Raw genomic sequence first — 117,946 nt, forward strand, 5'->3', positions numbered from 1 at the left:
CTATCTTTCCACCAACCTTTCGAATTTCAAAATTCAAAATTTAAAAAGAAGCGGGAAAATACCCCCTTACCTTGGCGAACAAGTAACCATAAGACGGATGCGGGTACAGTGTTAAGGCAAAACCCTTCACATACCTAACACCCGCAGGGAATTGAAGCCAAGAAAACCTTGGCGAACAAGTAACCATAAGACGGATGCGGGTACAGTGTAAAGGCAAAACCCTTCACATACCTAGCACCCGCAGGGAATTGAAGCCAAGAAAACCTTGGCGAACAAGTAACCATAAGACGGATGCGGGTACAGTGTTAAGGCAAAACCCTTCACATACCTAGCACCCGCAGGGAATTGAAGCCAAGTACCTCGGCAACCAAGTAACTATAAGACAGGTGCGGGTACAGTGTAAAGGCAAAACCCTTCACATACCTAGCACCCGCAGGGAATTGACGCCAGGAATACCTTGGAAGTAAAGTAACCGTAAGACGAGCGCAGGTACAGTGTTAAGGCAAAACCCTTCACATACCTAGCGCTCCGCTGGGAATTGAAACCAAGAAGGATCTTCTGGGCAATGCTTGCGGAAAAGGAAATAACATCCCCGCATAGCGGGAACGTCGAGAACTACGTTGTTTGAAGCTCCAGGATGGAATTGGTGGTTTTAACATAATTGATCACTATGTTCAAAACTACCAAAACCTCATGGAGAATCCACACAACTGGGACTCAATGCTCCTGACTTGCGAGGAGGTTACAGACCTACCCGCATCATACCCAAAGACCAAGCAGGAAACTCGGGCATTTCTGCAAGTGACAAGGACTTCCCATGGAAAACCTTACAAAACCCTTTTCAAAACCCTTTTAAGTCCAAAAGTTCACCTCACTTTATTAAACACGCATGAGAAGAACATTGGACTGGGGGGACTTGAAGAGGTAGGTCCCAGCAGAGCCCAGTTGGACCCGCAAGACTCACCTTAAACAGGGACGTCTGCGCAGAGACCAACTGGATCCGCAGGACCAACCATGCTCAGAGAAGTGACGTCCTTACGCGCAGTATGCAAGCTGGTCCCGCAGGAAATGCCTCCCATGGTGAAGGACTCCGCCTGTTCCCGCAGCCTCGGATACAAGCCATGAGGGAAGGCCACCCGCGCAGCATGGCTACACGCACTAGGCACTTAACTCTCCCCAGTGTCACCTGAAGGAATGAGCAAAGGCGGGAGGGGGAAAACTCCCGCCTAAATGAGCCAGTCCGTATGATGGAGGATCTTTTGTGTGATACCTGACGAGGTACAGACAAAAGATCTGACCAAGAATGCGACAGCTCACTGACAGCAGCATGGCAGACAGCACGCCACAGCACTGTGACCAATAGCCGCCGCCTACCCACCAACTCCTGCCATACCACGTGCCTAGCCTGTAGTTGGCAGAAGAGGAAGAGTGCACGACACGCCTGCTCTGTGTCAGCCGCTACCTATCCACCACTCACAGGCAGGGCACGTGCATAGGTTACAGTTGGTAGCGTGTTGGGCCGGCTAAACCCCTTGGAAACCCACCTTCGGCTATAAATACCCCAATGGTATGATCATCTTATCTTATCATATATACCTGATATCTGCTCTAGCAATCTCTTAATATACTTTTATATTTAAAGAGCAATCTAGTCTGATTCTCACGCCGGAGGGTGGTCACAAGGAGGAACCCCCCCCCTTCTCAGTGACGAGCTCACGGTGTCTGTTTTGCAGGTTATCAGAAGAACCATCTTCCAAGGGTTTAACCCCTCGTGGGAAATAGCTCTCCAACCCCCAGGTTACCAGTAATCTGCCCGGGGTCCGGTTAGTGTTTCTTCAGAATCATATTCATATAAGCATGTAGAGACATCATAGGGGTGGTGTTTGTATATAACATCTTTTCATATATTAGAAAAAAAACTTGTTTTGCTTTAATTAATTTTGTTATATATACACACGCATGTACATAGTTTATGAAATGTGTCACATTTAAAGCAGCGGCTACTATTGTCATAATTCTCGGGTTAAAATTAGTCATGCATTAATTGTCCTTTTAATAATAAATTAATGTATATAAACTGAGATCACAAAATTAAACTTAATACTCAACATGAACTTCATGCCCTTACCACAATACTTGCACTATTTAATAACATGCTACACTGGAACTAAAAGCAGAAATAATTTAAACCAAACATCATGTAATATTAATTACAACTTGATACTAACATGTTACACATACAAAAGAGTTGTCCTGGAAACACTAAAATAAGCAAGAAATTGAAGATTCTGAAACTAATTGCTCTTCTTGCTACTGAAACCGTAACCGACGCTTACTCAAGGTTTCTTTTATATTCGAATGACCGAAGCAGAAGACGAATCAGGGCTGCCATGGAAATTAAGTTCTACAAAATGACCACCTCCTTCACCTTTAGCTAATCTTCCTGGGTTCACGCATATGCATTTCACTTCACTCGTTCCCTCAAGGCTCAAAACCTATACAATCACCGACCATAAATAAACAAATCACAAGAAACTTTAAAAACTAAATGGATTTTCAGATTGTGATTATGATTTGGTGAAATACCTTCACAAACTGTGTCAAATCTGAAGGGACGATGAGGATATCTGGAATAACCGACATTTGAAAAGCTTCTGGTGCTAGTGATAAATCCACAGGAGTGTCTTCTGCGGGTGGATATAGCGGGTAGAAACTGTTTGTCACAAGTACAAAAGTAAGATATTATGAGAAAAATATATCTTAATTGTCGAAATGGCAGCCTCCAGTAAAGATATTATGAGAAAAAGATATATTGGTTGTCGTAACAAGAAACATGCCTGCGTTGGCTCAGAAGGTGGTTTGTTAGCGTATTCATGCGATTCTTGATCCCTCGTGACACCAAATCCGTACTAAGGTGTTTAAGTACATCCACGCTGCAGCAGCCTACTTTCACCTTTTATATTAAGAAAAGTTAAATACTTTAATAAAAACCTTGAGATCACTTGCATTATATTAAGGTTTTTTTAGTTTGCAATTTCTGTGAGATTTTGATCTTTAATTCAGTTAATAGGTTAATGCATCTAGACAAGAAGTTGGGTTGAGATAAAAAAAAAAAAGTCGATGTTGACCGTGATGAGTGTATAATTTACCATAAACATGAAGGGAGTTACCTTATTTGCTGAAATGATTCCTGGATTTGTAATGCAAGTAATCTGAATGAAGAATAACGAACATGAAATTCAGCAACGTGGTATAAGCACCCAAATGGGCAGAATTGGAAGGAAGAAATATATACCTGATTATGTATATCAGCTAGATTGATATTAAAGGCAGGCTGCAGAACCAGAACCGAAAACAATACCATAAAAATAATATTAGTGACAAATTTTCAAGTGATAAAAATACTGTATATATTTCATTAGCTATAGAATATAAATCACCTGGGGAAAAACATGGTCATGATGTGCATCACGTACAGATGGCACAAGAATCACACGTGCAGCGGTACCCATATATTCCACGTAATCTTGAAGCTACAGATATATTTTTAATTTAGTATCATATAAATCCAAAGGAAAACGAGCAACAAAAATTCTCAATTGGAAAGCAGATAAGCACTTAAGACAATTTTACCCATTTAAGAACTTCAAGACGGAATAAATCATCATAGGTCTTGTTTAAAGTTCCTTTCTTGATCTCAGGGTGTTCAGAATCTATAAACGGCCCTAGCTGTTAAAGAATTAAATAACAAGTCAATCTCTCGAAAACAATTTTGAAAAAATTACAGGATTAAAAAGTTGCTGATTCTCACCAGTACAAGCAACTGAGGCTGCTTTCTTTGTGCATATGCCAGAAGATAAGATAGAGGCTCAAAGAATAAATTATCAGTCGTGGTAAAAGGGCCCGAAGCAATAATCTGGTCAAAGCAATAATGGGTCAAAATAGTCAAACGAGTCAAAATTGCATTTAGTCTCCCGAATTGCAAGCTTACTCACCAATGATAGATCTGTCGATATTTCATCAGATGGATCAGCAGGCTTATTATCCTGATCAACAGCCAGTCTCTTTGTTAAACGGTTATTATCATCATCAGGAACTGAAAATGGTACATAATCAACAATTTTTGTTGCAATCAGACAATGTCCACTGGGATTATGACCTTCAACACCCACCACCTGTCAAATGTAACCATTTAAATTTATTTTAACTGTATGTTTCAGTTTAAGGTTATTTTCGCTTATCAAATGCCATATAATACCTGGCCTGGAAAAATAGAAAGCTGCTCCAATTTTTGCAATTCAAGACGCACACGCTGTCCTCCAGAATGCTCAACGCTGTTTTAATAGTTAAAACCGAATTAGATGTCATGTGAGAACTTAAAGTGCACCGCAATGATGTAGTCCAAAGGGTCAAAATTTACCTGCTTTGAAGCATGATTGGTTTTTCCTTTAAATGGCCTTCTTCTTCACAGCAAATCATGCCAACAGAGAATATAGCTTTCTGGAAAGATTATAACAAATACAAGAAATGCTTTATAGCTGAAGTAAAGACTAATGAATTGAAGAAAAAAATATATATATATGAGAAAAAGAAAGGAGGGAAAAAAATTACTTGTGAAGCAACAGAAGGATCCACTAGTTCATCAAAAAGCTGGGATGCAACTAGTGCTTCTGAATATTTCATGATTCTATCTTCAAGATAATTAAACTAATCACCAAACAAACATAATTAGCCCTCAAAATTCATGATCATGTGACCAAAAACAATATAACAAATTAAATTTTACAACTTTACCTTGTCTTCTATCCTGTCATGCATGTACCTACATCCTGATTCAGGTTTGGAACCAAGAACTTCAAGTGAACACTTTTTGATTGGCTGTACCCTTTTGATGACATCATCATCAGAATTCTCTTCATTGTGTTCCTTTTTAACTTCATGAACTGTGGGTAGGTTATTCAGTGTGGAGTGTACCACAAATTTGTCCTTCCGTTGCCCAAATGGTGTCACGAGTTCTAAAGGTTTCCCCAAAGAATGCATTTTCCCATTTGTGACAGGTGTTATATCAAATGACTCCAAACTAACAGCTTTTTGAACAATTGGAGAAGTAGGGACCACCTCTTTACCATCTTCATGCTCATCACTAATAACCCTGTGGTAAAACTCTGAGGTTGTTGATACTGATTATGGAAAGTAAGCAACAATAATATATGGCAAACCACAAGAAAAAGGCTAAATGTAAAAAGAAACACAAGATTCAGGCTGTATAAAAAGCTCACATGGTGACATCTGTGTATGAATGTAGCCCTTGCTCTTTATCAATAATAGCCTGTTTTTGTTCACTTTCTAGTTGCTGTCTGAATGCATCCATATGAGCATCGGATACTATTAGTTCTAGCTGTCTGTCAAAAAACATACATACACAACCTCAATCTCTTTAACCGAGTGGAATACCATCAAGTCTTTAATAAACACATATAACAAGAAAAATAAAAACCACTGCAATATTAATTTCATTGTGCTTTTTTTTACTTTAACAATCAACTCCCTGTGATTTAAGGGTTATCACAATACACCTTCAGTTTCAGTTAACAAATTGCCATAATTGCTTACAAAAATATACACAACAGTACAAGTATACACTTATTGATGACGTGACAATGATGTTACACATGTTTTTTCAACAATTTGTTGATTATATATGATTATTTAAACAAGACACAGGGTAAGCGCCTTGCTGCCATCCAGGCGATTCAACGACCTTCGAGCGAGATTCCAGCCATATTTTGGTCTGATTCCAGTGAGATTCCGGCCAACCGCAGATAATTCTACAAATTTCAGGCAAACTGGTCTAAAACATCCACAAAATGGCATGGAACCATCCTAATCGATCCTTAGACAAGCCTAAAGCATGAAAACTGCCTTGCTTATCTCGAGCCCTTGCTTATCAAGCACCTTGTGCCTAGGCCCAGTGCTCACCTTTTGAAACCTTGAGTGCGCTGTGCGCCTTTGACAATGACAATTATAGTCAACTGTCTTGATAGTACAAGGTCAAGCTGTAGATAGCATATTGCTTGTGCAATACACTTTTGTAATATTAAGTTAGTGCTATTCACTCATTCCTCAAACCATGGTTGCAAAAGTCGCTAGGCGGACCCTATGCGGTCGATTGGGGAGTTGGGTGTACTTGAAGTACTTGGGGAGTACTCGGAATTGAAGGCGGCATCGGGCAAGGTTGCTAAACACGAGAAAGCTTGCTTGGAGAATCCAAACGTGTTTATCCCCTTTGCCTTTGACACATTTGGTTTCTTAGCTCCGGATGCCGTGGACCTTCTGAACAGAGTTCAAAAAGTTGAGCGTAGTAATTTATTGGCCCATAAGAGCCAAAACTTTGTTTTTAGTAGAATTGGATTAGCTTCCCAAAAGGGGGTTGCGGCGCAGCTTGTTGCCCGCTTACCTGCCACTTCATTGTAAATCGTTTGGTTGTTTTTTAAAATAAAGTTAAAATATTTTCTTCTAATATACATCTATGGTAGATACAAAAATACAAGTTTTGGGTTTTTTAAAATATTATATAAATGTCAAATATCATAAGTATACTGATATTTATAATAAAATAAGTGAATATCAATATAAATAAGAGAAATACATTTTTAAATACTAAATTATTCTAAAATTTGCTAATAATTAAGTAAAAAAAAAGTGATATGGTTTTTTTAATATTATAGAAATATGAATTATATTTTATTCTTAAAGTCAAAATCGGCCCAAATTGACAGATTAGAAGTGATTTTGGCTGAGTTTGACCAAACTTAATCAATTCTTAGAACTAGGCAGAGTTGGAGAAACTCTCCTCAGTGCCATACCAGCGAGTACTCAGCCTTGGATACCTACTTATACAACATTGCCTCAAACAATCAAATAAGCTCAAATCACTGTATACGGCACCTAGGTTAAAATGCATCTAATTGCAGTTATACCACCAGAATAAGTGAAATTTTTAATTAATAAATAACAGTTAAGTGGCAAAATAAATAAATAAATAAAATAATTAGGCGACTACTAATAATTACCTGTTGATAGAGTAGAGATCCCAGCTCGATACAAGGTCCGACGGACTCAGATCGTAATTTATACAAAACGTAACACCTGGATTAAAACCAATCAATTGCACGGAGCAAATTAATTTAAATATAAATATTATGCTTACATTTCTGAATGATTGCTTCTTCTTCGACTAGAACGAAGTTGCTCTTTCTGAATTCGGCTTTAATTTCGTCTTCCATGTCGATCTAGGGTTCGTGCTGTCGACTGTAATGTAATTGGAGGGAAAATGAAGATTAAAGATGGCGCCAAAATCTGTATGTCTGTTTAATAGGTGTGGGTTTTGGGCTTTTCGGATTTGGGCCTGGGATCATCTTAAGACTCTCGTTGTATTAGCGAAAGAGAAGGCTTCAAAAATAATGTTAAAATTGATATCGACACGCGTTATACATCGATCAAAAAGTGTAGAAATGAATAGTATGGGTTCAGATAATGCTGTATGGATACGATGTTCGTTTCTTCACAGTACGGTAGTGACAAATATTTGATTTTGGATACCTTAAAAAGAATTTTACCAGAATGTCGATATTTAAATATATAGTTGCCATTTTTTTAAGTTAAAGTGGGGAAATATCATAGAATAACAACCAAGATTCAAAAGTGTTTCAATTAGATAACTCATGTAAAATTTTCTCAAATCGAGTCACTAAATTTTCAAATCAAGTCTTGGCAAATTCTTTGTGCGTCAAGAAACCAGTTGAGGAGAAGATGTGGGGGTCGAGATGTGCAATATGTGTAGCCATATTAAAAAAAGCGGTTATTGTATTAAAATTTAAAAATAAAAAATAAAATTCGCGTTAACATAAAAAAAAAGACAAAAAGATTTCCTATGTGAAACAAAAAGAAAATTGTTAAAAAAAACATGTTAAAACCTATAATTTAAATAACATATGAAGTTAAGTGGCTTAATTAAAACGCTTTTTAAACTTGAGTGGACTAATTTGAACATTTTTAAACTTGATTAATGTTCCATAAAATTGTTCATTTTAAAGTTTATCAAAGCAAGTTATTATTTAAGGATTTTTATATATATCCCTTTGACAATCTAATTGTTATCATAGGGGATGTTTGGTATTCCTTATTTAGGATTACTTATTTTGGAATCCTTATGACTTTTTAACCTTTTTAAAAGTTAAATGACGTTCAAAAGTCCTTATGATATGGGTGAAAAAGTTAGATGACTTACAGTTTTGTAACTTATGACTTTTCCATATCATAAGGAGGCCTAAATAAGGAATCTCAAACACCCCCATATTTTCTAATGGGCGTCGACACGAACAATCAATTTTTAAATTGCCATATCTAGCATGTTTAACAAAAAGTTGGTGGTTTGTTGATATATTTACCCGTTTAATTACATAACTTTATCACGCTTAAAAACAAATAAAAAGCAAAAAATATATGTAAATGATAAGGTCAGCTTGTCTTCCCATTTAACCCAATTACTACAGCTTGAGTACAACACATTTGCATCATGCCATCTTATTTACATCCCGCCAATTCGTTTAAAACCCATTAACTCATTTGACTCATTTAGATAAATGATTAAACGGATCATGTTTAAGTTACACGATTTTAAGGAGAACTAAAAACCGAAATAGATAATCAAAGATGCCTCTAATAATTTATTCATATATACAAGGATTGCAAATTAGAAAATAAACAACACCTACATCACACCCAACAAATGTACCTATTGATGTATTAACTAACAATTACATCCATCTTAATCTCTAACTTTCATGAGTAAAATTGATAGCTCCCAGCTGTCTTAATGATTGTCCTTAGCCCACCAATGGGGGCCAGAATCATCAATGTAACACCAATTACTATGCAAAACTGTAACATCACTAACATCAATCAGTCAACTCATAAAAAAGATTTTAAAAAGTTACATGAAAGATGCAAAAAAGACCGAGTTTTTAACTTACCCAATTTATGCACCAACTTAAGCTCCCTCTTTTAGGCTTCTTGACTACCAGCCAAATTATGCAAGGAAGCTACAAGCAATGCCAAAGACTATCATTATATCCAAGAGATTTGCAAAATGAAATGATTTAGGTATATTAGGTTTTATTAATCCAAACTATTGCCTTTTGGTTACTGCCAGTCCAAGTAATGAATTGGCTACTGACGGTCCCAACTTTTAACACATTTGTTAACAGACTCCAAACGACGTTAGTTTCAGGTCGTCGGATAAACGTTTTTGGCCGGAAAAGTCAAATTTGTTGCCGGAAACACCACCTGAACACCGCAACTACCACCAATTGACTCACTGCCAACCAACTACCACCAATTGAGCACCATCAACCGATTCCGACGATGGTTCTAGGGTTTCCGGCAAACCTCAATAACTGGGGCTTTTACTAGAAAAAGTTTCCTAAAGGTCCGATACAAAGTTACCAAGATGTTTGGGACGAAAATGTTGAGTTTTTGGGAAAAATTAGAGTTTTCCAGCCAAAAACTTTTTTCCGGCAACCTGAAACTAACGACGTTAGGATTATGTTAGTCGCGGACCGTTAGGAACAGATACATTAAAAGTTGGGACCGTCAGCAACCAATTCGTTAGTTGGGACCGATAGTGACCAAAAGACGATAGTTGGAATTAATAAAAACCAATATACCATGATTTTAAAATACTTACATAAAATGTTGTTGGTGCAAATGCAAAGCCACCAAAGAATCCAAGAAGACCACCAAAGAAAGGAAATGTGATTGCAATAAAAGTGGTGGCAGCTGCAAATACCAAAACAAATGAATAAAAAGGAATACAAAACAAATGAATAAAAAATCTCATCAAAGTCTTACCGACAAATGATGTACGAACAATGAACCGAAGGCTAGAACTCGGCTTGAATTTCACTGACTTCACCAAGTACGTTTCGATCATATCATACACCGGCAATGAATAAATCTAAAAAAAACACCAAGAAAGGCAAAGCATGTTGGATATAAGGGGGGGAAAAGACACCAATGGCGGCCCAACTAATTTGGCGGCCTAAAGCAAATTAACATTTTGAGGCCCTTACCAAAAGTTAAAGAAACTAAATTATAGAATTTATAATTTTTGCTTTTAAAATTTACCAAGGGGTTATCGTGTGTCATATATGAAACTATAATACTTTGGATTTTCAATTAGAAAATACCGTGATGTCGTTATGTATATAATACACATTCAAGGTAGATAGCTAGGGAAAAATGAAAACAAAATAAATAAGAAATGATATGAAAAATCAACAAAAATAAAAAAAATACAACTTTTGTGAGCAGGTGTCGAACTTGGGTGGGAGTTGGAATAACTTTAATTATAGAAGTTAAAAATCATGTAGGTAACCACTAGGCCAGCATGTAATAATGTGTCATTTATCAATTACGCATTATTAGTAGATGATTCTTTATATATAAAAATAGTTAATTTTAAATGGGGGCCTTATTTTCTCAGGGACCTCAAGCCGTAGCTTGGGCCAACATTACTGTTGGGCCGGCCCTGAAAGACGCTAGCCGCATAATCTGCATAATCTTTAACCGTACCTGATATCCACCAATGACATGAATGATTACAAACATGTTAGCACTAGCAATAAGCCATCTTGGGTGATCAAGAGTGATGAGGATGTTGTCATCAACACAGTTGCCAAAAATATAGTATCCGATGATGGCAACCGGGAAGTAACAAATGGCAACAACAATATATGCAACAACACAGCCTAACCACATTGGGCCCTTTGATGGCTTATCAGGAGTTGAAGGGATGGTGGCTTGGATTTCTAGGACCACATTGTGACCCGCATATGCGAAAGCTACGTCTCCCAAGGCAGTAAACATGCCAAACATTTGTGCAGAAGGGGTTTTTGACCTTAAGCTATAGTCAACATCCTCCTGATACCCTCTATGCAAAGCAGCTGTCCAAGCAATTAGTGAATAACTGCAAATGCATCATGAACTGTTAGCTAGTGATATGCGGTTTAGAGCGCAAGGTTCATGACACTCTTTAATTAGGGACCCTAGAGGTGGTAGAATGGTCAGTTTGGGTGGCTTGGACAAATGGGGTGGTTGCCGAGATCGAACCAGAAACTGAATTCGTTTTTTTTTTCTTTGAAAACCATTCGGTTTTGGTTCATTTGGTTTTTGGTTTACACAATGGGCTTTCACATGGGTTGGTTTGGGTCAGTTTAAGGCTCAAGCCGAAGTGAAAAACTATAATTCAGTTTTTGGGTTTTTGAAAACCGTTCGGTTTAGTTTTCAAAAAGGGTGCTCACATGGGTCGGTTTTGGGCTCATAAGAGACAAAAAACCGTTTATTTAATTTTGGGTTTTTGAAAACCGTTCAGTTTCGGTTTATGCATGGGGGTTTTTTAAGTCTGTTTCCGACGCAAACCACACCAAAAACCAATAATTCAGTTTTTGGGTTTTTTTAAAAACTTTTCGTTTCATTTTTTTGGTATTCACAAAAGGTTCTGTTCGGTTTCAGTTTTTTCAGTTTGTCATTGAGGCTAAAACTTTTTGAGCGAAAAAGGCCCAAAGTAATGAATTTAGGCATTTAAGTATGTGCCTTGATCTTTTGTTAATTAAGAATTAATTTATTATTACACAAAAGGGCCTAAATACTTTGGGCTACAACATTCATTAGTTTTTTACAAATAACTTAATATTCAATATAAAATTTATAACCCATTAATTAAATAAGAAAAGTCAGTTTTTTTCCAGTTTTTATGGGTCCGGTTAGATTATAAAAGCCGGTTTGTTTTTCGATTTTCAGTTTATAGCTTTATGCAAACCGAAACAAACCAGAAATTCGATTTTTAGAGACATAAAATCTAACTGTCGGTTTTGGGTTGGGTTCCGTTAATTCGGTTTTTTCAGTTACAGATTGGTTATTTCAGTTTTATGCAAGCATCCAAAACAAATAGGTAGCCTATCAAATATGACTACAAAAATTATAACAAATTCAATATATATCTAACTTTGTGCGAAATGGTTTCAATGTTTATGCATCACTAATATACTTTGGGTTATGTTGTGTTTCCATTCGCAGCCTATCCCCCATCCCCGTCTCTATAATTAAACTAAAAAATCACAATTTACCTCAAGGACATGACAGCAGCAGCAAAAGAGACACATGAGATGGAATTAAAATTTGGTAGGTGCGCGAGCACAAAGTGAACAGATGAGAAAATCAAGATGAAGTAAGTCGTCTTCAGAGGTTTACAGTCGGGACAGACGGATTGCTGGAACTTCTGCAAAGATTTACCTCCAGTAACCATGTAGACGATACATGTACCGACTTCCACTATTAGCTGCTGAGGCACAACTATAAAAAGCCCAAGCTTTTCACCAAAAGCATGTTGACCGAGCTCGTGGTACCGGTCAAACCTCTTGCCAGGAACCATTTCATGCAACTGCACCATTTGCCACAATGTGTACAGTGTGATCGCCCAAGACATGATCAGGACCATGATGCCAAAGCCCCTGCATCATATCACATGGCATAAAAGCCTTGCATGAATAAAAACACGAGTTGAAACTACGATAATCTGTCCAAAGTCCTCGCGTCATATTTGTTGGAAAATTAGGAATACCAACAATATTAAATCACACGTAGGGTTGTCAACAAACTGAATGCCCGGCAAACTGTTCGATAGGAAGTTCGTTTATGTTTGTTTGTTTAATAAATGAACGAACGTGAACAATGAATTTCAATTGATTAACTAAATGAACAAACACAAACAGGGGCCATGTTCGTTCAATTGTGTCTATGACCGTTCAATAATGTGTTCATTTACGTTCGTTTACGCCCATTTATGTTCGTTAATGTTTATTTGTTTATGCTTGTTCATTAAATGCTTTTAAAATTTTTAATCTCTCTTATCTTATCATATAGATTTAAGCAAAATTATTAACTATAAAACAACAATATATATGAGTATTATGTAATTAATTTATATGTAAAGTTAAAATATGAATATGAATGTTACTAAAAAAACAACACAAACTTGGTAGCCTGGTCGAATCGTTGGCACGCTATTCTCGGTTAGCCAAATAAATACATAAACATTGTTTGCTGCGTTTACGTTCGTGAACTGTTCACAAACAAGTTCATTTCCTTAATGAAATCATAGCTATTAAAAGCCCTCGCTTCTTGCGCCTAGGCCCATTTTTCGGACGGGGCTCAAAAATGTGCTTTTAGCTCCTAGGTCGGCGCATTGGCATTGTCTAGGACAGAAACATGAGAAGATAAAAACCGAGCAAAAGAAACATAGGGAGTGCTACTGAAACTTAGTTCTAGGAGAGGTCAAAGGGATTACATTGAACATTTTGCTATTCATGTTTTGGAATTACATATGATTCTTGACTGATATTAAATGTTATATAATAACTTTTGTTTATTTTATTTGAAGAATAGTATTATTTTTCATATACATAATCTATTTTTTATTTTTATTATTTAAGTGTGTTTCTTTCTTAGGCCCTCGCTTTTTTTTCCGCTTAGGCCCCAGGCGAGGCCTATGCGCCTTGAGTGCGTCTAGTGCATTTGATAACTATGAATGAAATAACACGAAAATTTGTTCAGTGTTCATGACTGTGACCATTCATGAACAAGGCCGTGTTCCGTATAAACAAACACGACCCAAGAACACAAAATAACTATATATACCATCCAAGTTGTGACATGGCGTAAGGAAGACTGAGGACACCAGCACCAACCATAGCAGTAACATTATGAAACGCTGAGTACCACCATTTAGCGTTTCTTGATGAGGTGACTGGAAGCCATTCATCAATGGCTTTTTGCTCAGCAGTTCTTGCATCAACACCAGTGGCGGCAGCAGCAGGCTGGTCCATTGAATGATGTGCAAAGAATGAAGCAAGGTCAGGTGTATATATATAGAAAAGACAGGCCCATGATTCCGGTTGTTTGGTTTAGTATCAACCAAGGGTTTTTACTTTTTAGAGAGAAAGAAAGGTTCAAGATTCACAAGCAATTTCCGGAATGTTTGTTTGATACTATGAGAGTATCTATTTTTGGTAATCAAGTGAGTAGAGTAGCTAACTTCTGGGAAGTTAGTTAGGTAGTTAGTTGAACACTTACAAAAACATACCTTTTAGTTTTGGTATTTACAATTAAGCCTCTTGATGTTTCTAGCATGTTATTTATTTTCGGTTTTTGTGACCCGCTGCAAAGTCTTATCTAACGTGTTGATACCACCATAAAAGGTCCTAGACTTAATTACATTCTTATTAATGGTATTTGGCCGAAAATACATGATTGGGTCAAGATTCCTAGACGAGCTAATTTCGAGTCAGTGGAAGAGATTATCGCCTACCCAAGTAAGAATATTATTTGTAAAGAAGTGTGTCATGCGGTTCAATCTATAATGATGGTGGCGTGTTGGATGATATGGTTGGCTAGGAATGGTGTTATTTTTAATAACGCTCCTTTAGTGATGACAAAATTAGTGAATGGCATTAAGTCAGCCTCCTTATGGGTGAAACAAAGAAGTAAAAGAAAGTGTCTCGATTGGGAAAATTGGAGCAGGTTTAATTTTGTTAATTTTCCGATATAAGCGATTGTATGTTTTGTTGATGTTATTTATTTTCCTTTATATTGTTTGGACCGCTTGCCACTTGTAAGTGGTTTCTCTTTACGTTTTAATAATATTGGCCTTTCAAAAAAAATGTGACATTCGTAATATGTCTCTTATTGTAATCAATAGATCAAATGACAACCTCTGAAATCCCGGAAACTTGCACATGTCTGGTTGTAGGTCCCCGTAAATCATCTCAATCTCCTACCTTTATTTTAAAAAATGGACAACGACTACTTCCTCCTGGGCTTGATCCTTAATCGAAAGCGATCTTCTTTTGCTTTTAGCCTTTCTTTCATAAGGCAAAGGCATCGACTCGTATCATAGCTCTTTCCGCCCGTTACCTCTCTGTGGGCTATGATAAACACCGAAATAAATTACTACAGAAAAATACCCTACGAGATAGACTTCTTCCATGTATAGTATCTACGACCTCCTCTTGTTTTTGCTTTGCCCCCTCTTTCCGAGAACCTCTCGCGCATCAAGGTTAGAGTGGAGGTGCAACAATAGTAGAAGCTGGAGATGCAACAATAACTTCAGCCTGATCCATAGTTGTATTCATTAGTCATTAGTAACCTCTCTTATTATACATATATGCATATATAATTGAAAAGGCTGATCTGTTACTATATGGATACGATTTGTATAATTATAAAAATGTACTATCTATAATTATGATAATGATTTCTTAGCATTTTCTTGTATCAAAAGATTTTTTATTGCGAACACATCTCATATATACAAGGTATCTTACAATATTAATAAAAGAAAATGTTGAAACTTAGGTGTCAAGCTTACATTTCTTTTAATTTCTAATCTTTCATCTCATTCATTCTAGCTATACATGGGTCAAAATCACATTGTCAAGTGGGTTATAACATAGTGTGGATTTTATAACATAGTGTCATTTTCATACCTGAAGTTTGACCAACTACGCAACGTAAGCACATTTTTTAAATTTCTTGCAAATCCACACCTACGTTTCCAAAACCCTGCTATTTTAGTAATTTTCGTTAGCCCGTTTGTTTTTTCTTTAAGTCTACATTAAATTAATTAATAAGTATTTGAGAATCACAATTGAAATAACGGACCTTATTTATTTATATCGTTTGATAAATCCTGTGTAATACACGGGCTCAAAAGCTAGTAATTAATAGACACAAATATTAAGTAGCAAACTAGCAATTAGAAGCATGTAAAACTGGAAAATTGTTTCCAAGAGTTCTTTGATTGTTATGAATTTGCAGCATCATTTAGGACAACTGTTATTTTTGTTGAATTGTTATAAAAATTCAAGTTAACAGGATGAGCAATTAAAGATGAGATTTTTCTTTAATCTTTGTTAATATTGTTGTTGATCCTCAAATACTGATTTGAATAACTTTTTCCTCTAGCCTTTTAATTTTAAAATTTTCATGGCACAAAGCTTTAAAAGAATTTGCTGCATCTTTCATGGCAACTGTTACTTTTCTTGAATCATTCATTCATTATCACAGAGAGCACATTATACAAGCAAAATCATCCACTAACGTTAAAAACATCATATATACAACAAAGTCTCAAAGAAGCCTTTTTTACCGCATTTTTAACATCTTAGCTAATGCCACGATAAATAACACCAGGGCAAAGCTCATCCATAACATCAACGTTTTGGTAGCCATTGTACTCTCTCAAGCAAATCCAGCCTCTGCGAGACAAAAAGTCACGAAAATCATCTTCTGTGTAAAAGATCTTGTCTTCAGTATGAACCGGCACGTGATCCGGCTCATCAAACAAGCACACTTTGATCATTAGCCCTGAAAGTTTAATGTTATATAATATTTTGCCTAAAATATTATATTAAGCAAAGCAGCTCAAAGAGGCTCGTAACTGATTGTACCTTCATCAACATGAAGAGTGTAGTTTCCGAGAGGCATATCCCTATCAATCGTCCTCACAATATTATCAACATCTTCCAACCAAAAGCTTCTGTTAGTCCTCAACCTGAAAGCCGATTTGATGGTTTCCTTTATAGCATCAGGTGAACCAGCAATACCGATTCTTCGTGTGTAATCTCCCAACTTAACCGAAATAACCCTACCACCGTAACTGTTATTCTGAACACCTGCATATATATATATATATATATAACATGCTTGTCTTTCACAAAGAGCAAAATGGGAATGAGAAAGTTACAAACTTTGGCGTAACAAGACTAACCATTTGCAGGTGTTTCCCTCCAATTCCAAGGAGAAGCACCACTTGCCGCCATGGTATCGGTGGCAGTGATGGCCAGAGGATGTCCCTCTTGATCCAACCCTCTTTCTAGATTAAGCGCACCTCTAGCATCACCTGTGGCATACTTTTATTAGTAACTAACTAGTGTGTAAAATACGATCACAAAAACTATATTACTTTAACAATAATATAATTTTATGAAAAAGATTATTTAAGAAGTTTTACCTTCAACTGGTCCAAATGCAATGCCGGTGTCCTCTACACCTGCACAAAAGCAAAAGGGTGAACAAATTTAGCCAGCATCATAAAAGCTAAATATATCATGACTCAAGGCAACCACACCACAAAATAGATAAAATCTAATTTTTCATGCCACGTAGACAAGGGGGGCTTTTTCCAACTTTTATGCGTAGTGGTCGAAATGATTATATATTATTTAAAATAATTAAACAAAAAAAGGAAGAGCTATGATTGATTGGGTGACCAACCCCAAATGCCGTCATGGAAACAACGTGCAGAGACAAAAAAAAATAGTGAAAGCACCCCTCCGTAGCGGCGTGGGGACGTTTTGGTGCTTTTTGGGTGTTGGGACAGCCCCATTACGAATGCCCTAACAACATTGATGCCACTAACCGTTAAGGCTAAACCAAAGTTTCAAACTGTTAAAAACATAAAAATAGATTACAGAAATAGCAATATTTGACCCAATCAGAAAAGGTGATATATAAGATGGAAATTGTAACTACATGATTATCCACCAATTTAATATAAGGCGAGGAAATATTGCACCGTTATCACTCTTGAACTTCTTAGTAAAATCAATACAAGAATTCAAGAGACACCTTGGTAGAAACCAACCCCATAAGTGTATGCATAGTAAATGAATAAATATAGTCCGTGTCACCCTTCATGTCAATTAACAGTTGGAGTTTGCTCTCCAAATCCGCTGCCATCTTAATGTGACAAATGATGTATTTTGCTTCCCTATTGAAGTAAACGACCGTCGAATCACATGCTGGAGTGGCAAATAATGAGACGGCGGTGATGGCAGATGGCATTCTTGATTGAGAGAATAGAGAAATTTCGATAATCCAACAAAGAAATTTGAGTTGAGTAGAGACAGCAACTTGAGTGATAAAACATGACAATTTGAGTGAGATAGCAGCAATTGCCCTCTCACTCAAATTCTTGCTCTCTCTCTCTCACTCTCACCCAAATTTCTCTGTTTTATTACTCAAATCGACACGTTCTCTCGCTCAGCAATACAATCTGTCATCACCGACATCTCCTCAGTTGCCACTTGCGTGCGATTGTCTAGCTGCGTACCTCAAGAGGAAGGCAACATAAATCATCCACCACAAACATAACAACAGATCCGAAGAGTAAACTCTAGCTACTAACTAACATGAAGAACACTAATTAGTATAGTCATCACACACACCTAACTAGAGGTATGTTTACCGACAACGCACATAAAAGAACAAGCATACCGCATCCGTAACAAAGGTTGCATTTTATCAATACAAGGCACACGTATGACGTATCTCCACAATTGCACAAAACCATCCAATTCCAAATCCTACAAAGTGTTAACATTAACATTTATGCATACACAAAGCCTAACCCTAAACTCCTAAAGGCTAAGGCAAGTTTCGAAACCGATAAAACATAAAAACCGATAATAAAAATTGCAACTTTATAACTTAATAACCAGCATTAACAAAAATACCTTTATCGGAAAAGTGCATAAAAGAATCCACCTTAGAGTTGCTCTTATTCCTATCCCTAATAACCTCTTCCACCTCTTTATAAAACTGCATCTTATTATTATTATTATTATTATTCGTATTACCCGAAAACCCGTTCCCATTACTCTCCTTCACCTTCTTAAACTCCTTGAGCAGATTCCTCCACTTGTCCGTACACATAGTGGGCGATCGATCAAACCCTTTTTCCCTCATCTTCAACGAAATCCGTTCCCACAAGTGCTTGTTCGACTTCGAGGTGTTGAACAGTGAGTCGATCTCGTGGCGGAGGAGAATCAGGGTCCGGGTTTCTTCCTTGACCCAGGTCTCGGCCCGTTTTTTGACCGGAGCTGAGGTGGAGGATTTGTGGGTGGTGGTGGTGTTTTCTTCGCTGCTGGTGGTGGTGGTGTCGGTGACGACGAGCTGGGAGTCCATCATCATGGGTGGTGGTGGGTGTTGAGGGTAGAAATTGATGGGTTGTTGGTGGTGGTGTTGGGGTTTTGCAGGTGAAAACATTTGGGAATTGGGAGTGGTGGTTAGTGAGAGGGGTGTGATTAATAGGGATTTGGGTGTCATGGAAAAATAATAATAATAATAATAATAGTAATAATAATGATATATATAGCCTTACCTTTTTTTACGTGGATTCGGTAGGTATTTGTTAGTTTTGTAACATGAAAGTGTGTGTTAAAATGTAAATACACGGAATAGGGGAAAATCCTCAAAATTGCTATCATTAAGATGAGATTCCAAATTTATCTCCTCAAATTCAAGTTTCTAGTTTTCTTCCATAGTTATCTTGTCGTTGACGACATGTTAGGGAATACCGACGACGTGTTACTAAACGAACCGGAGAACGACACGTGGCCGGGATCTGGCCGGAATAGGTCGTCGACGATGTGTTATCGAGGCCATTTCATCGCAGACGATTTGTTATACATGTTCTTGTTCACGACGTCAACGCCGGGCTGCCATACCTGATACTCGTGTTCACATCGCAGGCGACGGCTTACCGGATCTCATGGCCGGCGACTTGTTGACAAAACATAGGATTGAATATGCATTTCTGGTGCTAACGTAGGGTTGAAGATGCATTTCTGGTGCTAACACAGGGTTGAAGATGCGTTTCCGACGCTAACGTAGGGGCGATGATACGTTACGTTTTAAACCTAAAATGTCGTTTTCTATCATGGGCCTCGATAACACATCGTCGACGACCCATTCCGGCCAGATTCCAGCCACGTGTCGTTCTCTGGTTCATTTAGTAACACGTCGTCGACGACAAGATAACTATGGGACAAAACTGGAAACTTGAATTTGGAGGGACAAATTTGGAATCTCATTTTAAAGATGGGTCATTTTAGGGATTTTCTCATAGTATTATCATAGACACTTGATTGGTTTATGATAAAGGTAAACATATCGGTCGGTAAAACTTGAGTCATGTGGTTGTGAGGCGATGTGAATTCAGTCGGTATTAAGGTATGGTACTGAACTAAACTAAGGGGGTGTTTGGGATTTCTTATTTTATCTCCTTATAACTTTTCATTAAGTTAATAAGTTATAAAAGTGTAACTTATGGAACTTTTCATCTCAGAATATAAGCAGTCTCAAACACCTTATTACTTTTTAAAAAGTTAGTAGGTTATAAGTTGATGAAAATAAGCAATCCCAAACACCCCCTAAAAGTAAATTTGTTAACGCTCTAATACAACAGATTAGCATGTTTAAAGGAAACACGTGTGTTTCTGGGGCTAACTAACGCGAATTTGTTTGGTATTAGATTGTTGCACCAAAAGTAAACCAAAAAATAAATTCGTCACGTCCAAAAAATACAACAAATTAATAAATTAAAACAAAAACAAAACTCGAGTGTTGCAATGGCAAACCGACACGAATTCGGATTGTATCGACGGTGTTGGTAATAAATAATAGACATAAATCAATAAGCCCCAAAAACGTAACATAATTTAAAACAAGAAACAACGTTGACGTGGCATAACCACGTTCCAACGCGTTGGAATCGATTCAATCGGTACCAACAGTATCATCACAAAATCGACATTAATTAGTAGGTCCACAAAAAGTTAACATCAAAAGTTAAATTAAAACCGAAAAAGGGAAAACAATAATTATGTGACACGTGTCACATGAACTAATAAGAGGTTAGAGACATCAAACGATCAGTTTTAATCGATATATAGAATTTTATTGTATGTTATACTATGAAATCTAATCTTTCACTAATTTGATTGGGGTTAGTTTTCCGTATAATTTGGTGAGGGAACTTCAACCGAGTTTTTTTTTTTTTTTTAATATATACACATAATCATATGCTTATGAGTGATTATACTTATCTAGCTTATAATTTTATAAAGAAAATTACATGTATGAAAGCATAATAAACTTAAACTTTAAGTCTAGAATAACTATAGTTCAAGATATCATAAAGAAATCTCGTTAAACGATTTTGCATATACTTAACAAAACATGATTGTTCCCATCAGGCAACAACGGTTCTGCTAGACCCAGTTAAACATGCATATTATTAGAAAGTTTGACAATTGTTGTTAAAAACGTAACCTTCTTACTTAGCATGTGGATGATATAATTAGAAAGTTTGACAATTGTTGTTAAAACGTAACCTTCTTACTTAGTATGTGGATGACACGTGGTCTCTATGTGACGAATGATATATCTACCATTTTTACTTTTCATTTGGTTAGCGTTACATCGTCTCTATGATAAAACCCTAGAAATTCTCTTACGTTTTAAGGATTGCATCATCAAAGCTTAATTGTTATTAAGATGATAATACTTAGAAGAACATGTTCCCATATGTTTTTAGTTACAAATCTTGATTTCAACATGCATTACTAGAATCCATTATATTCACCACAAAGTAACATCACCCCAAAAGACACAAGTTTCAGCACAACCCTTTCAGACAGTTTCCAACCTAACTGGATCTACAACCACCAATGGTCGACTTTGACTACAACTAGTCAACTAACCCCATCAACTCCACCTGTACAACTGTCCTAACAAGTGCCAACCAGTACCACCTGCACAAATATGACAATATTCCCACAAACATGACATCTTAACCATTAAACAAGAAAACATTAGGTTTTAGGTTTATAACATACATGACATAATATAAAAACACAAGACCATGAAGAATCCGAAATTAGACACCATAGCACAATAAACCACATATGCCACAGCCAACAAATCAAACTCACAAACAAGCATAAAATCAAACAACCCACCAATACCCTTAAAAGTTAAAACATAAATTGTGAAATCTTTGTCACCCCCCCCCCCCCACACCTCTTTCCAGGTTGGAGTCGTACTCGACAGCGGGTCAACAAAAAGTCAAAAGTCAACCCCATCTTGTTGCTTACCTCAATATCCAAGCTACATCAACGCCAACAGACTCATTCGACAGTCACCCTTTCGTTTATCTATTTCATCCCTTCACAACTTGTCACGATTTTTTCATAACGTAACTTCATAAACCGCCTAGCCATGAAGACACGCGGTCCCACCTGGTACATCAACCTCCATGGGTTGTGCCGCCAAGCAACTTGGTAACTCATTCATACAAACCGAGCAAAGATACTCCAAAGAAAACGTCTCCTCATATTCACTGTTGTGTACACACCGACCACACTGAGCACACCTTAGTATGCAAATTATGCAAGCCCTGCATACATCAGCAGACTTGTCTTTAACTTGACAGCTGTCAGCAGAACAGTCGTATACAAGCCTCACATTCTCGCATCTTGGGCATATTTCAACATCTATGTCACGGTTGTCATCTGATGATAAATATAAGTTTCCCCGATGATAATAATGTGGACTGTAACTGCTCAGGCGTGTGTTATCATCACTGCCCAATAAAAACTTCAACTCTTTGAAGTGATCATTTGTCATACCATAGAAACCACCGGTCCTTATTTGTTTGATACACGAAGCACCTTCATTTGACTTGAAAGCCTTTAAATTATTCAAGATACCTTCAATACTGAGTCGAGTGCATCCAGGAACCGACAACTGCAAGAAAACCAATGCATGGTATTGCATCAAATATAGTAAAACTATAAAGTTACTAAAACAATTGAAACACTGCTCACTGCTCACCTTGGTTAACTTTGGATTGGTTTCCAATACGCGCCTCAGACCATCATCAGTGATCCTTGGGCATTTTACAAGCGTCAAAGACGAAAGATAGCCTTCAGCGCGGTTAGTTAGTTGCACAAGAACATCATCCGTAATCCTTTCATTCAATGGTTGATCAATGTAAATATCCCTCCACAATAATGGATCGTATGAACCATAGAACACAAAGATTTACAAACACGCTCCACTGACAGAAGATCTTTCGTCCCTAAATAACCGAGAGCAAAAACAAAAGCCTGATGCGGATCACCTCCATCCGCATTACAAGATTGTCGAAAATCATCTTCAAGATCCTCACTTTCTATAAAATCACCACCTATATCATCAGGTGCCTCATTGCTCGGAAACGACTGAAACCTCATAGCTCGGTTCCATATCATATTGAGACCCGCAAACAACTCATATTCCTCATTCGCATACGCACCATAATCCACTTCCAAATCCTCAAGCCATCCGGTGATGGCAGTAAAAGTGGTGTTAATATCAATATCCATCCCAAACGGATCCGATGGCAATAAGTCAAATAATATCCACCGGCACCGGATCTGGTGGGCCACCCCTATCGACATTCTCTCTCCCATAACCAAAACCATCATAAATCTCTCCATTATTACGCCCATTCACAATCCGCAACGGGGAAACCATATTATCTTCGGACGTATGAGCAGGAAAAATCAGACGCTGAGAATAATTCAACGCCATTTATTTCTATACGCACCTAACCGAAATAAATGTATTCCCAAAAACACAAACCCAAAAATCTTTTCCAACGAAACCTTAGATTCGGACAACAAACGAACGAACCACCAAATCGAGACACGGGTAAGGAAAATTTGTGATCTTTTTGCAAGTTTTTTTTTTCTTTCTTTGGCGATAACCTAAACCTAACAAATTAGGGCAAACCCCGGACACGAAAACCCTCAATTTTAGGGGCAGACTAAAACAATGCACCGAAAAAATTCAACCCTAGATTCGGGCAAACGACGAATCACCAAATCGAGACACGGGTTATGAAAATTTGTGATCTTTTTTCAAATTTTTAATTTTTTTTCTTTTGATGATAATCTAAACCTAAACAAAATTAGGGCAATACTCAAAAAACAATAAAACCCTCAATTTTTGGGGCAAACTAAAACAACGCACCGAAAATTTCACAGGGAATCAATAAATCAAACGAATAAACAGATGTACAGGTAAAGAATCAATGAATACCAATACCAATAATAATAATAATAATAATAAGCCCTAGGGTTCAAAATTAACACCCAATTAATACCCAAATCCAATAAAACAGATGCAATAGAATCGATTCGAATCACAAAACCTGGGATTCAATCCCCTCAGAACGAACAATCAATCAAACAACCCCAAATCGCAGAATCCGATTGAACGAACGAACAATCGATGAATCAAGCAGATACCCAGATGAGAGAACGATGATAATAATCGAATGGAATCGAATGAATGTGTGGATTGTGTTTATGAGAGATGGAGTGTTAGAGAGAGAAAGACAAGGGTTATTATTATGTGTATGTTATATCTCTAGAGAGAGAAGGAAGAAAGAAAGAGTGTTTGGGGTTATAATAGAAGATGGGTGACTGACACGTGTCTGGAGGGTATGATTTTACTGCTGGTGATTTGGGATAGCCCAGGTTTTTGGACTATTTGTAGGGGGTTTTACCGGTTGCCGGTCAAGTCAAATTACTTGTTCTTTGAGTCGATACACTGGAATATATTATTATTAATATTATTATTGTTTGAATACTTGCTTCGTGACCAAGAAATTTTGTAGACAATAAAAGTATACGTATAATGTTTGTTTTGTGTGTTACTAATTTTGTAAATAATTCTAAATGATATTATTTCCTTTTTAAGATTTATTAGAAAAATGTATATTTTTAAGTTTTTGATTACGTTTGATTTTGTACTCAGTTAATCAATCTTTTGAATTTTTAAGTGAATTCACTAAGCTCTCAATCTTTTGAATTTTTTGTTAAACAGTTGTTGTTGTATGACAAGCAGCGTTGGTTCGCATATTGGTCGTGGAACCATGAGCATGTAAATCAATGAGTTTGAAGCCTGAAGTTGCTGGATTGTTTATTTGGCGTGTGGTTGTCTGTAAGTGAAGGTTTCGTGAAACTCGATAAGATGATTATGACAAAAAGGAGTGACCGTTTGTTGTATTAAGAGCATGTAGATACGCAACAAGATGATATTTATAGTGCAAAGGAAGGAACAGGTGGAAAGTCTTTCTACGGATTGGTGACTTATCTTTTATTGATAAAGATTTTTTCACATTTAATATAACGATCTCCTTTTATAACTGTTTCAGTTTTAGAGAGATTTGGTAAAGATCTTCAAAAATGCAACTCACAGTAGATTTCATGTGTCTCAATAAGAAAAATCGTATACAGAAGTATGTGTGAATATATTCCTACCTATTAGGGTTTCTAAACAAAAAATAACAATATTTTTTGTATGAAAAATGTTCCAACTTTAGAATCCGCTTTAGGACGGATATAAAGTCGTTGGATCGTTTATTTGGCGTGTGGTTGTCTGTAATTAAAGGCGTAAAACTCAATAAGATGATTATGACAAAAAGGAGTGATCGTTTATTGTACTAAAAGCATGCAAATACACAACAAGATGATATTTATAGTGCAAAGGAAGGAGTAGGTAGAAGCTCTTTCTGACGGATTTGTGACTTTAAATTTTTTTTCCACATTTAATATAACAGTCTTCTTTTGTAACTGTTTTAGTTTTAAAGAGATTTGATAAAGATCTTCAAAAATGCAACCCACCGTAGGTTTTCATACGTCTCAATAAAAAAATTCATATACAAAACTATGTGTGAATACATTCCAGCCTATTAGAATTTCTAAACAAAAATAACAATATTTTTTGTATGAAAAATGTTCTAAGTTTAGAACCCGTTTTAGGACAAATAAAAGATTGTGTTTGTCTTGAATCTAGATATGGTTCTATATTTTTAATTCCATTATACAATATATTAAGAAGCACCATCCAGTGGTATGCTTGTCGAGTTGTCGTTGCTTGTACATAAGGAAATCGGAAATCCCACAATGTGGTTTTCTATGCATATGATATTGTTTAATCTCTTTTTGTTTCGTCATGTTCATGCCTTAGTTTTTTCTTGTAATGGGTTTACTAATTAGTGGTAGCCAAAGCTTTCAACGGTGATATCAGTATGCAATCAGTTCATAATTTTCGGGTTTAACTAATATAAGATGACGTGATAATTACGTTTTAATCTTATGTTTATCGATAATTACAAAATATTATGAGCGTTTAAAAGATAACTCATTATGTAATTGTTGTAGTATGAAGTAGTTTTATTGTGAAAGATCATATACAAAACTAGAAGGAAAAAAAAGACGGAGAAACAAAAGTAGAAGTAAGGAAAACACAAAAGGAATGAATTAAGTGGTACGTTGAAAAACATAACATATAGTAGGAGGTTAAGATTCTTGTTTTATATTGTTTCTCTTAGAGCATATTTTAGCATTTACTGCATGTTTCTCAATATACAAGAGTCAAAAAAGTGAGATTTATTATTTAGTAACTAACTGAATTTTGTTTGAAAGCTTTGCTAAACTATTGTGTGCATTTTTTTCACTCTATTATTGTTTTGGTTTTCTTGTATACAATTAATGAAGAGGAGATTTCATGTGTAATGTGAACATTGATCTCCTAAGCAAGTAAAAGAAGTTCACAATTAACGTCACCGATCCAGTTACACTTTATGAGCTGTAGTCCTGTTTGTTTTGATTTATAAGACTGTCAATCAAAATGAAGTGGAACGAAAATCAACACAGACCGTAAATAAAATACTTATGTTATTCTTGAAAAAACTATATTTTGAATTGTAGCATAAATAAATATGTGTGTTTTAGTATGAAACGTAGTAAAATTTTTTGGGATGTTAAAAATGTGTGGAGTCTAGAACTAGAAGGTTTCACTCATGATCAAATGCTACATTAACTTTGTAGCAAGATTTGAAATATATTTATACAAAGAATTGAAGATTTGAGAATAAATGTATTTTAAGCACTTTCCTAGTACGAATACAGTGAGTTTAACACCGTCCTCATAAATCATGAAAGCCTCAAGATATATTATGCTTAGATTAATATGATTAGATTGACTTATAAGCTTTGGTATTTGATACACGTTAACCAGTTTTGAATCTTGTTACTCAAATGAATAATTTAGCGTGAGTGATTGTTATAGCTTCTTATTTGATCAATCAAATTAAAATCTTTTAAAAAGGTAAACTATTGATACCATCATAAAAAACTTTATATTCTGATTTACCAAGTTATAAGATATTTTTGACTTCAAAGCAATTTAAACGTATAACCCTTACAATTATTTTAATTATTTACATATTTCTAAGATGAGTAAGAATAGTTGTAAATTACTAAATTTACCTGAAGTATTATATATGTTTAATTTAATACAATTACGTAAGATTAAAGCTTAAGGGGGAAAATGAATACGGTGCTGTTAGCCGTCTAAGCTTAGACGCAAAACCAATCAAAACTACGTCGTTTTGACTATATTTAAGGAAAATCAATGCTATTCTCATTATTTCCTATTTCTATTCCACTAATTTTACACTTGTTTGTTCACCTATTATCCTGTCCGATGTTTCTCCATATTGGCTATGAAGAAATTCTAAACAGAGCTCACATAATTCTTCATACATCTCAAATTAATCAAATAAAGAAGCTTTAATTCTGCACTTTTTGTTCATCATTTACCAGGTTTGATTTAGAAAACTAATTGAAAATTAAAATCTGAACACAGGATATAATTCTGAAAAGAAATTTTATGAACCAAAAGTTTAGCATTCAAGATAATTTTTTTTTCAACTGGTGGCTATCAAAAGTGTAAACATGTTATTTCATTAAAGTTGAAATAAAAACTATTAATTGATTTTCTCATAGATCTCCGAAGGCATTAACAATCATAATAGCAATTTTAAAGATTGATTTCATTCATTTTGTTTGTGGTGTTCTTCACATGGAACCGGAGATAGCTGGAAGCAAGAAAATTGATGAACATGGAGTACAAAATTATTGAAGAGAAATCAGGGAATAAGAAAATCAAATCAAATATTAGTCTTTTAATCAAAACGACGAAGTTTTGATTGGTTTTGCGTCTAAGCTTAGACAGCTAACAGCACCGTATTCACTTTCCCCAATTAGTAATTAGGAAATCATATTCTCATAGAATGTTCCTTTCCTCTGGTTGGTTGACCTTTTAAAAGTCAATTTCTTATTAAAGTATCAATCAACAAAATAACATGACTAGTAAGTGGAAATCTTTTGAATATTCTTATTTCGTTAGTACTTTATAAATGTATGTCTTTTTATCTTCCATTACGCATCTAGGTCTCAAATGATCATAATAGAATACCTACACAAAACACAAACTCCTAGTTCTTTATACAAGCATGTTTGATTTGTTTGATATGAAACTTCATATATGATATACATGTAATTTGATGTTTACAAATATTGTTTTTGTTCAATTGCCATTTTGAAAAGTACTTTACCCATTTTTTTCACACCTATTTGATATGTCATGAATAGTTCAAAATCTCAGGTTAATCAAAGTAGATTAAACTTCATCAAAACTCATATGAAGATTTCTTTAAGAGTTCAGTACTTTTACCCACGTGATCAATGAGCGAATGCAATTTCCTACCCCTACATAGAAATAACCGAGACATGCGATCTTACTCATTGACACTTTACTCTCATACTTAATTCATTTAAAGAAATCAGTACTGATTTCACATCGGATGGTTACAGGATGAATTCTCTTCCTGTAATGAAGCTAATGGTGGTTATTTCGTAAGTTTAGGTATTAGTAATTGCAAACATTCCCATTAGATGGCGACTGTGACATTCGTCAATTTCGGGGTCTTGTTTGTATTCGTTTTTGTATTTGTTTATTATGTAAACCGACCCGATTTGTAAACCGAAGCTTATGTTATAATCAAAATGATAGATTTATGTTACAATATTGTTTCACACTTTTTGGGTCTTGAAATCATCCTATTTTTATTTTTCTTTTTATTTATTTATTTATTTATTTGTTGTTTTGTGTTTTTGTCTTGATTCATTTTGCATGAAAACTCTTGTGTCTCACACCCATATTTGACCACCAACATTACCCTATATATACACCACATTTCCTCTTCATTTTCCCTTGCTACAACTCAAAAAAAAAAAAAAAACTCTCTCAAACATCAAATATTCAAGGTTATCTTCTTAAGTGTTCTTGAAGGTTTTTAGTCTTTCATCTTAATTAGTTTATGTAGCCTTATTAATACTTGTTTATGGTTGTGCAACATATATATAATATACACCCCTTGTTTACCTTTGGTAGTTACTTCTCCGATTCCGGTCGGTGAGGTTTCGGACCTCATAAGGCAAGGCTTCATGGAGGACTTTGTGTCCTTGATATATATACATCTATATAACTTGTTCATACATATTAATCTTGCTTATTTTAGTTTGTTGGTCATGTTTACAAGTTCCATGGTTATGGGTTTTTAAGAGTCTATGCTCCGGTTTAACCGTAAATAACTCTAAACCGTAAACCGAACTTTGTTACTAGTTTTGTTAAATAATTGTTTAAACATACTTATTGTTAGATCTAGGTTTCTAAAATCACTTTTACAAATTCTATGGTTATGGGTTTGTAGAATCTTACCTCGATCTTAACCCGAAACACGATCCGAACCGAAAACCGAACTTTTGTTTAAAGACTTTATTGTTAACTTTTGGTATTTTTTATTTGTACATTATTATACAAGTTCTTTAGTGTTTGGACATGTGGAAACCATCTATAAACTTGTTGTGAGATGGAAACCGAACCAAACCGATTCTTACTCGCTTAAGACACACAAATGTGTTTTTTTAGCCATCAAGACTTGTATATTTCTTTAAAAATAGTTACAAATTGATTTTTAAATATTTTCTTAAGTACTTGGAAATGTTGGATCCAACTTGATCTCATAACAAAGTTTGGACCGACAAAACCGAACACTCGCTTAACGTGCGTTGTTTGTTCTAAAACAATGGAACTACATACTTGGTTAAGTCTTATTAAATTTTATTAAGGTATCTCATAACATTCAATATTTTGGAAAGTTGACTTTGGGTTTGACCAATTATCAAGACCCGAACCGACAACCCGAACACTCGATAAAAAAAACCCGTTTTAGTATCTTTATTCCAAAGGGATTTGCATTCTTGTATTTTATTCACCTTATTACTTAACATAGGTTGAGTAAATATTAAAGTTAGATACTTTAACCCGGTTTCGAGCAAACTTACATTTTTAAAGGGTTATTATTATAAATTCTTAAATAGTTATATTTTAAAACCTTGAACTTTAATTATTTACATTTCTCAACATTTATTTTGTTTAAAGACCTTTAAGACAACCTTTCTAAATTCAAGACTTCTTTTCTTTCTAGGCATTGTGCGTTAAACTCGTCGTTCCGACAAATCTCCAAATTATCATCTTTCAAGTTTACTACTTGAAGGTGAGTACTTCATACCCCATTTTCCATCTTTTATTTTGGGGGTGACATTTCATACTTATTCAACAAAATGCTTTATATTTGAATCTTAAACCACAAATGTAGTTGTATACTTTACCTAAATAATTGCTCGATTTGGTGTTCTATGCTTATATGCCTATGTGTTTATCACTTTTGGTTAGTGGAACTATAAAATCCTAGACTATTTGGCATCCCCTTATAGCAATGTGTCGTTAACGTAATGCAATTAACGATAACTATAATATCTTAGACTATTTGGCATCCCCTTATAGCTAGGTGTCGCTAATGTGTTTAGCGATATCTATTTATCCAAATTACCACTTTTATTTATCGTTTCGTATGCAAGTTTTGTGGCTATCTTTATTATATATTAATATGATTAAACTTATGAATTGCTCACCAACCTTTGTGTTGACAAACTTTATTTTATGAAATGTTGCAGGTTTGCATCTTGGTTGATTTATGATTGTGAAGAAAACGATATCAAAGACCTTAGGATATTAGTAAAAATGAACAATATCAAATTTGCCATATTTTGTGATATCTTGTTTATGGTTATTTTATGAATAATTGTTATGTGACATTTTCGATGTTGTGAAATGAAATGAGTTTATTAAATACTGTCACTTTAATTGTGTCATGTGCTTATGGACAATCGTTACACCTCGGCATGTTCCGCCGCCTTTGGTCGAGGTGTGATAGATTGGTATCAGAGCCCTGACAATAGGATAGGTGGTTAGACGTAACGACCTAGTATTGTTATGCTTAGGGTCCTATACGTGTGCTCATACGTGTTTACTCTATTTTGATTGTTCATATCGCATATTATTTATAAACTTGTTTAAAATTCACCAATATCCCAAATGTTCACATACATACACTTTCATAGTATTTCCAAGGTATCCTTACCTTAAAACGCAAAAAGTAGATATTCATTGTGTTTTATGGATTACAAGATTAACTTGGATCCCGTTGTTTATAATCCCTTAAAGGTTGCATTTGTATCGGGTTCGTAGCCCTCATAGGAAGCGAGACATTATAAAACGACCATTTGACAAAAAGATTCCAAGAATCGAATGTGATTTACTTACCTGGAATGGTGGGATTATAGTGCTAATTTTCTAGGCCACAAACCGTGTTATACATGTCAATACCTTAAGTAGTCGAATGCGAGCGTTCCGATCGCCATCCTAATTTTTCGATGTCAAAACAATAGAACTACGGTGATTCGTGGACTATTGCTTTGACATAACGTTGTATCCCAATTTATGGTGTTATTATCGTTATTTGAGTCGAAAATATGAAAAAGTTGCAGTGATTCGTGCACATGTTTAGACTCCAACGTTGTGTTTTATAATTTTTTTTTTGAGTTGGAATATCAAATCATGGTGGTTCATGTACGATTTTCCGACTCTATAAACCTCAAAATCTCAAAATTTTAAGCTTTAACCCCTCAAAATCTCAAAATCATTTTTACGATTGTTTCCGGTTTGTTGTTTATATACAAAGATTTAAATTTTATCTAACACTAACATCTACTCCTCACTAACTCTAGGATTCACAATCAAAAAGAAAATATAACTTCACCTTATTATTATATATACACTCTCATATCTATTTCTTTTTACCTAAAACTTATTCTATTTCTTTATAATCTTTTAGCATGCATCCACTACGACCGCGCAAGAACAACAACCGACGTATGGCTACTTTTATCGTAAAGCAAATGGCCGTCGTGATTCCCGAACTTGTAACTCAAATCCAAGCTACCCAACCTCCTCCACCCGTTGTTGCACCCGTTGAACCCAAACCCGTATCCTACCCATATAAGCAATTTGCTAGTGCCAACCCAACCGAATTCTGGGGTACGAACTGTGCGACTACCTTGTTACAATGGTTCGAGTCTATGGAGAATATGTTTAGATATAGCGAGTGCCCCGAAGCGAAAAAGACAAATTTCGCTTCAAGCATGTTTAGAAAAACCGCTCTAACATGGTGGGGTAGTGTCATGCATCTCCAAGGGTCGGAACCGGCTATGGCTCTTCTATGGTCCGACCTCAAGGCACTCATGATGAAGAAGTTTTGTCTCCAAGGGTCGGAAACGGCTGTGACATTTTCGATGTTTAGATATAGCGAGTGCCCCGAAGCGAAAAAGACATATTTCGCTTCAAGCATGTTTAGAAAAACCGCTCTAACATGGTGGGGTAGTGTCATGCATCTCCAAGGGTCGGAAACGGCTATGGCTCTTCCATGGTCCGACCTCAAGGCACTCATGATGAAGAAGTTTTGTCTCCAAGGGTCGGAAACGGCTGTGACATTTTCGATGTTGTGAAATGAAATGAGTTTATTAAATACTGTCACTTTAATTAGTGTCATGTGCTTATGGACAATCGTTACACCTCGGCATGTTCCGCCGCCTTTGGTAGGGGTGTGACAGCAACTTTGTGAAAAGGATTTTGGATATTGTATAAATTAAATTTCTTCACTATTCCACTAAAAAGACAAGCCTTTTTTTCTATATATTATTTATATGGTCTGGTAAAGATAATATATGTTCTAATACTATTACATTAAAAAGCTAACGCTCTTATATGGCACAATCTATTTAAAAGACACATTACAATAGTTCGAAGAAAAAAAAGACACGTTACAAAGTTTTGTCTTATATGGTATGGATTCCAATCGATCAAGTTTTAATTAATTTCAATTCATTAACGTGTTTGGTTCATTGGGAGATATAAATGCGATATAGTGGGATCATGAAGTCTTGGATACTTTAATTCGCTAAAGATATTTCTTTTAACAGTCAAATAATATAGAGGCGACTACAACAATCTTATGTTGTCTCGCTTATTTGTTGATATTTCAAGATATGCGAAGAAAGTGAATGCAGTAATAATTTGTATTTGGGTAACATGTGTTTGGTCGGCGAGTTGTATTAGCACTTCATATATCCTTTGAGGCTTGTTATCTCATATCAATACATCCTCTCAGGCTCGTGCCTCATTCATATTAGTACTTGTATCTTTTTGAGGTTCGTAACCTCACATTAGTACTTTGTATATCCATTGAGGCTCGTAACCTCGTAGGCTCGTATTATAGTTCTTATACCTTCTAAGGTGGTGTTTGTTTTTCCTCAAAAGCTCTTCCAGACCACTTCTGTCTGCGCCGCGCAGACCAAGCGCAGACGTTGTGGTCTGCAGTGTGTTTGTTTTTCCGAAGACATTTCATTAAAAAACCTCTGCCCGTCCTCTTCTCCCAGAAGTGTTGTTCATGCTACTTCTAACCTCTTCTCAACTTTTATTTCCCTTAGCTCTCTCAAACCTAAAACCTATACATCTTCTTCTTCAACCCTCAAATCCCGTCAGCCCCTTCCCACCTTTGATTCAGCCGCCACCACCTTGCTCCACCTTGCCGCCGCTCCTCCGCCACCTTCCTCCTGCACTTCCATCCATCCACCGCTGCTACGCCCTGTCTACACAACCCCGCCTCCCACGCTGTTCCTTGCCTCATATTATTCGGCGGCGCCACTGCCTCATATTATTTGGCGGCGACACTGCTGTTGGCGGTGGACCTTCGTCTCCGGTCCCTGGAATCCGTAACCATCCATCCATCCTTCATTGATTGATTGTTTACTTGAGTTTGTATAATTGTCCCCAAATTGATTGATTAGGTTAAATGTTTCAATTTTAGGGTTAGATGGTGTCACAAACTCTGTTCATGTGTGTGATGTTCTCACCAGAAAATGGACCACAAATTTGTTTATATATTTGGTTTTTTTAAGCATTTTTAGTAGGTTTGATTTGTTTATGTTTAGGTTTTGTTGTTGATTAATATTAATTTAGGTTTTGGTTGTTGATTAATGTCAATTGTGGTTTTATTTGATTTGTTAAGAATTTTAATAGGTTTGATTACCATTAGTTTGTTTGGTTCGGTTTGTTTATGAATTATTTGTTTATATCATTCAGAAATAATTTTTAACAGTCTGCAGACGTTAAAAAACAAACAGTCTTTTTCTTGCATGTTGCAGAGGTTTGGTCCACCTCTTCTGCCACAGATCCCTGCAGATGTGGTTCGCAGACTGCAGACATTTTACCACTTAAAAAACAAACACCACCTAAGGCTCGTAACCTCATATCAAATATTATAAATCCTTAGTTTAATACCTTCTAAGGCAGCAATTAAGCGACCAGTCCTACCATCATAATGTTTTAATCAAATTCAGTTTAATACCATATATCACTTTCTAAAGTACAAGTCAAGTTTAGCAACTCACTTTTCATTCATAAGTGACTCGCTAATCTTTTTAATGTTTAAGGGTTTGTTTGATGGTCTCTTAATGATTCAATTAGGAGACTATTATTAAATTGGTCAGAGGTAGTGTGTGTTTGTTTACTTAAAAAAACACGTGTTAATAGTTCATAGAGCTAGCATATGATTGCCAAACAACACTCTTCTTTATATTTTATTTGAATATTTTCTTTGAGTGATTGTAAGCGAAAAGGAAAAAAATGAACAATAAAAATAAATGAATAAGATAATAAAGAAAAGGCAAATTGGATTTAACAATCTCATAATTCTGCACCTGACCGATAATAATCCCACCTCAAAAAATAGCTGTCACCGGTTTTACCATTCACAAATGTTTTTATTGGACATCCGTTAAAAAAAACTTAATTCCGTTAAGTTTTTTCCAAATTTCAAGCTGAAGTTCTAGTGTTTTTTATCGGAATGAGGATACGAGTCGATTAATCGAAAATGGTGCTTCAAACGGCTTGTTTTTTTTTTAATTTTTTTTATTAATTGTAAGTAAAAACACCCGAATTAAAGCACCGTTTCATCATTTAGAGCATCGTTTCAAAATACGTTTTACATCAATCAACTCGTAAACTCGTATCCTAACTATGATAAAAAAACTCTAAAACATCATCTTGAAATTTGGAAACCAATTAATGTGAAATATCGGACGGGTGATAACTATTTACTAAAATGTTGAGCCCATTACCCACTAATTAGACCTAATGAGCTCGAACAGGCCCACCCACCGAACAAAACTAAAGCTCTAACCTGCGCCGCACCACAGCACACCACACCACACCACACCACAGTAGTCGTTCGTTCTTCACTTTTCACGGCGAGTCTTAGCCATCGAGGTGGTAAGTTTCTTATTCGTTAACTCACTCACTAACTATGTGTTACGTTACTTCAAATCATACACACACGGCTGTTGCTTTACTCACTGTCAATCTGTGATGAAGACTTTGTTACATACTTTCTGTGTTTAATTTGATTATCTCATCTCTTAGCTGTTAACACTTGATTTGTCTTTAACAAAACCCTAAATTTCGTTTAATTTTTCCGTTGCACACCAGGTGTTTGTAGAAATGCCACATGGTCTACATTAGAAAACTTCAAAGATGGTTTACATGATATTTCAATTTTGATATGTATTTATTGATTAAATTTAGTAATTCACATAACTGAATGGATGATCTGGTTAATTAGTCATTTCTATGTAGTCGATACCGCAGATATATCGTTTTCGGTCCCTTGGTAACATATCGGTCTGAATATCAGTACAGATAATATCATTGATTTTGACTGATATTGGACCAATATCACTGTTTTAAGTCTTAATTATCAAATTTTAGTATTCAACGTTAGTGTTTTAAGTCCTCATCAGTTCCTAGTTGCTACGATTGTTCGTGTTTTGCAAGTTGCATAAGGTTAATTTGTTAATGGTAGAAGAGTATACTGAATTATTAGTGTTAAATTGCTATATATATGAGTTTTACATGATATTAAAATTACCGATATCTTAATTGACCGATATCCAATATTTTTCCACATTAACTGATTAGAGTCATTTACACGCTTTGACTTTTGAGGTCAAAGTCAAATTAAATTCTTTTCAGGTTCCAAAATTATATGAATTATCTTAAACATCAAGTATCAAAAGTGTTACTAACTTACTATATATATATTGTTACTTACGAGTTGAATATACTTTCTGTAATCATGTAATGTTTCTTGAACAACTAAAGTAATCATGTTGATTTTGATGTTAAATTTGACCTGTTTGACTTTTTGTGCAGGGGTTTGACCATTAACCAATTCAAACTTATTCAAATTGTTTCAAAGAACATCTTTGGACATCATGAATACTACTACTGTCGGAGCGCATCTAGAAACTTCTAAGTATGCCATTAGCCCCTATTGTCAGAAGCCTAATACTTCTGTTTCTGCAAGAGCATGCAAGTTTTATTGCTTTTCTAATAGGCACACACCATTATCACTCAATTCAAGGAAACTTGAGGCCAAAAACTGTTCGAAAAACAGAATTGTATGTTTGGCTAGTAGCAACCATGGGGAAGGTCTTACGTATAAAGAGGCCGGTGTTGACATAGATGCTGGCTCTGAGCTTGTTAGAAGAATTGCAAAAATGGCACCCGGGATTGGAGGGTTCGGTGGACTATTTCCTCTCGGTATGGCTCACTAATTATCAAAAATTTTACTTTTTCTGTGAACTCTTTTCTTTATTTTTATAAAGTTTTGGCCTTTATATTTGACATGGTAATCTGTATTCACTAGATCACATTTTAATTTTTTATAGTATAACTAATATTTTTGTCCACGTGGTGTGGTTAAAGTTACAAAATTTATTAAGAAAACTGGTCACCGTGGTATACAAACCTTTAATGACTTTATCCCTCTTAAAAATGACCAAATTACCCTCGTTTCTTCAACCTATGAATTTCCTCTTCTTCAAACTTAAATTCATGAATTTGGAAGGAACTTCTTAGACTGATGAGGATGAGAGTATTTTGGTCATGTTATATAGAGTTTTGAATACCATAGTGAATGAATTATAGGGAATGTGCTTGTAATCACAGCATACCATAGGGACCAAAAATGCAACTTTTGTACGACTCTGAGTAACAGTTTTCATCTTTGTGAGCAGGTGATTCATATCTTGTAGCTGGTACAGATGGTGTAGGAACCAAACTGAAGCTGGCATTCGAGACTGGGATCCATGATACTATTGGTATTGATCTGGTATGATAGAATTTACATCTATTATAATTTTATATATATATATGCACGTACCATTTTCGTAATAAAGATCATATTTAGGTTGCAATGAGTGTGAATGACATTATCACTTCTGGAGCAAAACCTTTATTCTTTCTTGATTACTATGCTACAAGCCACCTTGATGTTGATCTTGCTGAAAAGGTAGTTATGGTTAAAAACTAATAATTGTGGTTTTAACACAAATTATTCAACTCAATTCTTCCTTTTGTTTTCAGGTTATAAAAGGAATAGTTGATGGCTGCCAACAATCTGATTGTGCTCTTCTTGGAGGAGAGGTAATATTATACTATCTTCCTAATGATTAATACTCTTTATTTTAGATGTAACAAAACGGGTCAAAAAGGGTATTTTTTTGTAAATTATGTTTTTCTTGTTTTCAGACAGCAGAGATGCCAGATTTTTATGCAAATGGTGAATATGATCTTAGTGGTTTTGCGGTCGGAATTGTGAAAAAAGAATCAGTTATAAATGGGAAAAACATTTCGGTTGGAGATGTTATTATTGGCCTGCCGTCCAGTGGAGGTCACTCAAACGGTTTCTCTCTTGTTAGAAGGTTAACCGCTCGTTTAACTAGTTTAATCTCCTTTATATGAATACTAATTTATGTTAGACTAAATGTTGTTTATAGGGTTTTAGCTAAAAGTGGACTTTCATTGAAGGACAAACTCCCCGGTGAATCAGTTACACTAGGTGAAGCTTTAATGGCGCCGACTGTAATTTATGTTAAACAGGTTATTATCGTGTTTGTGCTATCTTGTTTTTTTAATATTTATTTATTTATTTTTTCTCAATTTTCAATCGTGTTAATTTAGGTGCTCGATATTATCAGCAAAGGAGGCATTAAGGGAATCGCCCACATAACGGGTGGTGGTTTTACAGATAATATCCCTCGTGTTTTCCCTCAAGGACTCGGGGCACGCATTTATAACAACTCGTGGCCCGTTCCTCCTGTTTTCAAGTGGATCCAAAAGGTGCAGTTGAAATGACCTGGAACTCCTAACATGCTTTGTTTTTTTTTAAATTAACTTTTTCGTTGGTGGTTTTTTTTCCAGGCTGGAAATATTGAAGATGGTGAAATGAAGCGTACGTTTAATATGGGAATCGGGATGGTTTTGGTTGCTAGCAAAGAGGCGGCCGAAAGGATACTTAGTGAAGGCGAGATAGCATACCGTATTGGTGAAGTCATAAGTGGTGATGGTGTAAGCTACCAATAATAGCCTCATTTGAGGAGGTACGAGGTTTAGTCACAAAAAATTGTGTTGTTTGTTGGGCATCCTACACAGTAAATGTTTTGTTGGAGAATTTTGTCACTTCCAGAGTTTTACTTCGAGTGTATTTTAGCTGTGTTTAATACCAAATCTTAAACTAATGTAATTGAGTCGAGGCAAGTCGAGCTCAACTCTTTAACTTACTCGAACTCGAGCTCGGCTCATTTTGAGCTTTATTTTCTAAAGCTCTAGCTTGGCTCGTTAGTAATTCAAGATCAAGTTTTGCTTGTCTATACATCAGTAATTGTTTTTATATTTATTTTAGGTATGTTTTTTTATATATACTATAATATATTTAACTAGCTTTAGAACCTGTGTGATTTTATTAAAAAATTGAGATTTGTTAACAAGTGTTTTTTTTCTTCCCTGCAAGATTATAATCCAAAAACAAGATGTTGTGGGTGTCAAAAACAATTGTTTATTCAGCCACGTAAAGAAACCTTTTATTGCATAATTTATCTTTTGCCCATGTGTCTTGTAAGTTATAACTAACTAGAGTAATAGACACGAATGTAGCTAGATACTTGAAGTATTGAAACAATTAAATTTATTGAATAAAAGAAACGGTTACATGATTTAAACATAAATTCATTGCATACAAAAGCAATATATATATATATATATATATATATATATATATATATATTTATTTATTTATTTTGATAAAATATTTAAAAATATGCATGTGTGTTATATAGTGAGAGAGGGATGATTCAATTCCAAGCATGTATGAAAAAGTCAAAGAAGAAAGCAAAATAAGGTTTCTAAGTTGGAAACTGAAATTAAAGATAACAAGGCAGAATGGATTATAAGATAGATAACAAGCAGGATTACATGAGACATTAGAGATATCAGATACAAGATTCAGAAGTTGAAGATCCGGTATGCAGTATTGCATTTATGATTTTCATTAGCGGTAAATACGTTTTTGTTCATTTTTCATAAAAGAAACTAGTAAATTGTAAATATTTAGTGTGTTTGTTAAGATTACAAAAATAATATTATCACAACATATATTGCTCTTTTTAGAGAAAACAGTAAGTTGAAAGCAGACAGATGCAAATGACCAAATGCTATAATAAAAATATTAATGAATCAATAAATAGTGTATTTATAGGTAAATACATGTATGCAAGAGTGAATAAAATGGTCTCTATTGGTTCTTAAATATTTAGTGGTTCTTATTTGAACCCACCTTTGTATATATATAGGATAGAGTTTAAAAACTACTAAATATTTAGGGATCATTTTATTTTCTAGTAAATATATAATAAAATTTTGATGGTTGTACATATATTTATATACATTGATGAATACACACACTATAATTCTAATGATACAATACATACATAGTGTATTCACCAATGTATACATATATTCAATGAGTAAATGTTTCTGGTGGGCGGGCTTTTATAAATCGGCCGCGCGCAAGGCTAGGGCTCGTGTTTTATCATCTCGTCTTGCATCTATGTAGAAACTACTTCAAAAGTATAAGTTTGCTTATAAAAAATATGGGCATAGTAACTATAAAAAATATGGGCTTTTATACAAATGTTTTTACCAGACTAATGAGACAAAACCATTTCATTTAAAATAAACTAAGCGAAAGTTGTAAACTCGTTTAAATAGATTTACATCTCATGTGATGGGCCTGAGAAGAACTTCTAGATGCATGACATTTATTAGTTTGAATTCACCATAGAAGACAATATCCAGTTATTTTGAATGCCTTTATGCTTTGATTATTAGAAGTCAAACACATCATGCCCATCTCATAGCTGTGGTGTTAGGGGGTGCTGAGTTTAATAAGGTTTGGGACCAATTAGTGAGTTTATTATTAATAACTATGGGGGTACATGCTATGCTTCGCCATAGAGTCGTGGGCCAGTCATTACTGCTAATTATTTAAAATTATTTGATTGATACATATAACTTTTTTGTAACACGGTTGCTTTATAGTAGCATGATCCTTTAACTCGCATTATCATTATAATATATTTATTAAAAAAATCAATTTTTTTTTATTTTTTTATCTCTTTTTTAAATAGTATAGTACCCATGGTTAATGGACTTAAAACATATATGCATAACCAATTTTTGTCCCCAAAAATTGTGTCATAAAATTGGAGATATGATGAAATCTTCAAATTGACATGTCCCAAATTCAAGGGAATATAAGCATAGACTATTAACACGGCTGCAACGAGGCAATAACAATGCAACCGGTAATTAACAATGAATTGAACATATCTGTTTCAAGAAAAAGAAGTCAAGTAAGATCATCTTCCTCCATCTCTTTAGCCTTCAGCATTTCCTTAACTCTCAACAAAAGGGTTGTCTTTTGTGCATCCTGTCACCAAATATCACACGCCCTCTTAGACGTCAAAGTCAAAGTCAAAGTCAAAAAATTTAATCGGTGGAAGTTGATAACTTACCAGCTTAGTTATGCTATCGAATTCCTTAATTGCATCCGTATACTTCTCAACATCTTCCTCATCAACTGAAGCAGCCAAATCCTGTCACACAAGAATCGAGTCAAACGAGTTCTGACCAAAACAGATTCGAACTGAAACGAGTCGTTTAAAAAAAACATACCTTCAGCAATCTGTATTCACGTGATCCTGAAAAAGTTGGATCCATATCCTGTAAAAACGTACGCATATTCAGAATAATATGCCCCCTAACTCCATATATAATAAAACTAACATCTATTAACGAACCTCATATTTTTCCAACGCGTTTGTGATCGCAACAACGTCACCCTTACAGAGTTGGCAAATACCAGCATTGAGTAGATGCCCTCTAACTCCATATTTAAGCAGATTATTATTAAGTGCATGTCTTGCTATATCTTCATAAATCTCAATTGCTTTCGGATACCTATCACATATTTTGCATATTATAAAAGCGCATTTGAGTATGCATGCAGAAGACGGTTGAATCCACTTACTGTTCCAGTTCAGCAGCATATTGTGCAATTTTGAGCCTGCATTGATTTGCATGACTGTTGACTTCTTCTCCTTGATAAAGGTCTGCTGCTTTGTCGAAATAAACCATAGCTTTCTCCAGGTTTTGTTCCTGTTCATATAACTCGGCTATTTCCTGCATGATAATCATACCAATTTGTCAAGATTCAATTTTTATAGTCGTAACTAATCTCGCAGTCCAAGCAAGAGTTTCAGAATTGTACCTTGCAGTACCTTGCTGACATTTGGAGCCGCCCAATTTCCATAAATAAATCTAATGATTGCTCGAGGCGAGATATGCATTCTGCCAATTAGAACAAACAGTGTGAAGATAAACAACCTTAAAACGAATGGTGAGTGGCAGTGCAAACGAACCTAGGCGTTCATGAGCTAATCGAAATCGGGTCGCTAAAAGCTCTAATCAACCCGAGCTTAAACAAGCTCGAACCATAAAATAAGCTTGTTTAGTAAATGAGCGTAAACGAGCCCAAGCCCAAGCTTTACTTATCAAGCTCATGCCGGCTCACGAGCCTAAACGAGCCTATAATTTATATAATCTTTATTTAATTATATATATATTTTTATTATAAGTTTTATAATGTTAAAAGTTATTATAAAAACTAAGTAAATAATATAAATGATGTTATATCCAAAAACTACAATTAAAATTTAAATAAAGAAAACTAAAAATTCATATAAATTAATTAATAAATAACAAACAAGCCGAGCTCGAGCTTTAGAAATAGAGCTCGAAGCGAGTCGAGCTTGAGCTCGAGCTCTCGTAAGTTAAACGAGCTGAATTCGGGGAAAAGACGGATACCTGACGAGTTCGTTTTCTTATAGCAATGACCTGCATCAGCATAAGCATTTGCAGCTTCATGTTTGCTATCTAACTGCAAAAAAAACACAATCAATAAAATAAATAAATACAGCACTTTAACAAACAAATTATCGAATCGTCAATCACTTGCCTTTACAAAACACTCGGCCAATTTGACATATACCGCCCCCGCTTGATCCCCTACAAAAATGCATCAAATTAAGTATCCTAAATTCCTAATGCATGATAATGAAAGCCCGAATCGTTAAACTTACAAGACTTTCCGAGTTTATAAAAATTAGCAGCCTTTTCGTATAAATCGGCTGCATCTTCATGTTTGGAACCGAAGAAAGACCAGCCTTTAAGCTTTTTATCACCCTGTTTTTCGAATTCTTCGCCTTTCGCAATTTGATCAGACATTATTATCTTTACAATCTAAATTAATGTACACCCATGAATGGAAAACAGATAATATTACAGAATCAATGGACAATAAAACCCTCAAATTTTGGCAAACAAAAACAATGCACCGAAAATTTACGCCGGGATTAATCGAAAATTCGAAAGCAATGAAGAGATGTACTGGCAAAGAATCAATGAATGGATAATAATAATAATAATAATAATGTTGAAAACTAAGACCTAAATGGACCTAATAAAACAAATATAAGAGAATGAATGAATCAAGAATTGGAAGAATACGGGTTAATTTAATATATTAAGATCAGAAAAACTGGATTTTCAGACCGTTAGTGGTTGGTATAGCTTTACCGCCATATTTTTAGAACAATTTGTGGCGATAGGGGTATTCGTCTCAACTGAATTAACCAATCGGTGTTTGATTAATCATTCGGTTAGTTTTCTGTTTATAATCAAAATTAAATTTTGGCTAAAATTTTTTATTTAATGAAATGGATGCATGAATGCGTGAAAGTAATGTATAAATATATGAAATGAAGATATAAATACATGAAATTACGGTATAAATACATTAAATGGTGGTATAAAACGTGAAATATATGAAATTGAGGTATAGAAGCTAGAGATATATGAAAATACGAATGGTTTGGTTGATTTGGTTAGCTGAGGGTGAAAAGATAGACGATAACCTCTTTTTGGTTAACTTGGTATATTTTGGTTTGATTTTGTCGGTTTTCGGTTCAATTCAGTTAATGATCTGATTTTTGTCGCCCGTATGTGGCAGTTTCACTGGTGACTGAAATCACTCGTTCTTTTCATAAATCTTAACATTATCATATTCGGTTAGACTATTTAATATTACGTTGTTAATACAAAATTATTAAAGAAAATTTTCTTTAAATTATTGTCACAAATAATAATATGGGTCGGACATATTTCAACTTGTCAACCCGTAACCCGTTAACCCATCAACTTGCCAACACGACATAATTGACCTCCCTAGGTGCTGAGTTGAATGATGCCTGGTTTATTAATCAGCTAGCTTTTAGCCCGCGTGTTACGCGGGTTTATTCAGACCTTTTTTTATTTTATTGTGAATATGTATTTGACCAATTTGCTACCATCAGTACCAAATCAGTACGAAGTTTCCAAATCAGTACAAAGTTTTGAGTTTTTGATATCGAACCGAACAATTCGCAACCGGTATCCCAAGTTTGGTTATTTCACCCTCATAAAAAAATATTTAAGTATAAATAAAACTATAACCCACTATAATCTCTCTCTCTCTCTCTCTCTCTCTCTCTTTATTCAAACTCATTGTAAATATGTGTGTGGATTAAGTCCTCTATTTGTCCAAGTTTCCATTTTTACATTCACAAGCCAGACAAGGTTTTTTCCTCAAAATTTATGCGACTACATTATTGGTTTTGTCAATTACTTTTCTTAGTTCTTCTGGTGTCTCATAAATGATGCAGAGTGATGCAAGTCAAAACCATTATCATCCTTTTTAACTGCAAGTTACCAATGTTTTTACAATGTCATTTTCTGGTAAAGTGAAAGAAAAGCGCATAAGCCGGTTCAAATTAAGTACCCAATAATCGAATGACAGAAAGCTGTTTTGCTATATATCATCCATGTTGATTCAGGACCTGAACTTGAAAAATAATAAGTTTCTTTGCAGTAACTCAACATTGGTGGATAATGTCATTCATCTGTGCAACCAATAAGTAACTGTGTTAGTGCGGTCATGTATATGTATAAAGTAACATGTGCTCGCCCTTTGAATCGGGCCTTTAGTCTTTTGATTAGAGTAGGGGTCGCGAGAGAGCAGAGCGTACCGACCTGCCATAGTCGCGAGTCTGTTTATAGTCGTGACTATTGTCATAGTCAACAAGATTGAAACTTCCAGGAAAAAACTTCGAATTGGGAGGGCGATCCTCCCGGTGAACTGACCGTACCCCAAACCGACACAGGTGAACAAGTAGAATATACTAGGGCGCTTGAGAGAACCATGTCGAAGGAACTCGGCAAAATGACCCCGTAACTTCGGGAGAAGGGAGAGCAAGCATATTATTTAGAATAAAGAAAGTGTATAAAGGATACCTCCTTATAAGAATAAGAGCTTGAAGAGCCGGTATCTACAAACCTTAGTCGTTGCTCTCTTATGTCATATTGATACAAATAGAACATATAAGATTGAATTGGAGAAACTGATCAGCCCGAACATGATCGGGCCAGATTAGCCGACCCGAAACATGAAATCTAGATCGGTCCATGCGGCTCCATTGAAAGCAACAGCAAATTGAGCAAGGGGTGCATCATCATTCCTCATATGATAATTATTTCACACTTTCGGTAACATAATAACAAATTCTCAGAAAAACAAAAGCTTTGTTAATACACACCTCAGAGCCAGTGAATATTGCAGCAGTAAACAGATCTGAGCATCTATGCAAATCAAAACAACTATTAATAACACACTAATTCAAATCAGCAAAACATTGAATTGAAGAGATCCGTAAACATCAATTACCTTCATATTGATCCTTAAACAACACCTTCCAAACTTAATTACAACTACACACATCAATAATTAATCAAACCATGTTATTTTTCATCATTAAGTTAAATATGTGTAGTTATAAACAAAGTTCAACTTAACTTAATAGTTTATATAAAAGAAATGCAATATATAATATTTACAATGATACAACTAAAAAAACCTACCTCTCGTAATCAAGGAGTGTAACAGCTTCATATCTACCATTGAAGAGGTATGTACCCGCCTCAACACCGAGCGAGACGGGTCAACCCACAAGATATAGACAAGAGGCTTGAAATCAAGATATTATGAAGGCACAAAGCCAAAACCTACGCGCGTACTTGGCCGCGTCCGCCTCGGCCGCCTGTAGCTTCTCCCGCGCAGCCTATAGCTCATGCCCGCGCTTCACAAAGGCAGCGTTGGCACTTGCTCGGTTTTCGCTGAGCTCTGCTTGGAGTCTCTCAGCTCTCTCTCGAGCATCAGAAAGATTCCAAGCAGATACTTTAGCCTCTTGCTTGGCTTCCGCAAGAGCATCACGTACCTTTACGTAATCATAGCGAAGCTCTTGGGAGGCAGCAAAGAAAGCCGACCCAGCGAAAAGATGGTCATTGAGCAAATCCACGCGGGCGCGCTCCTCCTGAAACCTCCTTTCAGCTGGAGGCACGGAGTGAGCCCAGAAGTCTTCACACACCCCCATGGATTGAAATGAGCTATCCTCAGTAATATTCCATCTCGGGCGGTAAATGTGATCGGCTTTCTGCAAACACAAAGTAATGATCTAAGTCATCAAAACACTAATATGGAAGTCCGCGCAGCGGAGCAAAACGAACTTATACCTGCGGGGAGCAAGCAGAAAAGTCAGCGCTAGCCCCACGAGAAGACTGCGCCGCGAAATCTCGTGGCGCTGCAGGGCTGGCGCGGCCGCCGTCGGAGCCTTCAAGTTGAACATCCTCATCTGCCTCTGAAACAGGCCTTTTCTCCTGCGACCTGGAAGAACCAAAACCAGTCTCGCGAGGAGGGCTGCGCGCAGGAGGAGGTGAGGGAGGTCTCGACGCCGCCAGTTCGGCGCGTAAAACGGCCTCCTGCTCTTTAGTAATCCCGATGAGGGGAGATTCAGCGCTTTCAGGAGCAGGAGCAGAACCAACGGCGCTGGCACCGGCGCCAGCAGTGCCGCCAGCAGCTTGTGCGCCAGCTATGACTCCTATAAAAAATCAACAAAGAGAAATGGTTCATGACTTGATCTAAAAAGAGAAAAGTCAGAAAATAAAAGTGCAATACATAACTTGGCGCACCGCCGTTCGCGAGTTAAACATCGCCATGAAGTCCATTCTTCCCCTTTTTGGGGGTAAAACAGGGGACTTCGAAGCCAAAAACTCAATGGTAAGTTTAAACTCAATTAGCTAAATAATTAAATCTGGACCTCCAAATATAAAAAAAACACTACGTAGATCAGTTGACTAAAAAAAAGTCAAACTGCCCCATTCAAAACATATGACCATTACCCCGGACTTCCGAACAAAAAAATTCAAATGAGTTAAACTTTCTAATTTACCCCTGGACATCTAAATAAGGAAAAAATAAGTGTTTGTAAAATATGAGCCTAAAAAAGATAGGCTTCAAAAAATTAAGCTACTTGCCCCGAGATTTTCCATTGCAAGAATATGGATATAAAAAATTAACAAATATAGTAGTTGATGATAACCTGCTGAGAAGATTTGAGATTTATTATTACTTTCCAAGCCTTTAACAATAACATAAGACATCAACCATTGATAACAAATAAAGTAAGATGTAAACAGATATGCATATTTATGATTTTGGAAAGCATGTTATAAATACATGAAAGAAATATCAAAATATAGTTGATATGAGAAAATGGTTCAGACAACGATCTGCATTATTTTAATACATTCAAATTAGCCAAATCAGCAAACAAAAAAAATAAGCTAATTGGCTAAAAATCAATAAGCTACATGATACACAAAAGGGTCATTAACCTTTATGTGACAATCCTCGATTTCGGGTTAAATTGTATTTATTTTGTATTTGTTTTTATGTTGTAAACCGACCCGATTTATATCCCGAACATTTCAAATATATAAAATATTGGATTTTATGTTACTAAAACATTCCCGCTTGTCTAATTTGAAAAACCCCTATTACGGATTCGAAAACGGACTTAAAACGCTCAAGATACATAAAAAACGAACTTCCGGACGCGAACCGACGTGCTGACCAGCAGTAGATCAGCAGCAGACCAGCAGCCTATTTTTTTATTTTTTTGTTGTTTTGTGACTTGTCTTGACCCCTCTTGCATGCAAACCTTGATATCACACCCCATGCTTGACCCTTTCAACCCACTCTATATATACACCCCTATCCCCTTCATTAATCTTTGCTCATTCATCTCTTTCTCTTCCAATTCTCAAGCATTCAAAGGTGTTCTTCATATTTTTTTTGGCAGTTTAACTTTCCAAAGTCAAACTGACCATAGTCTTACATTATAATCAACTTGTTAACACTTATTTATACTTGAAGATTGTTATACAACATATATATATAATAGCACCCTTTGTCCTTCGATGGGCATTTCTCCGGTCTCGTCGGTTAAGTGTCCGGCCCATAAGACAAAGCTACATGGAGGACTCGTAGTAGTCCTTGATTATATATATTTTCCGCATCTAACTATAAAACTAGTTATACTTGTTTAACTTCTGCTCATCTTAGTTTTATTTTACATTTTGAGTTCCATGGTTATGGGTTTGTAGAGACTAGCCTCGGTTATTCCGTAAATAGCTCCAAACCGGAAGCCGAACTCTTGTTTACTAGTTTGTTTAAATAGTTGTATAAACATGTTTTATGTAAGATTTGAGTTTCTAAAATCATTTTAATTAGTTCCATGGTTATGGGTTTGTAGAATCTAACCTCGGTCTTATCCCGAAACAAGATCCGAACCGAAAACCGAACTTTCGTTTAAAGACTTTGTTGTTGACTTTTTGTATGTAAAACTTTGGTATTATTATTTATAAATTATTTTACAAGTTCTATGATGTTTGGACATGTGGTAACCATTCTTGGCCTTATTCCAAGATAAAAAAAAAAACCGAACCAAACCGAACTAAACCAAGTTTACTCGTTTAAGACACACAAGTGTGTCTTTAACCATTAAAGCTCATATATTTCTTTAAAAATACTTTATAAACTGATTTTAATTATTTTCACAAAGTACTCGGAATGTTGAATCCAACTTGATCTTATAACAAAGTTTGGACCGACTAAACCGAACACTCGATTAACGGACGTTGTTAGTTCTAAAACAATAGAACTACATACTTGGTTAAGTCTCTTTAAGATTTATTGAGTTATCTCATACATTTATTATTTTGGGAAAGTTGACTTTGGGTTTGGTCAAGTCACCAAGACCCGAGCCGACCACTCGAACACTCGTTAAAACCCGTTTTAGTATCCATATTATAAAGGGACTTGTTTTCTTGCATTTTTATCCACCTTATTACTTAACATAGGTTGAGAAAAATTAAGGGCTAGATACTTTTACCCGGTTTCGAGCAAACTTACATTTTTAAAGGACTATTATTATAATTTCTTAAATATTTACATTTTAAACCTTAAACTTTAAATTGTTTATATTTCTTATCATTTATTTTCATTTAAAGACTTCCAAGACAACTTTTCTAATACAAGACTTCTTCTCCTTTAGGCTTCGTTCGTTAAACTCATCATTCCGGTTAATCTCCAAATCATCAAATCTTTCAAGTTTATTTCTTGAATGTGAGTACTTTCATCCCCCGTTTTCACTCTTTTATATTTTGGGGGTGACATTGCAAACTTATTCAAATCCAAATGATTTATACTTGAGTCTTAAACCACAAACTTTATTGTATACTTCACTTAAATAAATGCTCGATTTGGTGATTATATGCTTATATGTTTAAGTGCTAATGTGTTTACCGCTTTTGGATGGTTGATTCATAAATCCGAGTATATCTGGCATCCCCTTATAGAAAGGTGTCGTTAATGTATTCTTATTAACGATTTCATACAAAATCCTAGTATATTTGGCATCCCCTTATAGAAAGGTGTCGTTAATGTATTCTTATTAACGATTTCATTTATCTAAATTGTTGCTATTATATATTGTTTTGTATACAAGTTGTGGAATTTCATATTATATATCTATTGTTCAAAAACTATGAAATTGCTCACCAACCTTTGTGTTGACAAAATCTATTTATGCAATGTTACAGGTTTGACTTTAGGTTGACTCGAAGACTTGAAGAAAAAAAAACCTTATCGAGACTATTAGGATATTAGCAAAACGAACAATATATTATTTACTATGATTTGAATTTGGTTATTGTATGAACAAGTTATGTGACTCTTTGTGTTTTTATGAATTTAAATGAGTTGATTAAATATTGTCACTTAATAGTGTCGTGTGCGATGAACAATCGGTTGCGCCCCGACGTTTCCGTCATGGTCGGGGTGTGACACTTTAACCTTTGCAAGCCATATATTTTTCATCCTCTTCAAAGAAGCTACTTAGACCAACGCGTTCAATAGGGAAGCTCTCTTAAGACCCCCTTCATCTTCTCTTGAAACTGAAACTTAATTTTATAGACAAAATAGCATCATTTCATCAGGAACAAAAAAAAAGCATACAAACTCGGAGGAAGACATCAAGCATGGTCTGATGAAGTTAGTGTCAGAAAGAACAATGAGCATGAAAGTAAATTACCTGAATGGACATACTAATGGAGGCTTTTCGAGAGCCCATGAGAAGCTTTCTTTCAAGTTCGATTACTCCATATGGATGAATGTCACTCGAAAAGAAAAATAAAAAACAAACAATTAAAAACTGAGTGAAAGTGTCATATTTTTAGACTTCATGTCTCATGGAAAACAAACCATGTAATCACTAATCATAAAATCTCAATAAACGATAATAATAACAAAAAACAAAAGCCTTACCAGTTTCATAATCGCCGAAAATAAAAATTTTAAAGCACGGACAATCAATCGTTTGCTGATTCGAAACGCCTGAAGGCTGAAACAACCAAAAAAATTCAATCATTCTAGCAAGCATTATAAACTGAATCGAGGTAGAAGATAACAAAGAATTCAATCATTCTAGCAAGCGTTATAAAAAAAAATTGAAAATAAAAAACGCCTGAAGATAACAAAGAATCATTAAAAATTCAATCATTCTAGCAGGCATTATAAAAAAATTGCAAAATAAACAAAGAATCAAGGTAGAAGAATCATTAAAAAACATTGGTTGTTTGAATATTTGACAATGAAATGAAATAACTTATAAATCAAATGCATCTAGAAGAATCAAGCTTCAACATACTATATAAACTGAAAAATGTAACCTTAATTCCATGTTATTAATATTGAGAGTGGCGGATACCTAGATGTTCACCAATTCAAATTTGAGATCAAAATCTGGTGTACCTACACAAATGCCATGTCTTCATCTATTGCTTTAATCAACTCCCACCCAAAATTATAAACAACAGTTAAAAGTAACCTAAATCTTTCATAAAAACAATTTAGTGTGCATTGCCCGTTAAAAACAGGATCTAACTACCTTTAACCCATTTGACCCATTTTCATTTTAAGTTTTGCTTATTCAAGATAAAATGTAAAACACAAGCCAAATCGACTCATTCATAGGTAAAAGGTTAAAGTTGTCACCTTTTGAACATACTTTAAGTTGTTCGGTGCGCTTAGTTCATAACTGGTATGCATATCATCTAATGTGGTTAAACGAATTATCTTTGAGCCATTGTTTGGTGTGATTTCAACCATAGAGGGAGCCTAAAGTATCGAATCCAACAAAAATAAATAATTACATCATATAAATTAAATGTTGAAGTGGATAAAATAAACAATCAAATCGTATATCATTATTTGTTAATCAAATCATACAGCCAAAACCACGGCCCTCCATAAACACAACCAATAATCAAAGTACCAAAACACATAGCAAGAGAATGAAATTGGTACTCTACACCATCCACTTGAACCAAAATAATCGTCACAATTTACAAATAATATGTTGAATCAGACGACATACCAGTAAAGAACTCGCCGGAGGCAAGGTTCGTTTTCATGACAAATTGTGAATCACCGGCGGAGAGTGGAAGACCATCTAAAATCACCGATTAGGTTTCTTGAAACATAGCAAGAGAATGAAATTGGTACTCTCTAATATTACTCTTAAATTAAACTTCTTTTTCTTTTTACAATTTTTACAACAACGTGATTTAAACCCTCACATATTGCAAAAACAAAACCTTGTCTAAAACACTTTTTCTTCCCCCCACTAACCATGTCAACTTACATACCCTCTAAATGCCTATTAGAGGAATTGGAGGGGACCTTTAACAACTACCTAACTTTATTTTAGTTACATATTAATATGACAACTTAACATTGTTTCTAATATGAACTATTTTAGTTTCTTCAAGTGTTTTTGGATTCACTTGAAACAAATGAAAAATATGAATAAACATTGTAACAAACTAAAAGGTGTGAATTGCATGCTTATTCAAGACAATTTGATTTTCCATACTAATAAAAACATGGGGTCCAAGTGGGTAGCGATCTACGGAGTGTCGGAGCCTAAGGGGATAAGTGAAAAACTGATTTCGGTAGTTGAAAGCCTTTGGAACTTGCTCTGGATCTGCCGACTTGGTTGAAACATCATTATGAAGGAAATGGTCCATTAGCATATAAGCTAAGCGATTAATAATGACAAAGCAATCAACTATCGGTACTAAGTCAGTCACAACTCACATTCTCACAAACATGAACAATAATCAAGTGTTTATAGAAGGATGCCATCAACACCAACTAATTGTTGATGGAAGAAAATCATTAACACTAAGTTAACTAACTTACTGTTGATAGTAGTGATTATCAAATTAACTACAGACCGTTTTAATCTAAAGTGTTTACCCCATCTACACACAATATCCACAACACTAAGGCCTTGCGTAGCGGGCACTATACTCACTCAAAAAGTCCTCACAGCGCCCAGGCACACCGCCCCCGGGGCGCATAGCGGGCACTACAAAGCGCCTCCCCGTTATTCATCCAAGCAATCAGTTTTTTTTTTCACAAACTCAACCAATTAAATCTTTTATTTTTATTTAGAAAAGAAAAAAAGGAAAGATAAACAACATTAATTGGGTAACGATCGAAGGGTTTTATCCACTACACCCTTTCATTATAAAAAAACCCTATAACAACGTGACACCTCATAACACAAAACCTCTCATAAAACCTCTATCTAGTATATATGTTATAACAAAGTGAGTGAATGAGCATAAAATATATATTTCTAGCAAAGTGCATGCTACATGGACACGTGCAAATCTGGTCATCTACTTCAACTTCCTGAATGCTTACACATAATCCTTTTAGGTGGTGTTTGTTTTTGTTTAAAACATCTGTAGGAGGCTTATGTCTGCGGACGTGTAGACATAAGCTTCTGAAGACTGTTTGTTTTTTTTTTAAATAAGATCTGCAAACTGCTTTTATGGTCTTAAAAAATAAGCTATTGTTTAACTTCTTCATACATCTTCACACTTCTTAACATCCTACTAACACCCAATGTCCAACACCACCACCACCCATCATACGCCGCCGCCACCACCCACCACCACCGTCCACCACCACCACCACCGTCCATCACCGCCACCACCCACTGTCCACTACCACCACCCACCACCACCACCCACCCGTCGGCAACAACCACCACCCACCCACCACCACCACCTACCCTCCGCCACCAACACCATCCACCACCCACCACCACCGTCCATCACCACCACCACCCGTCGGCCACAACCATCGCCCACTACCACCACCCACCGTCCGCCACCACCACCCACCTACCATCCGCCACCATCACCACCACCACCCACCATCCGCCACCACCACCTACCATCTGTCACCAACACCGTCCACCACCATCACCGTCCATCACCACCACCACCCACCGTCCACCGCCCATCACCAACTATTTTACTAGTCTACAGACGCTAAATAATTTCTATCTACTGTGATATGTATGATAGGCAACTAATTTTCAGCTTATACAGACGATACCCGGTTTATAAAACAAACAGTATTATATTTTCATATTGCAGACCTTCAGACCATATCTTCAGTTACAGACATGAAATCAGATAAAATCAAATTGCTTACGGTTTTTGTTTTTAAAAACAAACAACACCTTTATGGTAAACTGAGTCCTATATTCAAATCCTTTTAATTCCTAACTACTTCTGCCAACCATGAATATTAAATAGTTGAATATATCATCTCATCTACAAAACCCACCGCTTAAACTCATCTCCAAATCACAGAAAACAAAAATGGAACTCACTTTCTTACAACCCCTAAAAACCCAACCTTTATGGCTCAATATTCTTATCACATTAGGCTCCATATCTTTCTTCAAGCTTTCACTCTCAATCCTCACATGGGTATATGCTAATTTCATTAGACCACCAAAGAACATCTAGAAATACGGATCATGGGCTCTTGTCACCGGTTCAACCGATGGAATCGGTAAAGCTTTCGCCTTTGAATTAGCCAAGAAAGGTCTTAACTTAATCCTGGTGGGCCGAAACCCGAATAAGCTCGAAGAGGTTTCGTCTGATATTCGATCGAAATACCCGAAAACCGAGATCAAGAATATTGTTTTTGATCTTGCTGGTGATTTGTCTGAGGGTGTTGGCAAGATTACTGAAGCAATTGAGGGGTTGGATGTTGGGGTTTTGATTAATAATGCTGGGATTTCGTACCCGTATGCCCGGTTTTTCCATGAAGTGGATGATGAGTTGTTGAGTAATTTGATTAAGGTTAATGTTGAAGGGACTACTAGAGTGACACAAGCTGTGTTGCGTGGGATGTTGAAGAGGAAAAAAGGTGCAATTGTCAATATTGGGTCTGGTGCTGCTATTGTTATCCCTTCTGATCCTTTGTATGCGGTTTATGCTGCGACAAAAGCGTAAGTTTTTAATCAAATTCGGTTTTTATAGGCAGATTTGATTAGCTTGAATGAGTTTGACATGAACCCGACACGTTAAATGGGTCGTGTTGGCTGGTTGGCACTTGGCAGGTCCAACCCAGACCCAAATTCATGTAAGACACGTGAACAAACACTGACACTTATATTCACGGGTTGACCCGAAAGTTTTTCCTAGATTTATTGTTCATATATTAGTACTTTAAATTTTACATTTTTACAATAGCTTGGGTTGACCTGAACCCGACCCCGCTTAACGGGTTCGCAACCAGAAACTGAACTTAACCTGAAAATCGTGTCAGACACGTGAAAGCAAACACAACACGTTTATTCACGGTTGACCCGAAAATTTTTCTAGATTTACTGTTTTCACATATTGGTACACTTTAAATTTACATTTTCACAGCAACTTGAGTTGACCTGAGCCCGACCCGCTTAACTAAACAGGTTCACGAGTTTAACCTGAAACTGACCCGAACACGTTTATACCAAACCCAAACCCGCGAATTTTCTTTCCTGTTAGATTTGTGTCGTGTTAGAAATTAATTGATACAAGTTATGTAATGTTTTGATTTGTTTATTTAGGTATATCGATCAATTCTCGAGGTGTTTGTATGTTGAATACAAGAACAGTGGGATTGATGTACAATGCCAGGTAATTATGTTATGTCTAGGGCGTGTATGTGTTCGATTTTGACTCAAAAGAACCAAAAACTGAACATTTGGTTCATTTTAGTTTTGAGTAACACTATTTCCTGATTTTTGTAAATTTCTTAAAATTCAAAATTAATATAAAAATCCATAAATTTGGTTCATTTTAGTTTTAATTACATGCAAAACCAAACCGAAAGTTTGGTTTTCACAAAAACATTAAATCAGCTGTTGGTTTTCTTGTTGAGTTCGGTTTTTTGGGTATCATTCACACCTGATATATCCATCGAACATATAGATATAGGCATTTCGGTATATGTTTCTGATTTTAGTTATGAAAAATGGTGGCAGGTTCCGTTATATGTAGCAACAAAAATGGCGTCCATCAAGAGATCATCTTTCTTTGTACCATCAGCAACTGGGTACGCGAAAGCAGGGCTACGGTGGTTGGGTCATAAGCCTCGCTGCACACCATACTGGCCACTCTCTATTATCTGGGGTCTGCTGTATTCGCTGCCCGAGTTTGCGGTGGATACATGGCACCTAGGCTTCTGCCTCAAGATTAGAAAAAGGGGGCAGCTTAAAGATTCAAGGAAAAAAGATACGTAGATGTTTGATTTATGTTTAATAATTATGATGAATTTGTTTTAAGGTTTATATGTTGTATTTTTAACCAATGGATGTATGTGAACTGTTATCCTGATTGCTCAGGGATTACAATGAGAATCGGTTTAAGCAACAAATTGATTGCTAATTGTGAAATTGTTGCTTAATTCAAGTCGAAACCGAAATTTGGACCGTGACACATGATCACGAGCAATATATTTTCGAGTTGAAATTGATCGTTGAATGAGCTTGACTACTAGAAGCTTGCTCTGATTCCACTTGACTACTAGAAGCTTGCTCTGATTCCATTTGTTAGGATTGGTGATCAGTCAAATCAATTTTAGTTATTACGCATACGAACTAAATTGATTAGGATATAGCTATTTCATCATCGACACATCGTGGTCTAAACTCTGAACAATAAATGAAGAAAAGCTCATTTATCGAATTCCTTAAGGACTCGAACGCCAAAAGTTCACACTAGAAAAGCTCACTTACCGAATTCCTTAAGGACTCGAACGCCAAAAGTTCACACAAAAAAGCACATTTACTGAGTTCCCTAATGACTTGAACTGCGAAAGTTCACACGAAAAACTCGTCCTAACTTAACCATGAGCTTGTAAAGATGGTTTATTTACTTTTGGTCATCATTATCTTGTTACTAACAAATATACCACACATTAAAAATAATGTTTTGCAAGTTGAAAATGTAGTAACAAGATGCCAAACAATCCATACTGAAGCCAAATCATCATCATCATCATCATCATCATCATCATCATCATCGTACTCAGTATATCCCACCAATAGCAAAGCTATGGTAGGGTCTGAGGAGGGTAAGATGTAGACAGCCTTACCTCTACCCTATAAGGATAGAGAGGCTTCTTTCGGTGAGACCCCCGGCTCGATAGTAGTTTTTCATCAAGCGTGAAAAGCAAGGCTTGATGAGGACCCCCATACTGAAGCCAAATGAGGACAATAAATAAAAAAGATTAATACATTACATGAAAAGCAATTACAAGCCTTGTTTATGATTTATATAATTAACAACACTAATTAATTTCTCATTTTGTTGATCTGGTTAAGAGCAGGCTGCAAAATATTATAAAGCACCCAAAGAATTGCAGGTGCAATAACAATCAACAGAAGCTGCCCTCTGTTGTCATTAGCAGCCGCCGCCTCAGCCACGGCTGCAAATTCGCTAGCCGCGGCATCAGGCGCATTAAAAAGCCCGGATGACGCGGCTAGCCCGCCGCCAATGCCGAGCCCAACAATCACCCCTTTGGTCCTCATCTTGTTGATCTGGTTAACAGCGGGTTGAAAAATGTTGTACAGCACCCATGCAATGGCGGGAACCAGTGGGAGTAAAAGCGCGATCCCACGGTTGTCTCCTTCGGCGATTTCGGCTAGTTGTTGAGCTGCGAAAGCCGGGTCGCATGATGACAAGGTTGAAAAAATTGATCCCGCGATTGCGGTGGTGGTGAGGGATTTGGGGAGGGTTTGCATGGGGAGGAGTGGGAGGTTGGGTTTGTTAAGGAGTGGTTTTGAGGGTTTGTTGGTGGCCATGCATTTGGTGTTGAGCATGGCCATGGTGGTGGATAGTGTGGCTGCCATTGGTGGTTGTGGTGGTGGTGGTTGATGATTCTAAGCTTGTGATGACAGTAGTGGTTAGATGTGTGAAGTTGAGAATATGAATATAACATGTTTGAGATTGTGGTCTTATCCTTTGAAAGATTTTGGGATGATATGAGCCTCTTGTTTGAGTGCTTGCCCCACTTTTCTTATCACTAGCATTTGCATGGTTTTCTTTTCTTTTTTTTTCTTTTTATAAATTGATATTCTAGAAAGTTGTTTATTTTAAATAGTTGAGATGCTACATTTGCCAAGTTGGCATTTACATTCAAAATTTGTGTCATATATATGTCTCAATCTTAAGTTTTTATAGACATTTTTGTCATTGATTTGAGGTGAATTTGATTCACATTCAAAGCTTATACATTTGCTGATTAGGAAGAAGTAGCGTAAAGGTAAAACACATGTTTGAGGACTTGTGCGTTGTGTTAGGACCGTAATTGTATCTATAATTCAGATAAACCACATGTATAGATCACCTATGAAGTTTGTTATAAAAGTAAGTTAAAAAAATATGTAGTTTAAATAGTAATGAGATCATATCCAACTTTTATGACACAAAGGATATATCACACGTTTGAATTGAATATCCTTAATATTAAACCAATTATTCAATCAGAATTAAATTAATATAGTATAAAATAATAATAATAATAATAATAATAATAATAATAATGGCCAAATAAGATTTTAACTTATAGGATTTAGTTAAATAAATTTTTAAAGTATAAAGTTTTAAATTTATAAAGCATTGGGTTTTAGTTGGAATGTCGCATGAGCCCGGATTAATTTAACAATATCCGTACTCTACGGGTAGGGTCGGGCACGGGTTTGGGTATTAAAACCTCGGATATAAAAAAACCCGGTTACAAGTTATTTTTTCAGGTCCGGTTCTGGATTCGGGTTTTTTTAACTCTAGTTATGTGTACCATGTTAAAATTAATCATCCAACTTTTAGTTAACAATCTCTCATCTTTTATAACGAAATGTCGCAAAAGCCCAAATGGTTAAAGGCCCATTTTTATCATGCCGAAGACCAAATTCACTTATAGTAGCCCGATAGGGCTTCTTTTACGATTAAAGTGTTCCACCACTTGTCTATAAATCTTCATTGCAGCTTGCACTGCAATTCATATGCCCAAGAATTTAGGTGATTATTTTTTTTTATTGTTATTGTGGTTTGAATATGCAAGAGTCCGTTGTCTACTGTTCATCAAGTGATGAGGAAAATAACTGCAACAAAATGATCGACAATTTGTTGGTGATTAGTGGTATTTAAGTCTCTGATGATGAACAAATAATGTTTTATTTTTATTTTTTATTTTCGTTAATTTGGGGAAATGATGAGTGATTAATTGGTCCGTGTTTCTGAATTAAACGTGACCGACAACTTTTTTAACCAACTTCTGATCTCCGTATTTCATTTTTACAATTTGATTTTACTTTTGCAATTAAGGTTTTATATTTATTTATTTTTTTGCTGAAGTTTTTAAATATTTAAAAGTGTCTAATGTGATGAATTATGAATCTAATCACATGTCAGACTTCAGAGATTCTTTTAAGGATCAATGAGATTGCGTTTCATGTATCTGATTAGATGCTCTAAATGTTTAAGCTTATAAAAAAGCAACAAGTTTTTATTTCTTCGTATGTTGCAGTCAATGTTGTAAAAATCGGTCTAGACAGGTGATTAATTGGTGCCTTAGTTTTGGCTAATTTGTGGCTCTAGAAGCTAGTTGGTCAAATGGAATGTGATTGGTGGGCTTGTTATTTTCTTTTTTTTTATAAAATAATAATAATAAAAAAATAATGTTTAAAGGGGCTCCATTCATTATACCATTTTTATAATTAAGCCCCTATTCTAACGTGACATCACATGATGTATAATGTCCCTATATAGGTACCAGCCACTACACATAGTCTAAGTCTTGAGTTCGTTTGTTTTATGAAACATGTTATAATCCACGTGGATGATGGTTATGAAACAGACATATGCCAAAATTAATGTATGGGTTTTTGTGTAAATATGAAAACAAATATTATGAAACAAAATACAACAATATATGTTTGATATTAACAGATATTCTTAGTACTCTACATATAAGTACTTCAAATTTTAACAAGAAAATATGTTGTAATACATGTGAAAGATCTTTTGGCTTTTGGAGCAAATATTCTGTTTTATGAAATCCAGTTGATTTTGTTGTTGTCGAAGCTACCCCATTAATTTGTGAGATAAATTTCTTATGAGCCAATAGAATAAAGTATGATGGAAGATAATATTGTGCGGCATTGAAATGTGAAAGCGAATGAATGCGTTCGAGTGTTTTAGACCATAGAATACTGCCCGTATCTGTTGCCGAACTATTGTCAACAAGCACAAAGCAAAATTATAGAAGATCCCTTTTAGATCAAACAATTCCATGAAAAATAAAAGCCGTTCTTATGGTTTTAATCTCTTGTTATAGGCTGAGAAGAGATGCGGTATTTGTAGTCAACTGGAGAGCCTCCATTGCAGTAATAAACATGAAATAACTTGGTTTAGTAGCATAGGTGTATGGTGCTTAACCATATTAGTTCAAAAAAATAATAATAAACATAAAAGGCTCGTTGAAGCTTGGTGAATGTGTGGTTGGGCTCAAGGCATATGTTTAATTCTTTCGTATATATGTGTGGATTAAGCGCATTCTAGTAAGATATCAACAGTTTAATTCTTTCGTATATGGGTGGATTAAGCGCATTCTAGTGAGATCATTAATATCAACAAATTGTGACTTGTCTGTTTCTTGTCTCTTGGAACCCTCGATTTCGTTTTATTTGTGTTTGGGTTTCGTCAGTGTGACGATTCCCTGTTTTGTAATCCTCAATGTATTCGGCTGTCACTTGAACAAATTCAGTTATCTGTTTTGTTCCATTTGTTCAATATTGTTTTCTTATTCTTTCACATTTCTTTGGTTAAACATTAATGGTTTGGGATTTAATAATAAGAGATTTAGTATTTGTGATAAGAACATAGCTTCTAGACTAGAAAACTCGTTTTCATCGTAATTGAATCCGAAATCTCCCAATTGTTTATGTTTGAACCTTTAATATATCCAGGTAGTTAATAAAGTGTCCTCAAGAATAATCATACTATCAATAAATGTCGATTGCACACTACTCACCATTGAGTCGATGATCTGTTAGATACGGTTTGCAAGGATATTAGGAATACCTTGTATGTGCAGCCCAAACCCGTACCAACAGAACAGTATCTATATTTTGATATAAATTTTATTAACATCGAGCCGTTAGCCCACCGCAATCGTGAACACAACCCACAGGTTTCCAACAAAACGCATTTCTTTTGTGGGCCAAATGATTGTTGCTAAGTGTTATGCAACTACAAGTACTGCCCGGCAGAAATTTGATTTGGCCCGAAAAAAATTAACTCAAGCCCAAATTAGTTTAAATATGATCCTCGTGCGACCTGCGAAAGTGTCAATTGTCGAACAAACACTTTTCGGTAAAATATATCCACTCCGTAACTTTCGTTATTTAATATTTCCCAATTCTAACATTTAATTACATATTTATCTTCTTAAACTAGATATTACATCTTCTCTCATTTCATTAAAATTAACTAACTAATTAACCGTTTTACTCTTAAAGAACTAATTTAAATATATTCTCTTTTTATAGTAACAAATACATTTATGCCCAATTTTAAACGAGTCAGTTTTAAGACGAACATATCGGAGTTAATAAATTCAATTGAAGACGATTTCTAACATTTGTGGCATATTAACAAATTATATCATAAGATATAAAAAGAAAAGAATACAAAACCAAAAGCACAAAATTGCACACAATCAGATTGATCATATTGCACCACCATCTTCCACAAACATCAGCAAATAATATCACATAATAGTTTATAGGTTGTATGAAGGAAACGATGGTTGATTTTTACTAACATAATATCAAATAATAGTTTATAGCTTATGTGATAAAGGAACCGACACTTGGTTTTTTACTAGGTTATTATAAATTGTAAATGGGTAAATGGTAATTGAAACTGAAAAGGGAAAATATGTAAGATTTATTGGAATTTAATAATCCAAACTTTGACCAATTGGTCGGCGCTAAGCCAAACTTTAAAAGTGTATCACAACAGTCCAACTTTCAATCTATTGTTTCACTAGCGGGGTTAGATTCCGTTAGGTTTTGATGACGTGGAAGATGACGTGTACAATGACGTGGCAAAAATAGTGTTGTGGACTACTTATGTCATAAAAAGTTATTTTTTAAATTAAAATTGAATTTTTCTAACCAAAATAAACGAACCACCCACTTTTTTTTTAACAAAAATAACGAAACGAACTACTTTTTTTAATAAAGATAAACAAACTTGAACCATTTTTTCTTAATAAATCAACGAAACCGAACTACTTTTTTTTATCAAAAATAACCACTTTTTATAACTAAACTAAACAAACCGAACCACTTTTTTAAAACAGAATTCAATGAACCAAACCATGTTTTTAATAAAAATCAACAAACCAAACTACTATTTCTAATAAAAATAAACTCAGGCCGAGAGAGTTCAAGTCAGAACACGTATCCCGTCGAAAGTGGTTCATGTCAAAACAGTGGTGGTGGTTCGGTTCATTTACTTTTGTTAAAAAAAAAGGTGGTTCGATTTGTTTATTTTTATTAAAAATAGGTTCGTTTATTTTGTTAAAAAAAATGGTTCGGTTAATTTAATTTTGTAAAAAAAAGTAGTTCGGTTCGTTTATTTTTAATATAAAAATAGTTTGGTTCATTTTTTTTTTTGTTAAAAAAAGTGGTCCGGTTCATTTATTTTTGTTAACAAAGTAGTTAGGTTCATTTATTTTTTGATAAAAAAAATAGTTCGGTTCATTTATTTTGGACAGAATTACAAATTTTGTCCTTTAAAAAAAGCCAAATTACGGTTCGTGTCCTTTTCTAAGTTTCCTTGCAGGCGGTGTATTTAAAATTTTTTTTTCTACACGTTATGTCCTTTACGCTATCTGGGGTAGAAAAACTCAGTTAAATGCCCTCACGTGAGGCGCATGTGAGGGCATTTTTGTCTCTTTCCCTATGTTTCTTTAATCTCCCTTTCCATCCACCACCAACAGCCATGAACACCACCACCACCACCACCAAAAAACCACAACCATCCGATCTCAAACCATTCTTTCTTCTCAATCACCACCACCCACCATATTTGTTACTGATTATCTCAACCCCAATTTCAAAATCCCAGCTCACCTTGAAATGGATTATCTCAACCCCATTCAGTTATCGCAAATCATACCTATTCATCTATTCCTTATCATATTTGCAACAGATTATCTCCCCTTTGCGTTTGTCCACTGCCACCGTAGCATCATCTACGGCAAGACACCAACGCAGCCACCGCCGCCGCCGCATAGCCCACCACCAAAGTTGACCCATCCACCATTTCTCTCTCTCTTTCTCTCCCCGACAACCCCCATTACTCTCGTCACTTTAATTTTATCAGAGGAAGGCAGTCACGACCAATCGAAACCCTAATCGAAGTCCATTCACGGTATTCCGGCCAAATAAAAAGCCTAATCGAAGTCATTCTTCTTATTTTGGCCAAATCGGAACCCTATCGAAACCCATTCACTGTCTTTCGGTCAAATCGAAGATTGAGGAATGCAAAAGAGAAAGGAAGATGGTGAATCTTGGCTCCTCGATTTAATGGTGGTGGAGGTTTGCTGGATGAAGAAAACCATACGGAGAAGGGAATGGGAGGTAGAAATGGTGGTGTTTGCAGAGATGGCGGTTGGAGATCGGATGGTTGTGGTTTTTTGGTGGTGGTGGTGGTGGTGTTCATGGCTGTTGGTGGTGGATGGAAAGGGAGATTAAAGAAACACAGGAAAGAGGAAGAAGAAGTTGTAGGGTAGACGAAAAGACAAAAATGCCCTCACATGCGTCTCACGTGAGGGCATTTAACTGAGTTTTTCTAACCCAGTTAGCGTAAAGGACATAACATGTAGAAAAAAAAAGTTTAAAGTACACCGCCTGCAAGGAAACTTAGAAAAGGACACGAACCGTAATTTGACTTTTTTTAAATGACAAAATTTGTAATTCTGTCTTTATTTTGGTTAGAAAAATTTTAATTTAAAAATAACTTTTTACCACATAAGCTGTTCACGTCCACCATTTTTGCCACATCATTGTATGTGTCATAAACCGCATTATCAAAACTAACTGAATCTAACTCGTTAGTAAAAAACTCGTTGGCGGCCAATATGTCGAAACTTAGGACTATCGTGGTACATTTTTGAAGTTTGGATTAGTGCCGGTCAATGAAACAAACTTTGATAATCCAATATCTCAATATGTAATTAAGGTTTACATTGGAGAAATATGTAATAAAGGAAGTTAGAGAAGGGAAATATAAAAAAAAAATCCTTTCTTTTATCTCCAATGTAATTTAATTTTTTTAGAAATGCGACTTTCTTATATTTAGGTTAACCGTACTCTCTAAATTTGGAGAGCCCTGATGCCCCACTCTAGCCAGACTATGTTGTCTTAACCGGGCTTACGCTGGCTTAAGAGTTTGGCTTGGGCGTTCCCTCGGGAAACCATACCGCCGACTGCCACTTGACAGCCGTTGTGCCACACAAAAGCATAAATTCTGTCGTAACACACGGTCACTTAGTAATAATAATAATAATAACATATTACCATAAATCTTTAGCTAATATTATCTTGGTTAACTTTAACCTGTTCGACCATAAATACGTCTTTTTATTTCATGTATAGGTTAAGACAGTTATTTTAGCTTGCTTTTTTTTCAGCCCAGAAAAATACAAAAACATTTGTGGTTTTCAAAACAAATTAGGGCTTTAATCTCGGGTTCAAACCCAGTATGGAGCGAAGGTTTACGGTTTCCATCCAGTTTCTCGCATCAGAGGGTATGGTCTATCACGGCGGTTGAAAAATCGATCTTGGACATATCCCTGAAAAAGAATATGTTTATACATGAGATCCCGTCGATTAAAATAAAATATTTATTACTGTATAAGAGGTGAATCGGTGAAATTTAAAGACCGATGAAGTAAGTATTCATGGTTTTGAAAAGTTTTATATAAAAATATTATGCAACACAATGTGAAATTGTGAATAAAATAAAAAGTTGTAAGGCTTATTGAAAAAGTGTGACCCCTTTTTCGAAATATTCCGACACACGACATGTAGGACGAAGACTCGTTTACCATGGTCAGCTGGGTTCGCATGGGGGCTGGGCTGGGCACTAATCCTTGGAACAAGGGGGCGCAGACAAGGATGGTCTAATGGATCATTGTCTCAAGCTTGGTGCTTGCAATCTCAATCAATTCATTAAAAATTTTAAGTGTCAAACCACCGTTCTATTTCTTGTAATGCTTGATAAATATTAGTGGAATTTTGAAGAATTCATATCCCAACTTATTATATCAATAGGATAATATGATATACGGATGGTTGAAAAAATAAAATAAAAAAGTTAACTTTAATGATATACATAATAAACATATATTGTAAATCTATACCAATTAAGAAAAAGACAAGGTTAATATCAATTCATCATAGTTGAGTTGGTAAGCTATAGACATTTTAAAAGCAAGCAAGGTAGTGAGTTCAATTCCTGCTAACAACATATTTTTATTTTATCATTCATGAAGTGAAAATTGTAAAAATAAAAACTTGTGTGTAAATTATAATTTTAGAAATTGTTAAGGTGGAATCCTACGTGGATAGCTTAATTAAAAGCTTTGTGGATATGTATTGCTTTAATATAGTAGTTAGATTCTGATTACCTACGGTTCATATGCAAGACAAGGAACAATAGCGTATTTAATAATTTCGATATGGACGAGATGCTTGAGAGAAATCAAATCACATAGGTTCATTTGGGTGAAACATTACTTTGTTAGATTGGAGAGAGAAATCAAATCACATAGGTTCATTTGGGTGAAACATTACTTTGTTAGATTGTGTTTTAATTTATGTATATTAACAGGCCCGACTCATAAGGTGAGGCGGAGAGGGCTACAAGCCCCAGCCCATCATATTTTGAGGCCGATAAAAATTTTCCACACTTATTATATTATAAACAAACATATGTAAACTACCAGTGAAAGTTAGTTTAACGGGTTGCATGCTCATTTTCCAAGCAGCATGTGCGTGTTAGAATCTCCCCTCTCACACGTTTTATTACTAATTGGTTGCAAGCCCAACTCCACTAAAGAGTTTGATCTTTAACTCAACCGCATGTTACTTTGTTTAATTTTTTTAGAACTGCCAAATATTAATATATTATAGAAGAAACAAACGATGCCTCAAGTGAGCAGCGAGAGACCCAAATATACAAAGTTCAAGAAAGAAATACAAAGCAAAAATAACAACAAGTGAAGAGGTAGGTCCCAGCAGAGCCCAGTTGGACCCGCAAGACTCACCTTGAAGAGGGACGTCTGCGCAAGGACCAACTGGTCTGCGCAGGACCCACCACGCGCAGTACGCCAGCTGTTCCCGCAGGAAAAGCCTCCCAACGGTGAAGTACCCCGCCTGTTCCCGCAGCTGCGGATACAAGCCATCAGGGAAGGCTACCCGCACTAATAGCAAGGCTACACGCCCAAGGCACTAACTCAATAATTCAGTGTCACCTGAAGGAATGAGCAATGCGGGAATACTCTTGCCCAAATGAGCCAGTCCGTACGCTTCTGGAAGGTCTTTTGTACTATACCTGCCAAGGTATGGACAAAATAGACAAGATCTGACCAGAGCAGCCCATGAACCAATCACAGGATGACAGCTCATCGACAACAGTACGAGGAGCACGCTCTAGTACAAAATGTCACTATCAGCCGCTGCCTACTCACCAACCCTTGTCGTGGCACGTACATAGCTTGCAGTTGGTGGAAAAGGAACAGTACACAGCCGGCGGAAAAGGAATAGTACATAGCCGGCGGAAAAGGAACAGTACACAGCCGGCCTTGTCACTATCAGCCGCTGCCTACCCACCAACCAGCATGGCACGTGCGTAGCCCACAGTTGGTAGAAAAGGAATATTATACAGCTGGCTGTACCTGCTTGGAAACCTACCTTCGGCTATAAATACTCCAACATCTTGGAACGGTATCATTATCTTGTATCTTATCTTCACTAGCTATTTCTCTTAATATACACTTATATTCAGAGCAATCTAGTCTGATTCTCACGCCGGAGGGTGGTCACAAGGAGGAACCCCCCCTTCTCAGTGACGAGCTCACGGTGTCTGTTTTGCAGGTCATCAGAATAACCATCTCTGCCGGACCTTACCCTCGTGGGAAACATTACTTAGCCCCCAGATTATCCGTAATCTGCCCGGGGTCACTTAGTGTTTCTTCAACACGTGACAGGCCTATTTTATGGGTCATACGTATTGTTAATTCATTTATTTAAGAATTTATTATATAAAGAACCTTTTAATTCAAAATAAAAAATGTTAGGAAAGACTCCCATTCGTTTAAGTATTCTTTGGCACAATACTGTTGTTGTATTCATTGCTATCACAATTAGTGTCGTGATTTGAGTTTATTTGTTAGGGCTCATTTTTGTACTCGCCCCGAGCCCACAAATATTTATGGATTCTCGGGGACGGCTCTGTGTATTAATATAATCCTTGCCGTTAATGAAGATAAATATTTGTTACAAATTTAACTATTATAACTTGTGTTGTTAACTAAATTTCAAATTCATTACGATAATAAAACCGATAGTCGATATTTAGAAGGCAATATTAATTTTGGTCATTGCTTATAAATTTTGTTTGGTAATACTTAATTCTATAATCTTTTATGCTTATACAAGAGTATTTCAGTTCATTACGTTTAAGAATCATTTTAACTCTTTTATTATTTGCTATATAAAATGGTTATAGTTATATGTAGATTTTAATATCTTAAAGGTCTGTTTTTACAAAAAACATATGATTTTAAATAATCTTCTGTTTAAATACACATGTGCACATATAGAAATATGCATATTAGCATATATGCCTATTTTCATACCACTTTAAAAAGAAAAAAATCAATCAGAAAACAAGGGTTAAAATTTCGGATATGGTAAGAAATAAAATAACCATATTAAGTGGATGGAAAACATAAGAGCAAAACTTGACGACTAAAGTATGGAGTCGACATGTAAGACAAAAAGGAAGACCATATCTACACCAATCTATAATGCCATGATTATTACAAATGGTCCTTCCACAACCACACTTCTGTCACATTAAGAAATTTTATACACGTACGTTTTAGAGTGATGATATCATATCTCGTTTCTGTAATATATTTTATACAATAGTGATGTTTCTAAAATAGGTTATTCAATTCTTGTTGGCTTTTCGCTTCTAAAAGCAAAAATTGTAAATTAACAAAACCTAGCGAAGAGAAAAAGATTTGGATAAGTTGGGATATTATAAGTATATAGCTCTTAGTCAACATTTGCACCGCAACAAATTCGATTTCTTATGCATGCACCTAAGTAACCCCATTTTCATTTTCGTAAACGGATTTTATGTTACCTTCGTGGTATCATATCCCACAGTATACACATCACCGCCTCCCGCTCCTCATCCCTTACCGCCTATGCTAATGCGAACTAGGGAGGTTGCCCGGACTCACGACGATCTACCTTGGGTTATTATGCATGGAACTCGTAGATGGAAAATTCCCTCACGTTACTACCATATATATTACATATTTTTTTCAAAAAAAATATGTAATGGGTTCACATAATGAGTTTGACTAGAATACGGTAGCTATATGGCGTTCATGAAATCACCGGAAAAACACTTTTGAGCGTAACTTGCACAAAAGTGTAATAACTTTTCACGTGTTATAATCATTTGTAGCATTTTTGAATCATTGTCTCTAAAAGTTATATTAAATTCAACATGTGCAGTAACACTCTCTGCAAAACAAGCAATTTCTCTATTTCAAGTCCATTATAAGGGGGTGTTTGGTAGAGGGAATTGAGGGGTGAGAAATGGAATTGGAAAGAATTCTCTTGTTTGTTTATGAAAGAAAGAGGTGAGAAACCATTTCCATTTCTCTGATTTTGTTTCTCTAAAAAAGGCGGAGAAATGGATTTCTCGACGTTCATTTCTCCCATTTTCCTCCTTTTCATTTCTCCCATTTTCCTCCTTCAGCAAGGATTCACCCAAAGTAAAAACAGAACATCAAAACCCAAATCACTGCGCGAGTGTGTGGAGATGGATGCAATCAGGAAGCAACTGGATGTGTTAATGGGAGCCAATCGTAACGGAGACGTCACGGAAGTCAATCGGAAGTACTACGATCGTGACGTCTGTCGTCTCTTCTTAGCCGGCCTTTGTCCTCACAAACTCTTTCAACTCACTGTAAGCAAAATCCATTCCTCTTATTATACTATATGCATCCCGACACACAATTACCTCGTTTTAGGGTTTTAGCTGTTAATTTTCTACCAAGTATGTTATAAAATTTGGGGAAAATTGTGTTATGTGAGTGAATAGAAAGGAATTGTGTTCGTGTTGAATAGCTTGTTGTGGAATTGAGTTTTTTGAACTTTAGATTATCGTATTTAGGTGTGTTTTTTAGTAAGATTTGTTACAGAGAAACAGGCGGGGAGTGCAAATGAGCCAAGTCGCTCGTGAGCTACTCGATATTGGCTCGTTAAAATTTTGAATTCAGTCTAGCTTACACGAGCTTGAGCCTGACCTCGAGCTAATAATCTCGTTTAATAAACAAACTCGAGCCCGAGATTCACTTGTCAAGCTCAAGCCGGTTCATGAGCCTAAAGGAGCCCATTATTTATAAATTTTATCTAATATATCAAATATATAATTTAGTTATAAATATTATTATAGATAAAGTTATGAAAAAAATAATAAGTAGTTAATATACAGTATGTTATATATAAAATATAAAAAAAATAAGTGAAGTAGTTAATAAATAATTAAAGAGTCGAGCTCGAGCCTAGACGGGCTTGGCTTGGCTACACACTTAACCTGGTTGCAATACAGTCAACTTGTGCATAACAATGGTGTCTACTTTTCAGTTTTGATTCAGCTTGACTCATTTACACCCTAGCCAGTTTAAAACAGGGGAGTTGAATTCCTGATAGCCTGGTTGCAATACAGGCAACTTGTGTGTATACTGTCACGTTTTGTTTTGGTGATGCTTACTCAGTTTTTTTGTGTTTTGAATTTCAGAATATGGACATGGGACCATGCCCAAAGGTGCATTCATTTGAGCTGAGGAAAGAGTATCCTTTTTTTCACTTTTTATTTTATCAGTCTCATATTATTAAGTAATAAAGAAAGTGTTATGAAGATGCTATCTCAAGTAATGGTGTACTTTATATGGCTGTTAATTATACGTGAGATTTGAACATTACTGTTTTCAATGTCTGTGCTACTTAACTTTAATCAGATACCAAGAACCAAAGGCAAAAGGTCAAGATAACTATGATAGGGAATTGGAGGATCTTATAGACAGACTTATTGTTGAATGTGACAGAAAAATTGCAAGAGCTCTTAAACGACTTAGTGAGGAAGATGCTAAAGCAGCTATTGCTATCTCTGTGTCAGAAGTTACTCAGGTTGATTTAACTTTTTTTTTGGGCTATTTTGTGTATCACTTTGTTATATTTTTTAATTTGTTGATTTGCTGAATGTGCAGACACCTGAGATTCTTGAGTTGTCAAAGCAGATAAAGTAGAAACTAAAAGAGGCTGATCAATGTGGTAAATTCTGTTCACACCAGCTAACATTTTCTTTTTCGTTTTCTGTAATTAACCCAAATTTTTTGCCTATCTTTAATATACACACATGCATCGATCTGTATACATACTTATATGTTTAGTTTTAGAATACGTGAAGGTATATTCTAAAAAATATATTTTTTAGATTTTAAAATTTTAGTCTAATTTATTTGTAATTGTCTTGTAGTCTCACAAAGGTGCTGTGAATTTTCGTGACAAGTCATTTCCTTTCTATGACAAATTGTGTACCATATTCGGTAAGGATAGAGCTACTGGTAGTAAAGCAGTTGACCTTGGAGAAGAAGATATTGTTCAAGAGACGCAAAAAAGCTCACCTGTTGATATTGAAGACTTTGATTTTGTTGATGGAGCCGTTCCAAATGTTGATAGATCTGAAGGACAAACAGGAAGTGTAACAGGCACGCGCAAAAGAGGTAGAAGCACGGATGCAGATGAGATATATCGAGAGTCTTGCAAAGATATCAAGGAAGTTTTGCTTCGATTTGGGGAGATGGTGGGTGAACAACTTAGCAAAGAAGGTATGGAGGCTCGTGAAATCTATGAAAAGGTTAGTGATGAGTTGAAAGCTTTACCAGGTATCACTACGAAAAAACGGTTCAAAGCAGCTCATTTGATTGGTAAAGATGTGGATCTAGGACGTTCTTTTCTTGCGTTGACAATAGAAGAGAAAATTGAGATGGTCGAGTTGTATACCGATGGTTCAATGAGATAGTTGTGTATGGTTGAAGTATGTTTTGTATGTGAATTGGTTTTAACTATGGTTGATGTTTTTTGCTTAAAAACTATGTTTTGTATGTGAATTGGTTTGATCAATGCATATTTTGGTTGGAATTTATGCATCTTTTTATATGTTTTTTATTTTTTAATAAATATTTGTTATGAAAAAAATACTTGTGCTAATGATAAAGTTGATATAATTCTCTGTTTATTTTCTATGTACCAAACAAGAGAAATGATTCTCAGATATATTTCTCTACTGAAATATCTGTATTACCAAACAGAACAGTCAATTCTCATTCTCCAGACCAATTCCCTTTCTCTGCAATTCCATTTCTCTACAATTCCATTCTCTGTACCAAACACCCCCTTACATATCAAAACAGGAAATCTCTAAGTCCGATTCTATGTAAAGATTTTATTTATACATGTTAGTGACATTTTATAGAACTAGTTGTAACTTGTATAAGTTGTTAGTTTACTAATCCTCGTAGTCCATAGTAACATGAACAGAAAAACAATTGATGTTGGACTTTAATGTTTGTTTTCTTTTAAAACAAACCTTTCAACAGTCACACTTTTGGAGAAACATTTCCACTTATATATTGTGTATGGAAACACTCAAACCTCCCTTTTGTTCCTTTCTAGAGAACTTCCACCTACACACTCTGATCGAATAAACCCTAGAAACTGTAATCTAGAGAGACTATTATTATTATTATTATTATTATTATTATGCAAGACATCTGAACACTTATTATTTTTTCTCACTTTCCGACCAGCCATGGAACACAACCCAACCTTAAGCCCAACTGCCCAAGAATTCCGACAAGCATATTCTAACCCTTCGCTGTACTATCCATACACACCTCCTTACAACTTCAACACTCCACCACCACCGGTGGTTCACGTTCCACCACCGCTACCACCACCGTCACCCACCCCAACTCGTACTCTTCTCTTGAGTCTAGTCCCCTCTGACGTCAGCGAGTCACTAGTCCGACGAGACTTAGAGCTCTTCGGTGACGTCAGAGCCGTACAAATGGACCGGGTTCGTGACGGGATAGTCACCGTACACTTTTACGACCTCCGGCAAGCCGTGCAAGCGTTACATGAGATTCAAGAACAACACATGCAACAACAATATCGTTTGAAGAAACACTTTGAACATTATGGCAATAGTTACTTGTCACCTCCACTCCCACCGCCTGCGGCTGGGCTAGTCTCCGGCCGTGCTGTCTGGGCACAGTTTAGCTTTCCGGTGGCCGGTGGTTATCCCGACGGAAGCAACCAAGGAACACTTGTTGTTTTCAACTTGAACCCGAATGTCACTACCGGAATGCTGAAAGGCATTTTTGAAGCTTTTGGTAAGTTTATTAAACCACACAATATTTTGTTATTATTGTGGGTTTGTGATACGTCGCTTTCCTCGTCATTTGTTAATCTGGAGATGGTGATATATTTTTGTTTCTATTTTTGGCATCTTTCTGTTCTTCATTTGACCGATTATTATTTTTTAAACTTTTGTTGTATAACCTAATCTTATTATTTACGAAATTGTATGGTTGTGTGAAGGAATTGAGAGAGACCCCTTCGAAAAAGAATCAAAAGTTTGTCGAGTTTTACGACACCAGAGATGCATCCAAGGCTCTTAATAACATTAATGGTAAAGATATTAATGGCCAGACGATTGTTGTCGAGTTTAGCCGTACCGAAACGGCCCCAAATACAGCCGGTTCAATAATGTGTCCATCGGGTCACCCCCGGTTATCCTTCCGCGTAAATTCCCGCTTGAATCACGCCCTTACCGCCCTCCAACGCCGGATCCTGCCCAACCGCCTCATTCGTTGAAGAAGGTAGTGAAGAAACAACCCGAGCAACAAGGCGGGTGTTCTTGGAGTAAACAACGGAAGGGTTCGAGACATATGCGCGAGAGGTTCGATCCGAGGTACTTGATCAAGGGAGATGGGGTTATTTCTGATTCTCGAACCACGGTTATGATCAAGAACATTCCAAATAAATATAGGTCTAATATCTAATTCGTTATTTAATTGTGTTGTTGAATATGCACATTTGAATTGAAGATTTTTTGTTTTCATTGATGGTTTCAGCCAGAAACTGTTGTTGAACATGCTTGATAGCCACTGCATTCATTGCAACGAGCAGATAATTAATGGCGGTGGTGACGGTGTACAACAGCCACTGTCGTCCTATGATTTCGTCTACCTCCCTATCGATTTCGTGTAAGCATGTTTCCCTCGTCTTTCATTTCATAAAATTCGACTAAATGATAACAAACCAATGTATATTGATTTGTTAAATTACAGGAACAAATGCAACGTTGGATACGGATTCGTCAACATGACCTCACCCGAGGCAACAATGAGGCTATTATCTTTTGGGAATTTTAAAGGGTTTGGAAGCACTAAAGGAGCACTTCAAGAACTCAAAGTTTCCTAGTGAGGCCGAGGAGTACATGCCCGTGGTGTTTGACCCGCCGCGAGACGGTCAAAGAATGTCACAAACTATACCAATAGTTGGACGAACCAACCCAACATCGTCGGATGACCATGACCATGATGAAGAAAGTGAACAACATTGTAATATTAATGTGACAGGTTTAGGTTTAGAAGATGTGGAGTCTGATGATACTAGCAACGCAGCCGCCAGCGTTAGTGACTGCGGTGGTGTTGATGACTGTTATAATTAAATTATATTAATATCAATATCAAATCATATCCACTGTGGTTTATTAAAATATTATTTATCCCAACATCTGGTTCTCTAAGGTAATGAGTATTTTATGTTATTTATTTTTCTTTTTGTTTTTACTGTGTATTGCATCAGCTTGTGCGGAGGGGTTACTGGCGGCCTAGACTTGCTCTAGGTATACCCCTATACCTCTTTTCAACAAGATAATGATGTTTCATATATGTAATTTTAGCGTTAAAGGTTGTATCAAAACTCACTCTTTACGTAACTGGACCGTTCCATAGATAACCATCTAAGATTTTATTTAAACTAGTAGGTTACGTTACCGCCATTATTTGCTTAGATTTAACATGTTATTATATATATGATTTATATTTGTATAAATTCAAATCCAAACCAGAATATCAAATGCTATAATTAATTAATTATTAGTTTTATTTTAATTTTTTTTATGGCTAACACGCAATTCTGATCCTACTTTAAACTTGTATTATTGCCTATTACGAGACTAATAGTCTAAGGTTGTGTTTGTTTTTGATTAAAACATCTGCAGGAGGGGTGATGTCTGCAGGCGCGCAGACATCACCCATGAAGACTGTTTGTTTTTTTTTTAAGATAAGATCTGAAATCAGCTTCTTTTATCTTAAAAAAGAAGCTAAAAATTATTGCTTCACACATCTTCACCCTACCTGCTCTCCTGCTGCCTTCTCTCCAACCATCCAAAAACAACAATAAGCATCCCATAAACTCTGGCCAGATATGATTCACCTCCGTCATCGCCTCCGGCAACTTCATCGTCGCAAAAATCCTCATCACCCCACCGGAAAACTCAGCACTAGCCTCCGACACTTCAAACGCAATCTTCCCTTCAACAATTGACGAGTAGGAGCTAATATTATACGTCTTCACCGTCATCGATCCGTTGGAACCCTTGAACGCGATAAACGATTGAGCCCCCGCCATTCCGGTCCCGATGGGATTAATCGCCTATGCCACCCATCCATTTCGAATCCGGTGTACAACGGTGAGGAAAACAGGAGAAAGAGTATGGTCGCCGGAAATACGCCGTTTGAGACGCCGGACACGTCGCCGTCACGGTTGGAGACGGAGGAGACGTCTTCTGGCGACGACGAAGACGTTTGTGGCGGTGGTGATTCGAATAGTAACAATGGAGTTTCTTCTACATCGTCTTCTGGAACTCCTTGTACTTCCCTTTCTTGGTGATATTAATGAATTAATAAATAATTTATTAATTAATGTGTTTGTATTTTCAGTTTATGCAGACAGTGTTAACTTATAAAAACAAACAGTCTTATTTTTTCAGCTTACAGAGCTTCAGACCACATCTTCAGCTGCAGACATAAAAACAGATGAAATCAGCTTACAGACAGTTTATGTCTGCAAAAACAAACAGCACCTAAAACTTTTAGCTTTACGATGAAGGATGCCATTGTGCACATCTTAGTATCACTATGCTACCGATCTTTGAAACAGTTTGATTGTTAGTATGATAATTTATTTTGTTTATTTATCGGGTTAGTTGTGATTTTTCAAGAAATATAAACCTTCGCATTTATAGGAAAAACGATTCAATTACAGATAGACAGGTAAGCGGGCAACAAGCTGTGCTGCCATCTCTTTTGAATGGTAAACTGATTCTACTAAAAACTAGTGATCATATGGATGTTTTAAGTTGGAAGAAAATAAAATAAAAGTTTTATAATATTGTTATTTTAGTTCAATGTAAAAATAAAGACGTAACAAGATAAACAAAAGATTAGATATGATCTGACAAACTATCACAAACTTCATCATAGAACCAACATGAATCATTTGTAATCGAAAAATTAACTCACGAGGAATTGTAAAGAAGCTTAAAAAGACTTCAAAAAGACTTCACATAGCTCAAATTGAAAGCGATAAAGAAATGAATGTTATTTATGTAATATTAGATGATAAAAGAAAACACGGGAAAGTATTGAAACACGTTGGGTGTTGAATACAGAACCAACTTGAGTATAGGACCATGAGAAAAAAATATCGTTAAATTAAATCTGACTTTGTCACCCCTCCTCATTATGTATCAACTTCTTCATTTGAAGTCAAACCCGCTAAAAAATGTTAAAAGCCATGCATGTGTGCTCGCTTCTCCTCTCAAAATCACACTACTCTTGCTTAAAAGTTTTTAACAAGAACAAACAACAAGCCTCTCTTTGGTATCATGCTCTTCTCTTCTAAAGTTTAAAGTAAAAAACAAACTAGAATAATCAAATGTTAGTGTAAATTAGAGAAAGCAAGGATTACATAATTATACAATCACTCAACCATATTATATGTCATATTTAAAGTTATATTGATGAACGCGTATTAGTCAATCTCACTTGCATATTGTATGTTTATTATTGAAAATTAGAGGTTTCAATTATGTGTGAACAACAAAAACTTATAATATGCGTCCCTTGAGGTGTAGGCTCTGGATAAGTATGATCTCTTAGGCTTTAGGGTACACTCTTCGAAGATTTGTAAATCGCCTGTTCGGATGAGATATCCACGAGAAATAGATACAACAACTCTTTGTTGGAAATAAGATCCAAAAACACGAATACGAAATTTGATCTCATCGAAGATCAACCCGCTATTTTTATTTGAAATCTTGACAAACCAATTACGTAGACCCTAGCTATCTATTTATACAAAACCCTAACATTGAAAACAAGACAACCAGTTCTAGAGAACTAAACAAATAATATTCTTATCATACTAAATAGACATATCGAATAATTAAACCTGTCTTTGAACATGCCTCAAGAAGGTTTTTTCACACTCTTAGGCTTATTCCTTGTTTGTGTTTCTAAGTGAGTTAGATCTAAAATGTCAAAATCAGTATGGATAGTTGATTAATCCCGTCTTAAAAGGCTCACTCGAGTATTGGGGGTGGTTCCAAACCCTATAAAAAAATAAATAAAATTAAACCTGTCTTTAAAACTAATACGAATTGGCCCTTCAACTTTCACTTTCCTTACATACCAACTTTCTTAATGATCCGTTTTTAGAATTAACTTCCAATGCTTATCATCATCTAATTTTTATTGTACGAAGTAATTTGTTTGTTTAAAAAACTAATAGATTTATATTCTAACATAGATTTTTTAACAGGTGTGTTAGTGTTATATTAAGAGCACGATGACAAAATAGAGGGGTTTTTTTGGGTTTGACTTTGTGCCGTACAAAGTGTGGTCTTTGGATGCCCTGTCATTTTATACATGAAAACAGACGGTGTAGGAGTGGTCCAGCAATGGTGCATTTTGCTTTTCAGCCATCGCCATTTATGCTTTGCCTGGGGTTTTGACACGTGGACGGTTATTGTTTGCCATGTGTCAACATTTAGTCAATGTCAACATTCAAAAACTACATTTATTAATATTTTACTTTTATATAAACAAGTAGCTGAATCTATTTATCTACCCATTTGTTTTTTCAGAAATCACTAAGAATTTAATATAGTATAGAAACATTTTCAAGGAACATATTGGACACATATAACCTTAAGGCTGTGTTGTGGGCGTTTAATGGAGCCACGAACAGATGAATATATTATATTATATTACGTCTCATGGCGCTGACGGAACCTAACTTTTTACCCATTGTTGTTCGCTTCACCGAAGTTGTGGTCCGCTAGCCATTCGCTCGAGCCAAACTCTCAGTTTTTCTCCATTCGTTTGGGCTAGCCGGCTGAATTCATCCGTTCGAGGCGACCGCTGAAACATGGCCGTTGTGGTGTGCACGGGTCAAGTGGCTGAATTCATCTCTTCACGACTCCGTTAAATACTTATAACACATGGTCTAATAGGAACCCAAAGTCCTTGCACCCAAAAACATTTCATTTATGTTATTGGTTGTGAAGTTAATAAGAAGATTTAGACACTTAATGAAAAACTTTAAAAGATGCCGATTGTTCTTTAGCAATCCTCACTTCTATTTTTTTTAACGGCAAACAAAACATTTATAACAATAAAAAACCAACAACTCGTAAGAAGCAAGCAAACACCAGGAACATCCACCCTAATACAACCCAATTCTACAGAGGATAAAAACCTACCCCCACCACCCGTTATAATTAGGAACTGAGATTAAAACTACGCCTTTCCCCACGTCAGGGGTTCTTGGATCTACTCTTCATCCATAAGAAGCTTAACGCTTTAATCTCACTTATTATATGATTGAACCGTGACAGATGCCTTTCAAACACAAGAGAATATCTTACCTTCTAAAAGCACCAAATTACTGTGAGACAAATTGTGTGAAATGCCTTAACTTCTCGGGATGGCAAAGACAAATACTTGTAAAGTTTCACAAATCATGAGTCATAAAGGCATAAATTGGCGGGGCCTTACACCAACAAGCAATGATACTCCACACCGATTGGGCAAAATGACATGACATAAACAGATGTTCTGCTGTTTCCAGCTCGTCTTCGCAAATTGACACACGACTGATGAAACCGGAATATTCCTCTTAGCTAAGGATAACAAAGAGAGAATGCACTTCATATCCGCTTACCACACTAAAATACTTATCTTAGACAAATTATTCCATTCAAACACATATTCACAAATCACAATCCATATGCAATGAATATAAAATAATATTTAAATTAAATAAAAAAACTGATCAGTTAAAGAAAAAAAGGGGTGGTTTTGATGGGTTAAGAAGATAGTTAAAAAAGAAAAAGGTAACTAACACCATTTTTTGGTTGACACCCCCATCCAAAAACGCCACTTTCTATAACGTTGTAAGGGCGTTTTGAATACTTGTTGACAATGAGCTGGTGCTGCAACATCTGTAATAGAGCGTGTTGCCCCTTAGGATTTTCAACCATAACATCACACATTTTCATTTAAATACTTAAGTATCATTCTAATTATATGAAATACGTGAAACTGCCACATATCATTTAGTGGAACGTTTTTCACCTATGTAGCAGCGCTTACGAGACGTTTTTCAATGTAACGATGCCCATGCCCTAGCAAGTTTTCTATAAATTAAAGACTATACTATAATATTTAAATGAATCCTAGGAGTTGTCTTTCATGGGTTGTCTTGGTCGTAATGGGTTTGACTGGAACAGTATATAGTCAAAATATGTAGAATGGGCACTGTTTGTGTGTATCGAAGCCACACGATTGCCCACTTGGAGTCTTGGGCCAATATCCTTCTCCTTTTCCTTTTCTATTTCCCGGTACCTTTACTGCTTTACATACTAAAAAGTTACAATAAAAATATTAATATTAATATTATAACTTTCTACCATGTAAAGTTATTAGCTGTTAAAAATGTGAATTATCACTTTCAATTTATAAAATTGTAATAATAATTTTATCTAAATTATATTTTATGCACAATGAGAGTCAAAACATATAAAATTAAATATAGTTAACGGATTAAGATATCAAGTAACCAAACATGTTTGATGTATTAGATTTTCTTCTGAATAGGCCGGTATGTTACAAAACAAAGAAAATAGACTCATGCGAGTAGCAAGAGGCCCAACAACAACTGTTCGAAAACAACTTACAAAACAAAGACAAACATAAAACTTACAACGAAAAATTCACAAAATTAAATTTAAACCACGAATCCCAATCTAAATTCGCCTTTTTTCTTATCGTTTTCTATCTGAAGGTTAGAGAAAGATTTGATATCATTCACCAACTTTGTCGTCGAGCTCTCTTTGTGCTGAAAATTTTTCTTGTGTTTTCGTTTTCCAAATCACCCCCAAATCGTTACCACCAATATAACTTGTAGCACCTTACCTTTCTCTTTTGACATCGTGTGCTATAATGGGAACTCAAGAACGGACTGCGCCAAATCAAACCTGTTGCTAGTAGGAGGCTTGATCCATGAAAAGATAATTGCCCTTATCGCTGTTGATTGGCTGCAATTTATCATAAGATGATCTACTGTCTCTGGATGTCGTCTTCAATCAATCAATCAATCATACCCAGTAAAATCCCACCGACAGCAGAGCTATAGGTAGGGTCTGGGGAGGGTGGGATGTAGGCACACCGTACCTCTATCCAAAGGAATAAAGAGGTGGCTTCCAGAGAGACCCTCGGCTCTAAGAACATGTGTATGAAGCAAAAAAAGGAAATCAAAGTTTAACAGTTATATAAAAAACTACTACTAATTATAATAATATTAATAATAAGGTCACAGTTTAACCGCAATATAAAAGCTAATAATAATAATAATAAAATATGTAAGGGAAATACCATTATGGTATGTGACCTAAATAAGTTAAGTCTAAGCCCTAAGGTATTCAATTCTCTCTAAAAATCCTTAACTTTAATTCTACTTCTCCACGAATTCATATCCTCAACCATGTCCTCGGAGAGGTTTAGGTCTATCAAATCATGCCTAATCCTCTCATCCCAAGTCAATTTCGGTCGTCCTCTACCCCTCCTTCCCTCTATAGTAATGTTTTCTACGGATCTAACAGGATTCGCCGTCTGTCTTCTCTTTACATGTCCAAACCATCTCAATCTCCACTCTCTTATCTTGTCTGCTATGTTCGCCACCCCTAATCTCTCGCGAAGCACAACGTTTCTTATTCTGTCTAGCCTTGTGTGCCCACACATCCAACGTAGCATTCTCATCTTACGTTTCTTATCTTGTCTGGATGTCGTCTTCATAAGCCGTAATTCATATTATTGAAAATATTATAAAAATAGTATTTAATACGTCTGCATTCAAGTTAAGAGGTTGACACGTGAGGTTAAACCTTGAGTTACTTGATTTGATTGCTTGAACATATCGTCACTTGTTATGACCCTTAAATTTGATCACACTTATTGTTTGAACAACATATATGTTAATATATGTCATCCTTGTCATTTTTAAATAATATTTGGTATTGTTCTTGCTTCACCAATTATCTTGAGTCTTGACTTCCTCTATAAAACAATTAATGTTACAAATAAGCAAAAATACATTTTAATAAAGATATTAAAAAAAAAAAGCAGACATCGCTTGGATACGCGGGGTACTTTGGGAAAACCATATTTTGTACGGCCTCTTGTCGTCTTTTTGCATATTTGATGCAATTGAGATATCCTACACCTTTTATAATCATGCAAAGTTTATTGTGAAAGAATATGGTAAATTTAATAAGCACAAGTTGTTCTATATTAACGTACTAGTTTGAGGCCCGTGTATTACACGGATAATAGATGAAAATTTCAAAATTGAGCCACTAAACAAAATACAGTCAACAACACAATTATCATATATTATTAAAACAATGACAATTTACATTAAAATTACCTGAATTACAAAACAATAATTTTACATAAATATGCTACAAATTAGTAAAAATTTCTTAGTAGTTTACATTTGTGGTTGTATTGATTAATACAAATAACAACGAAGATAACACTAACACAACTCCAATTCCTTGTGCAGATCGTAATCCTTGTATTCATTTAAAATAAAGATATAAATTAAACAGCTGAAATAAAAAAAAAGAAGTTACAATTATGAAACTATACTCGACTCTGCAAAAGAATAAGAACCACAGAACCAACAAATTTGTATATTGATGTTTTCTTTATTACTATTGACAATGCTTGCATGGATTCCAGCATTGTCTATTCGGCTACACACATAACAAAATCAATAAAATGCTAATCTAAAATTGACATTTTATAGAAATAGATTGAAAAACATAGAAATAAGATTCAATCAAGTGATTAAATTAAAAGTAACCCATTGGGGCCAAGAAATTGTATATATTTCTTTATGCTTTTAATATTGAGAGTTTTTTTTCCCCATAAATTGTATAACTTTTAAAAAGATAAGAATAAATCAAATTAATTATACATATTTTTATGTAATCACTAAATATTAAATCAAAATCTTGGCTGAAAGTTTACAATGAACTCAAAATTATGCATTAAAATTGACGAAATATACCAAAAATTCAAGATTGAGGGTTTACATAACATGGGCCAATAAGAACCTTTTAAGCAAAATGCCAAAAACATCCTCACATGGATCCAATGCAACCACATCAATCAATGAAGGAAGCAACAAAACAAATATATTTAGGGCTTACGTTTCTTGAAAGAAAGACAATAAATCAATTTACTACCTACCATTGAAGTAAAAAAAACATAAGGTACTAAATCGATATGTTACGTAAATCAAAACGAACCATTCAAAAACCCTAATATTTCGAAAGTTATGGTTCATTCGTACTAAATGTTTGTAAATCAAGCGAATCGCCAAACAAAAACAATTGAAAGTATGTTATTCATGAGTTTTACCTTTGAAATCAACAAAGCTTCCGACTGTAGAGGCGAAGCTAGGGTGGGCTTGCATCTGGCTAAGTTAAATCGATCTTCAGATTTTCCGTATTCTTGGAGGAAAACCACCTCGGGTTTTGGTTCTAAGACTGCCACCAAATCCCTATTAATCAACATAAACTTAAATTAATAAACAATACCCAAAATCGTATCAATGGAAGTAAAAGGTTAATATTCAACATCCAAGTACTTGCATGTTTTTTCAATGCAAAGCATAAGTAGATAACTTGTGACACCTTCTTAAGTAAGCAATACTTATAAAGTGAAGCTATTAAAACATATCATTCATGCTATATATACCATTTTAAAAAACAATAATTCTATAACTATTTGAGCATATAATCCAAAAACATAAGATTAGGAACTCCATCAAATAAGCTAATAGAGTAAAATGTGTTTATCCCTGCACGTGATCCAGCAACATAATAGAGTAAAATGGATTAACCCTATATTGTTTATTCTAACAAACTTATAACCAAAACAATGTAAATCCATTAGTGAATTAGACTAATAAAAAATGAAATCAGATACTAAATATTCTAAACAACTATCGATCACCGAATTTTATAAAAGTATATACCAAAAATCTTAACAAATCTAGCATTGAGGAACACACCTCAAGCCCTAAATTCTTGTAGCGAGATACGAAGAACACACTTGAAGGCCTAACTTCATGTAGCATTTTTATTAGATGAAGGATCCTTAAACAAATTCGTACGTCGAGATTCTTTGTGTTTAATTAGTATGTAAGAAACCCTAAAATTTATCATACGAAGAAGACATTTTGGAAAGAAAGACAGACCTAGGGTTTCTAATCGGGGAGGGTTGCGATTGTGTTGAATAAAAACAAACAAGGTTATAACAATATATAGATCTAGAAATGAATAGTTGAGTTGGGTAAGACCCACGCGGGATTCGAAAATGAAACCATATATTGAAAATGGGTTTAAATTGTGAGGATGGATGAGAGAGTGACAAGTGGCACAAAGTGGTATTCTTTTATTAGTATAGATAGATATATTAGAGCATTTGCATTGATCTCTACTAAGGACCATTGCCACGTCAATAGTGGGTTTCTTGTTTCCACATATGCCTGGGTCTCTCTTTAATATATATCTCTCGACTCTCTCCTCTTCGCCCCTGGTGGTTCGTAGACACAAACATTTTTCATTGAAATTTGCGACATCCTTTGTTCTCTCTAACGTCTACACATAGATTAAAAACATTTTTCATTAAAAATGTTCGCCCCTGCTTCTTCTTTCAACGAATCACACAGATTAACGTTGCTTCTTCTTCTTTCAACGAATCATACAGATTAACGTTGATTCTTCTCCTTCAACGAATCACATAGATTGACGATGCTTCTTCTTCTTTCAACGAATCACACAGATTGACGTTGATTCTTCTTCTCGATCGTTCACACAGATACGACCGTCTTCGTCTTCTCCTTGATCGTTCACACAGATACGATCGTCTTCTTCACTGTTTGATTGCTACACTATTGCAATCCGTCTTCTCGGGTGGGTTCGATCTTCTTCCTTGTTGCTCAAGTCTTCGGTTCGGTTGCTAGACACTTCTGCTTGATTGGTAGAATAATTAATTCACAACATGGTTTGTTTGCTTCTGGTTTCTGGATCTAATTTGTGGCTAGGAAAGTTTCCTTTTAAAACTAATTATTTCACCACAATTTCTTCTTTCTCGAATTCAGTAGTACATAGAGAGGTGCTACTTTTTTTTTATTAATTCACCACCTATCCTAATTGCAACCTCGTTGTAATTTATTTTACCTACTTGATTCTTGAATTAATTCCACCGACGCTTGCTTCCTTTGTTCGACAATTCCAGCCGAAAAATATTAGAGGTGCCAATTTGCTTGATTTCTTTCTTTGACCAAATCAACACGCCCCTCTTATGGATGCCTGCAAATATTCAACGTCTTCACAGGTCTCTTTGAACTCCCGCTCTGATACCAATTGTTGGACTTAATTGGATCGAGCAACGCGAACAACACCGGTATTTTGTGAGAACTCCTCACGACTCTTTCAATATTATTTAGAACGAAAACCACACAAAATACAATAACCCTAAACCATCTATTTATACTAAAACCTTAACTTGCTCACCAAGAAACCTAATTAGACTCAAACTTGGAAACCAAATAAATAAATAAAAATAACCAATCTTATTCCTAATTAATAAAACTATATCGACTCAAACTAAAACTCTTTAAACTTTAAACCTTTATCAAGATTAATCCTTCAAATATGAGTGGGTTGGGTTAGATTTGGGTGATGGGTTAGAATGGGTTTGGGTCAAGATGGGTATGGGTCAGGATGGATTTTTAAAATGGAGGGTTAGGATGGGTATGGGTCAAGATGGGTAAAGTTAATCCATCTTGACCCAAGTAAAGGTTGAATTGTAATGGGTTTTAAAAACCCCTCAAAAAAATTTTCAAAAAATTTAATGAAAAATTAATAACTCAAAATATAAATTAAAAACACAAAAATTAAAATAACTAAAATGTCTCCCCCGTCGTCCTCGTTCATAAAAAAAAAACTCGGTTTCGTCTCGGCTCAAGTTCGGTTTTTTTCGGTTCATTTTTGCTTTTTTTCGTTTCGGTATCTATTCGGTTTCAATGTTTTCGGTTTTTGTTCGGTTTTGATTTCTCGGTTTTATTCGGTTTAGGATGGGTATGGGTCAAGATGGGTAAAGTTAACCCATCTTGAACTAAACAAATGTTAAAATACAAAGGGTTTCAAAACCCCTCCAAAAAATATTCTAAAAAATTAATTAAAAAATAATAACTCAAAATATAAATCGAAAACGCAAAAAGTAAAACAATTAAAATGTTTCTCCCATCTTTCTCCTCCATAAAAAAAAACAAACAAACAAAAAACAACTCAGTTTTGTCTCGGCTCAGGTTCGGTTTTTTTCGGTCTCTTTTTTCACTTCGGTTTTGCTTTTTTTCATTTCGGTCAGTTTCGGTATATGTTCAGTTTCAATGGTTTCAGCTTTGATTTATCGGTTTCTATTCGGTTGCGTGGGTTTTGTTTGAAATAAAATTGAATAAAGCTTGTTTTAGTCCATTCTAACTCATAAACAAACCCATTCTAACCTATAACTAAAAGTCACTAGCATCTATCCAACCCATCCTGATCTTTTTACAAAATTCTTTTGATCCATCCTGACCCATTTCAATTTTAAAAATTATCCAAATTGACCCAAAACAACCCATTTGGGTTTGTTTTGCAACCCATACGCGCGAAGGTATAAGGACGGAAGTGCTTTGATGTATTTGTTTTGTTTGTTGGCTCTGGTACCTTGCTCGAGTTGGTTTTTATTTATTTCAATGAAATTTGTCTAAAACATAATTACACACTTCAAATAGTTACACATATATATTAGGCGATTTTATTTTGGTAAAAATGATTGGTTACTATCCTATGAGATATTTCGATTTTTTTAAATAATCTAACTGATACCAAACAAGACTCGCCTGATATAGAATCCAAGTTTTATTATTTGTGGTCATTTATTATCATTAATCAAAATCATTAAGAACTAGACACACTTGAACTATAAACATATCAAGATGGGTTTTCATGTCCCTAAAACTCATCTTTAAACACACTTTGAGGGTTAACCGATGACTCCTTAACCGGGTAAGACGCATCCATGGCTAACCCACACAACCCTTCGGGTACATTAACCCCACGCTGCATCTTGACGTAACCTTGTTCACCCCACCCGACTCCCCACGAGTTCCTCACAATCCAGTAATCCTTTCCATCTTGCGTCCCGTACCCCACGATCGCCACACCATGGTTCAGATCGGTCCCACACGGTCCATCAAAAACTCCCTAAAACACCATCAAGAATATTATTAACATATGTTACAAATCAAACATACACATAACATTCTATCTTTTTATAAATTTTTTTTACCCTATGGTAGAATTGGAAATTGAGACCACTAGCGTCTATTGCAATCGAGACGGGCTGGTTAGCAACCGCTTTAAACAAGGCGCCCTCGTCGTTTGCGGGTACATTTTCAAAACCATCAATTTTCACCACAGGCGCGTTTCTCTGCGTAACATCACAATCATATTATAAATAACTAGTTTGCCAAACTTATAATAAAATCCTATTTTGGTACCTTTGATAAATCACAACGTTCGTCGCGACCAAAATAAGGGTAAACCTGCTCAGTTGTAACCCCACCGGTTTCCTTAATGAACTCGTACGCGTTTTCCGTTAAACCTCCATTGCATCCTTGGTTATCAGATTCACAATCAACAAGTTCTTGCTCAGATAAGGAAACTAGATTGTTAGTCTTTATTTTATTGATACCCTCGACGCCAACGATGGTTGAAAACGCCCAACAACTACCTGTAAAAACATCCATATTAAATTTATAGAAAAAATAATCAAATGGAGTCTTTACCGTAAAACTTGGCTCAAATAATGATACAGAAGTACGAAACTTTTTCAAACTAAATCCATTTACTTATGAACGGGTTGACTCATTTACTTACCGCATCTGCCTTGGTTCTTGATAGGCGTAACGGCTCCATTGGTCCTCCAGTCAATGGATGGCGGTGGATTAGTGGTCTTCCCGTGTACAAACGGGGTCGGTCGCCTTTCGCCTTTTAGCATCCTGAAGTGCAGAATCTTTGAATCAAAACCAGCCCTGAACTCATGGTTAGTCATATCAGCAAAGTCATTGAGTTTCAGCTTGTATGGCTTGTTCATCTGGTTGACTCGGTTAATGTGGTTCACGTTGTACTTGAACACATTGAACCGTTTCTGTTTTTCATCAGGCGCCCTTGTAACCGACGTGTTGCTTATCCATCTTTCGTATAAATTCCACAGGCTTTCGTCTGTGGCTAAGTCTTTATCGGTGAAGTCAAAGCTGCTGACCGCACCGATAAAGAGAGCAAACGAGAGAAAGAGAAATATAACTTTAACGATTTCCATTGTTTTCTAAATGATTTGATGAGGAAAAATGAATCGAGAGAGTTAATATAATGTGATGAATGATGAGGTTTGTTATTGTTTGCATCATGTGAAGACATTTTTCATATGATGTAAAGATAAAGTGAGCTATACTTTTAGAAGATAAGTTACTATTTTTAGCAGGAAATTGTGGTAAAGCATGCAAACATGAGTTCATCTTGTGTGCTCTTGATCACTTTCAGTTGCGCGCCGCGCCTTCTTGATAAGGATTAACATTGGAAATCCGGCTTGTACGAGACTAAACCATCACTTTAGATCTAACTTAAGGAAATGAAACATTCATAAAAGTTTAATTATTTATTTTAACTTCAAATATTGTACTTTAAAACATTATACATTGAGTAGAAGACTCGTTTCATATCATAATATATTGATCATGTCAGTTCAATATTTTGAGCTGGGGATGAGCAGACTTCATTGCAGCGCGAGTTAGGGTTTTATTTTAGTTATATTTTGATGTTCTTCACATTTTTGGATTAAAAATAAAACAAAAAAGGCGTTTTCCGGTTAGACCGCCGGGTCACCGGGTCCGGGTCGACCGGAAAAAGCAAAACCCGGCCGGTTTGTTAGAAAACGGGTCATATGCACAGAACCGGACCGGTTTCCTTAGCGGGTCCCGGTCGGACCGGTCCGGGTTTCAAAACACTGGTTCAAATTATGGCCTTCCAGCCCAGAACATGGTACCAAACTTTAACAGCATTCATTTGGCTTTACAGATTCGAAAGCCTAAAGAATTAGTTACCTTAATCTGAAAGTTATATTAAGGTTTTAAAATGCAGAGTGACATTATAGGAAGACAAACAGATTTTGGAGATATTTGCTGAAATGAATAATATAGAAGTAAAGTTCATTTTCAATATACCATAGAAATTTTCATTTTCTAGTAATGTTCATTTTCAATATACCATAGAATTTTCTATTACTTTAGTAATACAAGAAAACTAACCACAAGCATATCATTTTAGAGTGGGAATAGTTTCATATTCATTAACATTCTGTTTAGGAGAATGCAATTTGGGTTAGGAATTGCAATAGAAGGTAAATTGTAGAACCCCGTATAAAAATATGTACTGTATCGGAATACTTGTATTAAGTATTTTGGAAGATGAGGAGCTAAAATGTCATTTCTGTAAAGTTTAAAGTTGAAGGTCTAAATTGTCATTTTCTGAAACATGGCAGAACGGACCGTATCATATGTCATATGGTCCGTATCTTACCGTCTTATTCAGAATGAGTTTGGCGGTTTTAATTGTCATACGGTCCGTCTCGCATGAGTCAGATCTACCATTCTATACAGCAAGCTCTATGCGTGCCACTCACCCATTTATCGTGATCCATGCACTTCCTTGTATAAACAGAACTAGGAGTGCAAATAAGCTGCTATTCGAGATCGAATCGATACAAATCTCAGAACGAGCCGATCTCTTGAGTCTTGTATTTTTTTTGAGTTTTGACTCTTTCGGCTTCTATGTATTAATTTCACATTGTACATGTCACACCCTGACCATGACGGAAACGTTGGGGCGCAATCGATTGTTCATCGCACACGACACTATTAAGTGACAATATTTAATCAACTCATTTAAATTCATAAAAACACAAAGAGTCACATAACTTGTTCATACAATAACCGAATTCAAATCATAGTAAATAATATATTGTTCGTTTTGCTAATATCCTAATAGTCTCGATAACGTTTTTTCTTCAGGTCCTCGAGTTAACCTAAAGTCAAACCTGTAACATTGCATAAATAGATTTTGTCAACACAAAGGTTGGTGAGCAATTTCATAGTTTTTGAACAATAGATATATAATATGAAATTCCACAACTTGTATACAAAACAATAAATAATAGCAACAATTTAGATAAATGAAATCGTTAATAAGAATACATTAACGACACATTTCTATAAGGGGATGCCAAATATACTCGGATTTTGTATAAAATCGTTAATAAGAATACATTAACAACACATTTCTATAAGGGGATGCCAGATATACTCGGATTTATGAATCAACCATCCAAAAGCGGTAAACACATTAGCACTTAAGCATATAAGCATATAATACCAAATCGAGCATTTATTTAAGTAAAGTATACAATAAAGTTTGTGGTTTAAGACTCAAGTATAAATCATTTGGATTTGAATAAGTTTGCAATGTCACCCCCAAAATATAAAAGAGTGAAAACGGGAGATGAAATTACTCACGTTCAAGTAATAAACTTGAAAGATTTGATGATTTGGAGATTAACCGGAACGATGAGTTTAACGAATGAAGCCTAAAGGAGAAGAAGTCTTGTATTAGAAAAGTTGTCTTGGAAGTCTTTAAATGAAAATAAATGATAAGAAATGTAAACAATTTAAAGTTTAAGGTTTAAAATGTAAATATTTAAGAAATTATAATAATAGTCCTTTAAAAATGTAAGTTTGCTCGAAACCAGGTTAAAGTATCTAGCCCTTAATTTACTCAACCTATGTTAAGTAATAAGGTGGGTAAAAATGCAAGAAAGCAAGTCCCTTTATAATATAGATACTAAAACGGGTTTTAACGAGTGTTCGGGTGGTCGGTTCGGGTCTTGGTGACTTGACCAAACCCAAAGTCAACTTTCCAAAATAATAAATGTATTAGATAACTCAATGAATCTTAAAGAGACTTAACCAAGTATGTAGTTCTATTGTTTTAGAATTAACAACGTCCGTTAAGCAAGTGTTCGGTTTAATCGGTCCAAACTTTGTTATAAGATCAAGTTGGATTCAACATTCCGAGTACTTTGTGAAAATAATTAAAATCAGTTTATAAAGTATTTTTAAAGAAGTATATAAGCTTTAATGGTTAAAAACACACTTGTGTGTCTTAAGCGAGTAAACTTGGTTTAGTTCGGTTTGGTTCGGTTTTTATCTTGGAATAAGGCCAAGAATGGTTACCACATGTCCAAACATTATAGAACTTGTAAAATAATTTATAAATAATAATACCAAAGTCTTACATACAAAAAGTCAACAACAAAGTCTTTAAACGAAAGTTCGGTTTCCGGTTCGGATCTTGTTTCGGGATAAGACCGAGGTTAGATTCTACAAACCCATAACCATGGAACTAATTAAAATGGTTTTTAGAAACTTAAATCTTACATAAAACATGTTTATACAACTATTTAAACAAACTAGTAAACAAGAGTTCGGCTTTCGGTTTGGAGCTATTTACGGAATAACCGAGGCTAGTCTCTACAAACCCATAACCATGGAACTCAAAATATAATATAGAACTAAGATGAGAAGAAGTTAAACAAGTATAAAAAGTTTGATGGTTAGATGCGGAATATATATATAATCAAGGACTACTACGAGTCCTCCATGTAGCTTTGTCTTATGGGTCGGACACTTAACCGACCGAGACCGGAGAAATGCCCACCGAAGGTACAAAGGGTGCTATTATATATATGTTGTATAACAATCTTCAAGTATAAATAAGTGTTAACAAGTTGATTATAATGTAAGACTATGGTCAGTTTGACTTTGGAAAGTCAAACTGCCAAAAAATATGAAGAACACATTTGAATGCTTGAGAATTGGAAGAGAAAGAGATGAATGAGCAAGGATTAATGAAGGGGATAGGGGTTATATATAGAGTGGGTTGAAAGGGTTAAGCATGGGGTGTGATATCAAGGTTTGCATGCAAGAGGGGTCAAGACAAGTCACAAAACAACAAAAAAAAAGATGGTGCTGCTGGTCTGCTGCTGGTCAGCACGTCGGTTCGCGTCCGGAAGTTCGTTTTTGATGTATCTTGAGCGTTTTAAGTCCGTTTTCGAATCCGTAAAAGGGGTTTTTCAAATTAGACAAGCGAGAATGTTTTAGTAACATAAAATCCAATATTTTATATATTTGAAATGTTCGGGATATAAATCGGGTCGGTTTACAACATAAAAACAAATACAAAATAAATACAATTTGACCCGAAATCAAGGGATGTCACAGAACAGCTGAGCTCGAGCCGAGCTTTGGCTTGTTTAAGGCACCACATGAGCTCGAGCCTAGCTTAGGCTTGTTTAAGGTTTTTCTCAAAATATATAAAACTAATTGTAAGTGTATATAAATTAATCAATAAACAATAAATGAGTCAAACCCAAGCTTGAAAAAACGACTCACGAGCTGAGCTTGAGCTTTAATAAAAGATCTCGAAAAGAGCTGAGCTTGAGCACTCGCAATTCAAAACAGGCTGAGGCTTAAGCCTAGTCGAGATCGAGGTCGGCTGGCTTACACCCTAAATAGAACCTTAGGGACGAGCTACCATGCACCACAACACCCTTTGATTATCTCAAAACTTCATATATATCAATTTGAGCTAGAAAGCCTTTGTATACCACCTTGTTCTTCATTCTCAAGCATTTTGCAAGTGTGAGGAATTTGTAGGAGATATTTTCAGAAGTTTCAAGCTTGTTAGATTGTCATCACATGGCGATGTTCAATCCATACTAGTTGATTTAGCATATCGTGATAGAAATCTTCTTTCGGACATTAGTTAGTAAATTTATGCTTAAGATACTCAAAATCATTTAGAATTCAAGAGTTTATGAATCAGAATGATTTATACAAGATTTTGATAAACTAGAAATAAGAAACAAGCGAAAAGATGTGTTTCAAGCACAAAATTAAACAAAATGATTTTGGAGCGACTGATCGTATGAACCATATAATTAGTGATACGATCCGTATCATATCCTTTTTCGAAATGCTTTGATGACGTAATCTTGCAGACCATATGATCATTTTATAATCTCTACTACGGTCTGCATCTTTATCAAAATTGAATACGGCCGATTACCGATTACCGCATTTGTTTATTAACATTTCAAAACTGAAACCAAACCTAGTGTTTTTATCTAAACCATTAGGATCTAGAAGGTTGAAAAAAACCTATGGTTCAACAATAGGTCAATAATTGTAGGTCCCGAAACCGTATCCGACAACAAACGACTTTGTTCTTGATAAGTGCTCGAGACGGGTGCGGTGAAATCAAACGACCGAACAAAAACAAATAAAGATAATATAAACGAACGATCTCGTTATCGGTTGAAAGATTATAATAAACGCACGAACCGACCCCACCCAAGGTGAGCTCCCCTTGAATGGGTGATTTCACCTAACAAAACATACACAAAACTAACAACTAAACTCCCTATTTATAGCTAAACAAAAAACATTCTAGAAACATTCTTCCCGTTGAAGCTAAACGCGTGCCCGAAGCTCTCGTCTCGTGTCCGAACCTCTCACCGACATTAATTATTATCTTGACCGTGAATAAATAATGGGTTTCGTAATTTGATATCGCAAGTCACAAATATTGGCCTTACAATCACCCCCTTGACTTGTGATCTCAAATCTTTGTCTCACCGTGTCTCGCATCTTCACAAATCATCCGATAAATCGATGCCTCTTCATTTCAATTCACCCCCTCAAGGTATGATCCACCTATATTTAATCTTGAAGTAGTTCTCGCTTCTTCGGATCTTAAGTTCACATCCACAAATCAATCTCGAATTACCGGATTCAATGATCAAATGAACAAAACTTATTAATTCGTTCGAAGTTCACCTTTCGGATCCAACTTCTCGAACGCCTTAGAAATAACAAGCTTTGAACACGGTTAAACAAGACGAAAAACCCGATGGCATTTGACTTTCTTCAGTTTGATCAATCCGAACATTATTTACTTCTCCACCCAAAAACTATTCCACATAACTAACCCAAATAAATGGGTCATCCAAAGCATTTCATCTGCCCAAATAATTTCCCATAGTTTGAATTGACCCAATTAGTTAAAAAAAATCTTTCGGCCCATGTTAACTTTATGTTAATAACATGCTGACTTCCAATTCTAATGCCACTGACCACTACTCCACTAGAGTGGCTAACAGTCTAACAAGAAAAAAAATGTAGCCCACTAACCAAAATGGCAAGAGACAAAACCCTAGCATCATTACAAAATCAGCAGCCAAACGCAGCCGTTCCTCAACAATCATCATCACCAAGGCAATCTTCAAACAAAGAACCAGTAAATGAACACCAATGACAAAGAACACCCATCAATCCGCTACCACCGCCACCGTAGCATCTATCTTTCACGACCGTCGTAACCACTTCCGTCGTCTTTCTCCGACCACCTCTTTCTCCAAAGCCATCACCACGGCCACCGTCCCTCATAACAAACTGCAGCCACCGGAACCTAATTTCCGGCTACCAAAACCACAGCCACGGTCTTCATCTCACAACAGCAACAATCAGAGATAACCGACACTCACAAAATTGAATATCGGAGTTTGATTTTTACGTCTCCAATCTCTGAATCGTTGCCGGGAAGGACCGTGGAGTCGCCGGATTTTCGCCATATGGCGGAACGGTTCCCGAAACGCTTGGATCGGACACTTATAGATCCCGAACATCCCGGATCTACAAGGAGAATGCTTCAAACACGCTTATTTCTCACTTTATATTCAACTTTGTTTCTAGATCTAGAAACTTTATTTTCAAATCTTCAACAAAATTAACGTCTCGGTTCGGGTAAAAGCGGAAATAGAACCCGAATATCAAGAACAAAGTTGAATCATAAGATGCTACCCGCTCTGATACCAATTGTTCTTGATAAATGCTCGAGACGGGTGCGATGAAATCAAACGACCGAACGAAAACAAATAAAGATAATACAAATAAACGATTTCGTTATCGGTTGAAAGATCACAATAAACGCACGAACCGACCCCGCCCAAGGTGAGCTCCCCTTGGATGGGTGAGTTCACCTAACAAAACACACACAAAACTAATAACTAAACTCCCTATTTATAGCTAAACAAAAGACATTCTAGAAACATTCTTCCCGTTGAAGCTAAATGCGTGCCCGAAGCTCTCGTCTCGTGTCCGGACCTCTCGCCGACATTAATTATTATCTTAACCGTGAATAAATAATATGTTTCGTAATTTGATATCGTAATAATTTCTAAACAATTGATACCGGGGTATGTAAGAAATCATAACCTAACAAAGGTCAAGCAAAACTCAGTTGAGTACCGTTTAACGTCATTCTCTAAAAACTAAGATATGTGTCAAATCAAATGTTACATATATATGATCGGAACACTTGATGCATATGCTAGTTTAACGGGACATCACTTGACAGCTTTTTGCATATAATCTGCAGTGACTCTTATTTAAACATTAGTTTTGTTTCGTGTGATCCGTTATAAAAGTGGACTTAGTTTAAATAGATCATTGACTTGATATTTTCTATACAGTAGCTATCACATGTAAATTTTACTTACATATTCAACTCTATATCACGAGTGTTCTTGTGACCAACCAAAGATACTTTTTTTTTACATAATATATCATTTATCACACCTATTACAAAATATTCTTCTTAGACAAAAAATATTAAGGTGTTTTTTTTTCTACATAAATCATTATATAAAAAGAAAATATAAGTGTGGAGAGTGTTGGGCACATGATTTCTTTTTTATTAGGCCAATCTTTTTTTGGTTTTCGGATGTCTGCGCTCAACTTACGAATTTTCGGTTCTGTTCGGATTGCATCATGGTTACATAAATAGTAATAATAATTTATCGTTGCAACTGGTAAATTTGAGAATTAGAATGAGGTTTTGGAGGTAATAATGACTACGGAAATGAAAAGTATCGTTCAATGATTAGTCCCATATAGGAGCATTCACATCTCATCCACTATCACTAAAACTTAACTAACTAAAAACAACATTTTTCCAAATTTGTTATATCACTTTTTAGAAAACTCCTACATTTCATTCTTCACATTTTTCATTATTCAATTAAATAATATTTCTTTATTTTTTTTCTCTCTTTTCCACTCACATCCATTCATTAAAAATTAGATTTGAGGGATAAATAATGATAAGCAAATTCGGGGGTTTGGATGGTTTTCCCATAATATGGTGGGTGGGAATGGAGATGAGGGATTAGATGGCAAACTATTTTCTATGTTGTTTGGTCATTTTCCTCTTACTATACGAATAAAGTTGAGAATAGGGGATGGAATTTGAATGATCTTAACTATCAAAAATATACTTTGGACTCACAAACTCAGTATTCATTTGATTTTACGCTTATAAGATTCGTACCTTATGCTTACGGGATTTGTAATATCCTAATTTCGATTTTTCTTTTTCCCTTAGATAATAATAACTTTTCATTTTCCTTATTTAAAGTAGTAATAACTTTTTATTTGTCTTCCATTAAAATATTAGTAAAAGCACAAATTTAATTGATTCACAGTGAACTTGTCGCTAGCTTTCGGCTCTTGTATTTTGTAATAGGAAGTTTGGTGCAACAAAACTCATACCCGCCCTTTAGTCTGTCCTAACGATCAACTCGATATGCGGCTTTATTCATGGCAGTTACGTCTGTAATAAACTCGCCACTACCTTATAAACTTCAACTGATCAAGGAGCGTTGCCAGAAATCTACCATTTTCGGTCATCCTTCAACTGCTTCACGTCATTCAACAGTTGGGAGTTTTCATCCTGAAACCAGGCACTTGATTCCCTATGGCTTGAGATAGTAGAATCCTTGTATTATTTTCAAAGCATCAACATGAGCCCACGGCTATCTAGTCACAATGGCTTGATCTTAAAGATCCTACTTGATCCTACTTGACGTTCTTGCAAGCAACACAATCCATTCCTTCAAGGTAGGGTTGCAAACGAGCCAAGCCGTTTGAGAACTATTTGAGATCGGATCAATAAAAAGCTTTAAAGAAGAAGAGCCTTATCAAGTCAGAGCCTTAGATAAAGCTCGTCTGGTTATCGAGCACTAGCTCCACCCTAGAATGCGAAGATCAGTTAGGTTCAATAAGCTTTAACGAGCCTTGTGTGTTTTAACGCTTTAACTATTTTGGACATCTATATATAATTATTAATGTCTCGCTACATAGCCGAGCTTTGGCTCGTATAAGGCACAACACACGAGCTGGGGTCGTGCCTAGGCTCGTTTATAGTTTTTCTCAAATTATATAAAAATAATTTAAGAATGCATATATATTAATATATACCGAATTAGCCGGGCTCAAACTTGAAAATACGACTCACAAACCGAGCTCGAGCTTAGAAAAAAAAGCTCAAATTAAGCCAAGCTCGAGCCTAGTCGGGCTCGAGCTCAGCTCGTTTACACCTTTACTCTCGGGCAACATCATAGGTATGGGTCAAAGTTTCTATCATATCCTCTGGGGCAAGTTTTTCTTCCTCCAAAGCGTTCACTTGAGTTAACACGATCCGACAACTACTCCAGCTGATCAACACTCACATCCCACATATATATGTTCATCTAAATTAACGAAACGGGTTCGTTCATTTAAATACACTTATATCTGTTTGTTTACAATTTCTTACAGTATTTATATATGTTTGTTTCTGTTTGCTCATTATAGTCGTTAATATGCATATTCATTAAATGAGTTAAGTTATCTTACATGCTCTCCCAAATCTAGAAAGGGTTCAAAGACATAATTGATCGCAATAATATAATGTCTAGCAAAATACGATACAATGCTGAGTAATATCACACAATGTTGAGGAATATGTGGGGAGGTGGGGGCGGTCTCACTAAGACCGGCGCTATGGGGTGAATATGTGGGCCCTCTCTCTCTCCCTTTCTCACAAACACATACATACATATATAAATATATATAACATGGTAAGGAAGCATTAAACCATAGATGGACGTTATAAAAAGAGGAAACAAACCTGCGTAGCGGTGATATGACACTACGAAGAGGCTTTAAAGTCCCCTTCATAGTGAACAACCTTAAGAAATAGAACAAGAAAATCTTTTTTTTAAGTGTTCATCAGGGTCGTCTCCAAGAATTTATATGCCTCGGCCGAGCCGAAATAAAAAGGCCCAGTGGCCCTAATGAGTAATGAAATATATAAACTTATTTTTTTGAACGACATTAACGCCATAACAATAAAAAGGCCCCGAGGTCACAAATAGGATTTAGGAATCGGCCTCTCGTCTCTTAATGTTTCTGGAATTTAATCGGCCACCGCCTGAGACCTTGTGTATGTTAATTGTTTATTATTATAATTATTATTATTATTATTATTATTATTATTATTTTAAAGTTAGTTTGCCCAATACCTTAAATTGATTATGGGTAAAAGAAAAATATTAAGCCAAATATGTAATGAGATTAAGATTTACACCTATTACCACTATATTAATTTTATATTCTCAAATATATATAGAATAACAACTGTTTCTTTTAACCAATCGGCGTAGTGTATACGTAATAACGATCGTATAATCGCTACTTTTTTAGCTAAAAAAAGGTGTTGAATACTAAATTAACTTTAGAAAAATGATTCACGTATAAAATAAAATAAGATTTAAAAAAATTATCATTTATAAATTAAACAAAATGATACTTTAACTAAAAAAAATCAAATAAGTTATTAAACTAAAAAAAAGGTAAAATATGTCAAGTAAGAGGGTGTTTGGGATTGCTTATTTAACTTTAAAAGTGCTTTTTGTCAAAAGTGCTTATTGGCTTCTGTCTTTTTGCAAAGGAGTTTTTAAAAAAGTGTTTTGATTAGGTTATGTGGTTGGAAAAGCCATAAGCACTTTTTTAAAAATGTTTGGCTTAGCTTATTTACATAAAATGACCAAAAAGGGTAAATGGTGAGTAGATTAGTAAAAATCCAATCAAAAAGCCAAAAACATTTTTGAAAAGCCTCAAATTGGGGCTTTTGAAAAAGTGCGTTTTCAAACCAATTAAAAAGCCAAAATAAAAGGGGCTTTTACATTTGTCTAACACCTTTTTTGCTTATTGGCTTCTTGAAAAAGCCAATAAGCCAATATGCATTTTTCAAACTCAATCCCAAACACCCTCTAAATTAATTAATATCTTTAAAAAAATCACACTGATAAAATTGATTACAAGCCGTGCATCAAATTTACTAATTTTTTTTCAAAACATTAACAATTAACAACACATGGATATAATATTACTTTATAACACTACCTCCTTCATGTATCCTTCCGACCTTCCCGTAGCACCGCTTCTTCTCAACAGCGACCGGAAAAAAGATATGGCCACCAACAGTTTCTCTAACTTTTTTTTTCTCCTTGTCAGTGGCGGGTCTGGTAACCATTCGGACCCTTCGGTTGTTCCGCCACTAACATATAAAAATTTGTGTGCCCCCCAAAATTAAATGCCCGGACGGTTCTCCGGATTGCACTATGCCAAAGTCGGCTATGGTGTTCATATTTCTTATTTGTTATTTAAAGGTTAAACCAGGGAACATGGCTAAACTCTCTTCGTGTCTGTTCGTTTCAATCAAAGACCTATTCCTATGCAATCATCATATAATTAAATCATGGTATATTTTATTATTTTGTAATCCTAATTGTTTATTGTATTATCCATTTTGGCAAGTCTTTATATCCAGGATCCAGCACTCTTGTAATCTATACTCACTGTTTTATTCAAACACACCAACATGAAACCACCAACACCACCAGCACTATCCGACTCAACCACCACTGGAACCCTAACCCTAACAGTCTCAAACCTTCCACTCACCACCTCCGACGTCAAACTTCTTGCCTTGCATAACCACCTCCTTTACGCGGCCACCGAAAACCTAATCCACGTAATAAACACCTCATCATTTACTCTACTAGACACCTTTAGCGTCACCGGATCCTCTTCTGAATAACAAACAGAAAACATATACACAGCTTTTAATAACGCACTCATATACACAGCACATCAAGATAACAAGATACGGGTATGGAAACTAACAGAAAACAAACGGTATAAACGCATTGCAACGCTCCCGACGTTAGAAGACCGGTTACTTCGTTCGGTTTTACCGAAAAACTACGTCAATGTGAGACGTCACAGGAAGAAACTATGGATCGAGCACCATGATGCGGTTTCTGGACTCGCGTTTATTACTGATCGGTTACTGTGTTCGGCTTCTTGGGATAAATATTTAAAAATTTGGAGGACGTCAGATTTACGATGCATGGAGAGTATTAAAGCACATGACGACGCTATTAATGCGGTCGTCGTAGCGGCGGATGGTACTATATTCACCGGCTCTGCCGACCGCCGGATAAAAGTATGGGGAAAAGGTTTAAGGAAATATAGGCTCATTGCCACACTGGAAAAACACAAGTCTGGTGTGAACGCGTCGGCTCTAAACGATGACGGTTGGGACTTAATTTTTTTTAACTGAAAATGTTACTTTTATTCTACGTTACACTAATAATTTTAAATTATTTTATTGTCAGGTTTGATGTTGTTTTCTGGTGGAAGTGACGGGGCGATTTTTGTGTGGGCCAGGGAACACGGTGGTAAGCATATGGTGCTGACTGGGGTATTACGTGGACATTCGAAGGCGGTACTTTGTTTGACCAGTTTATCCAATTTGTTGTTTAGTGGATCCGCTGATCTGACAGCTAGGATTTGGCGACGTGGATGTGAAGGTGAAATCTGTTGCTTGAAAGTGTTGGACGGGTATGAAAGACCCGTCCGAACATTGGTGGCGGATATGGGTCAAGCTGTGGACGAGACTAGTTATAAATCTAGCATACGGGTCTTTAGTGAATGCCCTAATGGAGTTATTAGGCTCATTACAATTAAGGGATTAAATGTATGATAAAAGAAAAACATTTTTTTTTCTTTTATTAAATAGTTTGTTGGTTTAAATTTGCTGATGTCTCTTTACATACATGTTGAGTATATTTGTAGGGTCCATAATTAGTTTTATCATTTTAAAATATTATTCAAATCATATACTTTTCAGTTTTATCATAAAAAGAAACATGTTGTCTAAATCATAAAGTTTATGAAAAACAAATGCCATTTACAGGTAATTACTAATTAGACTTAAAATGTTGAAGTTAAAGATACGAGCTTATTTTTTATTTTTTAAACAGCTAAATTTAACACTTTATATGGATTAAACCATTCACCTCGTGTTCTATATACACACTACCCACCTTAATCATTTTATTTTTTTTAAATATAGCTATATGTGTCAGGAGAAAATAGTCAAAATTCCATAAATGCAAGTTGGTAAAGTACATTGAATTAGATTATGACAAAAAAAACCTTTGTTAACCCCAGATTAATTAAGTTGCTTTTCTTGTCTTCAACATTTAGCAGGATCTGTCCTATTATTTATATTTATAATAAAATATTAATAAAAGTTTTTCGTTGGCGTACATGAACCTTCATCTTTTGGTTATTTTTCTTTGAGATAGAACCTCCATATATATTTTACAATTTCAAGTTGTTTACTTTATAAAATATGGCAATTTGATTAGTTTATTAATTAGTAAAAGAGATGGAGAATCTTTATCGAGGACCATGCTATAACCGTGTTGATTTTAAGGATTATTTGGATTCAAGACAGATATATATAATACGTAAGTTAAACACATAAATCTTTGTCGTATGTATGTTAATCTACCAAAGAACTTGTACTTAACCGCTAACAACAACTAATATTATCCATTTTTAATAGGTAGCTTAAGGATTTGGTTTTGTTATCAAGTTTAGACTTTTCAGAAGGCCACCTTCTATTATATTGTGATAAAATGTGATCCATTGCATGCATTATGCTCGTGAGGTTCTAGAAGATCAGCTAATAAACATGTGTTTTTATTTTTCAGTTATTAACATTTGAGTCTTTTGTATTTTGAATAAGTAATCCCTTTTATTTTGGTATGTTAGTTTGTACCGAGTCTTAGGGTTATAGCCGTTGTATTAGTTTCTATTTAAACCTGATCATTGTAACCTCATGAAGTATGCAATCTTACTATTCATTCTTAATCAAAAAGCCTTTGCCTATTTGTGTTCTTATTATATTCTATATTTGATACCATCAAATTGGCATCAGAGACACCTGTAAATGATCCATTGTTTTCATACCTACTCCACGAAACCCTAACCCTAATCAACAATCGATCCATTGTGCTTATACCTAATTCACGAAACCCTAATCCTAATCCATGGCTGAACAAACAAGTACCCTATCCACAGCAACTACTCCAATTCCTGTGTTCAAGGGAGAGGGCTATGAATACTGGAGTATTCATATGAAGACAATACTTAGATCTCGTGATCTATGGGACCTAGTACAAGAACGTGTTGATGACACTGAGAAAGATCAAGGCAAACTCAAGAATGCTCAAAAGAGAGATGCACATGCTATGGCCATTACACAACAGGCAGTGCATGATCAGTTATTCTCTCGTATTGCTGTTGCTTCCACTGCTAAAGAATCATGGGAGATATTAAAAATGGAATTCCAATGGGATTCACAAGTCAAGACTGTCAAGTTACAAGGCCTTAGAAGGGACTTTGAAAATCTCAATGAAAGAAAGTGAGGTTGTGGGTGATTACTTTGGAAGAGTTATGGCTTTGGTAAGCCAAATGAGGGCATATCGTGAGATCATTGGCGATCAGGTGGTTGTGGAAAAAATACTACGTAGTCTTACTGCAAGGTTTTATTATGTAGTACCCTCCATTGAAATCAACAATGATCTTTCCACCCTCACACCAGTGAAACTTATGGGGTGCCTACAATCTCAAGAAAAAAGGATTAATAGCCGAACACCTGAGAAGACAACCGGGAATGATTAACAAGTATTGCAGACAATGCAAGAATCAAGCAAGGCTAATAGAAACACTTCCTTTAGGGGAAGAGGGCGTCTCTCTTTCAAAGGAAGAGGGCGTAGCAGAAATCATGACCAATCCAAGATACCACACTGCTCACACTACAACAAGTATGGTCATGCTAAGAAAGAGTGTTGGTATAATGATGACCCTGCAGCCACGGTAGCAATTGAAACCGAAGCCTCTCAAGAAGATGAAGAAAGGTTATTCATGGCTGTTACAAATGATGATTCAAGTGGTATTAGCACACACCTTTGGTTCCTGGACTCAGGTGCCTCCAATCACATGACAGGTGCAAGGGAGTGCTTCACGCATTTTGTCACACCCTGCCTTCGGGCCTAGGCGTGTGACTCACAGTTGGTACTGATTATGTCAATTCATCGTTTGCAGCGGAAAATGTTAATTTAAAATATTTACTTTCATGAAAAAGGGATTTAAATACCCTTGAGTGTTTTACAAAATTACTTGTTTAAAAACAAGTTTAATATATATGCTTCATTACAAAATTAGCTGAGCCACCAGCTGCATTCTATGCCTAGTGATCTTCTATCTTCACTGATATATTCATTACTATTCCTTACTCCTGGTTACCTGAAAACAGTTTCAAAATACGTCAGCTATATGCTGGTGAACACGCTGACTCAAAAATGTTTTCACAATTCGTTAAGACATAACACCAATAGTTTTCAACGATTCAGTGGGTCTCAATCCCATCTCATCGGAACTAAACATACGCACAAACCACATAATCAGACTTCACTCGCCCTAGAGACAGTCACTTGCCTCATCAGTATGTCTGTAGTGTGCCCACTACAGTACATATATGTAAGGATCCAGACACATGTGTATTTTAGCCTGAGTGTTTAGTACTACCTTGTATCAAAACGTTTTAGAGGATTTGAACCAACCCTCATGCAAATACTTTCATACTCTTTTACATATGGATAACAGTCCATAGTTTATAAGAGTAAATATCTTTTAAATATCACATAGACGTATTCACGTCGAAAATATATTCATACTATAAAAAGGTTGGGCGTATTCACCTTTTGTTGATTTCAAGATTTCTCACCAACAGATGTCTGATCTTTATCTCGGACCTATAGTACGACAACAACATTTATAAATAACTAAATCTAAAATCTAGCTATAGACCTTAAGTCTATTTGTATAACCTTTACCTTGATATTCATTTCATTTATAAAACATTTATATACTACGTTTCTTTATCATGAAGAAATGTACATATATCACATTTCTTCATTTATAAGAAATATCTTTGTAATGAAGAATAATACTTTATTCATAACCTTATCTTATGAAAGCTACATTTCACTTATTATCTTATCAAGGTATAGACTATACCCTCGACTAGGGTCTAAGCCATATATAATAAAATATTCGGGCAGAATCCCTACCTTGTATAGCTTATCTACGAAATGCTTAAACTTCACGTGAGCAGCACTCCTACTTGCACGTACTTCTAGACAATGAGCGTATCGGAATTGTCGGGGTAATGGCATGGAAACCGAGGTAAAGTGTGAGATGTGCATGGCCGGCTATTTATAGCCTGAATCTGTGCATCTTCGCGTATCATGAAGCTGCTTCGCGTATCGCGAAGGTGCACTAGCCTACGTGAGTCATCGCGTAGGCTTGCCACGTGTTGCCACGTGTCACTCCGGTCTGCCATGTGTCCCATGACGTGTCCTGCATCTTCGCGTATCGCGAAGTTGCAACTCAAATTCTTCGTGTATCACAAAGATGAAAATTTTCAAATCTGTTCATTTTTAGTCCCTGATCTTTTGGTAACTTGCCATATCTTGATTTCGTCTCATCATCAAAAATACAAAAGGCGGCTCGCAGCAATGCGAGCGTGCGAAGTGCAAAGTGCGCCATCAAAGCGCCACATTGCGCCCTTCGCCCGTGCCCGTGCGCGTGCGCGTCGGGTGCTTCGCACCCTCCGCTAGGACTAGTGAGAGTGGTTAGCCATACAAGAACGTTATCATGGAAAACTCCTTCCTTATAAAGTGATTTCATTTCTTTCCCACTTTCCATGTGGGATGGAGTTTTCCGTACTTATTCTCTTAGCATAAAAATACTTTCTTTTCTTTACCATACTTTTCCCATTACTTATCTTATGAATATTTTTGTCCTTTAACTTTATAAACTTGTCAAATTTGAACCAAAATTTTGTGGGTGTTACACATTTAGATGAAGGGCTCAAAGTTGGTGTCAAACTTGGAGACACAAAGGAGTTAGCTGTCCAAGGCAAAGGTACTGTGAAGATAGCCACTCAAAATGGTAATACACGACTCCTTGATGATGTTTACTTTGCACCTCAACTAGGCTATAACCTACTGAGTGTAGGTCAATTAATGAAGAAAGGGTATGCGCTATTGTTTGATAATGATCAATGTGTTATCACTAGAAAAACTATAGGCCACATATTAATGAGTGTACCGGTACTAAATAATAATATGTTCCTCTTAGATGCATCAAAAGTAGAAACCAGCCCTTGTGTTAGTACCTGTACACCCATTGATGATGTCTCTAAACTGTGGCATATGAGATATGGTCACTACCATTTTGAAAGCCTAAAATTACTACATGATAAACAAATGGTATATGGTTTACCTAGCGTTCAGAAAGCAGAAAAGTGTGAAGGCTGTGTAGTTGGTAAACATGCTAGAAAGTCATTTCCCTTTAAGTCATGGAGGGCTACTAAGAGGCTTGAACTGGTTCACTCTGATGTGTGTGGTCCAATGCAAGTCCCTAGTCTTGGTGGTAGTCATTATTATGTGTTGTTCATTGATGACTATGCCAGGATGTGTTGGGTGTATTTCATCACCAACAAGTCAGAAGTGTTCTCCAAATTAAAGACCTTCAAACTCATGGTTGAGAAGGAAAGTGAAAGTACTATTAAGGTATTAAGGCCTGACAGGGATGGGGAGTATACATCCACTGAATTTAACAAGTTTTGTGAGGCACATGGTATTAAGAGGGAACTTACAGTTCCCTACACTCCGGAACATAATGGAGTTATGGAAAGCAAGAATCGTACTATAATAGGCATGACAAAAAGTATGCTTAAAAGTATGTTTGTTCCTAACTACTTTTGGGCGGAAGGAGTAGTCACTGCTGTCTATTTGATCAACTTAGCCACCACCTAGGCTGTCCGTAATAAAACACCCTCAGAGGTATGGTCTAATAGGAAACCTTCTGTTACCCATCTCAAGGTATTTGGATGTGTTGCTTATGGGTTAATACCATCACAATTCAGAAGAAAACTTGATTTTAAGTCAGAAAAGTGTATCTTTATAGGCTACTCAACTCTGATTTAGGGATACAGACTTTATAACCCAGTCACTCAAAAGTTGCTAACCAGAAGAGATGTCAAATTTCTAGAAACTGAAAAGTGGCAATGGAACAAACAACCTTTATCCTATGAAACCAATTACCTTGACCCTTTTCCCACTGATGACTCTACCTACTCACAATCTGCCTCTCCTACCAACTTCACACAACCACCACAAACTCCACCTACCAGCCTCAATACAAACCAAACTCAATCATCAATTGCCAACCATAACACCAATCAAAATCAATCACCAGCCTCATCCTCTACCTTACCATCCTCTCATCATGACAGCACATACACTCCATCCAATCCTCCTAAAACAAAGGGACTAGAAGAAGTGTATGCCCAAGCTAAGAAGATTGATGTTCATAGTGATTTTTACAACTGTCAATTTGCCCTCAATGTTACTGATCCAATCAAGTTTGATGAAGCAGTTGTTAAACAAGAATGGGTTGATGCCATGTTAGAGGAGCTGGATGCAATTAAAAGAAATCTAACATGGGATCTTGTCAAGCTTCCACCTGGAAAGAACCTAGTTGGCTTGAAGTGGTTATATAAGACAAAGTTGGGTGTTGATGGAAATATTCTTCACCACAAAGCCAGATTAGTTGCAAAGGGGTACTCACAGCAGCAGGGCATAGATTACCAAGAGACTTTTGCACCAGTGGCACGGTTTGAAACCATCAGAGTTGTTCTAAGCATTGCAGCCCAAATGGGTTGGAATATTCATCAATTAGATGTCAAGTCTGCCTTCTTGAATGGAGACTTAACAGAAGAGATCTATGTGGAACAACCTAAAGGATTCATTGTGTCAGGAAAGGAAGATCATGTGTACAAGTTAAGGAAGGCTCTCTATGGATTAAAGCAGGCCCCTAGAGCCTGGTATGCCAAAATAGATGGGTATTTTGTCAACAATGGTTATCACAGAAGTATGAATAAGCCTACCTTGTATGTGAAAACTGGTGAGAATCAAAAAATCATCTATTTTTGCCTATATGTTGATGATATAATATGCACAAGTCCCTGTGAAACCCTGATTGCTGAGTTTAAGAAAGGTATGCAAAAAATGTTTGAAATGACCGACTTAGGACTACTAAAGTTCTTCTTAGGCCTTGAAGTTTATCAGTCTAAAGAAGGTGTATTTCTAGGCCAAAAGAAATATGCAAAGGGCTTGCTTGAGAAGTTTGGAATGACCAATTGTAATGTTGAAGAGACTCCTATGAATACAAGTGAAAAGTTGTCTTTAGATGATGAAGCTGATAAAGCTAATGAAGTAACTTATAGAAGTCTTGTTGGTGGTCTGATCTACTTAACCCACACCAGATCAGATCTGGTCTATGCCGTGGGAGTAGTTGCTCAATTCATGCAATCACCATCCAAACTTCATATGGGTGTAGCTCGCAGGATTCTTAGATATGTTGCAGGTACTTTGTCATTTGGTTTGTGGTATGAAAAGGGAGATAAGGTGCAACTAATTGGTTATACTGATATTGATTGGGCATCATGTGCTGATGACAGAAAAAGTGTGTCTGATGTGTTGTAAAACACACGTATTTTCCGCACCTTTTATCTACGTATATTATTATATTTTATGTTTTTTTACTTGTTTTATTTAGGTTTTACATATTAATTTATATCTTGTAGGCTATGGGTGAAAGGTTGAAGAAACCGAGCTTCTTGAGCAGTTTACGAGCCTTATACGTATGAGATTTCATGAAACAACTCAAGGCCCGGCCCGACTACATGTTATTAGAGCCCATTACTTACACTAATTATAATATAAAAAAAAAGAAAAACCCTAAGCCCTTAAGCAGGTTGCGATCGGCAAGCGTGTAACATTCGTTACTATTCAAACCCGAAAATCCGACCCATTTCGAATTTTCGGTTTTTGGTTATATATATATATATATATTATTTTATACCTCAAGTTCGTTTCATAAATTTTGCGCGTCATTCGTTAATATAATAATCACGATTATTTAAGATTATCATTCGTTTGTTTTCTATTTGTTTGGTTCAATAAACAAAAACCGCGGGAGTTAAAATTAAACGATCCTCAAACTAGGCGTGCATAATATGAAAAATTATCCAAACATTTAACTTTTATTACCTTCCTATTTCATTTCAAAAGTTCAAGATTTATATTGTAATATATGTTCTAACTCCTTTTGAATCAATATTGAAACTTAAGGGGCCATAATGTAACTTTTTCAAAAATCATAATACAAAAATCGTAATACAAACAGTAAGCCAACCCATCCCTCCCGTGTTCCCGTCGTATTTCCGGTTAGCCGGAACTCAATTTCGGCGACGGCTCCGGCCTCACCAAACACCCCCGAATCTTGCCGTTTGCTGTTTGACTCGTTGAAGAGGTAGGTCCCAGCAGAGCCCAGTTAGACCCGTAAGACTCACCTTGAACAGGGACGTCTGCGCGGTTGGACCCGCAAGACTCACATTAAACAGGGACGTCTGCGCAGTTGGACCTACAAGACTCACCTCGAAGAGAGACGTCTGCGCAGTTGAACTCGCAAGACCCACCTTAAAGAGGGACGTCTGCGCAAAGACCAACTGGATCCGCAGGACCAACCATGCTCAGAGACGCGACGTCCTTACGCGCAGTACGCAAGCTGTTCCCGCAGGAAAAGCCTCCCAATGGTGACGTACTCCGCCTGTTCCCGCAGCTACGGATACTAGCCATCAGGGAAGGCTACCCGCGCAGCAAGGCTACACGCACAAGGCACTAACTCTCAAATAATTCAGTAATGTCACCTGAAGAGGGAATGAGCAAGCCGGGAATACTCCCGCCCAAAGCCGGGAATTCTCCCGCCCAAATGAGCCAGTCCGTACGCTACTGGAGGACCCTTTGTACTATACCTGCCAAGGTATGGACAAAAGATCTGACCAAAGCTGCGACAGCTCACTGACAACAGTACGACGAACAGCACGCTCTAGTACTTATGTCACTATCAGCCGCTTCCTACTCACCAACCCCTGTCGTGGCACGTGCATAGCCTGCAGTTGGTGGAAAAGGAATAGTACACAGCCGGCCATGTCACTATCAGCCGCTGCCTACCCACCAACCACTAGCATGGCATGTGCGTAGCCCACAGTTGGTCGAAAAGGAATACTATTCAGCCGGCTGTACCTGCTTGGAAACCTACCTTCGGCTATAAATACTCCAACACCTTGGAACGGTATCATTATCTTATATCTTCATATATTATCTGATATCTGCTCTAGTCATTTCTCTTAATATACACTTATATTCAAGAGCAATCTTGTCTGATTCTCATGCCGGAGGGTGGTCACAAGGAGGTACCCCCCCTTCTCAGTGACGAGCTCACGGTGTCTGTTTTGCAGGTCATCGGAAGAACAACCATCTTTGCCGGACCTAACCCTCGTGGGAAACATCTATTTAACCCCCAGATTATCCGTAATCTGCCCGGGGTCGATTAGTGTTTCTTCAGTAACGGTCTTAGTCAATAACAAAGAAATGTTAATCATCAATATTAACTTGTTACAAGGACCCATAAATTGCGATTTAGATCCGTAATAACCGCCGGTAAATCGGCAATAATATTAATGACCCTTTAACGAGCCTACGCTCCTATAACCACTATAAATATGACGAAAGCTATCATCTAACTCGTCACAAGCTCCTTATTCCTTTAAAATACTCTGTAAATTACTAAATTGATTCATCAAAGTGTGTTACTCCGGCCGACCTTGTTCTCCGTCAATTCGTAACGAAACAAGGTAATTGTTATATTCATTTTACTCATATTGAGCTGTAGATCAAAACCCCTAACATAAAATTAACGAATATAGAACCGGTTAAGGAAATTAGAATCTAGGGTTCATGGGGGAAGAAGATGAATTTTAAACTATGGTTATAAGATTTTTGTTTCTGTTCATTTCTCAACACTAACTAATGGTCTGGTGGTTCAGACTTTAGTGTGATAAACCACAGACCCGGGTCATAACAGTTTATGATTTCTCTTTTTTTAAGGCTTTTTATTAATTATTATAAAAATCAATTAAATCTTTTAAAATCATAATAAATCAATAAAGCTATTTTTAAACCAAATAAAATTTTTATAAATTATATTTCAACAATTTTCCACTTAAAAACCAAACTTTTGTTTTCGTAAACCATGAATTAAAATTCGTTCATTAAACTTTAATTAATTAACATTTTATTCGTTAAACCGTTAAAATTAGTTTTAACTCGTAACGTTAACCCGTGCCTTGTGAATATCTTTTTCCCTTATTAGTGTCAAGTTATAAAACCAAATGCTAGTTAAAATATATTTAATTATAAAACGTTAATATTTTAAATTCTTTTGGTTAACTTTATGACACGCTAATTTGTTGATTCCCAAGATAAAATTACCGATAAAATCCGTACTTCCCATATTAATATTAGATTATTAATATTAAAGTGATATAAATCGTTTAAGTTCGTTAAAATAATATTATAATATAAGGACCCATAAAATGCTAATAAAATATATTAAAATAATACATATTTCATCAAATAAATTAACTTTAAAATTTGTTAAGCTTATAACTGGTTAACCGTAAACCGTTTGTTAGTTTATAAATTTCCGTACGTTAGACTTAATTCATTAACTTTAAAATTCATAAAGTTTTTAAGTCATTAAATTTTACTTCGTTAAACCTTAGCTCGTTAACTTTAAAATCCGTTATCTTTTAACTAGTTCACTTTAATTTAATGTCTTAGTTATAATCGTTCAAGTTAAGATTTTCAATCAAAAATCCGTTCAACGTAAAACCGTAACTCTCATATTAGTATTAAAGTTATTATATTAAAACCGTTAAACCTCCGTTAAGCTTGGAATAACATTAAAATAATTCACGACTTAAGACAATAAAATATATAACGCGACATCCTTAAAACTAAATAATTAACCCGTGTAATCTCGTGAGTTAGTCTTTAAACTTTCGTATTTATTTTATATATAGTTTGAGAAGTTCAATCACCCGATTACATGTTATTAGAGCCCATTACATACACTAATTATAATATAAAAAAAAAAAGAAAAACCCTAAGCCCCTAAACAGGTTGCGATCGGCAGGCAGCAGGGAGAAGAAAAGAAAAAAAACTTTTTTTCGGCTAGGGTTCTTTTTCGTGGCGGCTAGGAAAGGAAGAAGGACACAAGCACAAGCCTCGGGGACGTTTTTTCATCAATCTACATCAGCCGGGAGCAGCCCATATTCACTCCATATCCTTTCTTTTACACATTGTTCATACACTTTGATATTCTTGCTTAATTGTTGAATTTGTTTTGCAATTACTTGAGAGATTGAATTTTTATGATTAGAATTGATTATTGGACAATTGTTAAGATGATTGGTATGAGTTTTATGATGCTTTTAATGATTATTCATGGCTGTCCAAATATTATTAGAGGCTAAACTTGTTAGTTCTACCTAGGAATGATGATAGTTGTTAGTGTTTGATGAGCTTGTTGGATTGTTTGATTGATGGACTTGAATTGTTATTGTAAAGTTTGATTTAGACATGAAATAGGTTGTGTTTAGTGGCTGGAAATTTTAGTAATTCATTGCATAAACCTCTTGCGTTGGTTGATTAGTTTTGTATTGATTGATCGGTGCTTGTTTGATTCTAGACTTTGTGTTTAGGGTTTGTTTGCGGTAGGAACAACCGTAGGGTTTTGTTGCATGATTTATTGGATTAAGTACAGCGGTTAGACACCTTCTTTGAGAACGAGAGGTGATAAGAAGTTAGGGTTGTCTCATTGCCTTTGCATGCTAGAATAAGCATTGCACGAGAGCGAGTTCGTTTCTTGTCAGGTTTAGGTGTTTTGAGCGACTAGTTGATCTATTTTGGTTTAAGTTGAATTGTTCCTCTATCCTTGGTTGTGTAGTATTCATTGCCATTAGGGTCGAGTGTTGGTGAGACCGAGAGGTGAGTCAACATTAGAACACGTTAACAATTGTTTCCCGGTTTGGTCGTTTTAGGCGATTTTGAGTAGTTTAGGTTTATTGAGTGAGACCGAGAGGTGATCCAGTGAGCCCGAGCGATCCTTAGTCATGTCATCTTTAGGAACCGGTGTCTAGATATCATTCAATCCATTAGCTTGTTAGGCCTACAGTTTGATTCAAACCTAGGTAGACGTTTTTATCCATCCAAAGTTAACACAGTTAGTTCCCCGTTAAGTTTTCTATTTTAGGTAACTTTTTTCAGTCAGTCTAGTCAGTCCAGTTAAGTAATTAAAAATAAAAAATCAATTAAATATTATTCTAAGGTAGGTCTTGTCTAGAGTTAGTGATCGTTAGCGTTCTTACGTGTCCACGTATTCGGTACTCGGACTTCCTAGGTCTATATTACTTGCGATCGGTACACTTGCCGGTTGTGTGTGGTTTTAGGATTTTCGTTTTATAATTAAAGCTTAGTTGTGAGGGTTATTCTTTTAGACATATCCGATGCACATCAAGTTTTTGGCGCCGTTGCCGGGAACACGGTTTTAGGCGTTTTGAGAGCGACTCGAGTTAGGATTTACCTTGTGTGCTACTTGTAATTATTTTTGCTTTGCTTATTTGTTAGAATAGTTTAGCTAATTTTATTGATTTTTATAGTTTTATGCGACAGACTCGATCTCGTGGACCACCCGACACTGAAGCATTTCCCGAGCCAGAGAGAGAGTTTCGTGAGAGACGTTGCACCATTTCACCATCGTCCACCTCTTCACCCGTTGGTAGTCTAGCCTCTTCCCCCACGTTTTCCGACATCGTCGATAGGGATAGGTTTATGGCCAAACCGAGGAGGACAGTTGCAGACCGGGCCTGTCCGGCCAATGCTGGCGCGAGATCCACCACCCGCCGTTGGGGTTAACACGAACTGGCAGATCCCGTCGAATATGTTGAATACCATTTCCCATTCTGCTCAGTTTCACGGGTTGCGTCACGAGAACCCGCATTCTCATCTTACTCGCATCGTGCGTATCTGCGACACTTTCCATCTTGCGGGCGTTTCCGAAGACGCCGTTAAGCTCCGCGTCTTTCCGTTTTCACTCGCTAATCATGCGAGTCTGTGGCTCGAGTCCCTCCCATAGGGCTCCATAGCTACTTGGGCTGCCATGCAGACCCTATTTCTTGAGAAATACGATCCTACGGCTAAGGCCGCTCGTTTGCGTAACCAGATACATTCTTTTCAGATGGAGGATACCGAGAGTTTCTACGAGGCATGGGAGCGTTTTAAGAATCTGTTAGCGTTGTGCCCGAACCACAGCTTGCAAGATCGGGCGGTTGTCGAGAAGTTTTATAATGGAGTGACGTACGCGACGCAGAATATGCTCGACACGGCTGTGGGAGGAAATTTGCTGATGACGAAGGACCCGGATGAGTGTATCGCTTTGTTAAACGAGTTAGCTATGAGTGGATACCAGAGATCGCCCGCCAAGGGTGGTAAGACCGTTGATTCCATATCACGCGGCATGCATTCGATGGACACGACCACTACACTCACGGCACAGGTGGAGGCGTTGGCGAAGATCGTGAAGGACTTGCAGAAGAAGAGCAAGTCGTGCGAGATTTATAGAGGAGGACATGATACCGTTCAGTGCCCAGTCAGTTCCCAGGAGGAGGCAGTAGACTATGTAGGCAATCCAAACCGAAATCAAAATTCTTTTAATTCTTCTAATTCGGGTTGGAGAGGCAATCAGAACTCCAACTGAAGGGGCGGCAATCAGTCCGGTTTTCAGCAGCGGCAGAGTCTATTCCAGGATGCGGGTGAAGGAGCGAGCAGTGAAGAGAATAAGCCCACCTTAGAGAAGATGATGGCATAGCAGATACAGATGCTATCCCAGCTCATGACACGAGAGGATTCCCGTTATAAAGAAACCCAAGAGAAGTTCCGTGAGCACGAAACCTTCATAAAAAATCAAGGAGCATCGATTCAGAATCTAGAGCGGCAGATGGGGGAGACAGCTAGTCGTTTAAATGAGAGGCCGCCGGGTACACTTCCGAGTAATACCGAGCAAAACCCGAGAGTATTCGTGAAAGCTGTGATTACTAGGAGCGGTGCAGGGGCACGAGACGAGCCCGTGATTCAGGAGAGGTCTAGACGAGGAGTTGTCAAGCAGCCTGCAGTCGATGGAGAGGAGCAGGTGGACGAGGAGATTCAGATGGAGTCTCCGCCGGCCCAGGTGCATCAGAGGAGCAGCCCAGGAAGTTCAACACAGGCCGAGAGACAACAGTTACCGATCGAGCCACCGAGAGTCTACAAACCTAGAGTGCCATACCCCGAGAGACTCCACAGAGATAGACATGAGGAGCAGAACTCCAAATTCCTTGATCTTTTGAAGCATCTTTACCTTAATATTCCATTCCTTGAGGCACTGACTCAGATGCCTAAACAGGCGAAGTTCCTTAAGGATATTTTCTCGAATAAGGAGAAGTTAGCTGAGGTCGCTTCCATCCCTTTGAGTGCTAGTTGTTCTGCTGTCTTACAGAGGAAGTTACCAGAGAAGATGGCCGATCCAGGGAGTTTCACAATTCCATGCATCTTGAGTGATGATACGGTGATTCATGCGCTGGCCGACCTTGGGGCCAGTATTAATCTTACGCCGTATTCCGTATACAGCAAGCTGGGCTTAGGCGAACCGAGGCCTACCAGGATGTGTATCCAGCTTGCTGATCGTTCTGTGAAGTATCCGCGTGGGATTGTTGAGAACATGCTCGTTCGCATTGGTAAGTTCATCTTCCCGATGGACTTCGTTATTCTTGATATGAACGAGGATGATAATGTTTCACTCATCCTGGGCAGACCTTTTCTAGCCATCGCGCATGCGTTGATCGACGTTCGCAATGGCAAACTGATTCTTCGAGTCGGGGATGAGAATGTCACGTTTGACGTTCGACAATCACCTAAGCATCCCAAATCGGCTGATGACTCCCTATACTTCATTGATACGATCATGACTCATGTGGGGGAGTATTCCAGTGACCTCTGTGGAGGCTCCGCCTCAGACACACAGATTTTAGATAGGGAGACTCCAGAGGTTGAGATGGTCGCCTTGACTGAACAACCCTTTGATGTTGACACTGAGTCGTCCTCCCTTGATTCTGAGTTATCTACCGGAGATCATCGTTTTCATCAGTTGTATGAGTTGGAGGAGTTACGGGACCATACTTACGCGCATTCATATCTTTATAAGCAGCAGGCGAAGGAACTGCAGGATCGTAAGTTGTAGGGTAATAAGCAGTTTAAGTGTGGGGATTTGGTCTTATTGTATAATTCCCGGTTGAGGTTATTCCCGGGAAAGTTGAGATCCCGTTGGTCAGGTCCGTTTACGATTACTGAGGTTTTCCCGTATGGCACTGTTGAGATAAAAGATAAAGGCGGGAAGTTTATGATGAACGGTCATAGACTGAAGCACTACATTGGCGAGCTGGTGACTGATAAGACGGTCGAGGTATTCTACCTTGACTCGCTCTCCGAGACGTAGACGTGATGGATACACCACTCGGGAGACTGCCCGAGTTGTAGAGTTTGTATTTTGTTATATGTTTGTGCTATCTGTTTTATTTGTTTTGTCTATTTCAGGATGGTCCAAGATAAAACCGCTCGTACTCAATCTCCATTCAAGTCGGTCAATTTAAGGGGTGTTCCATTATTGAAAAAAAACATAAAAAAAACTAAAAAATAAATAAATAAATAAAATTATAAAAACCAAAAACACAAAAATATGTTTATTTCTTTATGTTTTTGTTTTCCGTGTTGTACGCCGCTACATGCGAGCGAGTTTGAGTTTTGCAGGTTATATTATGCGCATGGTAGCTACGATGGCGTCTTGGGGCAGGTTCTCTTGAGGTTGCGGCCGCGAATGAAATGCTATACGGTCGTTTGGTTACTACTCAGTTGTTGAAGATTCTGCACACAAACCAGGGGAGTAACCCGTTCTTTGTTTTAGTCTTGTATGCTATATTTTTACTTTCTGTTTTATTTTTATTTTATTTTATTTCTTTTCCTTGTACTCATCAAGGACGATTTCGTTCTAAGTGTGGGGATGGGGTTTATTTTACTTAGTTATAGAAACTTTTTTTTTTGAAAAAAAAATATCTATATATAAAAATAATAATAATAAAAAAAAAGAATGCATTTGTAATTGCGTGCACTTGAAAGAGAGCTAGAGTTTATAGTTTGTTTATGAGTCGAAATGTTTTAATCATGTGGCAATAGGTTTAAGTCAAGTTGGGGTGACTCGGCCCGGTAAAACCATAATGAAATTGGTGAAGTGGCAGCAGGGCCTTTAGGTGTGGGTTCCACTTAGTCATTACAAACTAATAGAATTGTCACGCCTTATTTGCCTTGGTAAGTATTAGGGGCATGGGTTTAAGTGGACAGCAATACCGGCACTCGACCTGATCTAGCTTATTAGGTGAAAGTTGGAAGAAATATTTTGGTAACGGGTCACTTGTTGTAATACTTTAAAAAGAAAAAATATATATAATAATAATAAATAAATAAATAAATAAAACCAAGAGTTGTCGGTTTAACTCGGTTATGATCTTGTGTAGTATTCTTTTTCAGGGACGTAAAAGTCTTAATTGTGGGGATATTTGATGTGTAGTAAAACACACGTATTTTTCGCACTTTTTATCTACGTATATTATTATATTTTATGTGTTTTTACTTGTTTTATTTAGGTTTTACATATTAATCTATATCTTGTAAGCTATGGGTTAAAGGATGAAGAAACCGAGCTTCCTTGAGCAGTTTACGAGCCTTATACGCATGAGATTTTATGAAATAACTCAAGGCCCGGCCCGATTACATGTTATTAGAGCCCATTACTTACACTAATTATAATATAAAAAAAAAGAAAAACCCTAAGCCCCTAAACAGGTTGCGATCGGCAGGCAGCAGGGAGAAGAAAAGAAAAAAACTTTTTTCGGCTAGGGTTCTTTTTTGTGGCGGCTAGGGAAGGAAGAAGGACACAAGCACAAGCCTCGGGGACGTTTTTCATCAATCTACATGAGCCGGGAGCAGCCCATATTCACTCCATATCCTTTCTTTTACACATTGTTCATACACTTTGATATTCTTGCTTAATTGTTGAATTTGTTTTGCAATTACTTGAGAGATTGAATTGTTTATGATTAGAATTGATTATTGGACAATTGTTAAGATGATTGGTATGAGTTTTATGATGCTTTTAATGATTATTCATGGCTGTCCAAATATGATTAGAGGCTAAACTTGTTAGTTCTACCTAGGAATGATGATAGTTGTTAGTGTTTGATGAGCTTGTTGGATTGTTTGATTGATGGACTTGAATTGTTATTGTAAAGTTTGATTTAGACATGAAATAGGTTGTGTTTAGTGGCTGGAAATTTTAGTAATTCATTGCATAAACCTCTTGCGTTGGTTGATTAGTTTTGTATTGATTGATCGGTGCTTGTTTGATTCTAGAATTTGTGTTTAGGGTTTGTTTGCGGTAGGAACAACCGTAGGGTTTTGTTGCATGATTTATTGGATTAAGTACAGCGGTTAGACACCTTCTTTGAGACCGAGAGGTGATAAGAAGTTAGGGTTGTCTCATTGCCTTTGCATGGTAGAATAAGCATTGCGCGAGAGCGAGTTCGTTTCTTGTCAGGTTTAGGTGTTTTGAGCGACTAGTTGATCTATTTTGGTTTAAGTTGAATTGTTCCTCTATCCTTGGTTGTGTAGTATTCATTGCCATAGATGATATTAAGTTCGTATTAGGTTTGACCCGTCAATCAACGAACACGACTTACTTTTTACAATTTTGAATAAAGTGGTTTTAATTAATGATGTTGTAACTTGTATATGTACCATATATGTGGAGTTTCAACTTGGTTATTTTCATGCTTGCTTATTCCAGGGCTATAGGCAAGTAAATACACAGATAACGATCTTAGATATTGATAATATCCACCGCCGGAGCAAGTTGTCAACTATTTATTTTTCTAATAACATATAATCATGCAATTGTATGTTGTAAATGATAAATTAGTGTATACATACACATAATATAAGCATGTTGCGTCCGAATTGTTTTAGTCACTAATTTTTAATGTTCATAAAGTGTGTGCTTTTTTCATTATGGCCAAAACAAAACAATTTACCTTCATCAAAGATTCAATTCCCACGTACGTACCATTAATTTTAATTCTCTTTCTTTTCATGGGCTCTTCCTTTAGATTGTTTTTAAATATTTAAACTCAAACCAACTAATTTCCTCGGAAATGTGTGGGAAATTCCGATGCAAAATTTTGCGTCAAAAATTTTCATACCAATTCAACCCATTTTCTAGTGGTGTTTTGACTCGATCTCCTAAAAGTTTTATATAAATATTATGTGTAATGGGTAGGTGATGATGAAAATTAAATACGGTAAAAATATATGTAGGGTTTGAGATGAAATTATGTGTGACAGTTAATTAAGAAGGTCCGAGGGTGCACTTAACATTGAAGATATTTTTATGTGGTTACTATGGTTCTCGATCACCTTAATATTAGTTTCGTAAAAGGTCTGTCTCATGTATATTATTTAGAAATATAGTATTTTAATACTATTTTAAAGGTGTGCCCTAATATTGGTTTTTATCTAGTGCTTTTAACTATTTAATTTGTTGGTAATTAGTAATTTCATATGTACTTACATGTGTACCATCGACGATAGAAAACATCAGTGCTACTCTTGACAAAGTTTTGGATCATATTTGTTTACTAG

At 36.1% G+C, this 117,946-nt stretch overlaps 8 protein-coding genes, 1 long non-coding RNA gene, 3 other non-coding genes and 3 pseudogenes across 13 annotated transcripts; 8 read left to right on the forward strand and 7 right to left on the reverse strand.

Annotated features, from left to right (window-relative positions):
- Positions 1-2,168: 2,168 nt before the first annotated feature.
- Positions 2,169-7,339, reverse strand: LOC143609571 (uncharacterized). The gene is made up of 16 exons (XM_077084292.1): positions 7,211-7,339; positions 7,074-7,149; positions 5,280-5,402; positions 4,795-5,152; positions 4,612-4,707; positions 4,421-4,500; positions 4,259-4,334; positions 3,996-4,175; positions 3,812-3,916; positions 3,634-3,729; positions 3,441-3,533; positions 3,296-3,334; positions 3,171-3,212; positions 2,838-2,953; positions 2,587-2,713; positions 2,169-2,495 (listed from the first exon to the last, which is right to left on the reverse strand). The coding sequence occupies exons 1-16, from the start codon at positions 7,284-7,286 to the stop codon at positions 2,349-2,351; spliced, it is 1,830 nt and encodes a 609-aa protein (XP_076940407.1). The 5' UTR covers positions 7,287-7,339; the 3' UTR covers positions 2,169-2,348.
- Positions 7,340-8,844: 1,505 nt separating this feature from the next.
- LOC143609567 (lysine histidine transporter 1-like) lies at positions 8,845-13,916 on the reverse strand. Its single transcript, XM_077084288.1, has 7 exons — positions 13,759-13,916; positions 12,189-12,572; positions 10,636-11,029; positions 9,913-10,018; positions 9,749-9,840; positions 9,036-9,104; positions 8,845-8,943 (listed from the first exon to the last, which is right to left on the reverse strand). Exons 1-7 carry the CDS (start codon positions 13,809-13,811, stop codon positions 8,845-8,847), a joined length of 1,197 nt encoding a protein of 398 aa, XP_076940403.1. The 5' UTR covers positions 13,812-13,916.
- Positions 13,917-16,136: 2,220 nt separating this feature from the next.
- On the reverse strand, positions 16,137-19,167 carry LOC143609573 (trihelix transcription factor GT-4-like). Its single transcript, XM_077084293.1, has 5 exons — positions 18,636-19,167; positions 17,132-17,170; positions 16,889-17,020; positions 16,569-16,793; positions 16,137-16,485 (listed from the first exon to the last, which is right to left on the reverse strand). Exons 1-5 carry the CDS (start codon positions 19,165-19,167, stop codon positions 16,283-16,285), a joined length of 1,131 nt encoding a protein of 376 aa, XP_076940408.1. The 3' UTR covers positions 16,137-16,282.
- Positions 19,168-22,176: 3,009 nt separating this feature from the next.
- On the reverse strand, positions 22,177-23,699 carry LOC143609572 (F-box protein SKIP14-like; annotated as a pseudogene). The gene is made up of 2 exons (XR_013149443.1): positions 22,798-23,699; positions 22,177-22,710 (listed from the first exon to the last, which is right to left on the reverse strand). The product of XR_013149443.1 is annotated as an F-box protein SKIP14-like (transcript).
- Positions 23,700-36,544: 12,845 nt separating this feature from the next.
- LOC143609570 (phosphoribosylformylglycinamidine cyclo-ligase, chloroplastic/mitochondrial-like) lies at positions 36,545-38,748 on the forward strand. The gene is made up of 8 exons (XM_077084291.1): positions 36,545-36,924; positions 37,401-37,495; positions 37,574-37,675; positions 37,750-37,809; positions 37,915-38,087; positions 38,163-38,265; positions 38,347-38,505; positions 38,587-38,748. Exons 1-8 carry the CDS (start codon positions 36,597-36,599, stop codon positions 38,746-38,748), a joined length of 1,182 nt encoding a protein of 393 aa, XP_076940406.1. The 5' UTR covers positions 36,545-36,596.
- A 2,188-nt stretch (positions 38,749-40,936) lies between these two features.
- LOC143609577 (alpha-soluble NSF attachment protein-like) lies at positions 40,937-43,008 on the reverse strand. The gene is made up of 9 exons (XM_077084295.1): positions 42,864-43,008; positions 42,736-42,789; positions 42,589-42,657; positions 41,993-42,072; positions 41,753-41,904; positions 41,523-41,682; positions 41,398-41,445; positions 41,238-41,318; positions 40,937-41,152 (listed from the first exon to the last, which is right to left on the reverse strand). The coding sequence occupies exons 1-9, from the start codon at positions 43,006-43,008 to the stop codon at positions 41,072-41,074; spliced, it is 870 nt and encodes a 289-aa protein (XP_076940410.1). The 3' UTR covers positions 40,937-41,071.
- A 10,948-nt stretch (positions 43,009-53,956) lies between these two features.
- LOC143609568 (very-long-chain 3-oxoacyl-CoA reductase 1-like) lies at positions 53,957-56,009 on the forward strand. The gene is made up of 3 exons (XM_077084289.1): positions 53,957-54,596; positions 55,200-55,269; positions 55,617-56,009. Exons 1-3 carry the CDS (start codon positions 54,496-54,498, stop codon positions 55,872-55,874), a joined length of 429 nt encoding a protein of 142 aa, XP_076940404.1. The 5' UTR covers positions 53,957-54,495; the 3' UTR covers positions 55,875-56,009.
- An 857-nt stretch (positions 56,010-56,866) lies between these two features.
- Positions 56,867-57,547, reverse strand: LOC143609579 (photosystem II reaction center proteins PsbY, chloroplastic-like). Its single transcript, XM_077084298.1, has one exon. The coding sequence runs from the start codon at positions 57,483-57,485 to the stop codon at positions 56,928-56,930; it is 558 nt and encodes a 185-aa protein (XP_076940413.1). The 5' UTR covers positions 57,486-57,547; the 3' UTR covers positions 56,867-56,927.
- Positions 57,548-58,714: 1,167 nt separating this feature from the next.
- LOC143609591 (small nucleolar RNA Z199) lies at positions 58,715-58,795 on the forward strand. The gene has a single exon (XR_013149447.1). It is a non-coding gene; the product is annotated as a small nucleolar RNA Z199 (small nucleolar RNA).
- A 43-nt stretch (positions 58,796-58,838) lies between these two features.
- Positions 58,839-58,917, forward strand: LOC143609590 (small nucleolar RNA SNORD18). The gene has a single exon (XR_013149446.1). It is a non-coding gene; the product is annotated as a small nucleolar RNA SNORD18 (small nucleolar RNA).
- A 90-nt stretch (positions 58,918-59,007) lies between these two features.
- LOC143609592 (small nucleolar RNA R64/Z200 family) lies at positions 59,008-59,103 on the forward strand. Its single transcript, XR_013149448.1, has one exon. It is a non-coding gene; the product is annotated as a small nucleolar RNA R64/Z200 family (small nucleolar RNA).
- A 10,665-nt stretch (positions 59,104-69,768) lies between these two features.
- LOC143609589 (uncharacterized) lies at positions 69,769-70,325 on the forward strand. Its single transcript, XR_013149445.1, has 3 exons — positions 69,769-69,809; positions 69,985-70,145; positions 70,226-70,325. It is a non-coding gene; the product is annotated as an uncharacterized LOC143609589 (long non-coding RNA).
- Positions 70,326-71,829: 1,504 nt separating this feature from the next.
- On the forward strand, positions 71,830-73,755 carry LOC143609575 (protein terminal ear1-like; annotated as a pseudogene).
- An 11,973-nt stretch (positions 73,756-85,728) lies between these two features.
- On the reverse strand, positions 85,729-87,097 carry LOC143609581 (vignain-like). Its single transcript, XM_077084299.1, has 4 exons — positions 86,656-87,097; positions 86,277-86,509; positions 86,066-86,206; positions 85,729-85,980 (listed from the first exon to the last, which is right to left on the reverse strand). Exons 1-4 carry the CDS (start codon positions 87,095-87,097, stop codon positions 85,729-85,731), a joined length of 1,068 nt encoding a protein of 355 aa, XP_076940414.1.
- Positions 87,098-98,652: 11,555 nt separating this feature from the next.
- Positions 98,653-99,819, forward strand: LOC143609582 (protein JINGUBANG-like; annotated as a pseudogene).
- Positions 99,820-117,946: the final 18,127 nt, after the last annotated feature.

This window comes from Bidens hawaiensis, unplaced genomic scaffold, assembly GCF_021521415.1.
Source record: "Bidens hawaiensis isolate Kalapana, Puna unplaced genomic scaffold, B.hawaiensis_p1.1 tig00004833_1, whole genome shotgun sequence".
In the NCBI taxonomy this organism is placed as follows: domain Eukaryota; kingdom Viridiplantae; phylum Streptophyta; class Magnoliopsida; order Asterales; family Asteraceae; genus Bidens; species Bidens hawaiensis.

What these genes read in the sequence shown, in the direction of transcription:
- LOC143609567 (XM_077084288.1), bottom strand. Translation starts at nt 13,811, where the DNA reads ATGGTTGGTGCTGGTGTCCTCAGTCTTCCTTACGCCATGTCACAACTT. An exon ending in GCCATGTCACAACTTGGATG is followed by an intron (nt 12,573 to 13,758) that starts GTATATATAGTT and finishes GATATGATGCAG; the next exon opens with GGGCTTTGGCATCATGGTCC. An exon ending in TAAGTTGGTGCATAAATTGG is followed by an intron (nt 8,944 to 9,035) that starts GTAAGTTAAAAA and finishes GTGATGTTACAG; the next exon opens with TTTTGCATAGTAATTGGTGT.
- LOC143609579 (XM_077084298.1), bottom strand. Translation starts at nt 57,485, where the DNA reads ATGGCAGCCACACTATCCACCACCATGGCCATGCTCAACACCAAATGC.
- LOC143609577 (XM_077084295.1), bottom strand. Translation starts at nt 43,008, where the DNA reads ATGTCTGATCAAATTGCGAAAGGCGAAGAATTCGAAAAACAGGGTGAT. An exon ending in TTATAAACTCGGAAAGTCTT is followed by an intron (nt 42,790 to 42,863) that starts GTAAGTTTAACG and finishes GCATTTTTGTAG; the next exon opens with GGGATCAAGCGGGGGCGGTA. An exon ending in GTGAATACAGATTGCTGAAG is followed by an intron (nt 41,319 to 41,397) that starts GTATGTTTTTTT and finishes CTTGTGTGACAG; the next exon opens with GATTTGGCTGCTTCAGTTGA.
- LOC143609573 (XM_077084293.1), bottom strand. Translation starts at nt 19,167, where the DNA reads ATGTTTTCACCTGCAAAACCCCAACACCACCACCAACAACCCATCAAT. An exon ending in TGCATTTGGACCAGTTGAAG is followed by an intron (nt 17,021 to 17,131) that starts GTAAAACTTCTT and finishes AGTATGCCACAG; the next exon opens with GTGATGCTAGAGGTGCGCTT. An exon ending in GAGGGAAACACCTGCAAATG is followed by an intron (nt 16,794 to 16,888) that starts GTTAGTCTTGTT and finishes ATATATATGCAG; the next exon opens with GTGTTCAGAATAACAGTTAC.
- LOC143609581 (XM_077084299.1), bottom strand. Translation starts at nt 87,097, where the DNA reads ATGGAAATCGTTAAAGTTATATTTCTCTTTCTCTCGTTTGCTCTCTTT. An exon ending in CAAGAACCAAGGCAGATGCG is followed by an intron (nt 86,510 to 86,655) that starts GTAAGTAAATGA and finishes ATGTTTTTACAG; the next exon opens with GTAGTTGTTGGGCGTTTTCA. An exon ending in AACGTTGTGATTTATCAAAG is followed by an intron (nt 86,207 to 86,276) that starts GTACCAAAATAG and finishes GATGTTACGCAG; the next exon opens with AGAAACGCGCCTGTGGTGAA.
- LOC143609571 (XM_077084292.1), bottom strand. Translation starts at nt 7,286, where the DNA reads ATGGAAGACGAAATTAAAGCCGAATTCAGAAAGAGCAACTTCGTTCTA. An exon ending in GATCTCTACTCTATCAACAG is followed by an intron (nt 5,403 to 7,073) that starts GTAATTATTAGT and finishes GTTTTTTGACAG; the next exon opens with ACAGCTAGAACTAATAGTAT. An exon ending in ATCCTTCTGTTGCTTCACAA is followed by an intron (nt 4,501 to 4,611) that starts GTAATTTTTTTC and finishes TAATCTTTCCAG; the next exon opens with AAAGCTATATTCTCTGTTGG.
- LOC143609568 (XM_077084289.1), top strand. Translation starts at nt 54,496, where the DNA reads ATGTTGAAGAGGAAAAAAGGTGCAATTGTCAATATTGGGTCTGGTGCT. An exon ending in GTTTATGCTGCGACAAAAGC is followed by an intron (nt 54,597 to 55,199) that starts GTAAGTTTTTAA and finishes TTGTTTATTTAG; the next exon opens with GTATATCGATCAATTCTCGA. An exon ending in GGATTGATGTACAATGCCAG is followed by an intron (nt 55,270 to 55,616) that starts GTAATTATGTTA and finishes AAATGGTGGCAG; the next exon opens with GTTCCGTTATATGTAGCAAC.
- LOC143609570 (XM_077084291.1), top strand. Translation starts at nt 36,597, where the DNA reads ATGAATACTACTACTGTCGGAGCGCATCTAGAAACTTCTAAGTATGCC. An exon ending in GTGCTCTTCTTGGAGGAGAG is followed by an intron (nt 37,810 to 37,914) that starts GTAATATTATAC and finishes TCTTGTTTTCAG; the next exon opens with ACAGCAGAGATGCCAGATTT. An exon ending in CTGTAATTTATGTTAAACAG is followed by an intron (nt 38,266 to 38,346) that starts GTTATTATCGTG and finishes GTGTTAATTTAG; the next exon opens with GTGCTCGATATTATCAGCAA.